The following is a 144,179-nucleotide window of genomic DNA, read 5'->3' as shown; positions in this document are numbered from 1 at the left end:
TTTCTTTTACGCCTGCTACGTTACGTAAAGGATCAATTAACCAGAAATTCAGTCAACACAACCCACTGCGTAGCAGTGGTGTAAAGCACTTAAGTAAAAAATACTTTCAAGTACTACTTAAGTCGTTTTGGGGTATCTGTACTTAACTATTTATCTTTTTGACCATTATTACTTTTACTTCACTACGTTCTTAAAGAAAATATTACACGTTTTACTCCATACATTTTCTCTGAAACCCAAAAGTACTCTACATTTTGAATGCTTAGCAGGACAGGAAAATAGTCCAATTCACACACTTATGAAGAGAACATCCCTGGTCATCCCTACTGCCTCTGATCTGGCAGACTCACTAAACACAAATGTTTCGTTTGTAAATTATGTCTGAATGTTGGAGTGTGCTCCTGGATATCTGTACATAAAATAAAAAACAATAATGGTTGCATCTAGTTTGCTTAATATACGGAATTTTAAATGATTTCTACATTTTATTTTTGTAAAAAAAAAAATGGGGATAGATCAGCTTTAATATTGCAGAACGATTGTGGCTTCCATCAATGTAATTGTCTGCATCATTTCCAATCCTCTATATATACTCTACCATTTAAAAGCTTGGGATCATTTAGAAATGTCCATGCTTTTTAAAGAAAAGCAAAAAAAATAGTCCATTAAAATAACATAAAATTGATCAGAAATGCATTGTAGACATTATTAATGTTGTTAATGACTATTGTAGCTGGAAACGGCTGTTTTTTATGGAATATCTACAGAGGCCCATTATAAGCAACCATCACTCCTGTGTTCCAATGGCACGTTGTGTTAGCTAATCCAAGTTTATCATTTTAAAAGACTAATTGATAATTAGAAAACTCTTTTGCAATTATGTTAGCACAGCTGAAAACTGTTGTTCTGATTAAAGAAGCAATAAAAATGGCCTTTAGACTAGTTGAGTATCTGGAGCATTTGTGGGTTTGATTACAGGCTAAATATGGCCAGAAACTAAGGACTGTCTTCTGGAACTCGTCAGTCTATTCTTGTTCTGAGAAATGAAGGCTATTCCATGCGAGGAACTGCCAAGAAACTGAAGATCTCATACAACGCTGTGTACTACTCCCTTCACAGAACAGCGCAAACTGGCTCTAACCAGAATAGAAAGAGGAGTTGGAGGTTCCTGTACACAACTGAGCAAGAGGACAAGTACATTAGAGTGTCTAGTTTGAGAAACAGACGCCTCACAAATCCTCAACTGGCAGATTCATTGAATAGTACCCGCAAAACACCAGTCTCAACGTCAACAGTGACGAGCGACTCCGGGATGCTGCCCTTCTAGGCAGAGTTCCTCTGTCCAGCGTGTGTTCTTTTGCCCATCTTAATCTTTTCTTCTTATTGGCCAGTCTGAGATATAGCTTTTGCTTTGCAACTCTGCCTAGAAGGCCAGCGTCCCGGAGTCGCCTCTTCACTGTTGACGTTTCTACATAGTTTCTACAGATTGTAAATTAAAGACATTTTTTGCTAAAAGCATTATTATATTGTTCGATTGACTATAACTTTTCAAGTCCCCCAGCAGAGTTAGTTCCATGTAAATGTTGCAATTCTTCAGCCATTCCTGAACCTGGACCATAAACCAGCTACATATGGATAGTACCAAAACAAATGATCTAATGATTCTGTCTCTTCGCAGAAAAATCTGCAGAACTACGATGGTTTTATCCCCCAACAAATGATCTAATGATTCCGTCTCTTCGCAGCAAAATCTGCAGAGCTGGGATGGTTGTAGACCATTTGACTTTTCCCACATTTTGTTAGGTTGCAGCCTTATTCTAATATGTATTAAATAGTTTCCCCACCCTTGTCAATCTACAGTCAATACCCCACAATGACAAAGCAAAAACAGGTTTTTAGACATTTTAGAAAATGTTTAAAAAATACAAACTGAAATATTTACATAAGTATTCAGACCCTTTATTCAGTACTTTGTTGAAGCACCTTTGGCAGTGATTACAGTCTTGAGGCTTCTTGGGTATGACGCTATGAGCTTTGAACATCTGTATATAGGGAGTTGCTACCATTCTTCTCTGCAGATCCTTTCAAGCTCTTTCAAGTTTGATGGGGAGCATCACTTCACAGCTATTTTCAAGTCAGGGCTCTGGCTTGAGTCACTCAAGGACATTCATAGACAAGTCCCGAAGCCACTCCTGCGTTGTCTTGGCTGTGTGCTTAGGGTTGTTGTCCTGTTGGAACGTGAAACTTCGCCTCAGTCTGAGGTTCTGAGCGCTCTGGAGCAGGTTTTCATTAAGCAGGTTTTCTCCAGTCCTGAGCGTTCTGGAGCAAGTTTTCATCAAGGATCTCTCTCTACTTTGCTCCGTGCATATTTTCCTCGATTCTGACGAGTCTCCCAGTCCCTGACGCTGAAAAACATCCCCACAGCATGATGCTGCCACCACCATGCTTCACTGTAGGGATGGTGCCAGGTTTCCTCCAGATGTGACACTTGGCATTCAGGCCAAAGAGTTCAATCTTGGTTTCAACAGACCAGAAAATCTTGTTTCTTATGGTCTGAGAGTCTTTATGTGCCTTTTGGCAAACTCCAAGCGGGCTGTCATGTGCCTTTTACTGAGGAGTTGCTTTCGTCTGGTCACTCTACCATAAAGGCCTCATTGGTGGAGTGTTGCAGAGATGGTTGTCCTTCTGGAAGGTGCTCCCATCTCCACAGATGTGCTCTGTCAGAGAGACCATCCGGTTCTTGGTCACCTCCCTGACCAAGGCCCTTCTCCCCCAATTGCTCAGTTTGGCCCGGCAGCCAGCTCTAGGAAGAGTCTTGGTGGTTCCAAACTTCTTCCATTTAAGAATGATGGAGGTCACTGTGGTCTTGGAGACATTGAATGCTGCAGAAATTATTTGCTACCCTTCCCCAGATCTGTGCCTTGACACAGTCCTGTCTCGGACCTCTACAAACAATTCCTTCGACCTCATGGCTTGGTTTTTGCTCTGATATGCACTGTCAACTGCGGGACCTTATATAGACAGGTGTGTGCCTTTCCAAATCATGTCCAATCAATTGAATTTACCCCAGGTGTACTCCAATCAAGTTGTAGAAACATCTCAAGGATGATCAATGGAAACAGGATGCCCCTGACCTCAATTTTCTGTCTGATTGCAAAGAGTCTGAATTCTTATGTAAATAAGGTATTTCTGTTTTTATTTTGAATAAATTTGCAAACATTTCTAAAAACCTGTTTTCGATTTGTCATTATGGAGTATTGTGTGTAGATTGCTGATGATTTAAAAACAAAGTTTATCCATTTTATAATAAGGCTGCATTGTAACAAAATGTGGAAAAATTCAAGGGGTCTGAATACTTTCCGAAAGCACTCTGTAACATTCTAATGGTTGCATGAATTTGTACAATAATTGAAATAAAAAATGTGAAGTTTTAATTCGGCGTCGTTTTGTGTATCAGTTCATAAACCATGTGCCATGGAATCGGTACATCGAAAATCTCTTGTCACGCCCTGGCCTTAGTTATCTTTGTTTTCTTTATTATTTTGGTTAGGTTAGGGTGTGACATGGGTGATTTATGTGTTTTGTCTTGTCTAGTGGTTTTTGTAGATTTATGGGGTTGTGTTCTTTTAGGTGTCTAGGTAAGTCTATGGTTGCCTGGATTGGTTCTCAATCAGAGGCAGGTGTTTATATTGTCTCTGATTGGGAGCCATTTTTAGGCAGCCATATTCTTTGGGTATTTTGTGGGTGATTGTTTCCTGTCTTTGTGTTTTATGCACCAGTTAGGACTGTTTCGGTTTTCACGGTCATTGTTTTGTAGTTTGTTCATGTTAAGTGTCTCTTATTCAACCACGCTGCGTTTTGGTCCACCTCTCCTTCCCAGGAAGAAAACCGTGACATCTCTTCCCAACTATTTTGCAATCTACATGACACAGCTGTTAATTGTTTGGTCCTTAAATGAAACTGTTCAACTTTTTTATTTATCACAATTTTCTTTAACAAATGTTGCTCTTTAATGCAGAGCAGGCAGACAGGTTCTTTACTTTTCGCCCATTCCACTTGTCTCTTCCATTTTAATACTGCAATTAGCTGGTTGTAGTTTTGGGTAGAGCAGAAATGTCCATATATTTGTGTTTGCTGCATATGTTACATAACTTTGCCAGTCCAATTTATGATATCATTTACAAATATTATACCTTTTTATACATTTTTTCCAAAAATAGTGGTTTATTGTCAATTAGTATATTTGAGTTTAACCATAATATTTGTATTGTTTGTGCTGTCTTTTCTGATGGAAAAAACTGAAGTTGCAACCAACTTTCTGTCTTGTTTAAAAAAATAGTGATATATTGGAGATTATTTCATTTTCATCTAACCGAAAGTGAGAGGTTGTAGTCTTAATAAAGGGAAATAGGCCATACTTGAACATGGGGTGAGACATTCTTCACTAATCTGCAGATTTAAGTATAACTTTTGTGAGTGGTCTAATGCTTTAACATTAAATCATTTATGCCATCTGATTTCATATGCAGGATATAAAGAGGCCCGTAAAAAATATTTGTCTGGCTTGCCGTTCCAAGTAATATTGAATATTATTTTCTCATATAATAAAAAGAAAATGTCGCTAGGTGTAGGCAAAATAGACGAAAGAGTTATAAATAAAAAAAATCACAAATAGACAGGTATTTTCCTTCCATGGTTGCAGATCTTATTTATTTTTGCTAACTTTCTATTAATGGTTTGTAGTGAGATCATTTCTTTCTTTTGAGACATGAATACAGAGTATATCCACATCAATGTCAGACCATTTTATTGCTAAACGACACAGTAATGTAAAAGTAGTACTTTTTTGTGATCCAATATGTAATATAGTACACTTCATAATTTGGTTGTAATCCAGATTAGTTATCTAGAACAATTATCTAGATCCTCTACTAGGCTGTGTGTGGAGGGATCCAAATTGTGGATTTAAAAGAAAACATAAATCATCAGCGTACAATGACACCTTTGTTTTTAAGCCCTGGATTTCTAGCCCCTTGATATTATTGTTGGAGCTGAATTGTATAGCTAACATTTCGAAGGCCATAATAAATAAATATGCTGATAGTGGACAACCTTGTTTCACTCCTCCTGACAGTTTAATACTTTCTGAGAAGTAGCCGTTGTTTACTTTTACACCAAGGGTTACTAGACATAACTTTAACCCATTATATTAGAGATTCTCCAAAGTTGAAGTATTCCAGGCATTTACATATAAATTCCAATCGTACTTTATCAAAAGCCTTTTCAAAGTCAACTATGAATACCAGGCCTGGTTTCTCAGATTTTTCATAGTGTTCTATTGATTCCGGAATTTGTCTTATATTATCTCCAATTTTTTATATATTTTTTTATTTCACCTTTATTTAACCAGGTAGGCTAGTTGAGAACAAGTTCTCCTTTGCAACTGCGACCTGGCCAAGATAAAGCATAGCAATTCAACACATGCAACAACACAGAGTTACACATGGAATAAAGAAAATATACAGTCAATAATACAGTAGAACAAAAGAAACCAAAAAGGTGAGTGCAAATGAGGTAAGATAAGGGAGTTAAGGCAATAAATAGGCCATGGTGGCGAAGTAATTACAATATAGCAATTAAACACTGGAATGGTAGATGTGCAGAAGATGAATGTGCAAGTAGAGATACTGGAGTGCAAAGGAGCAAGATAAATAAATAAATACAGTATATGTATCGTCAATGTAAAAAACCTGTTTGATTAGGATTAATAATATCCGACAATACCTTTTTAATTCTATGCGCTATGCATTTCGCTAGGATTCTTGCATCACAACACTGAAGTGTAAAGGGCCTACAATATTTTAAATGGACTGGATCTTTATATTTACCACTTGTGACCTGTTTCAGTCAATGAAATCAGACCTTCTTGTTGAGTATCTGATAATCTACTATTTTGATACTTAAGTATATTTAAAACCAAATACTTTTAGACTCTTACTCAAGTAGTATTTTACTGGGTGACTTGTACTTTTATTGAGTCATTTTATATCATAAGGTATCTTTACTTTTACTCAAGTATGACAATTGGGTACTTTTTCCAAGACTGCTCTGTAGTTTCTGAAATAGCTCTCTAGTTCTGATATTCTGCATTAAAATGTATCTTCTTGACCCACAATCATGCATTGTCACAAGCAAGGAGAAGTTTCTGCCTATCAACATACTTAAAAGGGTTTGCCTGTTTTGGTGGAATTCCTTGATATAGAAAGAGACCACTAGTGGTTAAGGGCGCTGTACTGCAGCGCCAGCTGTACCATCAGAGTCCCTGGGTTCGCGCCCAGGCTCTGTCGTAACCGGCCGCGACCGGGAGGTCCGTGGGGCGACGCACAATTGGCCTAGCGTCATCCGGGTTAGGGAGGGATTGGTCGGTAGGGATCTCCTTGTCTCATCGCGCACCAGCGACTCCTGTGGCGGGCCGGGCGCAGTGCGCGCCAGCCAAGGTTGCCAGGTGCACGGTGTAGCCTCCGACACATTGGTGCGGCTGGCTTCCGGGTTGGATACGCGCTGTGTTAAGAAGCAGTACGGCTGGTTGGGTTGTGTATCGGAGGACGCATGACATTCAGCCTTCGTCTCTCCCGAGCCCGTACGGGAGTTGTAGCAATGAGACAAGATAGTAGCTACTACAACAATTGGATACCACAAAATTGGGGAGAAAAAGGGGTAAAATTCAAAAAATATTTTAAAAAAAATAAAAAAGAAAGAGACCACTAGAAAAACCACAAAATTCTTCCAAGCTTTCTGTCAGCGGAGATCTGTGTGTCAGTGCTTGCATTCATAGGGTGGTAGTTTAAAAAGGTATTCTGCACCGTTACAATAGCACGGCCTCATTTTTCTATACACTTAGCATAATTACTTAATAGATGTGAGAACTCATGTGTACAACAATGATGAACTGTGTAAGCCACAAACCAAATGTCCTTGGATCGCAGATTAGTGCAATTACAATACGATCAACTGGTCACGAAATCAGTGTCGTTTCTGTATGGATAGGGAAACATCCAAGCCAGGGGGAGTGGACAGAGGAGTCTATTGGTCCGTTGGGCTGAGGAATGGGGCAACTGGCTGGTATGCTGTGCAGGATCCCCAGTCTACTTATCAGAAAGTTCTCACCATAGGAAAATAAAAGATTTTGCAAAAAAGACAAAGTAATTCGCCCATCTTTTGTATCAAATCCTACAAGAACTACTCAGCCCTTAATTTCATTATAAATCGGATTTACACTAATCCCTCTCCAAGTGGAGTTGCCCTTTGTCAGGTCTCTATCCCTGGGTGTCAGAAAAAACTGAATGGAGAAAGTGGGAGTCCACTAATAAATTGGGGGTGGGGGCAGATTGGGGATGTTGCGTGTTTATGATCATCCCAAGCCCTCAAGACTGTTTTTTGTTTCCCACTTTATGAGAAAACCTCAGAGTAATCCCCTCAGGATTCCCCCTCGAGAGTTCTTTAGCTGCCATAAGCTACACATTCAACCGTCAAAACCCGACATAGTCTCTATAGAGACTGATATGATAGTATTAGAGGATGGTTGGTGGGGGTTTAATCTTCTCTTGTGTCTAACCTTCCCCCCCCAAAAAAAATAATGAACCTACAGGTAAGCGAGCCACGGGATTGGTGGACTGGTGGCATCTCTATTTATGTACATCCGGCCCTGGGTCTCTCCAACAGATGTTGTGCATTATAATTTATAATACTGTAGTTAATCAATGTCAATGTCTCCCGTTTTAAGTGGCTAATTCTGAGTGTCTGCATTGTATGAAGAAAGGATGTGGGTAACATAACATTGGCAATGAGTTACGCAACATAATGCACGGGCATGTCTTCTTTTCTTTGCAATATTCATGTCATTTGCACACATTGGGGGATTATGGGGTAGCTTGAAGAGCTTAAAATGAGTTCCTTTTGTATGTGATCAAGTCTGTTCAGTGTGCCATATAATGAACTGCTGAAAAGCAAAGGGTCTTCTCACAGCACCCCTCTCCTTATACTTTCAAGGTCTCTGGTACTGTCTGAATAGCTGACTATGACAGCCTTACCCTGATTGCAGATATGCCAATAGGTGTTACCATGGAAATGGCACTCAGTCTTTGTATGTATTCGATTCTGGGGCAAACTGCTGAAGTCATAAAGACATTTGCTGTTTAACGCTATGTCAGTTTGTAGTTGTTCAGATTCAGATAATGCCAATTTACTTCGAAATATGAAATATGTATCTTATACACTGAGTATACCAAACATTAGGGAAACCTTCCTAATAATGAGTTGCGATAATGAGTCCCCCCCCCCATCAGAACAGCCTCAATTCATTGGGGAATGGACTCTACAATATGTCGAAAGCGTTCCACAGGGATGCTGGCCCATGTTGACTCCAATGCTTCCCACAGTTGTGTCAAGTTGGCTGGATATCCTTTGGGTTGTGGACCGTTCTCGATACACATGGGGAACTGTTGAGCGTGAAAAACCCAGCAGTGTTGCAGTTCTTGACACAAACCGATGCGCCTGGCATCTACTACCTACCCTACCCTGTTAAAAGGCACTTAAATATTTTCTCTTGCCCGTTTGCCCTCTGAATGGCACACATACACAATCCATGTTTCAATTGTCTCAAGGCTTAAAAATCATTCTTTAACCTGTGTCCTCCCCTTCATCTACACTAATTGAAGTGGATTTAACAAGGGAAATCAATAAGGCACCATCACCTGCATTCACCTGGTCAGTCTATGTTATGGAAAGAGCATGTGTCCTTAATGTTTGGTATACGTAGTGTATTATCTACACTAATTGAAGTGGATTTAACAAGGGACATCAATAAGGCACCATCACCTGGATTCACCTGGTCAGTCTATGTTATGGAAAGAGCATGTGTCCTTAATGTTTGGTATACGTAGTGTATTATCTACACTAATTGAAGTGGATTTAACAAGGGACATCAATAAGGCACCATCACCTGGATTCACCTGGTCAGTCTATGTTATGGAAAGAGCATGTGTCCTTAATGTTTGGTATACGTAGTGTATATTCCCTCACTATCTGCACTAATTGTCTCCGAATCCAGCCAACCAGCTTCATAAATCAAACACATTTTCATAAAATTCTTGATACAGATATCAGATGAGAAATCGGATGTTCCATCATCGGTTTAGTCAACGCGTTTGGTCTTTGGTCTGTGCTCTTGAAGACATTTCAGTTCTTGGGTTTGTAGATGTCATCCCTGTACTAATCACTTGCAGTCCAGACACCATTAGCATTTTCCTCAGGTCTAAACAATGCATCCCAAAGACGGTCACTAAAGAACACGAAAACATGTCATCGGGGAGCGAGCCCCGTAAGTCATCAGCAACCCACGCTTGACCCAATCTGAAATTTGGAATGTCTCCGTTTGAAGTTGTCTGTGGGAGAGAGACGTTGAGAGACAATTGTCTCGTATGTCCTCAAGAGGTCTGGTGTTTTGTCGGACAGCTCCAAGAGGTCCGAGAAGTAGAGTACACAAATAAATACATCTGAGGGCTCTTTAGATCCAAGGTATTACCAACAGACACTTGGCAAAACAGTCCGCGTGTCATGTCTTTACAACATTTCACTGAGCCGATCAACCAACCGATATTCCCCAACGAGGACCCCTTATGATTTTGCAAGCATAAACGAGGACTTAAGCTTCCACAGAAGATGAATTGCAGAGTGCTAAATTGATTTGAAGTATTTTCTTTTGTGTGTCAACAAAAGCGACCAAGTTTGTACTGGTTCCTATAGCTGATGACAGATCATTGGGCTCCAGTGTTTGCCCAGGTGTCAGGCCTCCTAACTGAGACAGCAAAAAAGGGTTTGTCCAGGTCTTCAACCTGCACGTCTACACTTCTCAGTGCCTTCATTGTATGCAGAACCTTTTTCAATTGCTCCGAATTTTTTTTCTTCTATAACGATGGCCAAGAACCTATTAAACACAAACCCCTGTGACAAAATCCGTTTGTGACCAGAAAGATTTGAGTTGAATCAATAACTACCTTTGAAACTGTGTGGACATTCACAATACGTGAAACTCTTCACAGACAAGGTCTGATGCTTGACTTGTATCCTGTTTAGATATTGTGTGAATCCTTATACTAGCTCGGTAGCTCTACTTTTCCCAACCAACATTAATCATGAAGCCCATCATTCACCTTGCACAATATGATTACATTGTGTGCCTCTGGAATAAAGTGTATAATTGCTAAGGTGTGTAAAAAAAAAGGTATCTCCTGAGGCGGTTGGCAACATCCCGGGCAGTGTGCGTTAAAGAATTTCTCAAAGGATAAATATAGACCCAGCAAAGCAGCTGAAACCGTGGTGGAGGACTTCATATGAAATGTGTGTGTGTTCATTAAAAGTCCTCTAACAGTCGGGCTAAGGTTAGGTCTTTGTGTCTCCAGGATGAAGGGGCCATCCTAGGTTTGGATCCTGTCAGTCAGGTACTTTGCTATGTCTGCATTCGTGAGAACTGGGCGGAGTGATTGCTGCACAGCTGGCTGGGTTTATAAATTACATCTCACTGTGATAGAGGAGAGACACCAACAACCAAACCGAACTTTAACCCTAACCTTTACCTTAACATTAAAGGGACATTTCTAAATTGTCCAACTACATATTTATCACCTCCAGCACCACTCCAACATCAAAATATATGAAAATGGCGCGTTTCTATGTTTTGTATTAAAAAAGATAGATAAGTGTTTCCAATGACATCATCAACCAATTAGTGGACAATTACTATGCAATTAGTAGGCAATGCACATGATCACATGACGTACACCAATGATGTCATTGGAAACACGTATCTTCCTTTATCATTTTCTTTTTACTACAAAACATAGAAACGCGCCATTTTCACATGTTGCTGCTGTTGGGGTGGTGCTGGAGATGATGAAATGATGAATTTTGAAATGTCTAATCCTGTCCTTAGCTTTTCTTTAAGCCAGGCCTAACTTCTTCCTTCCCCCCTTAACCTTAACCTAGCTTTAGTTCACATCCCCAGCTGTCTCCTATAGCGCTACTTAAGCAAAGCGTGACATGTTCTACCCATTGTAGCTAAATGCTAAAGCAAAGGTACTGCTTGTCCAAATAAAATGAGCATGATATGCATGGTTTGCGGTGATATTAGTGTAATAACACTCCTAGACAACAGTTTGCAGTGATGTTTGACAGGCTTCGAATGCATATAATCCTATGTGTACTGTTAAATCAAAGGTGCCTTAAACCATCCTTGCTGCTTAGTCTTAGGGAGCGTCATTTACACTATTCCCTCCGTCGGTTTTACTATGATGTATTCGGCCTTTTGAAAAACGTTCACCTTGGACCACAGATCATGTGCTTACATGCTGTTCCTGCAAGTTTAAATGTGTCCCCCTTTTCGACTCTTGGAAGTTGATATAAAAAAGAAGAAATGTACAAAGTTGAAAAATGCCTTTTCTTTATGGCCTTACTTCACGAAACAAAAGAGTGAGCAAATGATTTTGCCACCAGAAGAAAGCGGTACAATGAAACATCTCTGCCACTTAATTTGACGGCCGAGTCCAGCCCTGTTACGTTTTGTTTTTCTAAGCCTCCAACATAACAGAGTGTGCCCTGCCGTCAGCACCTTGAGCAAGTAAAAGCACTTCCTTTATGAACTGCCCCGCCAAATATTTGCTTTGCGAATCTCTGCGAGAAGAAAAGAGAGAGGTTGCTGCAGTGAATACCTTTTAAAACACTGTGTTCCAATGAAAAGCAGCAGACATGAAAGAGCAGGAGAAATGAATTGAATGTCGTTTTTTCCCCCCCTTCTCTAACTCTATGAAAAAGGCTGCCGATGGGATCTGAAGCTCTTGGCCAGGTGATTCATCACTGATCTCTGTCAAAAGGCGCTTTCCACAACATGAGACGAACAATGACAGTGTGATTGCATACAGAGAAGCTCTGATTGAAAGATATCAGCTGTATTCTATTCTACATTCTACCCCAGAGAAGGCAGTTTGCATTCTCAGAGAAGACGATCCACTAACAGATGAAAACGTATTATCTTAACCCTACGGCATGTGTGTCAAGAGAGCTGTTTCAGGAGGTGTTGCGTAACAAAAGCTTCCCGATTTTAAATTAACCAAAACAATTTAACAGCTCCTTAAACATGAACAGAGGAGCTGGCAGTCAGATTGATTGGAGATGTAGCAAAGTAAGTAACACTCGAGGTAGTGCAAGCGTTTCAGTGGCACTGAGACTTCAGCTGGGGAGTGGAGCTGAACAGATTGTGGACGACTGCCAGATCTCTTGATCACACATTCATACCTGGTTCACAACGACATACAGAGTTCACAGGAGAAAAATACTTACCTGGCTAAGTAGTTGTAGCCTTTTGTCTCTCTATTGGAAATGTTGCGCAACAGGCAGAGCTCTGCAGAGCTCGCAAATTCAATTGTAACTGACAATGTTGGTTTTAGTGTCAGCCTTTACATCTTAACGCCCAGTAATTATACTGATATTAGAAACTTTATTAGCCAATCCTGTGCCACTGCTGAGGTAGGTGTAATATGTAGGCTAGGGCCTTCCCAACACGGCTCCACAACAGGCCTCACCCTCGCCTTTACCCCAGCTCTCTACTCCCCAGTACTCCACGTGAGAGCAGAATAAATATCACCTTAGATACTATTTACATTTAGGGCCGAGGACTACCATTACCTTCCCATCAATATCAGCACTTACAGGCCATAATATGGTGAGACAGGCCTCCAACCTGTAATTTTCATAGGCCCTAATTCATGGTAAAAGGAAATAATAGATGAGGTTATTCAACTAAACAATGATGATACTTACACATAATTGCCAGAGATGACTAGTATTGCCACTGCTAGATCAGCCTCAATCTATCATTTTCATGGGAAATTACACACTAACCTATGAGCAGTTTTACAAGCCATTTTACAGTCCAGCGCCCTCAGAATGAGGAAAGCACTTTCAGAGCAAACTTTCTATGTACCAGAACTTAATATATATATTTTTTTAATAGTACATAATATAACTTTCTGCTTAATAGAACTTAAAATAACTTTCTGTTTATATTTAATATAACATTTTGGCATATATATATATATATATATACAAGCAAATAGATAAATGTCCCGTGACGTACAATTGTTTACTCATGAGTTAAGCATGTAGATGTTGAGTGAGATGTCATGATCTGTGCTTCGTAATTATTTGCCCAATTTCAGTTTGGAGTTGCATTTCCTTCTCTTGCCCCCAGAGGGACAGAGAGAGATGCAGACACAGTAGTCATTCTCGCCCCTATTTTACAGTTCCATTGAATACAGTAGCTATTGAATGTTATATTACCCAAGTCATTAATCCCCATGATTAACTGATTGGATCAGAGAGTTGCAGCAGAAGTGCCAGCAGGATGACAGTATGTATAGTATTTGAGACAGTATTTACAATAGTTAAAACCACCCCCCCCCCCCCCCCCCATTCAGAACACTGTGGAATTCAGGAATCACCTGAACTGGATCCAGAGTCGGATAGTTGCCAGCAGAAAGACAATCCTCCTTCTCCTAGGTAAGCTGGCTGTGACCCTGGATGGAAATACACTGCAGGCTCTGGCAAAGCTCGCAGGAATGTCTGATTGATCCCACATATTGGACGTGCCAATTACAACTCAGATAAGAGAGGCTGATTTATATAGAAATGTATATACACATTTTTCCTTTCCAATAAAATGTGAGTGAGTTCCATCTTGATCGAGAGAGGGTGTGGCCTCTGGCTGGTCTTGCAGGGCTGTTTTAGAAGAGAATGCTATCGGCCTATCAACAGGGCCTAATTTTTATCTGATAAAAGCATAAAGACAATTTAATGCCAGAGGTTTAGGCATAAAAGTACTAACATAATGTTAAATGCCCAGGAGCATTCCGGCTAAAATCATAACTTTACTTGATTTACAATTTGAATTTATTGCCAGGAAGTTGGATCAAAGGTAAATACACAGAGATGCAGTTTCCTTGAGCCAAATTCATTAAATGTTGGCCCTCCTTTACTGTCATCAATTATTATAATGTAATTAGTCAGGAGATAAATAATGTGAGTTTGTGTGGCAGGGTATTCTGTCTGCAGCAGGGTAAGGGCACTGTGAAACACGATGAAATCAAATGAATATGAACATATTCTCCTCAAATAGTTTGTCCACCAACCACACATAAATGTATTTCTTCATTGAAGGATGTTTTTTTTTATGATCAATGCATGCAATTCAATGTGGTTCTGGGTTGCTAAGATTTTGAAAAAAAAGTTGGCTACATCATTTTCATTGACAATATTCAGTGATTTGCCCAGGCATAACATACATTATTGATACAAGCTTTAAAGACATCTAATGGCCCTTTTCCCCAGACGGATGTGCAAACGGCAGATAGTGAAAATAGATGATGCAATGTTAAAAGTGTCAAACAACTATTCAGGGATGTAATTGCCTCTTCCTGCACCCCAGTCGTTCCTACTGGGAGTACAGTCGTTGTATGTGTGCCAAATGGCAGTCTATTCCCTACATAGTGCACCACTAACCTATGGGCCCTGGTCAAAAGTAGTGCGCTATGTAAGGAATAGGATGACATTTGGGACGTGGCCATTAAAAGCTTCCTCCCCCTCTCCCAACTCTTCAGGAGCATCCCGAGTCGCTCTTTTTCCCCACACTACTTCACATAATTGAAAAGCATCTGCTGCACGATAAAAGACGCCATCGTCGCCAAATTAGCGCCATATTCAAAAAGATCTGAAAAGCCGCTGAGCGTTTAGAATGGCGCCTTCAAGAGCATCAACGGCTCAATCATCCTGTGTGTGTTTTTGTTTTCCCTGTTGTCAACTCTAAAAAGATGCCAAAGTGAAGGTTGTGTCTTTTTCCCCCTTCCATGTTCATTATAGTAGATGAAGTAGCAGATTCTTATCTTATCTTATCTTATCTTATCTTACTATAACACTATCTTTGAGTGAAGTGAGGATTACATCATTGGAACTTCCAGCTCAGCTCAAGGTGACACAGAGGCAGATAGTTATGACTCAACAACTCCCACTGCGATCAAGTTGATCCTGTATTGTCTTGCACCAGCCAGTCAGTCAACCAGCCAGCCAGCCAGCCAGCCAGCCAGCCAGCCAGCCAGCCAGCCAGCCAGCCAGCCAGCCAGCCAGCCAGCCAGCCAGCCGACCTGGGAGTGGGTAGGTATGCAGGCAGTGCGACTGGAGCCATGACCCGGGTCGGGTGCTTCTAGGCTGGGCTGAAGTGCTGCCGTAGCCCCAGTGAGGACATCTGTCAGCAGCACCAACACCAGGCCAGATCCATACTGCTGCAGCTGCCTGCTTCTGAAGATTGACCCCCCCCCCTCCCCCCTGAGTTGAATCCTCTCCACCATCATCAAAGACAGAGAGAGAAGAGAGAAACAGAGAGAGAGAGAGAGAGAGAGAGAGAGAGAGAGAGAGAGAGAGAGAGAGAAGAGAGAGAGAGAGAGAGAGAGAGAGAGAAACAGAGAGAGAGAAACAGAGAGAGAGAAACAGAGAGACAGAGAGAGAGAGAGAGAGAGACAAAGAGAGAGAGAGAGAGAGAGAGAGAGAGAGAGAGAGAGAGAGAGATAGAGAGAGAGAGAGAGAGAAAGAGAGTTATAGGGACAGGGACATAACTCTTGTAACACATTTGACAGAGGATGCTGTTAAGTCAAGGAGCTTGAAACGGTATCTTCAGCTCTTGTATCGAGTGACATCCTGGCAGGGCTACAAGAAGCGCTCACTCTCCTGGTTGGGAGGGGAGGAGGAATCAGTGCTCCAGAGTAAGACTCCTGCTTCACACCTGCCTTCACACTGACTCCAGATCAGATCACCGAAGGAATGGAACACAGACATAGAACGTTTTTAAACTAACAAAATATATGACGTAGAATCAGATTTGCAACTTCCTGTTTACAATATCCTTACATTAGCATTGGGTTTGGTGTGGCCAGAGCCAAATTGAGACGCCAGATCTGCCTCTTTACACTGTAAAAGCATGAGTTATGTGGACAATTTCTCTTCAAAACTGGTTTTAGTACGCTATCCATTAAGGTGGTGTAGCAATGGCGTAGAGAAGTCAGAAATAATTTAGATTTGCATCTTTACATTACTGTTAGGTATAGGCGGGTATTCTTGCAATAACTCTCGTAAATTCATCGTAGTGCAAAGAGCCCCTACCTGTGTGTAAAAAGGCTCATAAGTATACATCCTCGCACATTACTGAATGGTAGACATAACATTTCATAACGTAAACAATACTAGAGAATCGGAATTGTGTTTCACCATTCTTTGAATTGTTCTAGTGAAGTGCACTTTCCAGCACATAATGAGAGTCATTTATGTGAGTTATAAAAACATAACCTCTCCAGGCACCAGACGCCTAGATGTTTTTTAAATTTGTATTTAAGGACACACAAATAAATTCTTTGTGATTTTATACCAATGTATTTTTATATTCCTTCATATACAGTACTCTCCCCCTCTGAGAATGCATGGCAATGGGTTCAGATGAGGCATTGGAATTGTAACTCAATCGGGGAGGGTTTTTTAGAGTGCCTGGATCAAAAAAAGTTTGCAACCAGTGACCTCATGTCACCATTTGAGTAATCACTTACTGAGTCACACAACAAGCCATTTTCAATTAAGAATAGTGCAATAAAGTACTGAAAATGTAAATATTTTGTTTACATCATTTTGGAATACCATACAAACAAAACAAAAAAAACATTTTGACACGTTTCTCAGGTTCTAGGATGAATACGGCTCTCAGCTAATTGAGTTTAAAAAATCAACCCGGCAAAACACATCCTGTGTTCAAAGGTTCGAGCTAGAGAAAACGAGGCACGGTCTTCTGTGTACAACTTCACAGCGGTCCCTTCATCTTCTGTGTCAGCCAACTGTATTTAGGAAATCACAAGACAGTGTGTCTGACAGTGTGCAGGCAGGAGCAGTCCTGTAATTCCTCTTGATACCTGTACATTAGGGCTGCTTCTACTCAGAGGGAGAAATCAAATGGAGATTCCCCCGCCCCAAAAAAATCCAACTCATGAAAAGTCATATGAGTATGTAGGTAGATTTCTTGTCAAAATGAATGAGATCATTCAAAACTTTGACAGAAATCTACGGTATCTCCATATGTCAAGCCCGTGTTTAAGACTAGGCTGGGGATTTCAGCCCAGAAACTCAGGACACATTAGAAAATAGGATATTCTCTACTAGTTGTTGCAATCTCACCCATTGAATTACAATAAATGGATTAGCATAATACCAAACTACAAAGGAGGCAATGACACACTGGATTATCATTGAGTCATACAGTAAACTGATATCAGGTTATTACCACAGTGTAAATGACACATCCAGTAAGGCTTTGCTTAGGATGTTGACAATCTCGACACAAAAGGTTTGTTCGGCTAGCGTTCGTCACTCACTTAGACAAAAATGGACCGTCTCTTCGTTATGGGATAGCGGCTGTTTTGTGGACTCACAGAAAGAATCATTGTTTTGATTCTGAATACATGAATAAAAAAGACGTAACAGCCTGGATCCCAAATGGCACCCTATTCCCTATGTAGTGCATTACTTTTGACCAGGGCAGTTGTGCCCAATACAGGTATTAGGGTGTCATTTGGGACTCAATCTTCCTGGGTCTACTAAAGACTGTAGACAGACAAGTAAACAAGCCTGGTCCCGTGTTAGACCTCAAACAGCAAAAAAATCCCTAGAAATGATGAAGGACAAACAACGTAACGTGCTGCCACGCAGATAACCCAGACAACGTTTTACCCGCACGGTGTATACTTAATACACTATTTCCAAGCAGTTGCCTTTTTTTTTAAAGAGCAGACGCAGGCTAGATGACCTGAGATTGAGAAACCACATGTGAAGGGAAAAGCATCGAAACAGAGTATCGTGTTTACCTTATAACATATCTGGTAATCCCCCGTCCTCCTCCCCTCCTTCTCCCCCCCCCATCAACTAGCAATTATATCCAGTTAGAGATTACGTGTGCTGCTCTGTTGCACCTCTGTCTTCTTCACAGGAACCCACCGAGTCAACTTGGACTGACGATAATAATAACGGTCGGCTGTGTTTTTAGCCATTCATTTGATAAAGTGCCTTTCACCTTTTAGCTTTAATTATGCCCAGACATGCCAGAGGGAGGGGTGAGTGGAGGAGGGGAGGAGGGGGTGAGGGGTGGAAGAGAGAGAATCAGATGGTAGGAAGCAAGAGCTGTGTGTCAGTCTTAGAGGATCGAAAGGGCTAAGGGGAGGGGGGGGGGGGGGGGGGAGAAGAAGAGAACGTCTTGAAGCGTCTATTTTTTTTGTTTTTCGAGACAGATATATCCTGTTGACGGAAAGGGCCGTGGTTCATAACAGAGCATGTCTGCTAGCAACAGCTTAGCTGGTCCACTGAGGTCTCTGTCCACGCGTCTTATGGGGGTTTCTTTAAAGGAGATGACTAAAGCAGTCTCTCCCGAAAAGCAGAAAAAATATGTTTATTTTGATGACCCCGCTTGACACTGTGGCGCTGCCTTCGACTTACAAAAACACGCTACTCCAAGGGTTGACTTTCAGACAGCCAGGCAGAGAGAGATATGTGAGAGCCTCCATTATCCACATGGATGACATTTCAAAATGTAACAATCTATCTTTTTTTTGTGTGTTTAAATTTCTTCTTTTAAATTTCTTGCACAGTCTGACCGTGTGTTATAGGAGTGACACTTGGTTGACAGGGTTTTCTTGAGGAAATGTCTAACTGCATCCCAAATGGCACCTTATGTGCACTACACTGTATAGTAGGGCTGTCACAATAACCGCACAACTGTGTAACTGATGTTTATGGATGAAGAACTTCATGAAAATGAAATAACCGGGGGGTTTTGTGTATGTGTGTGTGTGTGTGTGTGTGTGTGTGTGTGTGTGTGTGTGTGTGTGTGTGTGTGTGTGTGGGGGGGGGGGGTTAATGAACAGCTGGCTGAAAACGGGACCGCCGGGCATTAGTGTGGTTGGGTTCGCTTCGTGGTAACATGGACTCTTAATAACCGGATAAAAGTTAGTTACTCATTACTGAAACAAAGCAAGGTGTTGTAGCAAACGAGCACACGTTGAAAGGCGTGGCAAGGTGCAGCCGCAGCACACAGAAATATAATATATGGCAGCACTTGCAGTCAGGAACGGAGGAGAGGAAAGAATGTGTGTCTAATTATTATTATAATCATTTTTTTTTGCTAATCTAACGATTATTACGGAGACAGCAGTCATTTGGCGGGCCAATTATCATCATCCAAAATTCCATGACTGTGGTTGGTGCCGTTTAAGATGAGGGAGGACAAAAAAATGTTTTATGAGCATGGCCTTACTTCTATTACAGCACATTGAATGACTCTCATTCAAATTCCATACAACCAGCTCAATGTAACATCAATAGGTTTATGCTACTACATGATACTCAAATTTTCCCTATACCCATCATGAGGTTGCTACAATCTAGCCTATGAATGAAAGTTTACAATGTAGGTGCACAGGTCCGAGAGAAATTTCAGTGATCAAGGTGACAGACACAATCAATGCCGCCTTGCACCCTCTTGCCTGCCTGTAGCTGATCTAGGGTGTAATCATTAGTCCAACACTTGCAAAGAGAGTTTCTATTGGACAAATTCAGGTGTGTTTATCCCTGTTTTGTTCCGTTTCCTTCTGTTTAAGACATGTTTTTCAGCAGAATCGGCGGAATGAATACACCCCTGATCACACGCAAACACAGTTCACTTTCATATCAGCCACATACAACCAGCATGATCACTTTGCTCGTGAATTTTGTCTCTCATCTATGCGATCTCATCCTCTCACCTTCTCCCTTCACTTGTGGACTTCAGTGCACAACACATTAGCTGTCTGTGACCAGCCGAAAAACTTTTCCAAGCCAAACCTTCATATCATAACGTCATTGTCAACATAGCCACTAGAGCTAACGCGTTAGTAAAATTGCTACAATCATGCAGTATAGTGTACAGTCAGCAGCAAGCAGTTTAGCAGTTATGCCGGCAGCCCCAGGTGGCAATACATTTGTAAAAACCAAAACCTTACCTTGACTTGAAAGAGTTCCAGTGTTGGAAAGCCATAGTCAGCTAGCTAACATAGCATCTCCCTCTGTTTGAGCTGGGTGTTTGAGTAGGCTAAACTAGCTAGCTGCATTCCATAGCTAAGGAATTGAAGTGAAATAAAATACAACAAAATATAGCTATCTCTCTCTCTCTCTCTCTCTCTCGCTTCTCCTTCATTTGTGAAGAAATTACTTTGTTCAAAACTGTTCAATCGTTGTCTTTCGTTCACTTTGAGTCAACTACTCACAACATTTTATGCACTTCAGTGCTAGCTAGCTGTAGCTTATGCTTTCAGTACTAGATTCATTCTCTGATTCTTTGATTGAGTGGACAACATGTCAGTTCATGCTGCAAGAGCTCGGATAGGTTAGAGGACGTCCTCTGGAAGTTGTCATAACTACTGTGCAAGTCTATGGAAGGGGATGAGAAGCACGAACCTCCAAGGTTTTGTATTGAAGTCAATGTACCAAGAGGAGGACAGGAACTAGCTGTCCTCCGGCTAAATCATGATGCTACCCTACAGAGTGCTGTTGAGGCTAGTGTAGACCTTAATTTAAAACAGTGTGTTTTAATGAATTATTTCGTGACGTGAATATATTTAGTATAGTTATATCTAAAAAGGATAACTTTTTTAATGTTTCACTATTTAAAAAAAAAAAAAATTCACTGAGGAGGATGCTCCTCCCCTTCCTCCTATGAGGAGCCTCCACTGGTCACAGCCCTATTACCTACTAGCCCTGATACAATCATGCTATTTTGTCTGTTTTTTGCATTATTTGTAATTTGTTTTGTACATAATGTTGCTGCTACCGTCTCCTATGACCGAAAAGAGCTCCTAAACATCAGAACTGGGATTGCTCAAACTGGACGCGAGGGATATACTGTTGACACCCGACCAGGCCCCGATCCCCATGATTCACTGGAGAAGGAAACGGCAATTCCGAGGCAAAAGATCAGGTTGCCTTGTGAGGACCAGGCGACGAGTGGCTAATCTGCCCTTGTCCTCCGTTCTGCTAGCTAACATTTAATCACTATTAAATAAATGGGACAAAATGAAAGCATGTATATCCTACCAACGGGACATAAAAAAACTGTAATATTTTATGCTTCACCGAGTCGTGGATGAATGACGACATTAAGATCATAGAGGGTTATACACCATATTGGCAAGACAGAACAGAAGCCTCTGGTAAGACACGTGGAGGGGGCCTATGCATTTATGTAAACAACAGTTGGTGCACGATATCTAAGGAATTCTCAAAGTTTTGCTCGCCTGAGGTGGAGTATCTTATGATAAGCTGCGGACCTCACTATTTACCCAGAGAGTTTTCATCTGCTTTTTCGTAGCTGTCTATATACCACCACAGAGCGAGGTTGGAACTAAAACCGCACTAAATGAGTTGTATTCCGCCCTAAGCAAACAGGAAACGCTCATCCAGAGGTGGATTTCCAAGGTGACTTTAATGCAGCGAAACTGAAATCAGTTTTACCAAATTTTTTACCAAACAGAAGCCATAGATTACAGGCAACATTCTCACTGAGCTAAAGGGTAGAGCTGCCACTTTCAAGGAGCGGGACTCTAACCCGGAAGCTTATAAGATATCCCGCTATGCCCTCTGACGAACCATCAAACAGGCAACGTGTCAATACAGGACTAAGATCAAATCGTACTACACCGGCTCCAACGCTCGTCGGATGTGGCAGGGCTTGCAAACTATTACAGACTACAAAGGAAGCACAGCCGAGAGCTGCCCAGTGACAGGAGCCTACCAGACGAGCTAAATAACTTCAATGCTCGCTTCGAGGCAAGTAACACTGAAACATGCATGAGAGCATCAACTGTTCCGGATGACTGTGTGATCACACTCTCCGAAGCCGATGAGAGTAAGACCTTTAAACAGGTCAACATTCACAAGGCTGCTGGGCCAGACGGATTACCAGGACATGTACTCAACTGGCAAGTGTCTTCACTGACATTTTCAACCTCTCCCTGTCTGAGTCTGTAATACCAACATGTTTCAAGCAGACCACCATAGTCCCTGTGCCCAAGAACGCTAAGGTAACCTGCCTAAATGACGACTGACCCATAGCACTCACATCTTTAGCCATGAATTGCTTTGAAAGGCTGGTCATGGCTCACATCAACACCATTATCCCAGAAACCCTAGACCCACTCAAATTTGCATACCGCACCAATAGATCCACAAATGATGCAATATCTATTGATGTCCACCCTGCCCTTTCCCACCTTGACAAAAGGAACACCTATGTGAGAATGCTATTCGTTGACTACAGCTCAGTGTTCAACACCATAGTGCCCTCAAAACTCATCACAAAGCTAAGGACCCTGGGACTAAAAATCTCCCTCTGCAAGTGGATCCTAGACTTCCTGACGGGCCGCCCCCAGGTGGTAAGGGTAGGTAACAATACATCCGCCACGCTGATCCTCAACACGTGGGCCCCTCAAGGGTGAGTGCTCAGTCCGCTCCTGTACTCCCTGTTCACTCATGACTGCACGGCCAGGCACAACTCCAACACCATCATTAAGTTAGCTGATGACACAACAGTGGTAGGCAACGATGAGATAGCCTATAGGGAGGAGGTCAGAGACCTGACCATGTGGTGCAAGAAAAACAACCTCTCCCTCAACGTGATCAAGACAAAGGAGATGATTGTGGACCTCAGGAAATTGAGGGCCGAGCATGCCCCCATTCTCATCGGGCTGTAGTGGAGCAGGTTGAGAGCATCAAGTTCCTTGGCGTCCACATCACCAACAAACGAACATGGTCCAAGCACACAAAGACAGTCGTGAAGAGGGCACGACAAAACCTATTCCCCCTCAGGAGACTGAAAAGATTTGGCATTGGTCCTCAGATCCTCAAAAGGTTTTACAGCTGCATTATCGAGAGCATCCAGACGGTTTTCATCACTACCTGGTACGGCAACTGTTCAGCCTCGGACTGCAAGGCACTACAGAGGGTAGTGCGTACGGCCCAGTACATCACCGGGGCCAAGCTTCCTGCCATCCAGGACCTCTATATCAGGTGGTGTCAGAGGAAGGCCCTAAAAATTGTCAAAGACTCCAGCCACCCTAGTCATAGACTGTTCTCTCTGCTACCGCACGGCAAGAGGTACTGGAGCACCAAGTCTAGGACCAAAAGGCTCCTTAACAGCTTCTTCTTCTATGATCTATGCACAGCCACTTTAACAACCCTACCTGCATGTACATAATTATCTCAATAAAATCTATCCCAGTGCCCCCTGCACATTGACACATTGACTCTGTACCAGTACCCCCTGTATATAGCTATTGTTGTTCACTTGCAGCTCTTTAATTATTTGTTTTTCTTATCTCTTACTTTTTTCTTACTTTTTTTTGTTGTTGTTATTTTCTTAAAACTGTATTATTGGTTAAAGGGCTGGTAGGTAAGCATTTCACTATAATACAACACCTGTTGTATTCGGCGCATGTGACAAATAAAATGTGATTTGATTTTTTGCTTTGATACTCTATAGGGAATAGGGTGCCATTTGGAATGCACTCATTGTGTAGAAGTGTGGTATTTCAGAGAATGTGTTCACCTGCGTAAGTCCTCGGGCTCTGTAAGCAAGCTGAGCACCTCTGCTTCATACTGTTGGCATACATGTGAGTGTCATGTTCAATGTGAAATATCACATTTTGTAGATGACAACACACGCCCACAGGTACGAGGAGGTGGGAAGAGGTGAAAGAGAGAATGTGCGTGTGTTTACTTGGTGAAAAAGTAACACCTCTGTCTGGCAGAGAGCATGATTATGAGAACTGAAAATAGGAAAGAAAGAAACACCAAAATGGCTTCACATTTTTCCTGACTACTTATGGGGCTTATAGACAATCTGGAATTCCTCCTGACCCTGCCTTTGTTTAGTAATAGGAAATACGGGGCTTTGGAGAATGGGATCAGTTTGCGGTGGTCAGATCAGTGTGTGTGTGTATGTGTGTGTGTGTGTGTGTGTGTGTGTGTGTGTGTGTGTGTGTGTGTGTGTGTGTGTGTGTGTGTGTGTGTTGATTCTACCATGATTTTTTTTTCATACAGCCTGTTATTGGTAATGGGGAGAGTTTAGCATGTCTTGGGGGTATGTCTGACCTTTGTGCATCTGTAACTTTCTCACTCATCGTTATTCATGACTCCTTCATGAATGTCCGTAATCATGGTAGAATCCACATTAATGTAGAAGGGTTCAGAGACATATTCTATTCTTATTTAGAATGAAAGTGACTCCACAAAATAATCCAAAATACAACAAAAACTGCAACTGCATCCAACAAGTTTGTAGAGTCACAAGTGAGATGTAGTCATTCCGTGCTAGGAATATAGGACCAAACACTAAACTTTTCACCAAATGTAATACAATAGTGAATTTGTCCAAATACTTATGACACCTTCAAATGGAGGGACTAGATATATAAAAAAAACTGCTTTAATTTCTATATGGTAAAACAGATATGCATGAAAATACCCTCAAATAAAAGGTTACATTCTGTACTGTAGCCTCAAATCCAAAATGATGGAGTACAGAGGCAGATCAAAAGTTTAAACTTTCTTGTCCAAATAAATACGTAGGGTAGTGTATGTGTGCTATGTGCGTGTGTGTGTGTGTGTGTTTGTGTGTGTGCTTGTGCGTGCGTATGTGCGTGTGTGTGTGTGTGTGTGTGTGTGTGTGTGTGCGTCTGTATGGCTGGCTGGCTGCTTGTGTTCATGTGTGTTGTGAACATTTGTATGAATGAAAATGTATCATTCTGCGACAACCCTCCAATACAAATGTCACATATACATACACATCTCACACATATCTGATATTTATCCTGCACTCCTACACTACAGTGGCATAAGTTAGCAAATAAGGCACATTTTCAGGAGGAGGTAGCTTTTAATATGCTTAGGGAATTGTAATCTTTACTTTTAATACGCTTCTGACCTTCTTGCGTCTGCAGTCTATAATGGGAAAGTCTGGCGGTGAGTTAGATTGACAGAATGCAGTGTCTTAGGGAGGTAAAGCCTTGTCCCACCGCCGGTCGCTTGACCCTGCTAAATCACCATGCGCCTGCATGAGAAATGTTTCATCTAACAAATTGGTTCCTGCTTTTTTTTACTCTTTCATTTCACCAATCCGTATTCGGGACTGGAAGGTGATGTCATCGTCTTGTCCTTTTAAGAGTGACTGTGGACCATATATTTTGAGAGGAGAGCGAGAGCAGGGAGAAGGTAACGTAATGATCTCTTCCTCCTCTGCTCCAGCCAAATCACATTGTGCCCCTTTCCTCTCAAATTCAAGTGTCCCCACAGAAGACATGATGGAGATGGTTTAGCTACGTATCTCTGTGTGTTTGGACTTCGATATAATTTATACAACGGAATTGTTGTTGAATACTTGTTTCTGATTGGCTTGAAGGGCATTTTAGACTGTGCATTATTTCCCCTATAACACACAGTATATTTGCACGGTAGAATTCAATGGCTATAGTTCATTCTTACATGGTCTATGTTTGAGTGTCAAGGCTCAGGAGAAGACCCAAATGCAGACAGTTTCGAAGTAACAAAAGTGCATTACTCAAACAGGGGGCAGGCAAACGACAGGTCAAGGGCAGGCAGAGGTCAGTAATCCAGGGTGGTATGGCAAGGTACAGAATGACAGGCAGATTCGGGGTCAGGGCAGGCAGAATGGTCAAAACAGGGAAAGGTAGAAAACAGGATCTAGAGACAGATAGGGGCACGGGAAAAACGCTGGTAGGCTTGACGAAACAAAACGAACTGGCAACAGACAAACAGAGGACACAAGTATAAATACACTGGGGATAATGGGGAAGATGGGCGACACCTGGGGGGGGGGGGGGGGGGGGGGGTGGAGACAAGCACAAAGAAAGGTGAAACAGATCAGGGTGTGACATTGAGCTAGTTTAGAAACCAGAAGTTGAATTGAAAACATTATTGGCATTGTCGAATTCAATTTTCATAACAGATAGCTAGGACTGATGGTCTGTGTGTTTGGTTACCACGCAACTACTGTAGCTATCTAGTAAACTTGCAAGCTACTGTAGTGGATGAACATTTTCTTTTTCTCCTCAATTTTGTGATTACGATCTTGTCTCATCGCTGTGACTCACCAACGGGCTTGGGAGAGGCGAAGGTCATGCGTCCTTCGAAACATGACCCGCCAAACCATGCTTCTTAACACCTGCTCACTTAACCAGGAAGCTGCACCAATGTGTCAGAGGAAACACCATTCAACTGATGACCGAAGTCAGCCTGCAGCCACCCGGCACGCCACAAGGAGTCGCTAGAGCGCAATGAGCCAAGTAAAGCCCCCCCGGCCAAACCCTCCCCTAACATGGACGACGCTGGGCCACTTGTGCACAGCCTTATGGGTCTCCTGGTAACGGGCGGTAATGACATAGGCTGGGATCGAACCCCAGGCTGCAGGGACACCGCAACACTGCGATGCAGTGCTTTAGACCGCTGCACCACTCGAGAGACCTGATGAACACATTTCTACCGGCCAATCTATGCGGCCAATCTATGCGTTCTCTGGAAAATAATGCAACTCCATGGAAGGTCAGCTCCACGTCGTTCATTATTTTCCACAGAACGTATAGCCCCCCGTTGTTTGTCTCTGTGGACGGTTTGTCCTCTGACAAGTCAGTGGTATGTTTCGGTGTTCATCAAGGTTTTGTTTTAGGACCATAATTGTTTTCACTATAAATTCTAACTCTTGGTGATGTCAATGTCAACTTTCACTGCGATGACACACAGCTGTACATTTCGATGAAACATGGTGAAGCCCCAAAATTGCTTACCCTGGAAGCCTGTGTTTCAGACATAAGGAAGTGGATGGCGGCAAATGTTTTACTTTTAAACTCGGACAAAACAGAGATGCTAATTCTAGGTCCCAAGAAACAAAGAGATCTGCTGTTTGATCTGTCAATAAATATTGATGATTGACTATCCATGTGAGAGACACAGATTATGTCTCAACCTTTAAGTCTTTACTGAAGACTCATTTCATCAGTAGGTCCTATGATTGAGTGTAGTCTGGCCAAGGGGTGCGAAGGTGAACAGCAAGGCACTGGAGTGACAAAACGCCCTTGCGGTCTCAGCCTGGCCGGCTCCCCTCTCTCCACTGGAATTCTTTGCCTTTGACCCTACTACGGGCGCTGAATCACTGGCTTACTAGTGCTCTTCCTTGCCGTTCCTAGGAGGGGTGCGTCACATCGTGCCAGGCTTTTTTCCGCTATACTTGACTTGAGTGGGTTGAGTCACTGATATGATCTTCCTGATCTTCCTGATCGAGAACATCCTGACTGGTTGCATCACTGCCTGGTATGGCAACTGCTCGGCCTCCGACTGCAAGGCACTACAGAGGATAGTGCGTACGTCCCGGTACATCACTGGGGCCAAGCTTCCTGCCATCCAGGACCTCTATATCAGGGGGTGTCAGAGGAAGGCCCTAAAAGGTGTCAAAGACTCCAGACACCCTAGTCACAGACTGTTCTCTCTGCTATCGCATGGTAAGAGGTACCGGAGCGGCAAGTCTATGTCCAAGAGGCTTCTAAACAGCTTCTACCACCAAGCCATAAGACTTCTGAACTGCTAATCAAATGGCTACCCAGGTGTGTGTGTGTGTGTCCATCCCCCACCTCCTCTTTTACTCTGCTGCTAAACTCTGGTTATTATCTATGCATTGTCACTTTAACTCTACCTACATGTTATCTCAACTACCTCTACCTACATGTACATATTACCTCAACTACCTAACCTGTGCCGCCACACAATGACTCTGTACTGGTACCCCCTGTACATAGCCTCGCTACTATTATTTTACTGCTGCTCTTAACTATTAGTTATTTTAAAAAATTTACTGACCAATTTTTTACTTATTATTATTTACTTAATTTTTTTAACTGCATTGTTGGTTTTGCGCCCCCTCGGGTTTGTGCGGTGGAGGAGATCTTTGTGGGCTATACTCAGCCTTGTCTCAGGGTAATAAGTAGGTGGTCTGTTGATATCCCTCTAGTGGTGTGGGGCCTGTGCTTTGGCAAAGTGGGTGGGGTTATATCCTGCCTGGTTGGCCCTGCCCGGTGGTAGTTTCCCCCAACCCCACATGTCTCAGCCTCCAGTATCTATGCTGCAATAGTCTATGTGCCGGGGGACTAGGGTCAGTCTGTCCTATCTCGTGTCCTGTGTGATCTTAAGCATGCTCCCTCTACCTCTCCCATCTTTCTCTCTCCCCTCCCGGAGGACCTGAGCCCTAGGACCATGCCTCAGGACTACCTGACCTGTTCACTGGACGTGCTACCTTGTCCCGCAGACCAGCTGTTTGAGACCCTCCCTCTCCCTCTCCCTCACCCTATCCCTCTCCCTCTCCCTCTCTCTCGCTCTCACTCTCTCCCTCCCTCTCTCCATCTCTGCTGTCTCAACCTCTGAATGCTTGGCTATGAAAAGCCAAGGTGCTGACTGGTTGCACCCTCTACAACCACTGCAATTATTATTTAACCCTGCTGGTCATCTATGAATGTTTGAGCATCTTGAAGAACAATCTGGCCTTAATGGCCTTGTACTCTTATAAATCTCAACCCGGCACAGCCAGAAGAGGCCACCCCACAGAGCCTGGTTCCTCTCTAGGTTTCTTCCTAGGTTCCTGCCTTTTTAGGGAGATTTTCCTAGCCACTGTGCTTTTACATCTGCATTGCTTGCTGTTTGGGGTTTTAGGCTGGGCTTCTGTATAAGCACTTTGTGACATCTGCTGATGTAAAAAGAGCTTTATAAATATTATTGATTTGATTAGATACAGGAAGCAGTCAATTTAGCGCTGGTCGTTTATTTACTTGATGCCCTTGCCTGGAATGTCCTAAATGAAGGTGAACTATCCATAGCAGCACGTTGCACACTCACATACACACACATGCATGCGTGCATGCACAATCATGCACACAAATGCATGCACGCACGCACGCACACAAACACACACCGTCCTTCGCAACCTCTATGGTCACAATCCTATCCAGGTATATACGCTATCAACGTACTGAGGAGCCAGTGTGTTTCAAATTGTTTTAGTGCAATTTGTGGGTTTGTTGGTGGTAGAGTGGTGTTTTTTGTGTTGTGGTAGTGTTGAGCGCACAGCTTCCCTATGGATCAACGCATCTCTATGGTGCTCCTGAGCATTCCAGGTCCGTCCTTCCTGTCGCTCCCCTTGTATGGCGCTGATTGACAAGCGTCCGCTCCTCTCAGCCACGTAATCAATCTGCTAATTGGTGTCGGAGGGTCGGTTGCTGTTGAAGCGTCCCCAGTCTTTCATTGCCTAATTAATCTTTGTCACCACTGAGGAGAAGGAGAAGGAGTTAGGAACAGGTTTTTTTCTCTCTTCTCTTGCCCTCTCTCTTTCTCTCCCCTCTCTCCCTCTCTCTCCCTCTCTCTCTGGCTCTCTCTTTTCGTGCTTTGTCATGACTCTCCTCAGAGACGAGTATGTTATTCCCTTCATGGTTTATGCATGTTACTGTGCAGGGTTCATTGTGTCTGGCAGGCAGAGTCTTTGCGGGGAAGGTAAATGTTAGGCTTGCTGTTTCCATTAGTAACAGACGGGCCTGGAGGAAACAGAGAGGTCAACCTGCCAGGCCTTAGTTCACTCCGTTCACCTATTTGCGTCCCAAATGGCACCCTATTCCCTATATAGTAATAGGGAACAGGGTGCCATTTGAGATGCACAGTTTCTAATTTCACAGATAGTATCCATATGCTGTCGTTACAGTTCCCCTCATAGTGTCATGACTATCCATAGCAGTGCATTGAAATGTCCCATTTACAGCTACACCTTCAAAATTAATCTTTGTCTTGTGGAGCCGTGGTGATGGGAAGAAATCACATGCCCGTCTCCCAAATGGCATCCTATTCCCTATTTAGTGCACTATCTTTGACCAGGACCCATAGGCCTCTTGTCAAAGGTAGTACACTATATAGGCAACTGGGAGCCATTTGGCACGCAAGCTATGCATACTCTTTGATGGCAGGGGCCCTGGAAACAGCCCACTCCACTTCTTCACCTCGTGATTATTTCACTGGCTTCACCGCCTAAGGTGCCAATCAGTTGCTGATTGGATGTCAAAGACCTGCAGGAATTTCAATAGACCCTGGGCACAGTCAGCACTGTGCTGCGTAGAACACGAGGAGTGACATCAACAGCCTCTTTTACACCATCTATACATTTCTATACGTATAAAAATATGCAACATATTTCACTCTATTCTCTATTGCACAGTTTAAGATCATAATGAAGTCAAAGGAGTGTGTCCATCTAATTCAGCACATTTCTCCAATCTCATGGCTTGGCCCCCCAGTGCCCCCTGTTGGCCCCCCACTCATCTGTTGCCTCCATGGACCTAGTTTAACTTACTCTAAATGATGAAATCCACTTTGATTAGAGAATAAAAGAAAACATTGCAATTGCACATTTTTACAGATTGTGGTTTTCACAAGAACAAACATAAAAGCAGGAGGAGACTCCCCTCCCCTCTCTTTCTCTCTCTCTCTCTCTGAGAGGGATGCAGGTTGATTCAGGAGTGAGCTGAGGTGTTCTGAGGAGAGTGATCATCATGAGAAACAGCGAGGGCGAAGGTCCAATCCTACCTGCTCGCTCCCTCACTATCCCCCTCCCTCGACAACAACACCGGTTGCAATTCTCACCCATTGACCACAGACCCATTCAAGTTATTCAGTCCTTTTTATCTACTAAATTTTTCCCCCCCTGTGAGCAATCTTTGCTCCATAAGGGCTTGAACTGCTGCGTCAGCCTGCCGACTGTGAGCTCAGAATGCATTTCTCAGTGCTTTTGACAGCAGCCATTACTACCACAACCTGCCCAGGAGGACACATCGGGCTAGGACTGCGTCCTAAACGGCACCATATTTACTATTCCCTATGTAGTGCACTCGTTTTGACCAGAGCCCTATATGAGCCTTCGTCAAAAGAAGTGCACCATATTAGTGAATAGGGTGGCATTTCGGACGCAGTCTAGGACATTATGCAACGGAACCTTTTCAGGTTAATGTCATGTTAATAGAACAAAAAAATGTACTGTATATGTATATGTGGCCTGATTTGACGTTATTGCTTGTGCAAGTCCGTTTTTTTTTTTCAGTGCAAGTAAGTGCAAGTAAGGCTCTTAACATAGTTTGGGGATCAGAAACTAGCTTAGGAATCTTATAGTCATTATAATCCTAACGTTATAAATGTAATGCCCAATTCTCAACATGTCCGTTCAAAGCATGTCCACTGAACGTGTTGAGATCTCCATTATCCCCGAGACAGTGTTCACGAATGAAAAATCGCAGAGATTCAGTGGGAGAAGTTAATATGTCTCAGATTCACTGTGGAGTATATATAATGGCCATTCCTACAGCAGTGATGACAGTAATACAATGACAAACAAATAATGATGTGTGAAAATGGATGGAAATTAGACATAAGTAAGTAATACTATTTTAGGGAGCTGTTGGTGCCCGGTGACGTGAACTAAGGTCATAAAGGTCATCAAACCTATTTGTCAAAGGAAGTCAAGGTGGTTGGAGGCTCACATCAAAGTTCCCTGGGAGGAGATACAAATTGCCTGTGACTCCCAAGGATCATGTTGAATGCTAGTCAGTTGGATGGTCTCTACAGTCACATATAATTGGCCTGTCTGTATAGCGCCACTTCCTGTCCGCCTGCACATCGTCGTGGCGCATGTTATTTTAGAGATGTGTTCTGTCCAGCTCCACTCTGACCACTCAAATGTATCAAATACCCATACCTCTCTTAAAGTACTCTACAACAGGGCCTGGTGGCGCAGTGGTTAAGGGCGCTGTACTGCAGCGCCAGCTGTGCCATCAGAGTCCCTGGGTTCGCGCTCTGTCGTAACCGGCCGCGACCGGGAGGTCCGTGGGGCGACGCACAATTGGCCTAGCGTCGTCCGGGTTAGGGAGGGATTGGTCGGTAGGGATCTCCTTGTCTCATCGCGCACCAGCGACTCCTGTGGCGGGCCGGGCGCAGTGCGCGCCAGCCAAGGTTGCCAGGTGCACGGTGTAGCCTCCGACACATTGGTGCGGCTGGCTTCCGGGTTGGATACGCGCTGTGTTAAGAAGCAGTACGGCTGGTTGGGTTGTGTATCGGAGGACGCATGACATTCAGCCTTTGTCTCTCCCGAGCCCGTACGGGAGTTGTAGCAATGAGACAAGATAGTAGCTACTACAACAATTGGATACCACGAAATTGGGGAGAAAAAAGGGAGAAAATAAATAAAAATAAAAATACAAATAAAATAAAAAGTACTCTACAACAATTAGAAATGGTATTCATTTCCATTATCTTTTTAACTTAAACTGTAAAAGTCCAAGTCACTAAATGAACTAAGGAGTGGTGTCTTAAACACGAGCAGTAGTCACACTAACTTGACTACATTGAGTCAAACAAACTCAATTCCTCAATGTGTCTCTCTTGACTAACAAGGAGTTGTTGATGTATAAAGTACTGAGAAAACTCTGTCAAATCAGTTGTGCTTAGCCATAGACATTAAAACCAGTATTTAGTGATAGCGCTGACGTCTTCCACGTCTTCCTATGGAAAACTCCCGACGGCATTTGAAGCCGAAAGTATTTCAATTTGAAGTGCAATTTGAAGTGCACCATTTTTCTGAATGGGTCTGAATGGCACCAAAATAATCGCTAAGGATCATGGTGAAAGTGGCCGTAACTAGCAAAAGATCACGGTCGATATAGTTGTTTTCATCCTGCCTGAGAGAGTCAACCTTAATGTCTGTGGAGCCTCCTCGTAGCCTGTCGGCCCTTTGATTGGTCTGTGTCAGCACGTGGTCCTGTGTGGCAACAAATGCATTAGTCAGAATGGATCACTATTTCATTAAATATCTTGATTTGTAGCGAACAATAAAATAATTCACTGTGGGGATCTAACTTAATAGTAATAAACCAATTTTAGAGCTCAAAGCGGCCGCCCCCCCATCCGAAAAAAATTGGCCGTTCTGGCGGTCGTAATTTACATAGGCTTTCCAGGGGAGACCAGGGCTTTTGGCACCGCTAGGTTGCTACGCAGGAGCCGACCAGCAGAGCTTGTGACTTCACGCTCCTGCCCGGACACTGTGGCATGCGCTTATCAGTGAGTGTCATGTCTGTTCCCAGCCCAGTTCACAAAGGCAGAGATGTAGGTCAAACCGAGTCCAGCTAGATCTAAATGTGATGAGAGGTACAGTATAGTGCCCAGGATCACAATCATTCAAGTGAAATGCTAAGAGTTCACACATTTTTTGTGTGTTTGAAATTGCAAGAATCCCTCTCCTCGACTCCGAGGCATTCGAGGCAGTGAATTCAACACATTTTTGATCGCCGATGTCCAGTCTGGTCAGGAGCATACTCTATAATGTAGCGAGTAGGTGAGTTTTTACACACTTTCCTGTCAGTTTTTAGGGAGCTTCGCAAGCAGAGGAAGTCTGACGGGTCAGTCCCAACTGTAGCACCGCCGGAAACTGGACTCTCTCAATCCACATCGCAGAAGTTTCACGGAAGATCCGTGTTATAGCGTTACTGAAATGTAAAGACAATGTTCCCGCGTTCACGGAGACTGCATTCATCCCCCAGAAATTGCATTTGCCTTTTACGCAGCACTTACTTTGTATGAGTAACAAAAAACATAGCCAATGTATGAGAAATATGTGATTCTCCTTAACCAACATAGCAATGTTCCCGAAACCTTTAGGGCCCACTAGGGGGAACGTTCTGTGCTCTCTGGGGCTAGAGCACCGTTGGTGTGTGAATTGCTTAGCTTCTCAACAAACCTTCACATTATACAGTCCTTTTCAATGACTCGACATTGTCGACACTAGCAATTACAGTTCATACGGAAACCCTATGATTATCGTAATGATGACGTGTCTTCACAAAGATGGCGTAACTCATGTGATGTGTTTTAATGGGTTTTAATGGTCCACTGCATCGGAAAGGCCTCAATCCCTTTCCTCAAACAGGTAGCATCTGTCTAGTCCCCCTGTGATCTGGGTCTTTTTATAGACTTTACTACCCACAGTAGCCTACAGAAGCAGGTGCACAAAGCTTTAAACCTAACCCCCCCCCCCCTCCTCCTCCTCCTCCTTACCTGATGAAGCACCTACCTGCTGCAAGGCTGTAAAGATAAAGGGCGGGGTGTTTTCCCACCTGCACAAAGAGACCTGAGATAAGCACAACTTCCGCTGTTCCTGTCAGTCGCGGAGCACACTACTGTTTCTCCCGGAGTAGTTACACACCATGCTTCACCATCTCACTATTCCAATTGACTGTACGTCTGATTTGTAGAATCATTTAAGATTTATAGCGCTGGCGGTCGTGTCCTTTATTGGCTTGATCGCGAAGTACGTCTTTATGACAACTGCCTGAAATATATTGATGTTTGGAACTCCTAGATCTACGTGATGTGTTAAAACATGTCTCCCAGCTAACAATTCTAGGAAGAGAGAACGTTTTTGTTATGTGACCCGCAATGTTCCACGGATGTTTGAGGGTCCCGTCTTCCGTTGGTTATGGGAAAATTCTATATCTGTTTGCAAAAGCCTCTTGAGAAGCTTTTTTTTTTTTACCATGTTTTAGCGTTAAGAGTTAGGGACACGCTCCCTTAATGTCAAACATAACTTACCCAGAACATGGTTATTATGTTCTCATGACATCCAATATTAATGTTCTAAACGTGTTTCATGGGACCTTGCAAGAACATGAATGTGTCCAGTTTTATGAGGGTGAGGAGAACATTCCATCAACGTTACACCAAATGTATTAAAAAACTGTTTTAAGGGATGTCCCTGGAACAAGCTGGGAACTAGACAAAAACCTCCAGCGGACCATGACAGAACGTCCAATGTTTTAAATGTTATTTGGACACAGGAATGTTCTTGCAACGTTCCCATGAAACATGTCTAGAACATTGATATTGAATAGTCTGAGAACACGGTAACCATGTTCTGGGTCAGTTCTGTTTGACATTAAGAGCCCTATTCAATCTGTAGTGCTGAAGATCCGCTTTGTAGCGCGATGGACAATTAAAGGCAATGTTCCCATGGTCGCGGAAACTCCATTCACGGTTAACACTGCATTCACGGTACGTCACGGGAAAAAGCTGCATTCAAAAGCTGGAAACAATCCTTGCACTCCACAGGAACATCCATATGAAAACGTTATGTAATGACCTAATGAGACTCTTAAGGGAACGTTCTCTAAAGTTTGTTGTTAGCTGGGATTAACAGACATATTCTAAACTTCTGAAACAATGTTCGCATTTGTTTTTTGAACCTTTGAAATGCATTTTATTTTTTCAGTGTGGGCTTGTTTTCCAGCCGCCACAGGATTAGTAGCGGCTTACTGAGTTTTACTGCCAGACTTTAGTCGTCAGGAAGGAAGGAGGGACTCCTTCTTGCTCGTTGGACTATGATCCCAGCAGGCTTGAGTGTCAAAGAATTGGTATGGTTTCACTTGGAGGTAGAGGAAGAGGACTCAGAGTCAACATCACAAATGGCACCCTATTCCCTTTATAGTGCATTACTTTCGACTAGGGCCTATAGGGCAAGTCTGTCTCGCCGGTCAAAAGTAGCGCACTACATAGGAAATAGGGTGCCATTTAGGAGAGTACCAGAGAATTGGAGTCAGACACTGTCTGGTGAGACAGATAACGAGGACAACGTGATTACATCACAGAAGGGAATGGACGATCAATGGCGGCAGCCTGCGATCGATAGCCATGCTCTTTAGGTTGGAGCCGCTGTAGCTGGGCTTTGTCTACTCCACAGCAGTTTATCCCGGGCACTAATCTAACACGCCAATTTTATATCTCTACTAACAGCACTATAATTCACAGACAGAGCGAGTGAGAGAGAGGCCCCCAGAGGAGAGAAACAGATAGAGATGGAGCGGCAGAGATAGAGACAGAGGCAGATTTTCTCGGCTCCTTTCGTAAAGGTGGTATTATCGGTGTGGTATGTGAGGTGTGGACTTGCAATGTGAAGGACACACCTAGAAGAGCTGGTGCAAGTCCATCTGTCTGTCTATCTATCTGTCTGTCTGTCATTCCAGCGATAGCGTCGATTTGAGTATGTCCTCTTCCCTGAAATCAGTTTGTGGACCTGAAAAAAAACACATATTTTTAACAGGGGCCTGATTGGTTATTGTCAAAGTAGTCATGTGTTGTTTGAAGTGTCGACGAGGCTTCAGAGCTGAAAGTCTGGGAAAGGGAAGGTGAGCCTGAAGGTCTGAGCTTGATCTCCATGCTAACACACCGTGCGCATCCCAAATTGCACCCTATTCCCTTTTGGGTTCACTACTTCTGACCAGAGCCTGTCCCTGGCAATTCCCAGCCTTACCTCACACTATTCCCATTATAGTGCACTACTTTTGACCAGAGCCTGTCCCTGGCAATTCCCAGCCTTACCTCACACTATTCCCATTATAGTGCACTACTTTTGACAAGCGCGCGTCAAAAGTAGTGCACAACATAGGGAATAGGGTGCCATTTGGAGAGACACGACAACACGGCAACAACACACAGACACGACAACAACAGAAGTGATAAGACTGAGCCTTTGTTAAGGTGTCTTGTTTGCAAGGGAGATTATATTTTTCTGGGAGATGGTGATGGGGGGTGAGGAAGAGAGGTGAGGGGGGTGAGGTGGAGAGGTGGGGGGGGGGGGGGTGAGGAATGACTGGCAGGGGGTCACTAAGAAGGTGTGACTCAGAGGTGCAGCACCGGCCGATGTCTAATCAGCTCGCTACTATCCAGGCTCATCCTCCAGAGCGCCGTTTGACATATCCCTTCGACGCCGCTCACAACTCTGCTCTCCTCACCTTGGTTCTCCAGTCTCCTCCACGCTGGGCTGGTCTCTCAGCATGCTTCCCAAATGGCACCCTATCCCCTACATAGCACGCTACTTTTGACCAAAAGGGCTCTGGTCAAAAGTAGTGCGCTATATAGTGAACAAGGGTGCCATTTGGAATGCAATCTCAGTCTAAGCCCCACTACCTGTCTGCCTGCCTGCCACACTCTATTGACATAACCCACTCCGCTATCAGTCACTCGCCTCATTAGCTTCTGTTTTGCTGTTTTTCTGAAAGCTAGTCTAAGCGCACACGCTCACAAACACACGCACACTCAGAGAACTCACAGTTCTTCCCAGGAGTCAGTTTGACGGTTTTGCCGTTTTGGAGGTTGATTGTGAACTCTGTAGACGACTCTCACTCCTGGTGTGATGTCCATGAAGAGAAATGATCATCAAAGTCGCTAGCTGGTTAGGTAGACTGAACTGTGCCTGTGTCCGTTGTAATGGTATGAGGTAGTTGTCTACTTTTGACTCGTTTGTTTTATGATGTCTAAGCAGACGTTACAAATATGCAACCTGTGACTCATGAAGTTAATGGTTACTTTACCTTTGGTTAATATCATAATCAATTAGGAAATAGGCACCGACTGTATCTTCAGAGAGCATGAGCAGTACTTTGGAATCAATCCAGGACAACATTTCCTCCAAGCTTACTTCTGACAAAGAACCAACGAAGTGAGAATCTGATGCATTGCTGCTCCAAGGACAGAAATCATTCACTTAGATGGGAAAGAGCAGATACCATAATAACTAGCAGATACTGGCGTGGTTAGTGTGGTTGGCATGAGGAAGCGCAGTAGCCTGTTCCTGTGGCATAATTAAGCAACATTGGCGTTTGCAAGGCTCTTGGGTTAATTTATAGTCTCTATTTGATAGGCCTGAGGTGAAATGGCACACACTTGAAGGACTCGGGATCATTACACAGATAGTATCTGTGTCCTCAGGTTTCTAAAAAAAAAAACGCAGATTGATCAGATCATGCCGAAGCAGAGTTTTCTCACCATAAACATTGACCTTGCATATCCAGATTTGTCACGCCAACGCAATTATCATTTGTTTGTTGTCTGTTGCTGAAATGGCCATTATAGTTTCACAACAGAAGAGGGCCTTGATTTCATGCACATGAGTCACTGTGTTTTTGCCCTTTGTTTCTAGGTACGATTTCAGTACATTTAAACCCATATGGGTGACAAACCACTCGTATCACAGAAACACAGGATCTATTTAGCCGTCCTCTCAAACAATCTATAATTTGGCATTTGTGTGACTACCAGGGAAGGAAATAGGACCGATGTTACACACGGAATGTGATATGTCAACAGAAGTGGCATGAGATTCTCTCCTAATCAAGCATTATCCCTAACCATGCTCCTCCACCCCTCCCCTGCGCGTTGGGTTCACCCTACTCCGTAGTTCAAAGTGGTTTTGCCTGTCTAGCCTTGGCGCTTAATGTTTAAGTATTGGGAGCGGCTGCAGGGAGCAAATAAAACATCTTTACAGACTCTGTGACACACCGAGAGCTACAATCCCAGGTACTGTTGTTGCGCAATCTCCGTTGTAACTCAAAATGAAATGCCTTCAGGACATATCAATCCTTTCAATACAAATCACGACCAATGTCCTCTAAAAAGCGGGGATTGTACTGTCTTAAGTGATTCAAAGATAGGAAGATCGTTCCACCTGGGGAAAGGTTGTGGGATAACTGGCGTAAGTGTGCCAGTTTCACCTATTGCAGATTGTCAAAGGTTCGGGCCAGGATGAAAGCCCTCAAGCCCTGAATCGGGACACCTGCCATTTGAAACGATCAACCTTGTCCTTGGTGATGGTTTTCTATTGGGTCGAATAAAGGAACCTCCTTTAACCGAACGAAAAAGAGAACTAGCTGGCACAGGGTGTGTGTGTGTGTGTGCGTGATCACTCTGCAGCGTTAATCCATCAAAACCTCAGACAGAAGGAGGACTTAGAACAGTCATGGAAGGACTTAGACCAGCAAAAGCTCTGTTCAGCCCCTTTCATTCTACCTCGCCACATGCTTGGTTAACACTGTGTTGTGCAAAATTAGCCACCTGTTTAGCTTTTTCAGATCAGAGGCAAATCGAGATCCTCCATGCCGGCTCAAACTGGTGAGGGGAACATGCTCAAACAAAATCAAATCAAATCAAATCAAATGTATTTATATAGCCCTTCGTACATCAGCTGATATCTCAAAGTGCTGTACAGAAACCCAGCCTAAAACCCCAAACAGCAAGCAATGCAGGTGTAGAAGCACGGTGGCTAGGAAAAACTCCCTAGAAAGGCCAAAACCTAGGAAGAAACCTAGAGAGGAACCAGGCTATGTGGGGTGGCCAGTCCTCTTCTGGCTGTGCCGGGTGGAGATTATAACAAAACATGGTCAAGATGTTCAAATGTTCATAAATGACCAGCATGGTCGAATAATAATAAGGCAGAATAGTTGAAACTGGAGCAGCAGCACAGTCAGGTGGACTGGGGACAGCAAGGAGTCATCATGTCAGGTATTCCTGGGGCATGGTCCTAGGGCTCAGGTCCTCCGAGAGAGAGAAAGAAAGAGAGAATTAGAGAGAGCATATGTGGGATGGCCAGTCCTCTTCTGGCTGTGCCGGGTGGAGATTATAACAGAACATGGCCAAGATGTTCAAATGTTCATAAATGACCAGCATAGTCGAATAATAATAAGGCAGAACAGTTGAAACTGGAGCAGCAGCACAGCCAGGTGGACTGGGGACAGCAAGGAGTCATCATGTCAGGTAGTCCTGGGGCATGGTCCTAGGGCTCAGGTCCTCCGAGAGAGAGAAAGAGAGAAGGAGAGAATTAGAGAACGCACACTTAGATTCACACAGGACACCGAATAGGACAGGAGAAGTACTCCAGATATAACAAACTGACCCTAGCCCCCCGACACATAAACTACTGCAGCATAAATACTGGAGGCTGAGACAGGAAGGGTCAGAAGACACTGTGGCCCACTCCGAGGACACCCCCGGACAGGGCCAAACAGGAAGGATATAACCCCACCCACTTTGCCAAAGCACAGCCCCCACACCACTAGAGGGATATCTTCAACCACCAACTTACCATCCTGAGACAAGGCTGAGTATAGCCCACAAAGACCTCCGCCACGGCACAACCCAAGGGGGGGGGGGGGGCGCCAACCCAGACAGGATGACCACATCAGTGACTCAACCCACTCAGGTGACGCACCCCCTCCAGGGACGGCATGAGAGAGCCCCAGTAAAGCCAGTTCCTCAGCCCCTGTAATAGGGTTAGAGGCAACCAATGAGTGCTCAGGGATCTGGTCAAAAGTAATGCACTATGTAGAGAATAGGTTGCTATATAGGACATACACATAGTCACCTGGAAGGGAGATGTATGGAGATGGCCATGGAGAGAAATGATGAGTCATCCATCTCACCGTGGATTATCCATCACACCGTGGATTATCCATCACATGCAACAGGCTCAGCGGCACTACGCAATTCATAATGCCCTCAATCCCCCTTTAATGATTTCATCAAACAACTCTTATTGTTGCTGTGCCACTCCTGGTAGCAGTTAGCATGGCTCTCTCCTACTGCTCTGCTGTCCCTGGTGACTATGTTCTACTATTTATGAGTGCTTTCTCTAAATGGACTAGTCTCTACCACTGTATAAACATTATGCTGTTGAGATTCTGCTCCCAGTGTTCAGATCATCCAGATATCGCACATCCCCTCCCCCACCATTTTATTTAACTAGGGAAGTCAGTTAAGAACAAATTCTTATTTTCAATGACAGCCAGTTATCAGTGGGTTAACTGCCTCGTTCTGGGGAAGAACAACAGATATTTACCTTGTCAGCTCGGGGATTTGATCAAGCAACCTTTCGGTTACTAGTCCAACACTCTAACCACTGGGCTACCTGTCGCCCCACCCTCTGTTCAGGGCCTCAAAGTAGGGTGAAGTTGCCCATAAATGCTGATCTTGGGTCAGTTTTGCATTTCCCCCACTAATAGGTAAGGATTCGGGAGGGGAAGCTGATCCTAGATCTGTACCTAGGGGAAACTTCACCCCGGAGGCTATGGCTGTGTCAATGCTGGAGAAGAGATGCTTGGCTGGGCTGTGTTCTTATTGTCAGCTGTGCTTCCAGTGGACTGGTTGGTTCCCTCTGAGCCCAGGCAGCAGCACAGCCTCCTAGTCGTCTGTACAGGTTGCATTATTCATGGCCTCCAGTCTGCATTATTTACATTGCTTACCATTTTTACATTTCACACATTTAGTTACCAATTTACAGGGAGGCCTTTTTCTCTTCTCCTCGTGTGATTGAGGTAATGTACCCAGTTGGTTCGTTGGTACAAGACATTATGGCATCAGCCACCAGGGCGAATGTGGTGGTGGGTTGGTGGAGTCTGAGGGTGAGGGCTCCACCTGCCTCACCAGTCCCCACCACACCGCGCGTCAGTCCCTGTGATTTTGAGGCGCCTGGGTGGCATCACTGGCATGTCTGTCTGGGTCTACATCTCAGAGTAGTGATACCTGAACTCCTGTTCACTGCCTGTGACCTCAGCTTTAACACTGCCCTTGGTTCTGGAACGTCTCCTGCAGCTGTAGGCTAGTCCTCCCTGTGTTTACTCAGGACTTCCATGTTGACGGCTGCTGAAATGTGCCTACTGCCGAGACAACTGAGATTCTCCTGTCACTCTGGAAACAAAGAACATAGAGGCATTTCAAGGGTGTGTGCACAGCTATACGTGGATAATCAAGTTATTTTTCTTGTACTCTGAACAGAGGGGAACTCTCGGTTTGGCCTGACGCTCTGCTAGCTTAACTGGTCATCTTTTGGCAAGGGCTTCATTGTATTCCTGTGCACATTAAGTGAGATGTAGCATCACCTGCCCTAAGCTGGCATGAGCCTGGCATGGGCCACAGACACAGGGTTGGCAGTGCTGGAGGTCAGCCAGGGCAGGTTTAAGTTAGACCTAACCCGTCTCTCCTATGGAGGCAGGATCTCCCCCGCTCTCGTGCCACATACAAAGAGAGGTTAATCATAACTATTAATATTTCTGCATGATCACTATGATATGGAATACCAATGTTAACCAATAATTCACCCAGGATATGTTATTTTTTACTTGTAGCCATTTTTAAGAATCATCTCCAAATGCTAAGTAATCCATTGTTTGCTTGACCCAAATCAGCACCTCCTTACTGAACAAAGGGTTTTGTGATTACGTACAAAGCTCCTCCCATTAGACTTTTAGTCAACCGAGCCGCAGATTTTTTCTGTGATACTTTATGTAGTAATATGCATATACAGTATCAGAGCAGAGAAATACTACAATTTACGCTTTTCCAGAGCGACTTACAGTAGCGAATGCATACATTTTCGAACTGGTCACCTATGGGAATCAAACCCACAACCCTGGCATTACAAGCGCCATGCTCTACCAACTGAGCCACACAGGACCACTATCGCTTCTACAATGGTCATTCACTGTGGCAATATCTTCAAGGCCTCTGCTAATGTTTCATATTGTGTCAGACCAGAGTGGTTCACTCATTGCCAAGTCCTAGACAAGGAGTTTACTTCGATAAACCCAGGAAATATTGATGAAAGCAATCTTAACAGGTCACAATCTCTTTGTGAAACTCAGCTATGATCTGCCATGCAGCATCAATTCGATACTGATGAACATTCTATGCATACATTGAGTTTTGGTCATCACAAGAAGCAAAAACAAATAATTATCTGCAATGGGGCCAGCTAACAAAGGCCTGACCATCGAGGAGCAGAGGCAGAGCGTTAATATGTCTCCCAAGACAAACAGACACCATCTTTGAGAGCGGTCCTGCAAACGTGTGAAGACAAGAGAAAGTAAGACAATTAACACACATACCTCGTCTGCTGCTATGGACCAGTGAAAACAGTGGTTACCATGGCTTAATCTGTCAATGAAGTGGACTTTGGGGGACAAGCTTTGTGGTCTGATCCCTGGCCCAAACAGACAGCAGCGTGTTTGTGTACACTTGACAAGCCATTTCCAATAACCAATGGCCCAGGATGTGGAGGAAGGAGAGGCCTGGGATAACAACCTCAGCACACCCCAAGTCTCTTCCCCCAAAAACACCATTCAAACCAGGACACCTTTTTGTGCTGATCTGGTTTTATCCATATTTTGGGGATGATGTGCATTTGGGGTGAATTTATTAAGATAGGTCTAAACATAATTATATTCCATAATAGGCCTGGATATTATTCGTTTGGAAAGAGACTGAATATTAAAAGTTGTTTAAAAGTTAAAAATGTGTTTTTAAATGTTTAGTGCTAAGGTATTCCCTTAGTTCTAAGGCTGAACATCTGAACATATAGGCTTTATAGGCCTATGCTTGCACACAACATACCTTTAGGCCTATTGTAACAATAAAGAAAATGTAATTCAACATTTGTATTAAAAGGTGTTACACAAAGTAACAGAAAAGTGTTGGCTACTATTATAATTTGTGTTTGCACATGGTATCGCAGTGTCGTTTCAATAATTATAATTTGGCTAATTTTGGAAAGGCTCATGTACAGCGCGCATGACGCATGTATCATTAACATAACATTTGAATTTGAGTTTGACCTAATTTGCCAGTTTTGTCCATTTAAAAAAAGCCTGCTTCCATGCAACGCTTTATCTGAAGAAAATTTGGATGGTGGCTCTAAAACGTGACAAGCATCCACATAGCATATGTGTGCTCCACGGCCTATGCCAGTGTCATGCGCATTGATATGCTTTATTTATTTTTATGCAAGAAAATAAACGCAAGGTTTTTCACTTAGCATAGGATGTTCTCTTTCTATGCAATAGCAGACTGAAACGCAATGTGTCCTGCTACTTTCTGTTCTGACTGAAAACGGGTCTAAAATGCTTAAACTGAAATGAGGGGTTTCATGCCCGCGTCAAACGGCATAGTTGGACATGTGTGCATACATTAGTTTAGCCTAAATTATATTTCGTAATAGCTGTTTTAAAAAGGTTTATTGGTTGGTTAACCAATTGTACAACTTCTTGACAACTTCTGGCTTATTCGTGGCAGTCTTTCCACCCAGACACTCTAACATAGACTCACTCTTACACAGGGAGGAACACCCAGTCAGTCAGAGACATGCGCACCCGTGCGCGCGCACGGATTTTCAAGCTATTTCCCGCAAGTGGGGAGTCAACGTGTACCAAAGTTGATCTAATAATTCTAGACACAACATTCGAATCACCCACACTAAGTCAAATAGCATAACAACACAGGCCTATAGGCTACTAGGTGGGTTTTCATCAATTGGTTAGTTTTAGGAACAGAGGAAGAGAGAAAAAAAAGTGTAATTGATGTTTTCCCATGGAGTACAGCCCCTCCCCTATAACCCACCATTCAGGTGGAAAAAAAATCTTTAAAGATTGTTTTACTCTTTGTGGGATAACATCAGAAGGGTTTGTCTGGGCGAACCAATCAGGTCCCTCCCTGCCATAGATCGGTGCTATAATACATAGCAGTAAAAGCGGTCTGCTCGCACAAGCGGCTGTAGCTCGACTACGCAGAGATTCCGTGGCTAATTTTCTCACTTTTTACCCACGCAGCAACGTCTTTCCTTCGATGTGTTCCGTTATTATTTTAAAGAGGCGTTCATTTCCGCACCTGCCACGGTAGTGATCGGGGGGCACCGGTAGCCTACAGACGAACTAGAAGAGGAGACAAGGACATTGTGGAAGCAGCGGAGCGAGAGGCAGGAGAGACATAGAAACCGCCGCCGGTTGACAACATACTGAGAGGCTCCGAGTAATTTAGATTTTATGGACGAAATGCTGCTGTTGACAAGAATCGTTCTGTTCGGGTTGATCTCCTTGTCCTTGGTGTCCTCTGGGATGGGTTGTGGACCGGGCAGGGGCTACGGGAGGAGAAAACATCCGAAGAAGCTGACACCTCTTGCGTACAAGCAGTTCATCCCAAACGTCGCGGAGAAGACCCTGGGGGCCAGTGGCAGATATGAAGGGAAGATCACACGGAACTCCGAGCGATTTAAAGAACTGACTCCCAATTACAATACTGACATTATCTTCAAGGATGAAGAGAACACCGGTGCGGACAGGCTCATGACTCAGGTAAAACGAATACATGTTTAATGCCGTGCATCTTCTAGCACACTGTCTAACACAACCTTTCACATAAGGATGAAGATTGCGCAGCACAAATAAGGACATATTTAGGTCTCAGGTCTTTTTAACGCAGATGTGTGAAAAGGTTCCGTTTCAATCTCAGAGCGTTGCACTTTTGATTAGGTCCTGCATGGGTAAGGCTTTCATAATCAAACCAGAGACATGACATAGGCCTAGTGGCATTTCGGTAAAACACCCGGCCTTCATGATTGTGGCAGTTTATTTTAAATATTTCTGTAGTTCTCTCTCCTCATATCTATATTTGTATCAAGGCCTTGTCTTGTACAGACGCGCACAGGCTGTGTTATGCATTAGCTTACTATATATCAATAGGATATTCACCTATTGCACCGTTAAGATTTAGATTACGTCTCGTCTTAAATCTTAATTTCAGTCATCTGATCTGGCATCTATGACTATAGCAGCGGTGTTGTTTATGCATGGTTGGCGCATTCAGATGTATTCTTGCATAATGGTATTCACCCTTTCGCAGTATAGTGTTTATCGGCGCATGAAGACTGACATTTCTTTGAGAATGTTCTGAACACTGTTACCACTTCATAAATGGGTGGGACGCGGCCAATTAGTGCAATGATATAGCAAGGCGCACCGACTGCGCCTTGCGTAATGCATTTGCTTTGGAAAGGCTAAGTGGCAAATAAGCATTGTAGTTTCTGTAAATCAGATTTCCATTAGCCGAATGCTAGTCTGTGATGTCTTCATAAGATTCTGGGTGGCTAGCTTGCATGCATTGTCCATAAAAATACGGGTCAGAAATGCACAGTCTGGATAGCATGTCTCGCGCCCATAAGGTTACTTGATTTCCAGCTACTGTTTGGCCTAAATTTGGTGTTTATTACGCTTATGCCGCACTTGCTGTGCTGCTATTTTAATAATAACCGAATTACTTCAGTCCGGCCACCTTAAAATGTGACTGAGCCTGAAGTAGTGTGATAGAGGTGCGCGAGCCGGACTCCCTGGACCGTCTACAGCGACATGGGCACGAGCTCTGATTAAATATTCACCCTGCGTGCAGTCTCAACATCTCTCTTAAACGCTCCCTTCCCTTCCTCCAATATATACGTTATCACACTTTAAATGGAGGCCAGAGTGAGATTCATCCTTATATTCTGTCTGTAGCCCTCGGCCACTATCCGTTTAAGCTGTGGTTGAACAGGGAATTGTGCCGAGGACTCTGCTTTTTGGACACACCATGCGCTTTTACCTCCATTTACCTGCCTTCTTTATCGATCTGAATAGAGTGGAGGATGTATTTGGGGTTTTATTCTGTTATGACTGCGTAAACAAATGCGCAAAACCATTAAAAAAACATTATTTAATTGTGAGTGACAAAATAAGCTCATTGCTTTCTGTTTTGTGCTAGACTATAATTCAAAGAAAGGACGTGTTTGCATTACATCAACCAGGCAAGGCAAAGGAGGCTCATTAACATAGGCGGGAGCATTTGAACGAATGACCTTTGGTCAATGGGATAAGGAAGCATAAACAAAGTTCAGACAAAACATGTATTAAGTATATCGTGCCCAGTATTTATTTGCTGTTTAGTGGCGCACTTCGTAGCCTTAATGTATAGACGCACCTGCAACAACAGCACGAGTTAGAGATAAACCAACGTAATATCTGAATAATATGAAGAGCTAATGGTTAGCATCTAGAATATGTTTGCCATCTTCTATATTGGATGGTTGTTGTGCGTAAAGGTCAATCCAGTGGGCTGTCGTGGGGACCGCGCGGACGCTCTGTGGGTGCACAGGCGCACTGAAAGTTATAGGCTACTATAGACGATCGATTCCTGGAATAGTCTCACTGTTGTTTAATCAAACTGTCATTTCAATTCAGATTAAACGTGTGTCTGTTGTGGTTTCCTAAATGTAAATAAAACTCCAGTTAAAGTGATGACTATAAAAGCGTGATGCGCCCAGTCTGCGCCAACTCATTTTGAGTGAGCGGGTTAACCAAGCAGTCCCATCAACTACAAAGACAAGTTCGTTTCGAGGAAAGTTAATGACGTCCTCGCTTTACATACGTTTTTTTTTTTTGCGCGCACCCCCGAAGAGTCTGTCGCAAATAAAAACATCACATGGTCGTCTGTAGCAAGCACAGCTTAATGTGAACGGAATATTGCCACGCAAACGAGGCGATGTTGAGATGGAGCAGTGGGTTGTTTGCACTGACAGGTAACTGATAAGTGTTTCCTCTAACCATTTCATTTGTGGGAAGATTAAGAGGCAGGCTGCGGGCTAGGCTTGTTGAACAACTTTAGTCTGAGCACAAAGCGCCGCTGAGGGATCCTGCTGGGCTTCACGGTGGCTGAACATAATTTGGCTTGATTTGCGGCACACGACCCAATGAATTAATAAATAGTTTAGTCTTCACGGCTCTTGACTCCGGCTATCGTACTCAGAATGTTTTTTTCACCTACTGCATGCTACAAGTGCGAGTATAATGTTGTTGTTTTTTACCTCTCGCAAGAAAGACCGGTTAGGCTAATTGAGATACCACTGGTAGACTAACCTTATGACCAGCATGTCTTGGGGATCGTTGCCTACAAACGGAAAAGGATTGTGTGTGTGTGTGTGTGTGTGTGTGTGTGTGTCTCTGTCTGTGTGTGTGTCTCTGTCTGTGTGTGTGTCTCTGTCTGTGTGTGTGTCTCTGTCTGTGTGTGTGTGTGTGTATCTCTCTCTCTCTGTGTGTGTGTGTGTGTGTGTGTGTGTGTGTGTGTGTGTGTGTGTGTGTGTGTGTGTGTGTGTGTGTGTGTGTGTGTGTCTCTGTGTGTGTGTGTCTGTGTGTGTGTGTGTGTGTGTGTGTCTCTGTGTGTGTGTGTCCGTCAACCTCCGGTTGAGTAGTCCTGTCACGTCCCAAGAACTGTGGCGACAAGAATAATTCAACTTTCCCTCTGGTTGCGGTGAAAATACGCTTTTTGTGATGTTATATTTTCCATAGGCCCTATTTGTTAAGTGTTGAGAAGGGTTGTCTTGGAGATGGCCAAGCATCTCACAAGGTTAGGTTAGGAAGTGCAACGTTCCGATTACAGGAAACTATTTTATAACTCAGTTATTTCTGAAGATGATCCTCAATATCAATTATTTATTCCAAGAAAACACACATTTTAGCCTACTAAAGATTCTTGGTTTCATTAAGTGATACATTTTCCCATTCTAATGCGTTTTAGATATGTAAATCATTCCAGCATTTCGTTTTATTTGAGTCTATCACATCTTATATCATCGTGGGAGAGAGTACACCGTGGGGCGGCAGGGTAGCCTAGTGGTTAGAGCGTTGGACTAGTAACCGGAAGGTTGCGAGTTCAAACCCCTGAGCTGACAAGGTACAAATCTGTCGTTCTGCCCCTGAACAGGCAGTTAACCCACTGTTCCCAGGCCGTCATTGAAAATAAGAATTTGTTCTTAACTGACTTGCCTGGTTAAATAAAGGTAAAATAAAAATAAAATAAAACACATAGGCCATTGAGCGGTCGCACCTGTCCAAGGACCAAATCTATGTATTTTAGGCCAGTGAAGCGAATGCAATGCCTTATCAATTTTTCATCACAAGCTTCTCTATCTGAGATGTGCCCCTCTGACGCTGCTCTTCACACAGAACATTCGAGCTTAGGTAATTCAAACAAACCATTCACATTGTGAGTAGACGTATATCCCCTCACATAGGCTATATCACTCCATCGAACATCACGATGGACGGTATTGATTGAATCTCATTTGACGTTTAGTGTGGTGGAATCTTGGAGATATTCAGGTTTACCAGATATAATGAAATGTTAACTATTTAATGATTTGTACTTTGGAAAGACCATTGAAGACCTTGAAATATAGGAACATGGCAACTCTATAGGACGGTGGTTTTGGCCTCGAACCATGCATCTACAAAATCGCCCATACCTTCAGGCATCGAATTAAGGTTATGAGGCTTAATACCCAGACCTGATACACGTGAAAGGGTATTAGCATCTAGTGAGCATGATTCGTGAATTTGATATATCTTAATAGACAACTGGTCCATTTTCCTTTCCCCAGAGATGTAAAGACAAGCTGAATTCCCTGGCTATCTCCGTCATGAATCAGTGGCCAGGGGTCAAGCTCCGCGTCACCGAGGGCTGGGACGAGGATGGGCACCATTTCGAAGAGTCCCTACACTACGAGGGAAGGGCAGTGGATATCACGACCTCCGATAGAGACAAGAGCAAATACGGCACGCTGTCCAGACTTGCAGTGGAGGCTGGATTCGACTGGGTCTACTACGAGTCCAAGGCCCACATCCACTGTTCTGTCAAAGCAGGTAGGGTGTCAAGTTAAGAAGCCGTTCGTCACCATCACCGCCATTAAAAACGAATGTGAATGGAAAAGGTGGTAATGACAGGGAATATAGCCCCCCCCCCCCCCCCCCCCCGCCCTCCCCATCAAAACATTATTATGTCCGATTTAAACTCGCACATTTAACTTGTCTAAATTCCAGTTAATGACATTAGCCTACATCAAAACCCACAAAGGAAGTTGCATGGACGTTGTATAAAGGCCTATTCCTCACCGATGAACGAATAAAGTTATTGATTATAAAACTGTTGGTTTTTTAACCAATATGCCACTCCAGCTAGACAATTAATCAACATAGATTATTGGATAGAAATAAACAACGTTTCTATTAAAAAAATATATTATTTGATGTTTTCTCCAACCTTCAGAGTTCTGTGTCCTCTTGCTATTCACGTGTTATACCGTGATCTCTTGTCCTTTCATTTGAGGCCTCTCGGTTATATTTCTTCTAGATTCATAGGCCTATTTAGATTTCAAATAAGTAGGCCTACTCCATCTTCATAGTAGTTGTGTTATGTATGGGTCATTTCCTGTTCATGTTTAATGCACAGACCCTACCAGACCTTTTTTTAATTATCTTTTATTGCCCCACACCGTCTCTTAGATGGAACCACGACCTTATACTTCACAAAATCTATTCCCACACTCATAAAATGCCATGACCTATACTTTCATTTTGTGCCCTGTAAGCTAACTGATAGGCTATTGACTCCAAAATCATTGCACGTCAAGAGAAGACTATTCGAGTTAACTAAATACATTACAGCTTTAGATGTGTAGATTTGTATGATTTTTTTTCGAACGAATCAATCAATTCTAGGCCTATGTTTGGATCGGTGTTGGCCATCCAAAATGTATATATATACATTTTACCAAAGTACTTCAGGCAAATATTTTGGGTTAATGTCATCTCTTGAGTTTCCTAAAAAAAAACATATGGAAATCGACTTAGCCCTATTCTTCCCGAAGAGCACCTTTGCGTTTTGAATTTAATGGAACACCTATTTAAAATTCAACACACTCGTTTTGACATCATATATTCCGTGTCATTGGGGGTCATGTGACTTTACCAAAGGGATTTAGACTTACGAATGTTGAATTCGTTTGGGGCAAATCTAGTTTTCAATTGTCACCTTATTTCATGCCACGGAATCTTAAAATAAGATTAGATCCAGAAATTCAGAGCGGGGTCGGTTCTATTCTGTGGATGTGTGTGCTTACTGACAGTGTGATCCTGGAGATCGGAATGTAAAGAGTTCTCCAAAGGCCCGAATTATTGCCATCAAGATTGACAACAAAGCGGGGGAGAGGTGGTAAAAAGAAGGGGCATTGATGTTGGTCGACGGCAAGCATTTAGAGTCTTGGCCCTCATTTAAATTCAAATCTGCATCTTGAGAGGCTTGGAAAAGTGGCTCCACTGGGTAAATAGTCTTTGCGGCGCTCATGTTTTTTTTCTGAGAGTACTAGGCTATGTGTGTGAATTGTCACATGGAGGTTTCTGCACCTAAGCAAATATGGGAAGAGAAGCTGGGAAAGGCGCAAGTGTTCTTTTCCAAGAATGGCTCGGTCCACAAGCTGATTTAGAATGACAATGTCCGCTCTTTATTGGTTTTTAATTAACGTCAGCAGACCCAGGGCTTTCGGTTTTCTCATCTAATGCAACAAGAAGCAGCCAATAGGCGGGGGGGGGGGGGGGGGGGGGGGGGGGGGTAGTAATGTAACATATAGGATATTGATAAATACGCCTAAAATCACCATTTTCACCATTATCCTTTATAAAGTATGGATAGAGACAATGGGCTTATGTGACAGTGGTTCATTCATAGCCAGGCCCATGCTATATACATATTCCACAGTGCTGAGCTCAGCTCGCCCTGCTCTCATGGGTAAATCAAATAATTGATGGATATATATTCACAATCACTAATATAATCTCTTCTATTTCAACAGAAAACTCAGTTGCTGCCAAATCAGGAGGCTGTTTCCCAGGCACCGCTTCGGTAACTCTCAAAGATGGAAGCAGGAAGGCAGTGAAAGACCTCAGAGTTGGCGACAAAGTGCTGGCAGCCAACAGTGATGGGAACCTCGCATATAGCGACTTCATCATGTTCGTGGACCAGGACTCTGCAACCAGAAGAGTGTTTTATGTGCTAGAGACTAAAGAACCAGCCCAGAAAATCATCCTTACTGCTGCACATATGCTCTTTGTGGTCAACAACTCAACGGATGATCTCCACAGCATGTCAGCAGTATTTGCGAGCAAAGTCAAACCTGGACAAAAGGTGTTCGTCTTTGATGATTTGCATAACCAACTGAAGTCGGTCACCGTGGAACGGATTTACACTGAGGAGCACGAGGGGTCATTTGCGCCTGTGACGGTTCAAGGAACCATCGTGGTAGATCAGGTGCTTGCGTCATGTTACGCGGTAATTGAAGACCACAATCTAGCGCACCTGGCGTTTGCACCTGTCAGAATGAGCTACTGGCTGTCCTCGTTGCTATCCCCGAAAGACTACTCCATGCCCAACGCCACCTTACACGAGGACGGAGTGCACTGGTACTCCAAGATTCTATATCAATTAGGGACGTGGCTCTTGGATAGCCACGCGCTTCACCCACTGGGGATGTCAATAAACTCAAGTTGAAACCTCACATGGAAAATCAAAATGAGACTAATGTAGAACAATAAACAATAGTAGAATAAAAAAGACAGGCCCCAGAGGAGTTGGGATATTTATTTCAGCGACTTTTACATGTGTCCCTTTCAAAGAATGAATGGAGCCTTAAAAGTTTTATTTGAATAATTTATTCTCATGTGAACTAACTGGTATCACGCGGATGGATTCTAAAACTGTGTGACCAGCAAATTGTGCAGAATCTATTTTTGTTATATCTCAAGTAAACCGCAAAGAAAAAGAAGACCATGTAAAAAGCAGCAAACTTGTTGACAGGTTGCAATGTTCTGTGCATATCATGTGCAACTGACTGTTATATTTTGGGGATAAACAAACTTCGCGGGGGTCCATAAATTATATTTTTATACACAGAATTGTAAATTAGATTTTGACAGATCGTTACCGAATCACATTTCGTTATTTGAAATAGTGTAAGATACGAGAATATATTTTAATTTAAATAGTTGGGAAACGACTTGGAAATCTTGTACTGTTTTGTTTATTAAGAATTCTATTATGTTGGAAACGTTTCGTTTAAGTTGTCAGAGTGGGACAGATATTCTGCCTCATGTATATTTCCTCTGCTTTTGTTGTATTTCTTTTTTCTATTTCTTTGAGAAAATGTGAAATGCACATTCTGACAATTCAGTAACAGTATAAGTAGTAGCCTATAGAAAAAAACGTTTCGTTGAATAAATGAATAAGTAACTCCTGTAAATTTACTAAAATGTATTTTTCCTTTCATATTTTGTAATAGGGAAATAGTTTTATAGAAATTACATGCGGCATATGCACAGTTTGGATAGTTTATAGCGTTCCAGTTAACTTTCATAACAGGGCGATGTGTCAAAAATGTCTAGAGTTTATTATTTATATGTTTATTACAAAATGATATAAAGAAAATATTCAAACCTGCAGTTGTTACATGTCTTTTTCTAATAGCTCTTGGAAATTGACATTCTGGGTCCATAGGGAAACATAGACTACCAAAATTAAAATTCGAACTGTTGCTTCAATTGCATAACTTTGGCGCAAGTCTCCCTTTGACACCAATGCATGCGTCTAAAATGCGAGTTAAGCGCGTTTTTTACTCAAAAGTTTGGTGTTTAGCTATGAATAAATTAAATGTGAAGTTTAACGTAATCGAGATAAAATTGCAGGAATTCCGCTCTGCTTTGAACTGCCTAATGTCTGCTTGTGAAATGTAGAGACCCTACGTCAAATTTAACGAGGTTAACCTTTCGCAAATAACTTCTGAAAAACTTAGAGACAGAACCGTGTTTGTTAGCCCTAAACCTGCTTGAAGACTCTGTGAGCAATTCCATTTACAGGAAACGTAGTTAAATCAAATATTTGCTCAATGAAGAGTTCACTGCCACATAATACACCAATGCCTAATACACAAATGCCTATCCATTCAAGGAACAGCGACAGTTGCTCTAAGACAATGGCGCAGTATTCCAAGTCCTTGTGGATGCATGCCCACCAACGCATGGAATACGGTCTGTATTTACTTCACACATTATGGTCATACAACTGAAAGATAAGATGGCAAATGATTAAGCTTATATTTACATTTGAGTAATTCAGCAGATGCTATTTACCAGAGTGATGTGCCTTGCGTGCCTCAAGGGCACATCGACAGTTTTCACCTGATCGACACGGGGATTCGTACCATAAACCTTTCGGTTATTGGCCCAGCGCTCTTACCCGCTAGGTTACTTGTAGGCCTAAATCTATTGAACGTCTGTGTTCTGGTCATCATGACCCATTCGATTATCGACACACATCAAGTCTATATGATATTAAATCAACAAAGTGAAAACGGCGGCATCAGGTCAATCTGTTAACATGTAGAAGTGCGACACCATGTGGTTGAGGCACTTAACATGTTTCCTTACTCAGGCGACAGAGCAAGAGGACGCACAAGCATCAACACCCATGACTTAGGTTCTATCTAGGGTGCAATTGTCTGAACATTCTTTAATCTTCCAATTAAGAAGTGACTAGCCAAAATGGACCAGCAGCAATAATAGGAACACAACTTTTGGTAAATTGGTAGGATGTCCCAGAAGACTATACTTTTGATGAGATTGCTGATACTAAATGTTTGGTCTTGTTCTGTAAAATGCTCTAGCTGGGAAAGTGGTGCAATGGTATTGGACACATACAATATTACATTTATATGGCATACAGTGCATTCGAAAAGTATTCAGACCTCTTGACTTTTCCCACATTTTGTTACATTACAGCCTTGTTCTAAAATTGATTAAATGTGTTTTTTTCACTCATCAATCTACACACAATACCCCATAATGACAAAGCAAAAACGGTTATTTTTATTTCAGAAAATGTATTAAAAATTAAAAACAGAAATACCTTATTTACATACGTGTTCAGACCCTTTGCTATGAGAATCGAAAAAATTGAGCTCAGGTGCATCCTGTTTCTATTTATTATCCTTGAGATGTTTCCACAACTTGATTGGAGTCCACCTATGGTAAATTCAAATGATTGGACGTGATTTGGAAAGGCACACACCTGTCTATATAAGGTCCCACAATTGACAATGCATGTCAGAGCAAAAACCAAGCCATGAGGACGAAGGAATTGTCTGTAGAGCTCCGAGACAGGATTGTGTCGAGGCACAGCTCTTGGGAAGAGTACCAAAACATTTCTGCAGCATAGAAGGTCCCTAAGAACGCAATGGCCTCCATCATTCTTAAATGGAAGAAGTTTGGAACCACCAAGACTCTTCCTAGAGCTGGCTGCCTGGCCAAACTGAGCAATCGGGGGAGACTGGCCTTGGTCAGGGATGGTCGCTCTGACAGAGCTCCAGAGTTACTCTGTGGAGATGGGAGAACCTTCCAGAAGGACAACCATCTCTGCAGCACTCCACCAATCAGGCCTTTATGGTAGAGTGGCCAGATGTAAGCCACTCCTCAGTAAAAGGAACATGACAGCCCACTTGGAGTTTGCCAAAAGGCACCTAAAGGACTCTCAGACCATTAAAAACAAGACTCTCTGATCTGATGAAACCAAGATTGAACTCCTTGGCCTGAATACCAAGCGTCACGCCTAAAGAAAAACTGGCACCATCCCTACGGTGAAGCATGGTGGTTGCAGCATCATGCTGTGGTGATATTTTTAAGCGGCAGGGACTGGGAGACTGGTCAGTATGGAGGGAAAGATGGAACGGTGCAAAGTAGAGCAAGATCCTTGATGAAAACCTGCTCCAGAGCTCTCAGTACCTCAGACTGGGGCAAAGGTTCCCCTTCCAACAAGACAACGACCCTAAGCACACAGACAAGACAACGCAGGAGTGGCTTCAGTCTTTGAATGGCCCAGCACTAAATGTAATCAATTTTAGAATAAGGCTGTAACATAACAAAATGTGGAAAAAGTCAAGGGGTCTGAATACTTTCCGAATGGACTGTATTCATCAAATACACACCCCAGGTAAAAGGTAGTTAACACTTTACATGAAGGGGGTATGCTTAAGGCATCTATAACACCTTTATGTATGTTGCAGTAGCATTCATACAACATTCATAACACATTTATTCATTCATAAGTGGTCTTCAAAATAAAACTCAGTTTTTATTCTAATACAAAAAGTTATGTTAGTAGAAAAATCTGATGGGAGTAAGCCAAATGGTTATTGGTGTTACTGGCTGGGTGGGTTAAAGCCTGGGTCTTCTGCTCACCACAATCGCAACTAAAGTCTAGGGCTAAGCATTAGTTTGTGGATCTAGTACAAGTCTTCAGGTCTCAGTTAGGATTGCTTACCACCACATTTCAATGGCGAACAATGGCTCAGGTGGCATCCAGTTCAATAGTCTTTCAAATCTTTCAAATACTGTGAGCTTTCCCATGAGCCTGCCTGAAGTGCCAGACGGTCAGGTGGGGTTTTCACTTTTGGGACTGTTCCATTGGGCCAGGCAAGCTCAATCAAGCACAGCTAGCTTATATATTTAAATATTTACACTGAACAAAAATATAAACACAACATGTAAAGTGTTGATCCAATGTTTCATGAGCTGAAATTAAAGAATCTCAAAACATTTCATGCACACAAAAAGCTATTTAGCTCAGATTTTGTGCACAAATGTGTTCACATCCCTGTTAGTGAGCATTTCTCCTTTGCCAAGATAATCCATCCACCTGACAGGTATGGCATATCAAGATGCTGATTAAACAGCATGATCATTACACAAGTGTACCTTGTGCTGGAGACAATAAAAGACCACTCTAAAATGTGCAGTTTTGTCACACAACACAATACCACAGATGTCAAGTTTTGAGGGAGCGTGCAATTGGCATACTGACTGCAGGAATGTCCACAAGAAGTTGCCAGAGAATTGATTGTACATTTCTCTACCATAAGCCACCTCCAACGTATGGAGTATGTCCAACCGGCCTCACAACAGCAGACCACGTGTAACCACGCCAGCCCAGGACCGCCACATCCGGCTTCTTCACCTACGGGATCGTCTGAGACCAGCCACCCGGACAGCTGATGAAACTGTGGGTTTGCACAACTGAAGAACTTCAGCAAAAACTGTCAGAAACCATCTCAGGGAAGCTCATCTGCATGCATAAGCTACGGACAACGAACACACTTATATTTTATTGATGGCAATTGATATGCACACAGATATTGTGACGAGATCCTGACGCCTATTATCGTGCCATTCATCCGCCGCCATCACCTCATGTTTCAGCCCTGATAATGAACGGCCCCATGTCACAAGGATCTGTTCACAATTCCTGGAAGCTGAAAATGTCCAAGTTCTTTCATGGCCTGCATACTCACCATACTTGTCACCATTGAGCATGTTTGGGATGCTCTGGATCTACGTGTACGACAGCGTGTTCTAGTTCCCGTTAATATCCAGCAACTTCGCTGAAGAGGAGTGGGACAAACTCCACAGGCCACAATCAACAGCCTGATCAACTCAATGCGAAGGAGATGTGTTGCACTGCATGAGGCAAATGGTGGTCACACCAGATACTGACTGGTTTTCTGATCCACGCCCCTTCCTTTTTTTTTTTTTACGGTATCTGTGACTATATTCCCAGTCATGTGACATCCATAGATTAGGGCCTAATTCATTTATTTCAATTGACTTTCAATTGAATTGTTTAGACAGTTCCTTATATAAACTGTAAGTCACCAAAATCTTTGACATGTTTGTATGTTCATTTTTTTGTTTTGTGAATTTAAAAGATACACCCAGTGCTGGTGCCCTCCCCTACAGCCATTGTGGCCTTCAGCAATTCATTTAACCCTCAAAACTGTTACAAGGGTAATGCCCTTAAGGCTGACCTTGTGCTTCTCCCAACATGCTGCGTGAATAGTTTCTCAGAAGGTTGGGTACTGTGACACTAAGAACACACATTTCAGCTGTAAAATGGATGAATCGAGTTGGACTTTAATTTTGGATACTCTTTTTGATGTTGAATTCACGTGTTATGAATGATACTGCAACATTCAACGGTTTTGTGTATACCCCTTCATATAAAGTGTTGTTCGAAAGGTAAACAAGGAATGATGACTTTCAGAGGCCGACCGATCACAAATACTAAGACTTAGGCTTCACTCTCTTGAATAAATTGTGGTAGGATTATAAACCCATTACATGAATGAACTGTGATAAAAAGGTCTATAGAGCCACGGTATGGTTGGTCAATGTTTAATGCTGTACTACTGAGTAGCTCTCTACATCTTACACTGAGCAGAGTGTAAGAGCAAAGGAAGACTAGAAGTACAGAGTAAATCCCCCCCCCTCCTCAAGTCTCAAAAAGAGGTAGGGCCACTGCAAGGTTTCTGAAGTCTGAACACTGTTGCAACACGACTAGGAATTCCACTTCCTTCTCCAGAGTCACCTACATTGTGTATTGTTGTTGATATTGTGAGGTGGAAACTTGGGAGAGACAAAGCGGCACGTCTCCTCCAGAGCGTTGACCTTGGGTCTCTGGCAGATACAAAAGCGTCTGAGAGAAAGCATTCCGCAGAGCAGGTAAATAAAGCTCTCGCTAATCCCTGTGGGGGCCTCATGTTTGACTGCTGCAGTTTGAACAGCCATTTCAACAATCGGGGACATTTGCAAACATGAGCAGTCATCTGGCATTTTTGGAAAACACATCTTGGTTTCTTAGGGGGGTCATGTTGAAAATGGAAGTTTGCATCATTTATTTTGTGTAAACGTTTGATGTATTGCATCTGCTGTCACCAACAACCCTGAGGTGTGTCTGCAACACTGTAAATGGTTGGTAGTAAGATGGAAAAAGCGAGTACATGAGTACATAACTACAAATGTTCAAAGGAATTTACAGTTGAAGTCAAGAGTTTACATACACTTAGGTTGGAGTCATTAAAACCCGTTTTTCAACCACTCCACAAATTTCTTGTTAACAAACTAGTTTTTGCAAGTCGGTTAGGACAACTACTTTGTACATGACAAGTAATCTTTCCAACAATTGTTTAGACAGATTATTTCACTTATAATTCACTGTATCACAATTCCAGTGGGTCAGAAATTTACATACACTAAGTTAACTGTGCCTTGAAACAGCTTGGAAAATTCCAGAAAATGATGTAATGGCTTTAGAAGCTTCTGATGGGCTAAATGACATCATTTGAGTCATTTGGAGGAGTACCTGTGGATGTACAGTGCATTGCGAAAGTATTCGGCCCCCTTGAACTTTGCGACCTTTTGCCACATTTCAGGCTTCAAACATAAAGATATAAAACTGTATTTTTTTGTGAAGAATCAACAACAAGTGGGACACAATCATGAAGTGGAACGACATTTATTGGATATTTTAAACTTTTTTAACAAATCAAAAACTGAAAAATTGGGCGTGCAAAATTATTCAGCCCCCTTAAGTTAATACTTTGTAGCGCCACCTTTTGCTGCGATTACAGCTGTAAGTCGCTTGGGGTATGTCTCTATCAGTTTTGCACATCGAGAGACTGAAATTTTTTCCATTCCTCCTTGCAAAACAGCTCGAGCTCAGTGAGGTTGGATGGAGAGCATTTGTGAACAGCAGTTTTCAGTTCTTTCCACAGATTCTCGATTGGATTCAGGTCTGGACTTTGACTAGGCCATTCTAACACCATGTTTATTTTTGAACCATTCCATTGTAGATTTTGCTTTATGTTTTGGATCATTGTCTTGTTGGAAGACAAATCTCCGTCCCAGTCTCAGGTCTTTTGCAGACTCCATCAGGTTTTCTTCCAGAATGGTCCTGTATTTGGCTAAATCCATCTTCCCATCAATTTTAACCATCTTCCCTGTCCCTGCTGAAGAAAAGCAGGCCCAAACCATGATGCTGCCACCACCATGTTTGACAGTGGGGATGGTGTGTTCAGGGTGATGACCCTTGTTGCTTTTACGCCAAACATAACGTTTTGCATTGTTGCCAAAAAGTTCAATTTTGGTTTCATCTGACCAGAGCACCTTCTTCCACATGTTTGGTGTGTCTCCCAGGTGGCTTGTGGCAAACTTTAAACAACACTTTTATGGATATCTTTAAGAAATGGCTTTCTTCTTGCCACTCTTCCATAAAGGCCAGATTTGTGCAATATACGACTGATTGTTGTCCTATGGACAGAGTCTCCCACCTCAGCTGTAGATCTCTGCAGTTCATCCAGAGTGATCATGGGCCTCTTGGCTGCATCTCTGATCAGTCTTCTCCTTGTATGAGCTGAAAGTTTAGAGGGACGGCCAGGTCTTGGTAGATTTGCAGTGGTCTGATACTCCTTCCATTTCATTATTATCGCTTGCACAGTTCTCCTTGGGATGTTTAAAGCTTGGGAAATCTTTTTGTATCCAAATCCGGCTTTAAACTTCTTCACAACAGTATCTCGGACCTGCCTGGTGTGTTCCTTGTTCTTCATGATGCTCTCTGCGCTTTTAACGGACCTCTGAGACTATCACAGTGCAGGTGCATTTATACGGAGACTTGATTACACACAGGTGGATTGTATTTATCATCATTAGTCATTTAGTTCAACATTGGATCATTCAGAGATCCTCACTGAACTTCTGGAGAGAGTTTGCGGCACTGAAAGTAAAGGGGCTGAATAATTTTGCACGCCCAATCTTTCAGTTTTTGATTTGTTAAAAAAGTTTGAAATATCCAATAAATGTCGTTCCACTTCATGATTGTGTCCCACTTGTTGTTGATTCTTCCCAAAAAAATAGTTTTATATCTTTATGTTTGAAGCCTGAAATGTGGCAAAAGGTCGCAAAGTTCAAGGGTGCCGAATACTTTCGCAATGCACTGTATGTCAAGGCCGACCTTCAAACCCAGTGCCTCTTTGCTTGACATCATGTGAAAATCAAAAGAAATCAGCCAAGACCTCAGGATTCTTTTTTTGTAGACCTCCACAAGTCTGGTTCATCACTGGGAGCAATTTCCAAACACCTGAAGGTACCACGTTCATCTGTACAAACAATAGTACGCAAGTATAAACACCACGCAGCCGTCATACCGCTCAGGAAGGAGACGTGTTCTGTCTCTTAGAGATAAACGTACTTTGGTGCAAAAAGTGCAAATCAATCCCAAAACAGTAAAAGACCTTGTGAAGATGCTGGAGGAAACTGGTACAAAGGTGTCTATATCCACAGTAAAAACGAGTCCTATATCGACATAACCTGAAAGGCCGCTCAGCAAGGAAGAAGCCACTGCTCCAAAAACGCCATAAAAAAGCCAGACTACGGTTTGCATGGGGACAAAGATCATACAGTTTGGAGAAATGTCCTCTGGTCTGATGAAACAAAAATACAACTGTTTGGCCATAACGGCCATAGTTATGTTTGGAGGAAAAAGGGGGACGCTTGCAAGCCAGAAAACAACATCTCAACCATGACGCACGGGGGTGGCAGCATCATGTTGTGGGGTGCTTTGCTACAGGAGGGACTGGTCCACTTCACAAAATAGATAGCATCATGAGGAGGAAAATGATGTGGATATATTGAAGCAACATCTCAAGACATCAGTCAGGAAGTTAAAGCTTGGTCGCAAATGGGTCTTCCATATGGACAATGACCCCAAGCATACTTCCAAAGTTGTGGCAAATGGATTTAGGACAACAAAGTCAAGGTATTGGAGTGGCCATCACAAAGCCCTGACCTCAATCCTATAGGAAATGTGTGGGCAGAACTGAAAAAGTGTGTGCGAGCAATCCTGACTCAGTTACACCAGCTCTGTCAGGAGGAACAGGCCAAAATTCACCCAACTTATTGTGGGAAGCTTGTGGAAGGCTACCCGAAACACTTGACCCAAGTTAAACAATTTAAAAGGCAATTCTACCAAATACTAATTGAGTGTATGTAAACTTCTGACCCACTCGGAATGTGATGAAAGAAATAAAATCCAAAATAATTCTCTACTATTATTCTGACATTTCCATTCTTAAAATAAAGTGGTGATCCTAACTGACCAAAGACAGGGAATTTTTACTAGGAAAAACTGAGTTTAAACGTATTTGGCTAAGGTGTATGTAAACTTCTGACTTCAACTGTACATAGGCATACTTTTATTATCGTAAGAATGACTTGAGCATAATTTGTTTCTACCTATAGTTAGCGCATCATAGTAGGCGTCAATCGCACTGCGATATTTCACCTGGTTAAATAAAGGTGAAACATTTTTTATTAAATCAATCGCACTTCTTTATTTTCAAAGTGAATTCAAGAAAACCAAAAGACAAAATACATTGGTGTTTATTTAGGTATGGAATCACTTAATTATTCAACAATGCACATTGTATATTTTGTAAAAATAAAAGCATATTTCAACATGTTGCATCTCAGTTTACAAAGGCACCTCAAGCAAACATTTCACAAACACTGAAATTCTTGAACAATGTTGGTTTGTACAATCTTGATTGATCAACATTTCTTTCAACACAAATGTGAAACATACATTTTGGTATATTTTCAACAATTCAAGTCAGTTTTTTCAGTGACAATATCACACCGTCCACGGTATAACAAATCAGTGGTGTCTTTTTTATGATCCAACCAAACATTTGAATGCCGAGCATAGCTGGCACGACTTGGGTGGAGTGGAAGCGTGTGGCTTTAAGCGTGTCTGATCTGTGAACCCGGGTGTCGTCACAGAGATGTTAACCTCCATCCATTGGGCTAACAAACAAAGGTAATCCAGACAGGGCCCCTGCTTGATACAGAGGGTTAAGAGCAGCAACAACCACAATAACAACACACCTCAACTGAGTCAATGCCAACCTTGGAGGTTGGGAGGATAGGGTTACAGGAAAAGGGGTTGATGGAAGAAGCGTAAGTCCAGCCAAGGGGGTTTGAGGCCCAAAGCCATGCTGCAAAATCAACTGAATTATCAAGAGGAAAAAGTAGTCAATCGTGTTCTCACAGGACCTGCAAACAACCAAACCGTGTTAGCATTGAGGCAAGGTGCCAGTCCACGGGATCACACCTAAAAAAGAAAAGAAAAGAGGAAAGGAGTCAACTATGGATATTCAGCCGTGGTCCTGCAAAAAAAAAACAACAACAATGCGCTTCTGGAGCCCATCCAATACACCTAAGTGAAGAATAAGAAACGTTAGTAGTTTCAAAGTTCGGAGATCTTTTAAACGTCAGGCACTTCTTCATCCCAACGGCCACGATAACATTTTAAGCAGCATGTCCAGTAGTTGCATCTTAGAAAACCATTGACATTTAAAATGAAATAAGCAATAGCAAACAATTCGATGTGAGCAGATCAGTCAAATCAGTAGATGTAGCATCCTGTTTAAAACCTAAATTAATGCAGCTTCCCAAAAAAATCATCAACATTAAAACAGCTAAAGTGGAGTGCTCCAAACCTGATGACACAAAAAGCACAACGTTCATCATACAGTACACGTAAGTACAACGGCAATAAACACCTTAGAAACAAGGTACAAAAATAGGTCCAATATGAACCTGGTTCTCTGTTACAAGACATAACATTCATGTCTTTTACTAATGCGACTTAAAATGGCATTGCCAATACTTTTCAAATCCATAGGATTCGAATTTAAATTCAGCACAAAAAAACATTGAACAACGTGCAAAGAAGCGGCCAGTTCAAACATCTACAAAACAAAATGAAAGCCCAAAACGGGAAGTGACAAAAAAATAAAAAAATAACTTTAAAATTGTACTCAATTGTAACATGTTGCCCTTTACGACTTACAAGGAGTACAGGAAACCGCTAGGTAACACATCCTCTGCTCCTTATGCTGACAGCTAATACTATGGCATCTCAAATAATGAATTATCAGTGCTGTGTGTTGGGGAGGATGGGGGTAATTAAATGTAAACTATGAATATATACACTCATATACTTTGAATAAAGATACTCAAATACTTCACAACAAATAAAATGAAGATTCATTGCAAGAAATAATGGCAGATTGTACCCAATTAGCATGTAATGGAACGATGTAGCCTACATTCGAACGATGTAGCCTACATTCAAACTATGTAGCCTACATTCAAACTATGTAGCCTACATTCAAACTATGTAGCCTACATTCAAAACCACAAGTTACCTAATCTTACTGATACACCTAGTTCCCAAGTTGAATTGTGCAACAGGAAATTGTTCAAGGATTTGGTAAAACAGCACAGGGAGGGGAGTCAGTATACTGGAAGAGACAATAACCAGGGAGGATAAAAACTAACCAATACCGTAAGAAAAAGATTCAATTACAATGAAGGACAGCTGGCATCCGAATTGAGCTACCTCACCGTAACGACAAATAGACATCAGACACACAAAGTTGTGGGCTAGAATAGTTCAATCGGCTTCACATAACCATATTTTCATGGTATATATAGGCCATATTTTATTTTCCCTTTAAAACTTCTTCAAATATCGACAAACAGAAACAGGGTCCAGGCTCTCAAGTTTTTGTTCTACATACAAATTAAACACTTGTAGAATAATGAAAGTCTGGACACACACACATCTATATCTAGATATATATTTATAAAAATAAAAAAGGTTAACTTGATACAACAAAGCACATAATGAGAACTCAAAAAGTTTGGAAAAGTGATAAACATTCAGTGACAGTTATAATTGTTTGATGTTATGTTCATGACTACTAATACACTGACAATGGTTGCCCCCACACATTCCCAAATGGAACAGGTACTGCCCTAAATTATACTAAATAATGAAATTATACCGCAACTGTTTTATTCTGATCTCTTATTATAGGAGGTTGGTCACTTTTGGAAGCAAAATAAAATAAAACCTAACCGAGCCTTGATCCAGCAATACTGAAAGGTACTTTGACACAAATATGCATTTGTTGCACCAGGTTTCAGTAAACCTGCAATCCATCATTAACAAATAACTATTTTAAAAAAATGATGTATGTATGAATGCACTCAGTATAGAATGAGTTTGTAAATGAGTATGACATTTCCTTTTGCGGTTTGGTGTTCTAATCAAAATTCTAAAACAAAAACATAGATTGGCAAGACTGCTACAACATTCTGAATTGTGGCCTAGTGCAAAAAGCACAAACCAGTATCCTTGGTTTTACTATTGAGTCAAACTAAAGTTTACTATTAAACGAAAGTAAGAGTTCTAGCTCAGGTTAGAGTTCTATATGATTTTTTTTTTCTTTTTTTTTGTGTAAACTTAAATGACAAAAACCAGACAAAGTACTTAGAAATGATAATTGAAATATATTATTTAATAATATAATCTTTGAGAACTAGAAATCGAAAAAAAATAAAAGCTAGACAGTTAATATTGTACATTTTTGAGTCGTCCTATGAATTTATGAGTATTTTTAGCCTGGCTGGTTTACTGACCGGGCACATACCCAGGGGCCCAGATTGGGGTACCCATTGCTTTTGTTATAATGTGTGAGCATAACACAGCCAAGGCAAAAAGCGATACATAGAATTGCAGGACATTTTGCTGAGAAACAGCAAATTTGTCTCTCCGCCGACAATTCTGGATCGAATTAAGCTGCGCCAACGGGCTGACCACGCCAATTACCACACCCCTCCAACACGAACACCAGATAAACCCCTTTATGATCCTTGCCTGACCCCCAACCCCCACCTTCAGTGACAGTTGCCACCACTGCTAAAACAAATTCTAAGGGAAACACTGATGAACCTTTAAAATGGAACTGTAATGACAATTTACTATGGAGCGAACACACCCACTAAACCTGACATGTACCAATGAAATCAGAATATGCCAACGATACACAAAACTAAAGTTGAGTGCATCCCAAAAATGTCAATAAAGACTAAAACGGATTCCGAGAACACACAAGCGTAGACACCCTATTCATGTTTACCCAGTTAAAAGACAAAACTAACGGCTCCCTATTAAAGTACACATTTTTCCAATGATCAAGTAACGCTAAACGGTCAAAATGGACACACTAGCATCATAAGGACAATTAAACCAGTCTTTCCGCGTAACGTCAATGACCTTAAAATGTAGAGAAAACCTAACAAATACACACTATTTATCCATGTCATCCAGCCTAGTATTCCTCCAGAAGTGAAGGTGAAGACATGGTGGCCAGTCAAAAGGGCTTTCTTTAACAGAACTGTGAAATTCTGTTAGGAATAGGTTAAGAACGTCCTATATTTGCATGGCTAATCAATCTAAATTCTATTTGAATAAAAATCCTTGGAATCGTTAGCTGATGCAAGGTCAAGTTTGAATCCCCATAATCATACCCTCAAACAAGATTATATTTTTAAATGGCTTAAATTCTCCACTAGGCTGTGCCATTTACTCAGGAATGAAACACTACTTGAGGAAGGGCTCTACCCCAAAAAGTCAACCCATCGCATCCAATCCACAATAATTATGAAATGCTGCCATTTGTAGAAGGAAAATGGCACTGCCAGAAAGGAAAATATGTAGTGGCAAGCTTCGCACCTATTCTACACCCGTTTCTTTCAGTCAAGACCTACATCAGCAGCTTGCCTCAAATCAAAAACACCTGTTCAGAAAATGTGTAAAATCTCCAGGTACAAGTTAAATCTCCTAAACTCTTTTCCCTAATCGTTGATATAGATGGTGTTCACAACTGAGCTGAGGGTGGGGAGCAACCATTATCCAGTGTCAACCACTACTTCTTGTTGTCGTTAGTGCCCGATGCACAAACCTTTTACTCATCTCAAATTCCTTCTGTCAAAGTTTGAAAAATCACAGACTATCCAGCATCTTCCCTCTAGTCACGTCTGTCCAAGTGTCCAGACCAGTGACAATAAACATATTTGTCATATGAAACCGGCATTTGAAGCTCCCCCTTTACGGAAATTCAAACATGAGCAAAACATGCTGCTTTGTGTTGACGTTTTCCTCAGTAGATCCGTCAGCAGGCAAGGAGGTCGGGGGTGCTTGTTGTGAGGAGGATGAGGGTGCTGTGTAGGTTCTGTGTGTTCCATAGAGCTGTTGTTACATATAGCTGAAGGATCTGTACACCGGAACCTCCAAGCCACATGAGCGTCAGGCGTGACGTCCTGCACTGGGCACTCGCCGCCACCCTCTACCGCGCGGCTTCAGACATCAATCAGTGACACATCAATATGGGACAAATCTATCATATGCCTGTATGGTTCCAAAAGAAAGATGCATTGATGAGTAAGCGTTCTAATTTGGTGTTAGGTGTAAGCCCTTTTCATAATGATACATTTTGGGAGGGGGGGGGGCGATGATTACATTTTCAGAGTAGTGACAGTAGTGACAGAGGATTGTGGGTTTTAAAAAGAGAGAGTGAAACAAAGTGGTTTATTTACCTGTTGAAGCTGACTTGGAAACTCAAGGCATGCTGGGGATTGTGAAATTTGGCAATGGCTTTCCTCTGCTGGGGCAGCATTTTGAACATCTGCGGCAGCATAAGCAGAACAAGGGGAAAGCAGGCGTGTTTAGAACAGAGCAGTTGCTGCTACCCCCGTCGTAAGCTTCTCTCATCCACAAGAGGGAGCAGGGGTGGATGGGGGAGGCAGGTGTGGTTATATTACATTCTGTAGCTAGAGGGTGCTAGCAGACCACAATCGGATCCACATTAGTTAAGAGTCCACCAATATGAGAGGGAGCATAGAAGACGTTCTACCGGTGGAGCCGAGAAGCACTCGAGGGAGAGTAGGGTAAGCTTCCCAAATGGCACCCTAGAGTGCCCTACTTCAAATATATATATATCATTTTTAATTTAAAGTAGAGCACTCTAGGGTGCCATTTCAGACGCAAAAACAGATGGAGACAAGAAAAGAAGGCCTACCTGGATGGGGCCGATTGAGTTGAGCAAGTTCCGGAGCTGCGCGTCGGTGGTGGATGTGGAGAGGCCGTCTATGGACACAGTGCAGGCCTGGCTGTCCTCTGCCCCTCTCTGGCTCTGTCTGGTAGGAATCAGGCGCCCCCGGCCCAGCTGACCCGTCCCTCCCGCGGCCCCGCTGGCTCTGCCACACCCCGGGACAACCACCTGCACCAGGCAGGGAGGAAAGAAAGGGGGAGGGGGGAAAGAGAGAGGAAACTGCTTGAACCTCTTATGCAGGTATGTTGTTTTAATTCCACATTCAGCCGAGTGGCAACGAGATGCGTGATATCTACAGTGGATTCAGTAAGTATTCAGACCCCTGGAATTTGTCCACAATTACATTAGACTTATTCTAAAATGGATTACATTGAGGAATAAAAACAATCTACACACACAATACCACATAATGACAAAGCAAAAACAGTTTAGAGATCTTAGCAAATTTATAAAAAATAAAAATGAAATATCACATTTACATTTACTCAGTACTTTGTTGAAGCACCTTTGGCAGCGATTACAGCCTCAAGCCTTCTTGGGTATGATTCTACAAGCTTGGCACACCTGTATTCTTCTCTGCATATCCTCTCAAGCGCTGTCAGGTAGGACAGGAGTGTCTTTGCACAGCTATTTCCAGGTTTTTCCAGAGATGTTTGATTGGGTTCAAGTCAGGGCCCTGTCAGAGTGACGATCGGGTTCTTGGTCACCTCCCTGACCAAGGTCCTTCTCCCCGATTGCTCAGTTAGTCCAGGCGGGCAAGCTCTAGGAAGAGTCTTGGTGGTTCCAAACTTCGTCCATTTTAGAATGATGAGGCCACTGTGTTCTTGGGGACCTTCAATGCTGCAGAATTGTTTTGGTACCCTTCCCCAGATCTGTGCCTTGACACAATCCTGTCTCGGAGGTCTATGGACAATTCCTTCGACCTCATGGCTTGTTTTTTCTCTAACATGCACTGTCAACTATGGGACCTTATATAGACAATCATATCCAATCAATTGAATTTACCACAGGTGGACTCCAACCAAGTTGTAGAAACATCAAGAATGATCAATGGAAACAAGATGCACCTGAGCTCAACTTCAAGTCTCATAGCAAAGGGTCTGAATATTCCTGTTTTTCTTTTTTATAAAGGAGCAAAAATTTCTAAAAACATGATTTCGTTATGTCATTATGGGGTATTGTGTGTAGATTAATGAGGAAAAAACTATTGAATCAATTTTAGGATAAGGCTGTAACGTAACAAAATGTGGAAAAAGTGAACAACAGTACATTTACGCCCTTTAGCAGTCTTATCCAGAGAGACTTACATCTACCAGGGTCTACTGTTTTTCAGCATGAGTGAAAATTCAAAAACCTGCCGTTTTTTCTCCTCAATTTTCTCATAAACATCTCCAGGCTGGTGCATTTGCTTGATTGACTTATTATATTTCTACATACAGTGTCAACGTCAAAACATGAATGCTGCCTGCTCGCATCTGTTGTATCATCATACGAGAGCGAGCGAGGGAGGGAGTGGTGTGTTCGTTCGCCAGCCACCGCGGCGGAAAGGGGGAGCGACCCCAGAGTACAAAGAAGGAGAGAGCCAGCCAACCAGGCGTCATGGTGGCTGCCTTTCCCTGTCATGGTGGCTGCCTTTCCCGAGCCAAGAGCGTCCGTCCCGTCCGCCGAGACGGCGGGCTGGTGACAAGCGTGCAGAGAGGCCAGGGGACCCCGTGTAGCAGTCGTGTCACGCCGACTCTCAGCTTGTCAACATCACTACACCTGGCATACTGTCCTGTCTTAAGTTATTACCAGACCTGCTCCAAATGGTACAGCTACTAACAAACGGCAGGGGAACGCCAGAGGCATGAAAACATAGCGAATAGCAATGTATTAAGAGATGATTTTCTTACATCTATATTTAAAAGATGAAAATTCTAGGTAGCGCTCCTGTCAAAAATACCCCTGCCCTTAATATGACAGTACTGGCTGGTGGACCAAAAACACAGTTTCAGGCCCTGGTAAGTAACCCATGTTAGCTCTGCCTTGATTAGAGTCCACCGGTCCTGTCCCAAATGGCACCTCAACTGGCTATGTAGGGAATAAGGTGCCATTTGGGACACAAACACAGTTTTTTTGTGTGTAGTGCTCGTAATGGTGATAGGTGTGAGTAGATATAACAACCTACCCTGTTGCCCATGCCCCCTCTGCCCCCCTGTGTGACCAGGCCCTGTATGGGCAGTCCTCCGGGGGGGCTGGCCAGGGTTACCTTCCTCACTGGGCCCTGGCGGAGCTGGGGGGCTGGCCTGGCGGCCTGCTGCTGGATTGGGGCGCTGGCACCACTCACATCTCCTCCCTAGAGTTCACACAGTACAGGGAAAGTAAATAGACTGCAGGGCTGTGTCCTAAATGGAGTCCTATGGGGGGGGGGGGGCACTTTGTATGGAATAGGGTGCCAACGTAGTGCACATATCGCAGGCCATAGAGTGCCATTTGGGGGGCAAACCCTGACCAACAGACTTTCTCATTTCTCGGTTTTAACTGTTACACAGTGTGGTCTGGATGGAGTCAAGGGCCTGGCGACGCAGAGAACACAAGACCGATCACGGATTCCAGACATCAAATCGAACATCAAAATGGTTGAAAAAGGTCCTGTTGAAATGCGCCCTTCAGCAATATCTGAAGCCAGTCTGGCTTTCCTGTTCTCACACCACAATACCCATGAAGACATTAGCTTTGAGGCGGAGCACTGTGGGCCTCATGCTGAGAATGGATCCAACATGGTTACGCTCTCGTTATTAAATAGTTACAGATAGCTAGGGCCGTACAGGCTACACACATGCACACCCACACGCGGAAAGAGATGAAGGCTGTCTCTTCTCTCCTCCTCCTCCTCCTCTTAATGTGACAGATCAATACGAGGGAGAGAGAGAAAGACCGCAGTGCTATCTGACTTTGACCGGTCTCCTGCCGTCATCCCACAGTAAATGGATTAATCCTCCTATAGAAATCTACAGCTGCTGATTGCACCCATCAGATGCTAAGCTGCATTACACTCGAGTGACACCGGCTTCGCATGTTCCCCGTCCCTTTAACCCACCCCGTCTCCTCCCCACCCCCCTGGCTTTTGTAGCGCATGTTGCATTGTAGGGCCCTATTCTGCCTGATTAACCCCCCCCCCCTTATCTGCACTGCCTAAGCTATACAAATCCAATTCCCTCAAAAGTGGCGACTCTTTCTTACACAGGTATTATGGCGCAGAGCCGCCCTGCTAAGGGGAAGATTAATTGACGCGAGTCGTGGGTTGACGTTTCTATGGCTCACACACCTGAGAGGCGGCTGCTTGAGAGAGGGAGGGGAGGGAGGGAGCGAGATAACATTGTCAGGCTGCCGATGACAGCGGAACAATGTGTGGCGGAGGAGAGAGCATCTGGAGAATCTGCTTTTTCAGCACAGCTATGGGCTTCCTCTCTCTCCCTCGGAGATGCGGCACTTCAGATAGCTAGGAACAGGTTTCTATTAACGTGGCTGACACTCCCGTTATCTTCATTTAGGGCAGCAGAGAGAAAGAGCGAGAGAGAGAGAGCCTGCGATGCAGCCTTTACATCCTTATCCTCTGGGATGTGAGCAAAGCAGCTTACTCCAAAATACATCACATCTCACAACTGCCTCATCAACGACAGATACGAATGTTTATACACAAAGCCTTTTCCAATTTACAACCGTGATTAATTCATAATTAAGGCGGCAGTAGTGATTTGAACCAACGAGAATAAGATGATCCAACGCTGACAAAGGAGGGATTTCTGAATCTGGACCGAGTTGGCTCATAACCGTCTTGCCTGTTTTGCACTTAAAGTTCCCCCGTCTAGATCTTTTAAAAACAATATGGGTATGCCTTCAAAAAGGACAGACACCAACCTTTAAGAGCAGTGGTGTCTCAAACACCAATTACATTTAATAGAAACAGAGAAATGCCAGACAGTTCACATGAATGACTGGTTCCTATTAGCATTTTAAAGCTAAGATGGGTGTGGAAGCGCCTCATCTTCAATACCACCACAAAAACAAAGGAAATGGGACACTTTATGCATACATCTTGCCAAAATGAGATCCATATGGCATTCTGAATAGGTTACAAAACATGTGGTCCTAGTGAGTGGGTGACCTTTAAAAGTATCTGGATATTCTTACGTTGAATTCACTTTCAAGGAAACAATAGAGGGTACCGAACGAACCGCAGGACAAGGGCAAAACTAAACAAAGATGCTGTTTATTTAGGATTGCAAAATTCCGGTACATTATCCCCAAATTCCCAGGATTTCCTATTTATTCCCTCCGGATTCCGGAATTCTCCCGGAATTTTTGCAACCCTATGTCTGTCAGTCCAAAAGTAAATCGCCAAACCAGGAACTCACCCCTCCTAGAAGCTTGACCACTCTTACTTTCTGTGGAACTTGTGGCCCCGCTCCGTCTCCACTGTTGGCTCGCTGCATCACAGTTCTCTTCACCCCTGATTTAGGCCCCAGAGACTGGGCCTGGCCGGAACCCAGACCCGCCATCGGGACTCCCTGAATGGGCATGTTCCCCATGGGAGGGGCCCCACCTGGTCTGATAGGGTTCAGCTGGGTAACGTTCCTCCTCTGCTGCCCGTGTTGCTGTTGCCACTGGGCCTGCTGGTGAGGGTTGGGACCAGGGCACCCGGGGCCAGTGTTGCCGCCCTGCCAGCCTGGAGCCGGTGCTTGCTCACCCTTGGTCAGGTGGGTCTTGACGTTCTGGCGGAGTGCGGGGGGCGTCTGTGGGGTGCCGCTGGGAGGGAAAGCAGAAGTGCCTTGCTGGTGCTGTTGCGGTTTCGGAGGAAACGGACGCTGCAGTTGTTCTTGGTGGTGTTGCAGCTGTTGTTGTTGTGGGTCACCCTGGCCGTTGATGCGTTCCAGTAGCTCCTTCTTGCGGACGCTGGCCTGCATCTGCCTCCTCATCTCCTTCCTCTTCAGGATCTCTTCCCGGAGACGCTTCTGCTCCTCGATCTTCAGACGGTACTGCCGCGTCTCCTCGTCCTCGTCCGGATCCTACAACAAATCCAACAATATGAGAAACATCAAAGACACAAACTCACAATGTGCTAGTAACACAGGCTTGCTTCCCCAATGGAACCCTATTCTCTATATAGTGCACTACTTTTGACCAGAGTCCAATGGTCCCTCAAACTAGTGATGGGGAAAGAAATCGATAGTTTCATATCAGGATATTATTTTAGCAGATATAGCGTATCTTTCTGACAATTTTGCATTATTATTTCTGCGCTGGCTTGCTGTACCTGCACCAAAACGCCAGTGTTTTTCCTTCATAGCTTTCTCTTTTTAAAGAGCCCATTTTGCTTTCAGCACTTTTATTTCCACGATTGATCAAAACTGGTTCTCTCATGGCTCTCTCGTCCCTCTGCAGCACCCTTTTGCACTCAGAACAGCCTCAATTCATTGGGGCATGGACTCTACACGGTGTCAAAAGCATTCTATAAGGATGCTGGCCCATGTTGACTCCAGTGCTTCCCACAGTTGTGTCAAGTTGGCTGGATGTCCTTTGGGTGGTGGTCTATTCTTGACACACACAGGAAACTGTTGAGCGAGGAAAAACCCAGCAGCGTTTCAGTTCTTGACACACTGAAACCGGTACGCCTGGCACCTACTACCATACCCCCTTCAAAAGGCACTTAGATCTTTGTCTTGCCCATTCACCCTCTGAATGGCACACAATCCATGTCTCAAGGATTTAAAAAAAATCCATCTTTAACCCCTTCATCAACACTGACTGAAGTGAATTTAACAGGTGACATCAATAAGGGATCATAACTTTCATCTGATCATTCTGTCATGGAAAGAGCAGGTGTTCCTAATGTTTTGTACACTCAGTGAATACATAGAATCGTGATAATAGCAATACATAATCGTATTGTGAGGTCCCTGGCAATTCCCAGCTCTACCTCACACTATTCCCATTATAGTGCACTACTTCTGACCAGCGCTCGTTAAAAGCAGTGCACTATAGGGAATAGGGTGCCATTTGAGACGCACCACAGAGTTACAGTGTTTACCATTGGAGCCGTCTAAATTGGTGTGACATTCACAGTAGCAATGAAAAGCGATACCCCAGAGAAATACACTACGATGGTATTGATTCCTTTTCTAATGGACTCCTCTGTGAACGAGTCTCATCTCATTTCTAACCTTATGATTGGGCCATTAAATAAAAAGAACGACCCCACTTAGGATCACGGCGGGCTTCGCTCGGCTTATCTCAGGTTACTGAATTTTACAGGCAAACCGTCTGTCAAAATAATAAAGCATTCTCAAATTAGCTCCATGCCTTGAATATGTGATAACAGAGAATGATTCAAATAAAACCTAAAAGCCCATTTTCTAAATTCTTTCTATATTGCAAATGAGTCGCACATGGAAATCCCAGCCGTTTCAAGTTGTTTTCCCGTTTTAGCCACAACACTGTTTAATTTAGACACTCCTTTTAGGTGCATCTGAAATGGCATCTTATTTCCTACATAGTACACTACTTTTGACCAGAGCTTTATTACATTATATAGGGAATAGGGTGCCATTTACATGTGGTGCAGAACTGACCTGTACTTCTGTGTTTGGTCGGGTGCTTGTGGAATCCCTGCGAACCACCGTTCTTCCAAGTGGCCCAGGTAGCTGTCCTTCAGCCTTGTTGGCAGCAGCAGGCTGGGCTCTTCCTCTGCCACCGTCGGGTACCGGCCGAGGGTTCAGGCCCGGTCGCGCCCCTCCTTGCATTGCCCTGGCAACGGGCCTGACGTTGGAGGCGTTTGGCGCAGAGGCGGGGCGGACGTTGTTCGCGTTTTGGTTGCCAGGTGCCACGGGGAGCTCGCGGAGGTTGCTGTTGCGCTGGGGAATGAGTTTGGGGGCAGGGGGGCTCTGTGGAAAGGGGAGGGATGATTTGTATGGACATTGGTTATATAGGCTACGCATATCAAGCAAATGTGATTTTCTTTTTGTGCCCGTTTGGGTTTTTGATTGAAAGTAAAGCATGTCAATTCATTTAAAAATCGTTTGGAACTTGCCATAAACCCAAACAGTCCTATGACCGATTGTGAGCACAATCATTTCACAATTCTGAAACGAAAAGAGAAAAACTAAAACGCGGCTCCTCACCATCCTCGTCCTGATGGGGGCGTTACGCTGCTGGAAGTTCTGGGGGCGGGGCCCGCTAGGGTGCATCTGTCTGGGGCTGCCGTGCTGCTGCAGCTGCTGCTGGTGGAAGGGGGGCTGGCCCTGCCCGCCGCGGTGCATCATGGGGCCTTGCCGCTGCTCGTTGGGATGGGGGTGAGAGTGGTGCTGGAGAGGCGGCTGAGACAGGTCCTGTCTGTGGTGCTGCTGATGTTGTTGTTGCTGATGGGATAGAGGCAAGTCATGATGCTGGAGCTGCGAGTGGAGAAGGCCGTGCTGCATCAAGCCCTAGTTTTAATTTGAAAACAAAAAAAAGACAAAGCGGGCAGAATGAGTGAGTTGAACTTTGACATGGTCTGAAGACGTACGGTTTTGACAAATCATTTGAACATGGGAAAAAGCCACAGTTCTGAATTGTCGTACGCACACGATTCAAGCTTCTTCAAGGAGAAACTGTTACATGCATTTGATTAACCTCCAATCGGTGTCCTCATATAGCCGCGGTAACCCGAGGTAGAACTACGAGTCGTACACTAGAGGGCACTCTTGTCTGTGGCTCACCATACATACCACATGGGAGGGAGGTCTCAGAAATACGAACAGTTTTTATGACTGCTTCACTAACAGGGAATATTCAACGAGCTTGACTTATTTATGAGATCATTACTCGGGTTTCCAACATTTTAATAATCCAGAGAAAACTGGGTGAAATACACGATTGGTTTATAAAATAAGAAAAGGCCCATATTTCACATTTGACATGCATCTCAACAGGTACGGAATAATTACGGATAGTGAAGAAGCTTGGAAAAAGCCAGAGTTTACAATACAAACTGAACAGATTCCCTTCCATGCAGAGTAAATACTAAACAAACAAATTAACAAATAGATAACATTCCCATTTGTGGACCAACGCTTAAATCATTCCGCACGCCTCTTGCACAGGCAGAGTGCAGGCCACCACCACACGTTAATTGGTAGTAGATTCACTTACTCTCATCCGTACCTGCATCCCAAACTGGAGCTGCTGTGAAGGGAACGGCCCGGGAGTCCCCTGCTGCTGGGGGAAGCCGGGCTGACGGTGGCCCATGAAGAGCCGGTTGTTAGTGGGTCCGCTGTGTCCAGTCAGGCTGGCCATGCCTTGGTGGCTCTGGGGGTGGCCCTGGGGAGGCAGGTTAGGTCTGGGGGGCTCTCTCTGGAACATCCCTAGCTGGCCCCCTGGACCCTGGCCTGGCTGGTTGAACCCCCCTGGGCTTGGCTGGTTGAAGGCCATGTGGCCCTGGCTGGAGAGCTGGTGGTTATTACTGTTCATGAGCAAGCCGGGGTTCTGGTGATCGAACATGAGCAGCTGCTGCCCTGGGAACCGCCCTGGCTCTATAGAACAAGAGGGGAAATAGGAGGGGGGAAAGAACCACAACTGAGACTTCAAGTTGTTTGTCTCATCTCCACTCACTTTCAATACATCAGACAGCGACTGCCAATACATAGGCTTACATTTATTTTAACAGAACACGACACAAATATTTGATGGTATTCTCATTCCACATAAGCAGTAAATGGAGAAGTGATACGCATGTACATTAGGAGCCACGACTCATTTCGAATGCATGCATTAATTGAGTTAATGGAACTCTGCAATTACCCTTGCAGTGTACCCTGAAGGTGTACTGCTAGGGGTTAATGCCCAGAAGGGTTAGATATGCTAAGAGAGAAGACGTAACCCCTTAAAGGCAGGGAAGGAGGCATGGGTGGGTGAGTTGGGTGTGTGGGACTAGGTAAGGAGGGCTACGTCCCAAATGGCACCCTGTTCCTTATGTGGTGCACTACTTCTGACCAGAGCTCCCTGGTCCAAATTAGTGCACCATGTAGGGAATACGGTGCCATTTGGGACAACAAACAATTTGTGCGCTAAATTTGTGCGCTAAAAAGGGAATACGGTGCCGTTTGGGACGCAGGGCTGTGGTCTCACCCCCGATGAAGAAGGGCTCTCTGTCCTGGGGGGTGGGGAGAGGCTGGTTCCTCCAGGGCTCCATGTGATGGGGGGGCCTCTGGGGCGGCTGGCCGAAATTACCCGGCACGTGCTGTTGCTGGAAGTCCCCTGGTCGCTGTGATGGGGGGAGAGGAGCACACAAAAACGCTCATGCATTTAATTTCACATTGGGAACCACTGTAATCACAAACTAATTAAACCCCCCCCCCCCCCCAAAAAATGGACATTTCGGGTAATAATATTATACTAGAAAGGGAGTGAGAGCTCAAAATGTAATGGCTAGGATTATTCTCATTAGGCACGATGTTGACTTGCGTGCAATGTATATTTGTGCACACAGATATTCAGAGAAAATACCATTGAGAATAAACCTCTATAACTCACTAGAGTAGTCATTGGATCATAGCAACATGACAGAATCTGCCATTTTGGTCAGGAAAATGGCCATTTGAGAAACGGTCCCAATATCGTAAAATATCGTATGAAACAATGTGAATTACAGGATCGCTATTGTAAACCTGCACTAACGCCAACATATACATTTTGTTGACGTGACCTGCTCGCGTTCCGGGAAAAAGGATGGCAAAGCATTTTGGGCTTGGGTTAAATCAGTGCTAATTTCTTTGTTCCAGCCACCCATTTTGTATGTACAACAGCTTTCCACACAGCACACAATCCCCCCCACCATGCTGCGTCTAATCTACCTTCAAGGAAAAGCAGCAGATAACGATCCCCTAATCCCTCCTTGGAATAAGAAGCCCCCCTTACAGCCCGTCTCTCCTTTATCCTCTTAAACATCAGTCTCTGTTGAAAAATTAACCTTCAACTCAACATGTGGCACTTCCACAAATGCGGTGCTTAGACCTCCCTCCCTCCTTGCCGCTTTATAAATGACTTAAGATGCTATCTAAGCTTAATCCATCCTGATTCGCCGGTAGACTGACAGCATTTAGAGAGGGATCGAGGGGTGTTTTTGAATGCTGGACTGGAGAAAGTCGCCAAAGTTGCTTAACAGAAAGTTAATCAACGGGGCTTAACGAAGCAGAGGAGGAGAGGGAGCGGATCACATTGTTAGTTTGGACATTAAAGCTCTGTTGCAAAGGTCAGTCCGGTATACACAATGGAGGCTCGGGTGTATACATAATACCTCTGGAAATTTGTATGAATTTGATAACGCGGCTCATCCTCTGAGTGTTAATCCTCGATAAACAGGCTGAGAGGTGCTCAATGTGTAACTGATGCTGCAGATATCCCCCTCGGAAAGAGAAGAGGGCTAGCTAAGACAAATGTCATACAATGGACCGGGCCAAATGTCAAACCATTCAATGAGAAATGGAAACGAAGAGGATTAGAAGTGACATTTCTTTCGGTTGTTCCCTCTTTGGACATAGTGTTTTGTACAAATTGCATATTGTTGCCACTGATGAGGGAGGGATTTCACCTTTCTAAGGACAATGGTACTGTTGACCAATGAGTCTGAAAGACATGTTAGATAAGTGCCTCTACCGTCGGACAGAAAATGTTCCCGATGGGACTCCTATGTCATCGTTTAAAGTTCTTTGTAGCTTGGACAATGTGGAACCAAGGCTACTTTCATGTTTTCCATATCTAACCTGAAGATATTACAATGTATTCATATTTGAAATAAAATGGCTAAATATAATGATACTTTCACCACAGTGTTTCCCCTAGGATTTTTTTCAGCAGCGGTGGCAAAGTTAACATGAAGGGGTGTGATAGTGGGCATGGCCAATTGCGTGGTCTCCGACCAAAGATTTTAAAGGCTATCCTCTTTGGCTGCTTTAAAGTAAATTTCCTGCAATTCTACACATTTGGCCATGGCTTATGGCGTTTTATGTTATCCGAGTGACTAAAACATAACAAAATCAATGGGGGCCCCCATGTCATGACATTTTTATTTTATATTATCTGAATAGTTTTTATTGTCGATCATGAGTTCTCAAAGATATATAGCTCCTTTATCTTTTCTATATACTTTATATCTGGTTTTAGTTTTACCATAGCAATTTTTTATTAAAATGTTTTTATTGGAGTGGCTACAACGATTTAGAAGCAGCGGGGAGCCACTGCTAAATTAATATATGGTATGACACCACCAAGCACTTGATATAATGGATACCATTTCAACTACATGCAAATTACAAACAGAAAAATATATTATTGACTAGCAGTTTTTTCATCATTATAGCACCCTAATGAGCTCTTAACTGGAAGCCCTGGTTAACAATATTGTTCATATAACAATATTACAGATTATTACAGGGGCATAATCTCATGATCTCCGCCACCTCATTGAACAATTACATTTGATAATATATGATAATCATCTGTAATCTGGTGCCCAGTCTTACATGGATATTACAGGTCACATTTTTTGTCACATGTATTTCAAATCACGTCTGTGGCAACAGCAGCCTAAAAGTGATTGACAGCTGGGGAAGCCAACACTATGCTTGGCGTCAGCTTAGCCTCTCCCTCAAACTCTGACAAAAGTGTAAAACAGCTGCTACACACAATGAAGCACTCTCTCTGCTATCAATGTCCACCGCCATCACAGACTGATGGAAACTGGCACTGGAAAATTGAAATGGAGAGGAGACGAGGAAGACTGAATAAAATGTAGGCAATTTCCAAATAACAGACTAACGCGAGACCCTGGCTCATTTGTAAACCTTTTGCCAAATGCAATTGGACATAAACCATTTTCAAATGTTTAAGCTGATTTGCATAAATCCATATAAAACACTCTTCCCGGGAAGGTGTCAGTCAGCACCAGCTCCAACTGATGCCTGGGCATCATTAGCTGGGAGAACTGAGTCGGCATCCCAAATGGCACCCTTTACCCTACATAGTGCACTACTTTTGACAAGAGCACTATGGGCCCTGACCAAAAGTAGTGCACCATGTAGGGAATAGGGTGCCATTTGGGATGCAGTTGAGAGTAATTTGAGTCATATTTGGCTGCCTAGCCAATCCACTTCCCCCACAATGTTTGTAATCACTTTAAAAAAGCATTCCTTTCCTGTTATCTCTGTAATGGGTTCTAGTTTACTCTGAGGCTCTTCAATGACTCCATATTGCTTTCTTTGACTACCTGACTATCTTTTTAGCCTGAGTATGAAACAAAAACTGTGTTTTGGGCATGTTTTACCCATTCAAACTGCCTTCTAAAATGACTGTTCTGCTTTGGGACAAACTTGTCCTAAAAAGTGGTATTTTCACTGGCGAATAAAAAGTGGCATTTTCACTGGCGGTGGTAGGGTTTATCCCGGGCTGCGTGCCAAATGGTACCCTATGGCCATTGGGCTCTGGTCAGATGGAGTGCACTATGTAGGGAATAAGGTTCAATTTGGGAGGCAGCCCTGATTTCAGGATTTCATTATGATGCCAACCTCAGTCTGAGCCCTAGCGCATCCATGAAGAGTGCAAACTAAACTAAGCCTGCCACCATAGCCACTGCCTAAAGCCCCTATCAACCATTACCAGTTGTGCAGACAGACTTGGTATCAGAGTTTACAGATTCGCTCTAACAGTATTTGGACCCGAGTGGGCATCTAATTGCCATAATGACATTTCTCTCACAAAAAGGTCCACACTGTTAACGGAGACGGGGGAGCAGCTGCTACTCACAGGGAACCTCTGAGGACCCACAGCAGGTCTGGGCTGGCTCTGGGCAGGAGGCAGCAAGGGCACTGCAGACAGAGAAAGATGTAGAAGATTGGGGGTCGAGAAAGAAATGGGAATAGGAAGAGAGAACGAGTGTGGGGAGAAGGAGAGGCAGTCCATTAGACACCCCTTTGTGAGCTGTTACACAGGCACGTTTTAAGCCTCACACATTGCACCGAATGTGGATCTAGCATTCGTCTGAGAACTGTTTTTATATTTCACCTCCAAAATGGGCTCCCACTTTTACCCATCTGGACAGAGGCAAAAAGGAATTAAAGAATGGACATAGTAAAAGCATGCGGTTGTAGTTCTCTTAAAGGACCACAGGTTAAGGTAGATGGGTACATTTGGCTCTGAGGCCACTTCATCATACAGTATTAGCTAGGCTTTTTGACTTCAGTAAATATTACATGCATCTTCAATTCATAATCAGTTTGTTGTAACTGGCAATGGGGATTAATTTAACGGCAGAAATGGTAAAGGACAGTACATTGTATATACAGAGCATTTGGAAAGTATTCAGACACTGTCCCCTTTCGTTACATTACAGCCTTATTCTAAAATGGATAGGGGGCAGTATTTTCACGTCCGGATGAAAAGCGAGCCCAAAGTAAAACTGCCTGCTACTCAGGCCCAGAAGCTAGGATATGCATATAATTAGTAGATTTGGGTAGAAAACACTCTGAAGTTTCTAAAACTGTTAGAATAATGTCTGTGAGTATAACAGAACAGATTTGACAGGCGAAACCCTGAGCACAATCCATCCAGGGGGAAAAAAATTGAGGTCACTGTTTTCCAATGGTTTTCTATGGGAGACTTGGGGGCACAGATCGCAGTTCCTATGGCTTCCACTAGATGTCAGTCTTTAGAAATTGTTCTATGTTTTTCTTTTGAGAACTGAAGAAGTAGGGCTGTTGTTTGTAGGTGTCACTCTGAAGGGCTTTAGTCTTTTGTTGTGCGTGAACTGGAACGCGCTTCACATTGTTTTTATCCGGTATTAGAAACAGTTTATTCCGTCTTAAATTTGATCGTTTATTTACATTTTAGGATACCTGAGGTTGGGATTAGGAACGTTGTTTGAAATGTTTGGACTAAGTTTACATTTAATTTATTAGATACTTTGTAGACATGTTGGAACCGGTGTATTTATGAAAAAAACGTGCCAAATAAATGGCCATTTTGGGGATATAAAGGAGTTTATCGAACAAAATGACCGTTCACTGTCACAGACATTTGAGATACCTTTGAAGATCTTTTTGCTAAGGCATTTATTATATGGCTAATTCTGACTTTTGTGTCGCACCTGCCTGGTTGAAAAAGTATTTTCATGTGTTGGTATGCGGGGCGCTGTCCTCAGATAATCGCATGGTTTGCTTTCGCCGTAAAGCCTTTTTGAAATCTGACACAGCAGCTGAATTAACAAGAAGTTAAGCTTTATATTGATGTATTACACTTATATTTTCGTGAAGGTTGAATATTGATATTTCTGTAGTTTGAATTTGCAAAAAAATCAATCCCGCTAACGGGATTCGAGCGGGATTCGCGCTTAAGGGATCCATAAGAGGTTAAAAAAAAAATCCCCTCATCAATCTACACACCATAACGCCAAAGGGAAAACAGGTTTTCAGAAATTTTTGCAAATGCATTAAACCTAAAAATCAGAAATAACTAATTTACATAAGTATTCAGACCCTTTGCTATGAGTCTTGAAATTGAGAATCTTGTTCCCATTGATCATCCTTGAGATGTATCTACAACAAAGTCCACTTGTGGTAAATTCAATTGATTGGACATGATTTGGAAAGGCACACGCCTGTCTATATAAAGGTCCCACAGTTGACAGTCAAATCAAATCAAATGTATTTATATAGCCCTTCGTACATCAGCTGATATCTCAAAGTGCTGTACAGAAACCCAGCCTAAAACCCCAAACAGCAAGCAATGCAGGTGTAGAAGCACGTGCATGTCAGAACAAAAACCAAGCCATGAGCCCCCGAGACAGGATTGGGGAAGGGTACCAAAAAATGTCTTCAGCATTGAAGGTCCCCAAGAACACAATGACCATCACCATTCATAAATTAAAGTGGTTTGGAACCGCCAAGACACTTCCCAGAGCTGGCTGCCGAGAGAAACTGAGCAACTGGGGGAGAAGGGACTTTATCAGAGAGGTGACCAAGAACCTGATGGTCACTGAAAGAGCTCCAGAGTTCCTATGTGGAGATGGGAGAACCATCCAGAAGAACAACCATCTCTGCAGCACTCAGTCAGTGTTTCTCATTAAAAGGCACATGATAGCCTGCCATAAAGGCGACTAAAGAACGAGGCTGTAATCACAGCCAAAGGTGATCCAACAAAGTGATGAGTAAAGTGCCTGAATACTTATGCAAATGTGATTTTTATTTGTCATTATGGGGTATTGTGTGTAGATTGAGGGGGGGGGGCGATGTAATCCATTTTAGAATAAGGCTTTAAAGTAACAAAATGTATAAAAGTCAAGGGGTCTAAATGCACTGTATGGGTTCAGGGACATTTGCCAACCTCTAAAACACTCTCGTTATCCTGTCTTCCTCCACCCACCGACCCACCCACCCACACCCCCACACACACACACTTCAATGGCAGTCCAACAGATTGAGGAATGGAGATGCTGCCAAAAAAACAACAAACCTATTAATGGCTTTGAGAAGTGTCCACATGTCATTCAACCCAAACTTGACACTTTTCAAAGCAGTGCACTGATAACTGCCAACAGAATTGCATCTTATGCCTTCACCTAAGTTGCAAATACTCACAACTTTCAACAGAAGAGGCACTATCATTACAATAAGTCAGAAGCCAATGAAAGGGGACCAGGTGTGCGTATCAAATAGCACCTTAATTCCCTATATAAAGCACTACACTGACCAGGGCCAACAGTAGTGCATTATCTAGGGAATGGGGTGCTATTTGGCCCTGCAAACATACAGAGCAGCCCAAATTACAGACCTACCTTGTGCAGGGGAGGATGCAGGGCCCCTGAAATGGGGGTTGATGTGGATGTTCTTGGGCTGCTGCTGCTGTTGCTGTTGGTGGTTGTGTGAGGGAGGGGGACTCATCATGCGGTGTGGTGGGTCCGTCTGGGGCCTGACTGGTGCCCCACGTTGGGCCATGTGCAGGGGGAGGAGGGGCTGTAGGGCCAGCGGGCCGCCGCTGTGCTCCTGGAAGGACGGCCCTCGAGGGCCACCCTGACGATGATGCTGCTGAAGATGATGACGTGGGTGAGGGGGAGTCATTCTCGAGGGAGACCGCTAATTGGAGGTAACGGGAGTGATGTAGAGGGAGAGTGATGGAAGACCGACAAGTCAGAGATGTCGAGTAACATAGCCTATATATATATATAGCACAGTAAATGCTATATATAACCTACAAAGCATTACATGGGCTTGCTCCTACCTATCTCTCTGATTTGGTCCTGCCGTACATACCTACACGTACGCTACGGTCACAAGACGCAGGCCTCCTAATTGTCCCTAGAATTTCTAAGCAAACAGCTGGAGGCAGGGCTTTCTCCTATAGAGCTCAATTTTTATGGAACGGTCTGCCTACCCATGTCAGAGACGCAAACTCGGTCTCAACCTTTAAGTCTTTACTGAAGACTCATCTCTTCAGTGGGTCATATGATTGAGTGTAGTCTGGCCCAGGAGTGGGAAGGTGAACGGAAAGGCTCTGGAGCAACGAACCGCCCTTGCTGTCTCTGCCTGGCCGGTTCCCCTCTTTCCACTGGGATTCTCTGCCTCTAACCCGATTACAGGGGCTGAGTCACTGGCTTACTGGGGCCCTCTCATGCCGTCCCTGGAGGGGGTGCGTCACCTGAGTGGGTTGATTCACTGATGTGGTCATCCTGTCTGGGTTGGCGCCCCCCCCCCCCTCCCCCTTGGGTTGTGCCGTGGCGGAGGTCTTTGTGGGCTATACTCAGCCTTGTCTCAGGATGGTAAGTTGGTGGTTGAAGATATCCCTCTAGTGGTGTGGGGGCTGTGCTTTGGCAAAGTGGGTGGGGTTATATCCTTTCTGTTTGGCCCTGTCCGGGGGTGTCCTCGGATGGGGCCACAGTGTCTCCTGACCCCTCCCGTCTCAGCCTCCAGTATTTATGCTGCAGTAGTTTGTGTCGGGGGGGCTAGGGTCAGGTTGTTATATCTGGAGTACTTCTCCTGCCCTATTCGGTGTCCTGTGTGAATCTAAGTGTGCGTTCTCTAATTCTCTCCTTCTCTCTTTCTTTCTCTCTCTCGGAGGACCTGAGCCCTAGGACCATGCCCCAGGACTACCTGGCATGATGACTCCTTGCTGTCCCCAGTCCACCTGGCCGTGCTGCTGCTCCAGTTTCAACTGACCTGAGCCCTAGGACCATGCCCCAGGACTACCTGACATGACAACTCCTTGCTGTCCCCAGTCCACCTGACTGTGCTGCTGCTCCAGTTTCAACTGTTCTGCCTTATTATTATTCGACCATGCTGGTCATTTATGAACATTTGAACACCGTGGCCATGTTCTGTTATAATTTCCACCCGGCACAGACAGAAGAGGACTGGCCACCCCACATAGCCTGGTTCCTCTCTAGGTTTCTTCCTAGGTTTTGGCCTTTCTAGGGAGTTTTTCTTGCCACCGTGCTTCTACACCTTTCTGTACAGCACTTTGACATATCAGCTGATGTACGAAGGGCTATATAAATACATTTGATTTAAATGAGTATGTATCAAGAAAGGTCCACCACCCACAGGACATCCAGCCAACTTGACAACTGTGGGACGCATTGAGTCAACATGTGCCAGCATCCCTATAGAATGCTTGACACCTTGTAGAGGCCATGCCCCAACAAATTAAAAATGTTCTGATGGCAAAAGTGGGTGAAACTCAATATTAGGAAGTTGTTCCTAATGTTTTGTACAAATAATGCAACAAAAATAATAATCCAAACAGTACAAATAAAATAATGTGTGTCCCCTCAAAGTCCACCTCATTCCACAAGTTATTTTGTAATCTTTTTTTTTTAAGGTAATTTTGCTTGAGTAATTAGAGATGGGAGCTCCATGCGATCAAGGCTCTGTCTAAAACCGCACGTTGCCATGATTTTGTTTTGGACTTGGGGACTGTGAAGAAACCCCTGGTGGCATGTCTTGTGGGGTATGTATGGGTGTCTGAGCTGAAAGTTATTTGATTATGCAGAAAATCTGGAATTTGTGTCACTAATATTTCTCATAACTAAAAGAGAAGCAGTTAATATCTCAACCAGGAAACACTGTTGATGTTAGTTCTCTATGTGCAGTTAAGGGCAAGGCATGCGGCTCTGTTTTGAGCCAGCTGCAGCTTTGCTAGGTCTTTCTTTGCTGCACTTGACCATATTACCAGACAGTAATCAAGATTGAACAAGACCAGAGCCTGAACAACAAACAGTTAATGTGTCAAAAATTATAACAGATATACCCCTCATCTTTACAAAACCTTTGTCAATATGACTTGCCCATGATAACTGACCATCCATTGTTCTACAAAGAAGTTTAACTTCCTCAATGGTCACTCCCTTTATGTACAACTCCAATTGAGGTTTAGGTCTTAGAGAATGTTTTGAACCAAATACAATGCTTTTAGTTTTAGTTGTATTTATTATTAAAATCACCCATTGTGATACTGACTAACTCATTAATAATGTCAGTGAGTTCACTGGCATTGGGTGCTGACATGTAGAGTATGGAATAATCCATACTCTCATACATAGTCCTACACTGAACAAAAATAAACGCAATATGAAACAATTTCAAAGATTTTACTGAGTTACATATAAATTAAATTTACAGTTATATTGAAATAAATTCATTAGGCCCTAATCTATGGATTTAATCCTAATCCACACTTCAATACCGATGCAAAATTGCTGGATATTGGCCGGAATTAGAGAATTCTGTCGTACACGTCGATCCAGAGCATCCCAAACATGCTCGACGGGTGACATGTCTGGTGAGTATGCAGGCCATGGAAGAACTGGGACATTTTTGGCTTCCAGGAAGTGTACATATCCTTGCCACATGGGGCTATTCATTATCAAACAAACATGAGGTGATGGCGTTGGATGAATGGCATGATAATGGGCGTCAGGATCTCATCACGGTATCTTTGCATTCAAATTGTCATTGATAAAATACAAATGTGTTTGTTTTCCGTAGCTTATGCCTGCCCATACCATTGCCCCATGGTGGCAGTGAGGTTCTGTTCACAACATTGACATCAGCAAACCTCTCACCCACACGACGCCATACTGATGTTTACAGTTGAAACCGGGATTCATCAGCGGCCATCGAAGGTGAGCATTTGCCCACTGAAGTCCGTTACAACGCCGAACTGCTGTCAGGTCAAGACCCCCTGGTACGGTTTGTGAAAGTTCGTGCAGAAATTATTTGGTTGTGCAAACCCACAGTTTCATCAGCTGTCCGGGTGGCTGGTCTCAGACGATCCCGCAGGTGAAGAAGCCGGATGTGGAAGTCCTGGGATGGTGTGGTTAAACGTGGTCTGCAGTTATGAGGCTGGTTAGACTTACTTACTGCCAAATTCTCTAAAAACGCAGTTGGACGTGGTTTATAGTAGAGAAATTAACATAAAATTATCTGGAAACAGGTGTGGTGGACAATCCTGCAGTCAGCATGCCAATTGCAAGCTCCCTCAAAGGCTTGAGACGTCTGTGGCATTGTGTTGTGACAAAACTACACATTTTAGAATGGCCTTTTATTGTCCCCAACACATGGTGCACCTGTGTAATGATAATGCTGTTTAATCAGCTTTTTGATATGCCACACTTGTCAGGTGGATTATCTTGGCAAACGAGAAATGCTCACCAACAGGGATGTAAACAAATTTCTAAACAAAATTTGAGAGAAATAAGCTTGTTGTGAGTGTATGGAATATTTATTTTATTTAATCTCATGAAACCAACACATTACATGTGGCATTTATACTTTTTTCAGTATAGCTTTGTGTAAAACAATTTGTAAAAATAGAGAAGATTAACGTCTAAAGGGAAGTGCCCAGAGGGACAACGCACTGTACATATCTGATATTAGAAAAGCTTCCATTGAAGAACAAAATCCGGGTTCTATTGGATAAATAACTCTCCAACCATGTGATGGCAGGCAATGTATAGCCGTAGCAAGTGAGTTTAGTTGTCACTAACAATTTATGATCAATAACATCAAAGGCTGCACTGAAATCTAACAATACAGCTCCAACTATCATGTTATTATCCATTTATTTTAACCAAATCAGTCATCTGAGTCAGTGCAGTACTGTTGAGTGCCCTATATGCATGCTGAAAGTCAGTAGTTAACTTATTTGGGCAAACACAATTCTCTCCATCAATTTACTAAGAACAGATAGCAAACTGATTGTGCAGCTGTTAGAACCAGCAATGGGTGCTTCACTATTTTTAGGTAGTGGAATTACTTTAGCTTCATTCCACACCTGTGGACAGACACTCCTTTAGGCTTTGGTTAAATATATACAGTGGCTTGCGAAAGTATTCACCCTCCTTGGCATTTTTCTTATTTTGTTGCCTTACAACCTAGAATTAAAATAGATTTTTTGGGGGGATTGTATCATTTGATTTCCACAACATGCCTACCACTTTGAAGATGCTAAATATTTTTGTGTGAAACAAACAAGAAATAACACAAAAAAAAACAGAAAACTTGAACATGCATAACTATTCACCAGCCCCAAAGCCAATACTTTGTAGAGCCACCTTTTGCAGCACTTACAGCTGCAGGTATCTTGGGGTACGTCTCTATAAGCTTGGCACATCTAGCCACTGGGATTTCTGCCCATTCTTCAAGGCAAAACTGCTCCAGCTCCTTCAAGTTGGATGGGTTCCGCTGGTGTACAGCAATCTTTAAATCATACCACAGACTCTCAATTGGATTGAGTTCTGGGCTTTGATTAGGCCATTCCAAGACATTTAAATGTTAATCCATAAACCAGGGTTGGGCCCTTCAGTGGGGCCTTTCAGAACAGGTGTATATATACACTGAGATCATGTGACACTTAAATGAAGTCCACCTGTGTGCAATCTAACTAATTATGTGACTTCTGAAGGTAATTTGTTGCCCATATCTTATTTAGGGGCTTTATAGCAAAGGGGATAAATACATATGCACATACCACTTTTGTTTAAAAAAAAAAAAAAAAAAAAAAAAATTAACTTCACCAATTTGGACTATTTTGTGTATGTCCTTTACATGACATCCAAATAAAAATAAATGTATATTACAGGTTGTAATGCAACAAAATAGGACAAACGCCAAAGGGGATGAATACTTTTGCAAGGCACTGTAGCAAATAGGGGTGGGAATAAAGTCTGCTACCATTCTCAATAGTTTCCCATTAAGGTTTTCTATACCTGGTGGCTTATCATTATTGATGGATAATAGTTTTTCCACCTCTCCCACACTAAACTTGACCAAATTCAAAACAGCAATTTTAGTCTTTCATTACTACATATTAGAGGACGACAGATTAATCGGAATGGCCGATTAATTAGGGCCAATTTCAAGTTTTCATAAATCTGTAATCTGCATTTTTGGACACCGATTATGGCCGATTACTTTGCACTCCACGAGGAGACTGCGTGGCAGGCTTACCTGTTACGTGAGTGCAGCAAGGAGCCACGGTAAGGTGCTAGCTAGCATTAAACTTATCTTATAAAAAACAAATCTGAACATAATCAATAGTTAACTACACATGGTTGATGATATTACTAGTTTATCTAGCTTGTCCTGCGTTGCATATAATCGATGCGGTGCCTGTTAATTTATCATTGAATCACAGCCTACTTCGCCAAACGGTTGATGTTTTAACAAGCACATTGGCGAAAAAAGCACCTGGCTTAAATGGGGCCTCTAGAGACAAAACCTCTCTCATCGTCACTCAATGCCTAGGCTTACCTCCACTGTACTCACATCCTACCATACCCTTGTCTGTACAATATGCCTTGAATCTATTCTTCCACGCCCAGACACTTTTACTCCCTGTTCCGAACGCACTAGACAACCAGTTCTTTTAGCCTTTAGCTGTACTCTTATCCTACTCCTCTTTTGTTCCTCTGGTGATGTAGAGGTTAACCCAGGCCCTGCAGCCCCCAGCATCACTCCCATTCCCCAGGCGCTCTCATTTGTTGACTTCTATAACCGTAAAAGCATTGGTTTCATGCATGTTAACATTAGAAGCCTCCTCCCCAAGTTTGTTTTATTCACTGCTTTAGCACACTCCACCAACCCAGATGTCCTAGCCATGTCTGAATCCTGGCTTAGGAAGGCCACCAAAATTCCTGAAATTTCCATCCCTAACTATAACATTTCGCAACAAGATAGAATTTCCAAAGGGGACAGAGTTGCAATCTACTGCAGAGTTCCGTCATACTATCCAGGTCTGTGCCAAAACAATGCGAGCTTCTACTGTTCAAAATACACATTTCCTGAAACAAGTCCCACACCGCTACCGCTTGTTATAGACCCCCCTCGGCCCGAGGTTTGAGGGAAGTTCGCACTGTTAAGTGACCTAAACTGGGACATGCTTAACACCCCCGGCCGTCCTACAATCTAAGCAAGATGCCCTCAATCTCACACAAATCAAAGAACCTACCAGTTACAACCCTAAATCCGTAACCATGGGCACCCTCTTAGATATCAATCTGACTAAACTACCCTCTAAATACACCTCTACTGTCTTCAACCAGGATCTCAGCGATCACTGCCGCATTGCCTGCGTGCGTACTGGGTCCGCGGTCAAACGACCACCCCTCATCACTGTCAAACGCTCCCTAAAACACTTCAACGAGCAGGCCTTTCTAATCGACCTGGCCCGGGTGTCCTGGAAGGATATTGACCTCATTCCGTCAGTAGAGGATGCCTGGTTGCTCTTCAAAAGTGCTTTCCTCTCCATCTTAAATAAGCATGACCCACTCAAAAATTGGAGAACTAAGAACTTGACTGCCTTTGACAGGCACAAAAACATCATGTGGCTCTCTGCATTTGCATCGAATAGTCCCCGCGATACGCAACTTTTCAGGGAAGTCAGGAACCAATATACAGTCGTGGCCAAAAGTTTTGAGAATGACACAAATATTAATTTTCACAAAGTCTGCTCCCTCGGTTTATATGATGCCAATTTGCATATACTCCAGAATGTTATGAAGAGTGATCAGATGAATTGCAATTAATTTCAAAGTCCCTCTTTGCCATGCAAATGAACTAAATCCCCCCCCAAAAAAACATTTCCACTGCATTTCAGCCCTGCCACAAAAGGACCAGCTGACATCATGTCAGTGATTCTCTCATTAACACAGGTGTGAGTGTTGACGAGGACAAGGCTGGAGATCACTCTGTCATGCTGATTGAGTTCAAATAACAGACTGGAAGCTTCAAAGGGAGGGTGGTGCTTGGAATCATTGTTCTTTCTCTGTCAAGCATGGTTACCTGCAAGGAAACATGTGCTGTCATCATTGTTTTGCACAAAAAGGGCTTCACAGGCAAGGATATTGCTGCGAGTAATATTGCACCTAAATCAACCATTTATCAGATCATCAATAACTTCAAGAAGAGTGGTTCAATTGTTGTGAAGGCGGCTTCAGGGCGCCCAAGAAAGTCCAGCAAGCGCCAGGAGCGTCTCCTAAAGTTGATTCAGCTGCGGGATCGGGGCACCACCAGTACAGAGCTTGCTCAGGAATGGCAGCTCAGGAATGGCAGCAGGCAGGTGTGAGTGAGGCAAGGTTGGCCTGGTGTCAAGAAGTGCAGCAAAGAAGCCACTTCTCTCCAGGAAAAACATCAGGGACAAACTGATATTCTGCAGGGATTGAACTGCTGAGGACTGGGGTAAAGTAATTTTTTTTCATGATGAATTCCCTTTCCGATTCTTTGGGGAATCCGGAAAAAAGCTTGTCCGGAGAAGACAAGGTGAGCAGTATTGTGCAGCAGTCTTCATCGACCTGGCCAAGGCTTTCGACTCTGTCAATTGCCACATTATTTTCAGCAGACTCAATAGCCTTGGCTTCTAAAATGACTGCCTCGCCTGGTTCACCAACTACTTCTCAGACAGAGTTCCGTGTGTCAAATCAGAGGGCCTGTTGTCCGGACCTCTGGCAGTCTATGGGGGTGCCACGGGGCTCAATTCTCGGGCCGACTTTTCTCTGTATATATCAATGATGTCGCTCTTGTTGCTGGTGATTCTCTGATCAACCTCTACGCAGACGACACCATTCTGTATACATCTGGCCCTTCTTTGGACACTGTACTAACAAAGCTACAAACGAGTGTCAACACCACACAACTCTCCTTCCATGGCCTTTTACACGGTAGTAAAACTAAGCGCATGCTCTTCAACCGATTGCTGCCCGCACCCTCCCGCCCGACTAGCATCACTACTCTGGATGGACGGGTCTGACCTAGAATATGTGGACAACAAATACCTAGATGTCTGGTTAGACTGTAAACTCTCCTTCCAGACTCACATTAAGCATCTCCAATCCAAAATTAAATCTAGAATCGGCTTCCTATTTCACAACAAAGCCTCCTTCACTCATGCCGCCAAACCTAGCCTTGTAAAACTGACTATCCTACCGATCCTTGACTTTGGCGATGTCATTTACAAAATAGCCCCCAACACTCTACTCAGCAAACTGGATGTCGTCTATCACAGTGGCATCCGTTTGATCACCAAAGCCCCATATTCTACCCACCACTGCGACCTGTATGCTCTCATTGGCTGGCCCTCACTACATATCCGTCGCCAAACCCACTGGCTCCAGGTCATCTATAAAAGTCTTAACCAGGTAAAGCCCCGCCTTATTTCAGCTCACTGGTCACCATAGCAACACCCACCCGTAGCAGGCACTCCAAAAGGTACATTGCACTGGTCATCCCCAAAGCCAACACTTACTTTGGCTGCCTTTCCTTCCAGTTCTCTGCTGCCAATGACTGGAACAAATTGCAAAAATCTCTGAAGCTGGAGTCTTATATCTCCCTCTCTAACTTTAAGTATCAGCTGTCTAAGCAGCTTACCGATCACTGTACCTGTACACAGCCAATCTGTAAATAGCACACCCGACAATGTCATCCCCATATTATTACTTACCCTCTTGCTCTTTTGCACCCCAGTATCTCTACTTGCACATCATCATCAGCACATCTATCACTCAGTATTAATGCTAAATTGTAATTATTTTCACCTCTAGGGCCTATTTATTGCCTACCTCTCTACATTTGCACACACTGTACATAGATTTTTCTATGTTTATTTTCTGTATGTTTGTGTAACTTGTTGTTTTGTTGCACTGCTTTGCTTTATCTTGGCACGGTCACAGTTGTAAATGAGAACTTGGCCTACCTGGTTAAATAAAAGGTTCATTTCTTATATAAAAAAGGAATTAAATGCCTCTGTTCCCTCATCCTGTTTCAAAACCATGGAGGAAGGTTGTATGATCAATTCTCAATCCCTAGGCTTGCAGGCCCCTGGCTGAGAAAGCATCTCTTTATTCATGCTTTGTCCTGTTCTGTAATCTTAGGATCTATATGCTTAGAATAATGCCTTGTAATGCTTAATGCCTTGTTTGTAAATCCATTCATTGTACAATGTTAATTAAATATCTGCCTTTGACAGACCATTTTCATACCAATTCTTGCTAGTCAACGTCAACTCATTGCCTAATGCTAGCTTGTATATTTTATTGCATCTTGTAGATCTTTATTGAGTCAGATAATGTTAGGCTAATTCCATAGTCTAATTACGAGTTGCATGTGATGTAAATATAATATACTGTATAAAAACATGTCAAATATTGATGCCCACTATAGCAGTCCCAGCCACAAGGAATAACTACATCACGGTCTGTGTTCAAGCTGTAAAATAAACCTTGCTAGCTAGTTACCAGCTAGGCTAGCTACTACGCCAGGCAGCTCTTCATTCTAACTTTTGGTAGGCAGGATCCCTGGACAGATATAGTGGTCGCAGCAACTGAGGCTAACTGAGTTGCAGGATCCCCCCCAAAAAAGGAAACAAGTAACCAAACTTTTTCATTCGAATAATTTTCAAAACATAACCTTCAATACATCAAACCGAGCTATCCCTCCTTCCACGTTCAACAAGTGACCTTCAACCTTCCAAGGTGTTGCATACAGTTGAAGTCGGAAGTTTACATACACCATAGTAAAATACATTTAAACTCAGTTTTTCACAATTCCTGACATTTAATCCTAGTAAAAATTCAATTTTAGGCAAGTTAGGATGACCACTTCAAGAATGTGAAATGTCAGAATAATATTAGAGATAATGATTTATTTCAGCTTTTATTTATTTCATTACATTCCCAGTGGGTCACACGTTTACATACACTCAATTAGTATTTGGTAGCATTGCCTTTCAATTGTTTAACTTGGGTCAAAGGTTTGGGGTAGCCTTCCACAAAAAGTTGGGTGAATTTTGGCCAATTCCTCCTGACAGAGCTGGTGTAACTGAGTCAGGTTAGCAGGCTTCCTTGCTCGCACACGCTTTTTCAGTTCTGCCAACAAATTTTCTACATGATTGAGGTTAGGGCCTTATGATGGCCACTCCAATACCTTGATTTTGTTGTCCTTAAGCCATTTTGCCACAACTTTGGAAGTATGCTTGGGGTCATGGTCCATTTGTGAGACCCATTTGCGACCAAGCTTTAACTTCCTGACTGATGTCTTGAGATGATGCATCAATATATCCACATAATTGTCCTTCCTCATGATGCCATCTATTTTGTGAAGTGCACCAGTCCATCCTGCAGCAAAGCCCCCCGACAACATGATGCTGCCACCCCGTGCTTCACGGTTGCGAAGGTGTTCTTCTGCTTGCAAGCATCCCCCTTTTTCCTCCACACATAATTTTGGTCATTATGGCCAAACAGTTCTATTTTTGTTTCATCAGACCAGAGGACATTTCTCCAAAAAGTACAATCTTTGTCCCCATGTGCAGTTGCAAACCGTAGTCTGGCTTTTTTATGGCGGTTTTGGAGCACTGGCTTCTTCCTTGCTGAGCTGCCTTTCAGGTTATGTTGACATAGGACACGTTTTACTGCGGATATAGAAACGTTTGTACCGGTTTCCTCCAACATCTTCACAAGGTCATTTGCTGATGTTCTGGGACTGATTTGCACCAAGGTACGTTCATCTCTAGGAGACAGAACGCGTCTCCTTCCTGAGCCTTATGACGGCTGCGTGGTCCCATGGTGTTTATACTTGCATACTATTGTTTGTACAGATGAACGTTGTACCTTCAGGTGTCTGGAAATTGCTCCCAAGGATGAACCAGACTTGTGGAGGTCTACAATTGTTTTTCTGAGGTCTTCGCTGATTTATTTAGATTTTCCCATGATGTTAAGCAAAGAGGCACTGAGTTTGAAGGTAGGCCTTGAAATACATCCACAGGTACACTTCCTAAAGCCATGACAATTTTCTGGAATTTTCCAAGAAGTTTAAAGGCACAGTCAACTTAGTATATGTGAACTTCTAACCAACTGGAATTGTGATACAGTGAATTATAAGTGAAATAATCTGTCTATAAACAATTGTTGGAAAAATGACTTGTCATGCACAAAGTAGATGTCCTAACCGACTTGCCAAAACTATAGTTTGTTAACAAGAAATTTGTGTGGAGTGGTTGAAAAACGAGTTTTAATGACTCCCTTTAATGACAACCTAAGTGCATGTAAACTTCCGACTTCAACTGTATATGGAGGAACATCTTAAAATGGACGGATTATATGCTTCAAGAAATGTCTAATAATAAAAAGTCAGCGAGAAACTAAATCCAATGCCATCACAATGGCATGTGAGAACAAGAAAACAATTGTCTACATAGCTGTGCCTTATTAGTTTTGCAAGTAAACATTGCGACAATGTTAAGTAAGCATAGCTTTAAATCGCCTTGCACACATACACTCAAGTAAGCTAATCGTAAACAATTCTATAATTTAAAGTGACATTACAGAATATCAAGAGATAGATAATCCTTTTATATTGTGTCAGATTATTTTAATAAGATTTACCTGCATGCCCATATGTAGAGGCACCATTGGGAGCCTCAGGTCATTCATTCGTCCTCTCCCTCCACCAAAGTCTCCCATCCCAAATCCGGGGAACCTCCCTCTTAATCCTCGACCTCTGAATCCTCCTCCTCGGCCTCCAAAGCGGCCCTGCTTCCTCTGGCGCTCCTTCTCCTCAAACTCCATCAGGCCTGCTTTGGCCTCTTCAGACAGCTCTGGAGGGCAAAACAAATCCCCACAAGGTTAACATTAGAACATTCAAATACAAGCCATTCAGTAAGACTTGCTCAAGCTGCACTTGAGCATTTTATTTTGATCCAAACAGTTTAGGTACAGGAGTTAAACTTGAAATGCCCTTAAACCAAACAACATAACCAAACAAAGCACAAAAATATATTACAGTTTATATAACAGTCGAAGGTTGTACATAAATGTACCTAATGTTTCAGGAATGTTCCGTCTTTTGGTTCCAGCATCCGCCAGCCGCACAACACCAGACGTGACATCTTTACGCTCCGTTTTGAAACGCAACCGGCCAGACTCTCCATCGTCGTCTTCCTCTTCATCCTCGTCTTCCTCCTCCTTCACTTCTTCCTTTGGCTGTGCTTCATTCTCAGCCTTTAGAAATATAGGGATCATCTTAGCCATCAGATACAGGTAACTGCCAAAATAATGGAACACTTAAAAACATTTTTTTTTTAAAGCCATACAATGTTATATTGAAAGCAGGTGCTTCCACACAGGTGTAGTTAATTAAACATTTAACATCCCATCATGCTTAGGCTTATGTATACAAATGCTGGGCAGGCCATTATTTTGGCCCCATATCCCCCCCAAAAAGAGGACGATGTCCCTATCCACAAGACAGGAGTGGTTACTGAATGGGTTGATGAGCATGAAAACACTGTAAACCATATGCCATGGCCGTCTCAGCGTTCTCCATCACCATCAACAGAACATCAAATGATGGAATTTCTCGTGGAAGAATGGTGTTGCATCTAGTGTTGTCACGATACAATACCAGGCCAAGTATCACGATACAGAGTAGTATCACAGTACCATGTGGCCTAGCGTCCTGCTCGCCCCATCATGTACATGTGCTACACAAAATCCTGTACTGAAATTCACTCTTCTACTCAATACAACACATTGAATTGAACTTGTTCAGTGGATAATAGAATACTGCAGAGAGCTGATAGCTCATATTTGCAAAGGTGTACCTGGGATTTTTGGCTGGAGGAATGGGAGGAAGGAACATATTAATATACAGTGGGGCAATAAAGTATTTAGTCAGCCACCAATTGTCAAAGTTCTCCCACTTAAAAAGATGAGAGACTATGACAGACAAAATGAGAAAAATCCAGAAAATCACATTGTAGGATTTTTAATGAATTTATTTGCAAATTATGGTGGAAAATAAGTATTTGGTCAATAACAAAAGTTTATCTCAATACTTTGTTATATTCCCTTTGTTGGCAATGACAGAGGTCAAACGTTTTCCGTAAGTCTTCACAAGGTTCTCACACACTGTTGCTGGTATTTTGGCCCATTCCTCCATGCAGATCTCCTCTAGAGCAGTGATGTTTTGGGGCTGTTGCTGGGCAACACAGACTTTCAACTCCCTCCAAAGATTTTCTATGGGGTTGAGATCTGGAGACTGGCTAGGCCACTCCAGGACCTTGAAATGCTTCTTACGAAGCCACTCCTTCGTTGCCCGGGGGTGTTTGGGATCATTGTCATGCTGAAAGACCCAGCTGCGTTTCATCTTCAATGCTCTTGCTGATGGAAGGAGGTTTTCACTCAAAATCTCACGATACATGGCCCCATGCATTCTTTCCTTTACACAGATCAGTCGTCCTGGTCCCTTTGCAGAAAAACAGCCCCAAAGCATGATGTTTCCACCCCCATGCTTCACAGTAGGTATGGTGTTCTTTGGAAGCAACTCAGCATTCTTTGTCCTCCAAACACAGCAAGTTGAGTTTTTACCAAAAAGTTATATTTTGGTTTCATCTGACCATATGACATTCTCCCAATCTTCTTCTGGATCATCCAAATGCTCTCTAGCAAACTTCAGACGGGCCTGGACATGTGTCCCCCTGCTTAAGCCAGTACATCTGGCACTGCAGGATTTGAGTCCCTGGTGGCGTAGTGTGTTACTGATGGTAGGCTTTGTTACTTTGGTCCCAGCTCTCTGCAGGTCATTCACTAGGTCCCCCCGTGTGGTTCTGAGATTTTTGCTCACTATTCTTGTGATCATTTTGACCCCACGGGGAGAGATCTTGCGATCTTGCGTGGAGCCCCAGATCGAGGGAGATTATCAGTGGTCTTGTATGTCTTCCATTTCCTAATAATTGCTCCCACAGTTGATTTCTTCAAACCAAGCTACTTACCTATTGCAGATTTAGTCTTCCCAGCCTGGTGCAGGTCTACCATTTTGTTTCTGGTGTCCTTTGACAGCTCTTTGGTCTTGGCCATAGTGGAGTTTGGAGTGTGACTGAGGTTGTGGACAGGTGTCTTTTATACTGATAACAAGTTCAAACAGGTGCCATTAATACAGGTAACAAGTGAAGGACAGAGGAGCCTCTTAAAGAAGAAGTTACAGGTCTGTGAGAGCCAGAAATGTTGTTTGTTTGTTTGTTTGTTTGTAGGTGACCAAATGCTTATTTTCCACCATAATTTGCAAATAAATTTATAAAAAATCCTACAATGTGAATTTCTGGATTTTTTTTCTCATTTTGTCTGTCATAGTTGAAGTGTACCTATGATGAAAATTACAGGCCTCTCTCATCTTTCACAATTGAAATTGGTGGCTGACTAAATACTTTTTTTCCCCCACTGTACATGCATGTCATTGTGGCAGTAAGGGGGAAACTTGCCTAGTTAAATAAAGGTTCAAAACTAAAAACGTCATGAAACCTTTACTCAAGTTAACAGACACACACCCTCCCTCCCCCCCACACACACACCGTATCCCCTTGCTTTCAAACTCACACCACTCTCTCGCTCTCCCACAAACACTGCTTCCAACTTTTAAAAGGTTAGGCACCGAACAAAATTTAAGGAGCACCAGAAATAAATAGATTATTGATGTAGTTTAGGCTTACATTAGGCCAATATGAATCCTAACTTTGAAGCGCATCATGAGTTGCAGACCCTTTTCCTTTCTTCCTATGCCAATAAAATTTGCCCAAACCTACTGTCAAGTTACCAGGTTGTTAGCTAGCTAGGTAACATGACCGAAAAACGTCATTTGTTATCAAACCAATAATCAGCGACCGGGGATTAGTTCAAAAAACGGGACACGACATGGTTTGTGAAATGATTTTAAATGCACGCATATCCCGATAAAAAAAAAGGCATCTCTGGTAATATGGGTTATACTGTTTATGCTAGTTTTCTTTGCTGTAAAGCTGCAAGCATGGCTGTCCATTTTCCCCTCTGGCACTCAGAGGCCGCATGAAGGTGATCTTGCAAAGTCTACTCAGACTGACCTTTGCTCTTGCTTATAACAGGTGATGAAATGATACAATGCATCAACATCGCTGGCTGTGCGCTCTGCTCCAATGTAACAAATGTACAAATCTAACAACCTTAGACTCATCTGGGTCTGCATCCCGCTCACCATCAAGGTTAAATTACACTGAACAAAAATATAAAACGTAAAAAGGTGTCAGTTCCATGTTTCATGAGCTAAAATAAAAGCTCCCAGAAAGATTTCATAAGCACACAAAGCATCTCTCTCAAATTTTGTGCATAAAGATAATCCATCCACCTGACAGATGTGGCATATCAAGAAGCTGATTAAATGTCATGATCATTACACAGGTGTGCTTTATGCTGGGGACAATAAAAAAGCCCTCTAAAACATGCAGTTTTGTCACAACAATGCCACAGATGTCTCAAGTTGAGGGAGCGTGCAATTGGCATGCTGTGACTGCAGGAATGTCCACCATAGCTGTGCCAGAGAATTTAATGTTAATTTCTCTACCATAAGCTGCCATCACAATCTTTTTAGAGAATTTGGCAGTACATCCAACAACAGACCACAAGTAACCACGCCATCCCAGGACCTCCACATCCAGCTTCTTCACCTGCGGGATCGTCTGAGACTAGCCACCCGAACAGCTGATGAAACTGTGGGTCTTCAAACAAAGAATTTATGTAAACTGTCAGAAACGGTCTCAGGGAAGCTCAACTGTGTGCTTGACGACTGCAGTTTGGGGTCATAAATGACTTCATTGGGCAAACACTCACCTTCGATGGCCACTGGAGAAGTGTGCTCTTCAAGGATGTTGTGAACAGAGTTCCCTATGGTGATGATGGAGTTATGGTACGGGCAGGCATAAGCTATGGACAACGAACACAATTGAATTTTATCGATGGCAATTTGAATGCACAGAAATACCGTGATGAGGAGATCCTGAGGACCATTGTGCCATTCATCTGCCGCCATCACCTCTCAGCATGATAATGCACAGCCCTATGTCACAAGGATCTGTACACAATTCCTGGAAGCTGAAAATGTCCCAGTTCTTCAACGGCCTGCATACTTACCCAATGAGCTAGATTAGGATGCTCTGGATCGACGTATAAGACAGTGTTCCACTTCTGCCAATATCCAGCAACTTCGCACAGCCATTGAAGAGGAGTGGGACAACATTTCACAGGCCAATCAAAACAGCCTGATCAACTCTATGTGAAGGAGACATTGCATTGCAAGATGCAAATGGTGGTCACACCAGATACTGACTGGTTCTGATCCACGCCCCTACCTTATTTTTAAAAGGTATCTATGACCAGATGCATATCTGTATTCCCAGTCATGTGAAATCCAAAAATTAGGGACTAATACACTGATTTCCTTATATGAACTGGATCTCAGTCAAATCTGTGTTTATATTTTTGTTCAGTGTATATTTTAAAAGCTGATGGGGGAATAGATGCGCATGAAGAGCAGACAGAGAGAAGCAGGTGAGTGAGGAATGATTACAGGACTGATAACAGCTGCCACACGTGATATGCACATGAGTGAAGTGGATATTAATGGCCCTGCGCATACAAGAGACTAGTGGCAATTGCTTGAATTCAACTGAATTTATAAACATGCACCAGCAGGATCTTTAGATCAGTAGGGATGAAAAATATGGCAGTATCATATGAAACGGTACTACGGTATAAAACAATATATTGGTGTCAAAAGTATCATGACGTTTTGGTACCGTGATACCGGGGCGGCAAGTAGCCTAGTGGTTAGGGAGTTGGACTAGTAACCGAAAGGTTGCAAGATCGAATCCCCGAGCTGACACGGTAAAAATGTTGTTCTGCCCCTGAACAAGGCAGTTAACCCACTGTTCCTAGGCCATCAGTTAACCCACTGTTCCTAGGCCATCAGTTAACCCACTAGGCCATCACTGAAAATAAGAATGTGTTCTTAACTGACTGTGCAAAAAGGAAAAATGTATTTTTTATTTTATTTTTTAAATACACCATGCAACACTAATCGTATCCCTCCAATAGAATTCCAGACAATCTATGCCAAGGTGCACTGAAGTGGTTCTGGCCCAACGCGATGTTAAGACACTATGTTGGTGGTCCCTTTTTTTTTTGGCAGTTACCTGTACAGCATATGGATAGTGTTCTTGCAGGCCTATAAACTGCAACCATGTCTTACTTGAACATCTGGCGCATTATCAGATTTCACAGTACTTCACAAAAGACGTAAGTCTAAAGTATAGAATAAGCTACAAACAACATTTGCATAAATTATACATTGTCCATAGCAGAATTGCAGCCATTGACTCAATGCAAGGCACCAAAGAGGCATCGGAGAGAGAGGGGCTTTGACTTATTGGTCAGTGTCTGTGACCCAAATGGCACCCTATTCCCTATATAGTGCACTACTTTTGACCAGAGTCTTAGTTGTGCATTATATAACAGGGATCAACATTAACGCTTGTCCTCTTGTCCAGGTACAAGTTTAAATAAATAGTCGGACAAGCATATAGATTAAAATATATATATATATTTAAAAAATCTTTAAAAACATAACAATCATTAGATCAGAGATGCCAATAATTGGATCAGAGATGCAAACATTGAAATAATATTAAAATCTATTTTTCCATGTACATAAATAATCATGTTTGACAAATATAATGAAGGATAATTAACATCTAAATGGCACAAGATCAGAGAGTGAAGGACAGTGCCTGTTGCGCACCACACATCACCCACCTTGAATCTGAGCGGAGGCAGTCCGCATTTAGAAAATGATTCAACAATAAACTTAATTGTTTTAAAACTGGACAGTTTATGAAGCACGTTTTTCTTCAGAAAGTATTCACACCCCTCGACTTTTTCCACATTTAGCTGTGTTACAGCGTGAATATAAAATGTTTTTGTCACTGGCCGACACATTAACCAAAAGTGGATTATTTTTTTATTTTTTTACATTATTACAAATAAAAAGCTGAAATGTCTTGAGTCAATAAGTATTCAACCCGTTTGTTACGACAAGAGGTAATAATTTCAGGAGTAACAATTTGCTGAACAACTTACATAATACATTGCATGGACTCACTGTGTGCAATAATGGCTTAAAACCTGGGATAGGGCCTGAATTTCCGCCTGATTGATGTTCCCAAAGTAAACTACCTGTTACTCAGGCCCAGAAGCCAGGATATGCTTATAATTGGTAGCATTGGATAGAAAACACTGAAGTTTCTAAAACTGTTAAAATAATGTCTGAGACTAACAGAACTGATATGGCAGGCGAAAATCCGAAGAAAATCCAAGCAGATAGGCGTCCCGCTATGCCTAATGAACATTACCCAGTCACTACAAAATAAACAGGGGTCCTTCCTAAGATACAGGCATCCTTTACTTCCGGAGAGGAAGTAAACCACTCAACGATTTCATCATGAGACCAATGGTGACTTTAAAACAGTTTAATGCCTGTGATAGGAGAAAACTGAGGGTGGATCAACATTGTAGTTACTCCACAACACTAAGCTAGAGCGTGAAAAGGAGGAAGCCTATCCATAATACAATTTTTCCAAAATATGCATCCTCTTTGAAACAAGGTACTAAAGTAATACTGCTAAAAATGTGGCAAAGCAATTCACTTTTTGTCCTGAATACAAAGTGTTATGCGTGTTGTTGGATCTGCCCCAAACGTAACTGACTAGCACGCCATATTTTCAAGCATAGTGGTGGCTGCATCATGTTATGGGTATGCTTGTAATTGTTAAGGACTTGGGAATTTCAGGATAACAAAATAAATGTAATAGAGCTAAGCACAGGCAAAACAAATTGGTTCAGTCTGCTTTCCACCAGACACTGGAAAATGAATTCACCTTTCAGCAGAACAATAACCTAAAACACAAGACCAAATCTACACTGCAGTTGCTTACAGAAGACAGTGAATGTGGTCGATTATTAGTTTGACTTAAATCCACATGAAAATCTATGGCAAGGATTGAAAATGGTTGTCTAACAACGAACAAACAATTTGACAGATATTTAAGAATTTTGAAAATAATAAATGGGCAAATATTAGACAATCCAGGTGTGCAAAGCTCTTAAAGACTTGTGTGAATACTATATAAATTATACAAAAAATGTTCACAGTGTCATTATGGGGTAGTGTGTGTAGATGGATGTTTCATTTATTTTTTAATCCAAGCTGTAACAACAAAATGTGGGATAAGTCAAGGGGAATGAATACTTTCTGGAAGGCACTGTACATTGTTTCAAAGTAGCCTAGCCAAAATATGACCATAGAAATTGAGGGAATTATTTTATAAAACACTTAATATGGCATTGAAACTAGCATTTTTCCCATGCCATATTAGTTTTCAAATCAACATTTTATTGTCCAGCAGCCAAAGGCATAATCCTTGTCATATCAGTAAACACTAATTGATGCATCTTTAGGTCTCTCCTCTTAATTTCTAACAGATATTTTCATCTCTGTCACATGAAACCACTCATTCGTGCGGTGCACTTTTGATAAGTGCGTTCCCGCTAATTGCATGTTGGAACATTCGCCAACAATATGTGTATTGCTGAGCTTATAGTATGAATAAATAAAACTTTAGCAACATTTGAAGCTCAATGGTCTGATCTGTTGCATCAGCATCATTGATAATTTTTCACAAAAAGGAACATCCCTTTTTCAGGACCCTGTCTTTCAAAGAATTTGTAAAAATCCAAATAACTTCATAGATCTTCATTGTAAAGGGTTTAAACACCATTTCCCATGCTTGTTCAATGAACCATAAACAATTACTCAACATGCACCTGTGGAACTGTAGTTAAGACACTAATAGCTTTCAGACGGTAGGCAATTAAAGTCATAGTTATGAAAACTTAGGACACTAAAGAAGCCTTTCTACTGACTCTGAAAAACACCAAAAGAAAGATGCCCAGAGACCCTGCTCATCTGCGTGAACGTGCCTTAGGCATGCTGCAAGGAGGCATGAGGACTGCAGATGTGGCCAGGGCAATGAATTGCAATGCCTGTACTGTGAGGTCCTCACCAGACATCGCCGGCAACAACGTCGCCTATGGGCACAAACCCACTGTCGCTGCACCAGGCAGGACTGGCAAAAAGTGCTCTTCACTGACGAGTCGCGGTTGTGTCTCACCAGGGGTGATGGTCAGATTCACATTTATCGTCAAAGCAATGAGCGTTACACCGAGGCCTGTACTCTGGAGCGGAATCGTTTTGGATGTGGAGGGTCCGTCATGGTCTGGGGCGGAGTGTCACAGCATCATCGGACTGAGCTTGTTGTCATTGCAGGCAAACTCAACTCTGTGCGTTTCAGGGAAGACATCCTCCTCCCTCATGTGGTACCCTACCCGCAGGGTCATCTTGACATGACCCTCCAGCATGAGCAGTATGGCTGGTGGCATTGTCGTTCTGTGAGTGATTTCCTGCAAGACATGAATGTCAGTGGTCTGCCATGGCCAGCGAAGAGCCCGGATCTCAATCCCATTGAGCACGTCTGGAACCTGTTGGATCAGAGGGTGAGGGCTAGGGCCATTCCCCCCCAGAAATGTCCGGGAACTTGCAGGTGCCTTGGTGGAAGAGTGGGGTAACATCTCACAGCAAGAACTGGCAAATCTGGTGCAGTCCATGAGGAGGAGATGCACTGCAGTACTTAAAGCAGCTGGTGGCCACACCAGATACTGACAGTTACTTTTGATTTTGACACCCCCTTTGTCCAGGGACAGATTATTCAATTTCTGTTAGTCACATGTCTGTGGAACTTGTTCAGTTTAGGTCTCAGTTGTTGAATTTGGTTACGTTCATACAAATATTTACACATGTTAAGTTTGCTTAAAATAAACGCAGTTGACAGTGAGAGGATGTTTCTTTATTTGCTGAGTTTATGTGCAGTGGTTGTATGAATTTCAGATCTTTCGTCCCGGAGTCCGTTTTGAACCGTTGACATATTTTGGGGGGGTGCCCTCCAGGAGAGCCTTAAAGGGGCAGAGTTTTATTTTGAGACAAGTTTGAATATAAGAATCCAATAGCGTAACCTACATTTGTCTCTGTTTCTCTATGGTAAAAAAGATAGTAACACATTTTATTTTGTAAAGTGGTTTCTTGCACCATACAATGATGTAAAAATGGTGTTACAGACCACAAATTATTTTGGGGGACAAGCGACTTGAGCTTTTGGACAAGTTAGAAATAAAAAATATGAAACAAATCCTACTTGTCCAAAGGACAACTGGCTAAAATGTAAAGTCCTGTATAAGGAATATAGAGGGAAGAAGGTGCCATTTAGGACGCAAGCCAGTGAGTGAAGGAGACCCGTTCTGTTCCTACCTCTGTGTCTGCGAGCTGAGAGACCTCCTCCTCCTCTGGGGCTTCCTGTTGCGCTGCCTGCTCCTCCTGCTTTTCTCCACCTCCATAGCTTGGTGAGTAATCATCCGCCTACAACAACAAGTAGAGAGATCCAGAGTCAATATTCAAAATAGGCTAAGTGTCATAGATGTATTGTACATTCTACCATCCTATTATGGCTCATATTTACTATCAATGCTAGCAGGATATTAACACTGGCCTGAGATTACAGCCTGTGTGGGTTTAGCCTAACTTTATCCCCATGGAAATGTGAAAGGAATAACGCTTGAACCAAAAATACTGCCGCGTTTCCTTTTAATGAAAATATTAACAGCGAGCATAAAAGGAGAAAACATTGAACTGTTATGGGGGGTTAGAAAGGGGGAGCCTCTTGAATTAACATAACAGTGGGAGAAGGCTTTGTTACCAATTCCTGACGGCATTTGAAATTCTATGAGATGTAAATGTTTGACATGATATACAGAAATGTGGGGGGGAGATAGAAACGACCTCTGGATCAGTGATGGTGAAAATATCATCACGCTAGCTACTGCTTTAATGGCCCACTCTATAAGTTCACGACTCAATGCCAGGAGGAACATCCCACACAGGAAGCTGACTACAGTTTCACGGTGCCCGAAACCCGGGATTCCAGTTATATGATAATTCCGTTAATAATAAAAAAAAGTGTTGGCTCGCCAACATGTACTTGATATACCATGTGGTCACAACTCACGTAATTACACTCATTTCAAAACATACTTCCAGTGAGAAGCCACTAGGTGATTCATGACTGTCAAATGAGGTCAGTGTGTAGGTCGCAGGACAGTGTTTGGTGTTCTGCACCATTAACCTGCCAACCCAAAACATAATATTGCAGACAAATACCTGTTGCAGCAGAAGGATAGACGGACAGACTGTCCCGAGGGAACAGAAAGGAATTAATCCTTTAAAACTGTTCCACATGTTACCTCTGAATACCACCGCAAACAGAAGTATTTAAGCCCGGGCAGTTGAGTGACCTTGTAAACATAGTTATTACACACAAACGTGCTCTGCGTACTCACTGGGGTTTTTCAAAGTAAGTATGAAGTAGAACCGTGCAACCCTACTTAGAATATCAAAGGTTTTATCTTCAGTGTGTAAAAAAAAAAAGAAAAAAAAGTGAATGCTTCTTTTGTCAGGCATCACACCTTAGGAAATAGGACTATAACAGACGTCACATGGATCTAGTCTTATCTTTTCCCCTCTTCACTCTTGTCTTAGGGGTTTGGGAAATAACTAGAGGAAATCGCATCAATCATTTCATCACACTTCAGGACTGTATGTTGTCCTTAGGAAGGTCAGTAATCTTTCCATCAATGTACGACTTTATCAGAGTCGAGCGCCCGATATAAAAGCCCCCCCGCGTTAACCTCGGCCGATTGGCAGCGCGTCTTCCTCGCACAAAGTGGCCTTAGCCAGACAAATATACATGGCTCAATGGCACCAGGCGTCACAGCCGACAGACCCCAGAGCATTACCTACCTACTGCCAAACAAGATGTCAACACCATCTTTGTCAACAAAAGGAAAAATCAACTGGCAGAGAGTGATAATGAACCCCCCCCCCCACACCTTCAACCCATATCCAACACACATCCCCTTTAGCTTCCCCTGAATATATTTGATACGTGCCCCCTAAAACCTGAGACAGGGAAATAAATTTAAGTTATCGTTTCAAGATGCAATGGAGTAAAATAGAAAGAGGGGAGACGAGGACTCACTTGAAATTCATCGTCTAGAGGCTCATTGATTTGAATGTCTAACACTCCGTCGCCCCCAGCCTGTTCTCCTGAGTATTCCATTTGGCCGTCTGGTATCTCCATGTCATTGGGCAGGCTGTACTCGTCCATGTACTCTCCCCCCTCCTGCTGGCAGCCCCCCTCTATATCGCCTATATCTCCTTTTTCTGGGTAGTCTATGGGGTTCACCTGCTGGTCAAATTCGCAAAGAGTAGCATTGAGGCTAACGCCCTGGCCGCTGAAAGGCAAAAAAACACAATTATAAACAAAGGACACTGTAGCTCAAAAATTGGCACATCAAGTGTCTAAAGACTAAGTATGGAAACGCAAATAGCATGATCAGACAACGTGGATACAATTTACTTACATGTTTTGATCTTCTTCATCGCTTTGTAGAAGGTCATCGTTCAATTCCTCATCTGACACTTCTGAGGGATCCTAAAAAAACAAGAAAAACAAGCCAGAAACGGATCAGTATGTTTTAGCTCATGTTGTTTATTCCTTGCAAGCCCAGGCTTTAAAATGGCAAGGTCGACTATAACACAACTCCCCGAATATCAACCAAAAGTTACATTATGATTGAATGTGCAGGCCTAATCAATAAAATTGTGAGTTTAAATAAACATGGGGGGGGGGGGGGGGTCTCCCCCAGTCCAAAAGTATGCTTTATTCCCATGTGGTGAAGGCAATCTGGGCAGGTTAAGATACTTTATTTTGCCCACTGTACTTCCTCCTGGTTCACATCAATAAACGCCCCTGTGTTGGAGCCCCCTGTCAAAAGACTACTGCAAAATCCCACGTCACTGTGAAGTCTATGGGATCTAGGCTATTTCACCAATCCTACAGCTGGTAGGCTACATTAATAACGGCATGCATAATAGGTTAGCATGGCAGAGGCATCTATGAATCACAAACAGAAGCCAGGGAGAGTTCTTTGTCTTACCTTTTTGGCTGTCAGCCAATCCTCCTCCAGCAAATCACTCTCAAGATCACTTTAAGAGAAGAGATCAACCAAGTTAGCCAGATAAAAGGAGCTACGCTGACTCGGTTTACAAAGCTAGGTATTGGTCTCCTCTCCACGGATGTCTACGGCTAGTCTAGACGAGATTATTTAATGAAGCCTAAATTGTCATTCTCATGAGCAAGGCTGGGCAATAGGCTACATTCTTACACGGCATGTTTACGATAAGCAGATGCCTATGTTCCACAATTTTTACACTAGGCCTGACTCTGCAAGGCCCGTATAGTAGCGATAGAAATGTTGTTCTCATAGGCTGCAGTCACTGTATCGTTCCTGGGTCATGTTCAGTTGGTCCCAAACAGGAGAAAGCACTTCAAAATGTACCACCTCAAATACTCTCTTACCAGGTTCTCTCATAAAAACCTACATCATATTCAGATCATAAGCTCATTATAGTCATATTGTTTCTTAGTGTTGTGAAAATTGTTTAGTCTAAATTACAACAGTATCCTTTTTGTATATAATCGCCAAGCTCCATTCATGAACACACGTTGTGACAAAGTCTCCGCAAGAGAAAGTCTCTGCCTAAAATCTATTTTAGGCCTATATTTTGTGCATTAGTTATGGGCTTCACAGTTGGAGTACTACTGTACTAGTATAGCCTAATGTCAGAGGACAAGCCCAAAACTGAGTGCAGTAAAGGGAAAAAGTATGCAAACTTGCAAAAGGGTTTAAAACGGTCATGTTACACCTAGCCCTTGATCATGACTCTCAGTTCCATTAAACATAAAAGTCATTGGACGAAGGCGACTTCTGCATGGGGAAGTGTTGTCTAGAGCCCCGACGCTAGTTCTGAATATTAACACCCATCGCTTGATGTTCGGTATTGGAAGCATAAGGACCTTATCTTTCATATCTGTTGGAAATCTTTTTTTTTTTTTAAAGTTAAATTGACACACTTTTATAGGGTTAGTGTTCCCACACGGCCATATCTCAATCTTACAAAGCTTGTTTACGGAAAACAGAAGGAAGACAGGAGGCGACCACCTGTGCTAATTAGCTATCTAGGGGCATGGGTTGAGGCCGTCGGCCTATTTTAAAAACATTTGCGGACGTCTAGTAAGGGACCGTATATTTGGAATATGGAGATCCTCATCAATCATACGGGAAATGCCATCGGCGTCCCTTATGTAGGTTAGTGTTCCCACACGGCCATATCTCCATCTTACAAAGTTTGTTTACGGAAAACAGAAGGAAGACAGGAGGCGACCACCTGTGCTAATTAGCTATCTAGCATGTTCCGAACACCTGTGGGTAAGTGTAACTCAGGAAGTGTAGAAGTGTATTTTCGTCGGATGGAGGCACCCATATCTGTATGGATCTGTGCAAAACTGCTACAGTAAGTGTATATTTAATTTTATTTAAGTATTCTTTCTCGCTGATGAAAGATAAGGGCAGTAACGCAAGCAATGATTATTAATAGTTGAGAATGTCGCAGGAGTGGATGGCTGCCGTTTTACGGGAGGTTGGGCTGCCTTCTAAGAATTCGTAGGCGAGTGAGTAAACCCCCACTACCATCCGTTATATTGGCCAACATGCAATCATTGGAAAACAAAATGGATGATAAACGATCAAGACGATCCTACCAATTTCACAGAGTCGTGGCTGAACGACAACACGTATAACAGAGCTGGCGGGATTTTCCAACCATTGGCAGGACAGAGAAGCTACGTCTTGTAAGATTGTGTATTTGTCAATAACAGCTGGTGCGCGATGTCTAATATTAAAGTCTCGAGGTAATGCTCGCCTGAGGTAGAGTATCTTATGTAAGCTGTAGACCACACTATCTACCAAGAGAGTTCAAATCTATATTATTCGTAGCCGTCTATTTACCACCACAAACCGAAGCTGGCACAAAGACCGCACTCAACGGGCTGTGTAAGGCCATAAGCAAACAAGAAAATGCTCATCCATAAGTGGTGCTTCTTTCTACTGGCCGGGGACCTTAATGCAGACAAACTTAAATCCGTTTTACCTCATTTCTACCAGCATATGTGCAACCAGAGGGAGAAAATAAAAACTCTAGATCACCTTTACTCCACACACAGAGGCAGATACAAAGCTCTCCCTTGCCCTCCATTTGGCAAATCTGACAATAATGATATCCTCCTGATTCCTGCTTACAAGCAAAAACTAAAGCAGGAAGTGCCAGTGACTCGCTCAATACGAAAGTGGTCAGATAGTCCTGTGACGCGGATTCAGTACTCTTTTGCTAGCACAGACTAGAATAGGTTCCAGGATTCATCCAATGGCATTGAGGAGTATACCACCACAATAATCAGCTTCATCAATAAGTGCATCGACAACGTCGTCCCCACAGTGACCGTGTGTACATATCCCAACCAGAAGCCATGGATTAGAGGCAACATCCGCATCGAGCTAAAAGCTAGAGCAGCCGCTTTCAAGGAGTGGGACACTAATCCGGACGCCTATGAGAAATCCAGCCATGCCCTCAGACGAACCATCAAACAGGCAAAGCGTCAATAAGATTGAATCCTACTACACCGGCTCTGACGATCGTCAGATGTGGCAGTGCTTGAAAACTATTACGGACTACAAAGGTAAACCCAGTCGCGAGCTGCCCAGTGACGCGAGCCTACCAGATGAGCTAAATGCCTTTATGCTCGCTTCGAGGCAAGCAACACTGAAACATGCATGAGAGCACCAGCTGTTCCGGGCGGCTGTATGATAACACTCTCTGCAGCCGATGTGAGCGAGACCTTTAAACAGGTCAACATTCACAAAGCAGCGGGGCCAGATGGTTCTTCCTGCTTTAGTTTACCAGGACGTGTACTCAAAGCATGCGTGGACCAACTGGCAAGTGTCTTAACTGCCATTTTCAACCACCATGGCCGAGTTTATAATACCTACATGTTTCAAGCAGACTACCATAGTCTGTGCACAAGGAAGCAAAGGTAACCTGCCTAAATGATTACCGCCCCGTAGCACCCACATCGGTAGCCATGAAGTGCTTTGAAAGGCTGGTCATGGCTCACAACGGCATCATCTCAGATACCCTAGACCCACTCCAAATTACATACCACCACAGATGACGCAATCTCAATCGCACTCCACACTGCCTTTTCCCACCTGGACAAAAGGAAAACCTACGTGAGAATGCTGTTCATTGACTACAGCTCAACACCATAGGTGCCCACAAAGCTCATCACTAAGCTAAGGAACATGGAACTAAACACCTCCCTCCGCAACTGGATCCTGGACTTCCAGACAGGTCACCACCAGGTGGTAAGGGTAGGCAACAACACGTCTGCAACACTGATCCGCAACACTGGGGCCACTCTGGGGTGCGTGCTTAGTCCCCTCCTGTACTCCTTCACCCACAACTGCATGGCCAAACACGACTCAAACACCATCATTAAGTTTGCTGACACAACAGCGTTAGGCCTGATTACCAACAGCGAAGAGACAGCCTATAGGGAGGTCAGTGTGATGCCAGGACAACAACCTGTCCCTCAATGTGAACAAGACAAAGGAGCTGATCGTGGACTACAGAAAAAGGGGGGCCGAGCAGGCTCCCATTGACATTAACGGGGCTGTAGTGGAGGGGGTCGAGAGTTTCAAGTTCCTTGGTGTCCACATCACCGATGAACTATCACGGTCCAGACACATCAAGACAGTCATGAACAACAGGGCTTTTCAGTCTCCCTCAGGAGATGGAAAGATTTGGCATGGATCCCCTGATCATCCATAAGTTCTACAGCTGCACCATCGAGAGCATCCTGACCGGTTGCAGCATTGCCTGGTATGGCAACTGCTGAGCAACTGACCGTAAGACGCTACAGAGGGTAGTGCCTACGGCCCAGTACATCACTGGGGCCAAGCTTCCTGCCATCCAGGACCTATATACTAGGCGGTGTCAGAGGAAAGCCCCAAAAATTGTGAAAGACTCCAGTCACCCAAGTCTTAGACTGTTCTCTCTGCTACCACACGTCAGGCGGTACCGGAGCGCCAAGTCTAGGACCAAAAGGCTCCTTGACAGCTTCTTCTCCCAAGCCATAAGACTGCTTTACAACTAATTAAATGGCCACCCGGGACTATTTACATTGACCCCCCCCACCCCCCATCTGTTTTTACATTGCTGCTACTCACCGTTTATTATCTATGCATAGTCACTTTACCCCTACCTACACGTACAAATTACCTCGACTAACCTGTACCCCCGCATATTGACTCGGTACCGGTACCCCCTGTATATAGCCTTGTTATTTTGTGTTACTTTAGATTATTTGGTAAATATTTTCTTAACTCTTTCTTGAACTGCATTGTTGGTTAAGGGCTTGTAAGTAAGCATTTCACCTGTTGTATTTGGAGCATGTGACAAATAAAGTTTGATTTGATGTTTCTAAACGTTAAAACACAGTGTCGGGATCGTAGTTCCCATGAGACAGTCATGGGCGAAGTGAATGGCTGAGAACCGTTAGGAGGAGGCAGTATGCTGCCTAGAGTTTGAGAGCTACAGTATGTTACAACAAGCAGCTGAGATACCTGTCTAAATCATCTTCGCCTCTCCTCCTGCGTGATCTCTCTGCACCTGGCTTGTCATAATCTTCAAAGTCATCATCTGAAAACAAAAAGACAAGGCTCTGTTAACTTGTTTGATGGCAGGGTCTACAACCCCAGTCCTTGAGGGCCACAAACATTGCACATATTTGCTTTCTAACTGGCAAATGATGATGATGATGATGATGATGATGATGGAGGGAAACCAGATGTGAAAACTCGGGCAAATCCATTAGAAAAACGAAATACCGCAATTGACAACCCCTGCTGTTTCAATGAATGAATGGTCAACTAGCTATAACAGTTTACTAAGAAAGAATTGTTTAGTGCTTTTAATGATATTTAGGCTGTTTTAGATTGTTGTTACATTTTCATTGCTTTGAACTATCTAACGTTAGCCAATGTAACGTTGGTTAGCTAACGGTAGCTAACTGTGGCCTTTCCCACTCGGTTGTTGGCTAAAATGATCAGCACACTAGACAACACGGTAACATGCACAGTCAAACTTTGGAACTAAATACAACACCGAATGAACTTGTATCATGATGCCTATAGTGTTTATGGATTAATTATCATAGCTAGCTACATTTTAGGCCTATCTCGTCTGGCTAGCAAACCAAACGTGTTAGCTAGAAAGCCAAAACTCTACCGAAATAATTGTAGTAACCATACCTCCGGGGCTGTCCGCCATCACGCAAGCCGGTTTCCTCAGTGTAGGCGAAATTCTATATAATTGAAGAATACATTGAAATGTTTACTCCTTCGTGTTTAAATCAAGCTAACGTTGTTTACCACAATCGGCAGATAATCTGAACATAACCATTACAGAGTGAATATGTTCTGATGCATTCTGGGATAGAATCATGTCCTTCCTAAACCCTGATCCGAAGAAAGTTTATTTTGCCTACTACATATCCATTTAATATTTGTGTGTAGGATAAACTGATCCTAGATCGTTTGGTTAACCTATGCAGTTCATGAGACCCAATAAGTATGCACGATATCTAATTACATTAATACATAATGAATGAAACTGTAAAAGTATACATATTTTCTTAACTAGAGTAGGAGATACTGAAACATGAAATATAGCCTACAATACACTAGCTATACAATATCAGTAATTTGGGTAACGTGTGGTAACTAGCCCCCCTAACAACAATGTCCAATTACTGACACAAAAAATAACAGTTTGGAAAAAAAATGGGTATGTGGATGATGGTAATGCTTAGGCAAACAAACTATGAATTGAAATTAGTAGCTACAGTTTACACTTTTTAAACTTAAAAAAAAAATGGCATTGCACATCTAACTATTAATATTCTCACTATGATGAGATTTTGTTGTAAAGTCCCTCTTCTAATTTCCGCACCAAATCATGTCCAAATCATCCTAAAGTAGCAAAAACAAATACTGTGTAACTCAATTAAGTTACTTGTAGAGGATTTGGACATGATTTGGAAAATGCTTATTTAGGATTCATTGATTTGCATTGGATTGCTGGGGGGACAAGTTTCCCCAAGGGGGGGGGGGGGGGGTCAGTTTCCCCCAACACACTCACCTTAAATGTTACTGCTTTATAACAATTGTTATCTCTAAACAACTGTATTATATATCTTCAGGCTCCCCTAATGGTATATACAGTTGAAATCGGAAGTTTACATACACTTAGGTTGGAGTCATTAAAACTCGTTTTTAAACCACTCCACAAATTTCTTGTTAACAAACTATAGTTTTGGTAAGTCGGTTAGGACATCTACTTTATGCATGACACAAGTATTTTTCCAACAATTGTTTACAGACAGATTATTTAATGTATAATTCACTGTATCACAATTCCAGTGGGTCAGAAGTTTACATACACTAAGTTGACTGTGCCTTTAAACAGCTTGGAAAATTCCAGAAAATGATGTCATGGTTTTAGAAGCTTCTGATAGGCTAATTGACATCCTCTGAGTCAATTGGAGGTGTGGATGTATTTCAAGGCCTACCTTCAAACTCAGTGCCTCTTTGCTTGACATCATGGGAAAATCAAAAGAAATCCAAGACCTCAGAAAAAACATTGTAGACCTCCACAAGTCTGGTTCATCCTTGGGAGCAATTTCAAAACGCCTGAAGGTACCATGTTCATCTGTACAAACAATAGTATGCAAGTATAAGCACCATGGGACCATGCAGCCGTCATACCGCTCAGGAAGGAGATGCGTTCTGCCACCTAGAGATGAACGTACTTTGCTGCAAAAAGTGCAAATCACTCCCAGAACAACAGCAAAGGACCTTGTGAAGATGCTGGTGGAAACAGGTACAAAAGTATCTATATCCACAGTAAAACAAGTCCTATATTGGCATAACCTGAAAGGCCGCTCAGCAAGGAAGAAGCCACTGCTCCAAAACTGCCATAAAAAAAGCCAGACTACGGTTTGCAACTGCACATGGGGACAAAGATCATACATTTTGGAGAAATGTCCTCTGGTCTGATGAAACAAAAATATAACTGTTTGGCCATAATGACCATTGGTATGGTAGGAGGAAACAGGGGGAGGCTTGCAAGTCGAAGAACACCATCCCAACCGTGAAGCACGGGGGTGGCAGCATCATGTTGTGGGGGTGCTTTGCTGCAGGATGGATTGGTGAGCTTCACAAAATTGATGGCATCATGAGGAGGAAAATGATGTGGACATATTGAAGCAACATCTCAAGACATCAGTCAGGAAGTTAAAGCTTGGTCGCATATGGGTCTTCCAAATGGACAATGACCCCAAGCATACTTCCAAAATTGTGGCAAAATAACTTAAGGACAACAAAGTCAAGGTATTGGAATGGCCATCACAAAACCCTGACCTCAATCATATATGAAATGTGTGGGCAGAACTGAAAAAGCATGTGCGAGCAAGGAGGCCTTACAAACCTGACTCGGTTACCCCAGCTATGTCAGGAGGAATGGGCCAAAATTCACCCAACTTATTGTGGGAAGCTTGTGGAAGGCTACCATAAATGTTTGACCCAAGTTTAACAATTGAAAGGCAATGCTACCAAATACTAATTGAGTGTATGTAAACTTCTGACCCACTGGGAATGTGATGAAATAAATAAAAGCTGAAATAAATCATTCTCTGTACTATTATTCTGAAATTTCACATTCTTAAAATAAAGGTGGTGATTCTAACTGAAGGCTACCATAAATGTTTGACCCAAGTTTAACAATTGAAAGGCAATGCTACCAAATACTAATTGAGTGTATGTAAACTTCTGACCCACTGGGAATGTGATGAAATAAATAAAAGCTGAAATAAATCATTCTCTGTACTATTATTCTGAAATTTCACATTCTTAAAATAAAGGTGGTGATTCTAACTGACCTAAGACAGGGAATTTTTGCTAGGATTAAATGTCAGGAATTTTGAAGGACTGAGTTTAAATGTATTTGGCTAAGGTGTATGTAAACTTCTGACTTCAATTGTATATACAATGTTTATAGATCTAACTGAATTATATTAAGTATATAACTTTTTCTAAATTACAAAATATTAGATAAATTTACCTCAGAAGGGGGGAGGAACAGTTACTATGGGGGGCTGTTTACCCCACCTTACTTTACTAACCCAATTACCCATTCTTCAAAAATATTGTTTTTCTAGCAACATACATATTGAATATTTTTTATTCAATGCTATAAGGTGTCACTATTGCTTGGTTGCATTATTGTGACAGATTAATATGCTTTCTCGTCATGTAGTAGCACCATCGCTCTTGTCTTATTTTCTGTATCAAGCTTAGTGCTGTGCTGCGTTGAAGCATCGCATCAATTTAATTTGTGGTCTGACTGCATAGAGACTTCCTCTGGGATTGTGATTTGGATTGGAAACAGACAATGTTTATCAGTCTCACTGGCAGCTATAGGAATTAAGAGAGGGGAAATGTCACATAAATGATTTGAGGATAATGGGTTTTGTCACAATGATGCTGGAGTGGAATTGTGAATAAAACATGAAGTATCCTTGAAACAAAGGACTCAGTCCCTTGGGAATAACTTGAGGCTATCAATCACTCTCAGATCCAAATAATTTAGTACAGTAACTGACTGGTGTTAACATGACCAATGTAAATAGATTGTATTTTACTTGATGTCTCTAGATAAACACATGCAATTTACATTGAGGTCTAGTCATTTTGCAATTCCAGAAATGGAGTTAATCTTATTGTAGTGATTCAAGTCCATCCTTAGATTTTTTTGATTTTTTTTTGGACCAAAGCCTTGTTCAGTTAACGTTACAAAGATTTCCATTCTAAATTCTGGGGTCTATTAAGCTCTGAAGAAGGAATCCAAGTAGTTGTCTGTCTGACTCTTCAGCCAGACTTTGTAGCTGGGTCGTTTCACCAATTTAGTGCCTTTTGAGAAGTGTAACTTGGTCCATTTTTGGGGGGGGATTTCACCTAGTTAGTCATAAAGAGCACATGTTCATCTTAATAAAAAAACAAGTTTTCCCATCTCAAGAGGTTAAGTAAAAACATGACTATAGTAAGTGCCTATTAAGTGCCAAATAATGCAACAGGGTTGACTTCTCAAGGTTGACCGCAACAGGGTCCATGATTTCCTCTTAAATCAGCCATAAATCCCCTTGTGACAGGGGGAATGGAAGTTTGTTGTGTGCAACAGGGAGTGGCAATTGAATGCAAGCTTCACGATTTGTTTCACTGTTAAACATTTCTAGCCTGTCTATCTATGGGTAACAAGGTTGACATGTTGTGCTTGTCCCACTCTGTATTCCATCACAAGCACCAGGAATTTGCCAAAATGAATCAAATCAGATCACTTGCCTTTATTAGACTGTGATTTGACTATTAATGTTCAATGTTTCTTTTGAAAAATATATTTAAAAAGGAATCATTTCACAATTTTCACCACCAATCAAGAGTTCAGTTCACCTAACAGGGTTGACCTTAACAAAATTACTAGGGCTTTACAATGATGGTGAAAACTTACAGAAAATCTGGGGTTAAGTTGGTTAAAATTTTCCTTGAATTGACAGAGGGTGCACAGAGGGACATGTCAAAATAATACATTTTGGCACTTTAGCAAAACTTTTTTCAAATTAAAAACATGAATAAATATTAAAATAATATTTATTGAATTATACACGTGGTCTTTATTAAAGGGCACTTCATTTAATATATCATGTTTTTAAAATGCAATGTTGGTGCACAATTTCTACTTAAAATATCAAAGAGATGCAAAAGTCACTATTTTCGTGGAATGACCCAGCTACTGCTAAAGTCTAACCCCCAAATTCCTCTAGGGCTGACAAACGTCAACAAAGACCCCTAGAGACACCAAAGAGAGGTGAGCAGTGAAGTGAAGCCTCATTGTATTGGCTTATTATGGGGTCCCGCAGTGAGGAAGAGGCCATTTTGTAGCACCACAAGGTCAATATCTGAAAGCCAGAGCGATGGAGGGGATCAGCCGTGAGATTTTTAATTTGAGAAGGCGTAAAGGGACTTTCCTGGTGAAAGACAGTCTGTGAATTATAATGGACTGTGGGGATTGGGAGGATAAGATGTTGAGCTGGTGAATGTTTTCCTGCTTTCGTGTGGAGTGGTGTATTGATAAAGCATACAGCCTTTTCCCTATTTCTCCATGACTGTCAATGGCCTCCCTTAGCATGGCATGTCATTTATTTTGGTGTTTGGCAGGTAGGCTTACCTTCTGACACACATTTTTTTTAAACTATATCTCACCAATAGTGTCTGTAAATAAAGACAAGCCTTTATGCATGCAAGTACAAAAGGAAATCCTCAAGCAGTGAATAATTAAACCCTTGGGGCTTGTCAAGGATACTCCAAATGTGTGTCCAATGTCCAGTGTACAATGAACACAGAACAACATTAGCTATCAGTACTAACATGTAACCAATTATGTTAAAGGAACAACTGTAAAAACATGAATTGAAAAGATTATAGATGAGATATGTTTCAGAAAATAAGACAATTATCTTGCACAACATACATTTTACACACAAAACAACCATGCCATCATAACTAATAAGTACTTTAATCATGATCAACGTTAATACTGTGCATATTAATATTCATAATGGGGATACCATCTTAAGAAATATTAACAACTGAACACAGCTGCTTTTAAGATGCTGCGTGATGTTTTTCTCCACTAACTAAATGCTGAGAGGTTGTATACACTCATCCCTCGATCCTGATTGTCTTTCCCAAGAATTTTGGGTTATTTCCAATAGCAAGTGCCGAAGGGAGCTGTCACATTCTATTACGGCGCCCTGAATGATTCTGTGCCCTTTTCCAAATCCAGCGGTTTTCCATAACAATGCGAGGGTGCAAAGCCAAAGGCGACAATAATTTATAATTTTCAGTTAACGGAGAAAAGTTCTTCCCACAACAAATCTGTCAATTTGCCTTGTGTAGATTCACTTGACAAAGCCTCAACCTCGTCTTCTTTGTTTTTGTGTGTAAGCCATTTGAATGTGCAAATAATGAATTATTATTACAACAATGCAAACTATCCCGAGAAAGCCCTATAGCGTTGCAACGAAACATGTACAGTACCAGTCAAAAGTTTTAACACACCTATTCGTTCAAGGGTTTTTCTTTATTTTGACTATTTTCTACTTTGTAGAATAATAGTGAAGACATCAACACTATGGAATAACACATATAGAATCATGCAGTAACCAAAAAAAAGTGTAAACAAATCAAAATATATTTGAGATTCAAAGGCAGAAGTGACTCTGGGTCTTCCTTTCCTGTGGCGGTCCTTATGAGTGCCAGTTTCATCATAGCGCCTGATGGTTTTTGCGACCGCACTTGAAGAAACTTTCAAAGTTCTTGAAATGTTCCGTATTGACTGACCTTCATGTCTTAAATTAATGATGGACTGTCATTTCTCTTTGCTTATTTGAGCTGTTCTTTCCATAATATGGACTTGGTCTTTTACCAAATATGGCTATCTTCTGTATACTACCCCTACCTTGTCACAACACAATTGATTGGCTCAAACCCATTAAGAAGGAAAGAAATTCCACAAATTAACTTTCAACAAGACACACCTGTTAATTGAAATGCATTCCAGGTGACTACCTCCTGAAGCTAGTTGAGAGGATGCCAAGAGTGTGCAAAGCTGTCATCAAGGCAAAGAGTCTCTATGAAGAATCTCAAATATAAAATATATTTTGATTTGTTTAACACTTTCTTGGTTACTACATAATTCCATATGTGTTATTTCATAGTTTTGATGGCTTCACTATTATTCTACGTAGACAATACTAAAAATAAAGAAAAACCCTTCAATGAGTAGGTGTGTCCAAACTTTTGACTGGTACTGTACATGAAATGATCTATATAACAGAGCATTTCTACTTGTGCATGTTGTGATATTATCAGAAACACTTCGGAGTGTGAAATAACACACACATAAGACCTTTAAAATCCAAAGGATATAGTATCCAGCCTATACTCTGTCTACTCTGATCCCCTGAAAATGACAATCAACTTGTAATGTAGGCCTATGTGTGACAGGATATAAACCTTAGTTTTGGTCCTTGTTTCCCAGGGAACCGTGAGTAGTGGTGAACATGTAAAAATGTATAAAAGCACCCAAAAGATGGTAGCTAAATGAAGATGTCTTACTCAGGTCATTTACCATTGGGAGGGGATTGGAGGGGAGGGGGGGGGGGGGGGGGGGGGGGGGTGTGTAAGTGCTGGTCTGCCTGACAGGGTGGCTCTCCCATAGGCACCAATGTAATAGCAGCTGGATCTGGTCTGCTTAATTCATTTTTATTGTTCAAGAAAAAATGAAGTGGGACGTCTAGCTTCCTCTCCTTCTCTGTCACCCCCTTCTGTCTCTGGCACCCCTTAAAGTTATGGCACTGCAATAATCTATTTTGTTTTCAGTTGGTTTCATGTGATTGGAGTATCAAAAACATTGTTTTTGGTCAATTGTGAACTCGGTATAAAGTCTGTGAAAACACTATAGTATTGTAGGAAGCGAGTGAGCCATCCAGTGAAAGTAACAGAGACCTACCTATAAGAAGACATTTGTCTTTTGCTATGAACCTGTTTCAAACAAGCAAACCTAAGCATTTATACTTAATAAATAAACATCGGTTGTTTACCTTACAGAAAAAACACACCAACTTCACATGTGATCACATGTGATCTTATGTGAAGAGAATGTGATGACATGCGGCAACATGTAAAAGCAACACGTGATAGCATGAAAGTACGCAGGTGAAAACATAATCAATCTCATGTGAAATAAATGTGGTGACACGGGAATGCAAGATTTCTGTGATACCGTTCAATTACACATTTGAGCACATGGGAAAACATTATCTCAATCTGAAATAAATGTGACAGCGTGGGGATGCAAAATTTCAACAGTTTTTCACACGTGAAAAAGGACTTCCAGACGGGAGTTCGATTTTCACGTGTTGGTTTTTCAGCAAAAACATGTTATTCTCTTTATCTATCTATTTATTTATCTATCCTATGTATCTATCCAGTAATAACTTTATTGTAACAGCTTTATTCATTAATTAAGAAATGGATGTATGGTTGAAGTAAGGAAAAAAACACTTGGGATAAAATAAAGTCGTTTAATTTATTTTAAACTTCAACAATGCCTCCTTGTCGTTTGTACTCTATTATTATAGTTGGCACATACTGTGGTATTCTAGTAGGAGAGTGTATAAAAGTGTACTAGGCTAGTCTGAGTATAGTTATTTGAGATGAAATATGTGATCTATCTGTCCCACAATCCAAAGTAATAAGGTTGATAAACTACACTATCAAAGTAATAAGACCAATTATTTTACTAAATTTAAGTTTGACTATATTTAACTGCTTGGCTTAAATACAACAGTTTAAACTTCTTCCACTACCCCAAGAATATGTGTTACGAGTTAAAGCAAGTTCCACCAATTTTTCTTCGTGGTCAATTACCATATAGGGTCAAGATGTCCTGGGACGCACTCTATTGGGATTGTCAAGAATAAAAATGTTACATTTCATGATAAACTGTTGCCTCTGTGAATGGATGTTACAGAATTGATAACTGTCTGTCTGCTGGCATTTTGCTCAGTTATTGCATGTAAAATGTGCATTACATACATTCAAATAATTACTTAAATTGTGCATTAATTCAGTTGAGGATTCATCCAGAATAGGTGCGCTACACTAACATATCCACAATGCACTTTATTTCACAATAGATGGGCTAGTCAAGTGTTTTGAGAGTTCTCCCAATTCTATTTTCAAGTTCAAGCTTGACACAGTTTAACGTAGCCCAGCCAAATGATTCATTTCAACCCCAGCATGCGAGCACGAGGGTTATCATTACGGCCTTTGTCATTGGATGCCAGGTTCAGATTCACAATGCCATTGGCTCTTTGGCTGTCAGTCTGAAGTGTTGCTCATTTTTTTGCGCGGGTCGTGCACGCGCAACACAGACAGGCACGTAACTGCTTTGAGACTGTCTGGAGTCTGTCTGAAACTGAACAAATTGGAGATGGAGTTTTAAGTCTCCATCTAAATGGATAAGAAATAATGAATTCAATATGGGAATTTACAATCACTCAACAACGCTAGCGATTGAATTACCGCGCAATATAAATCAATATTTAGGCTGACGCTTTTAAAGTTTTTTCAATGTTTATCATCAGACAATTCATTATTTACAGGTAAGACAAACAACCGTCTGTAGAGCGTGATAGATTATTTTTTTTATACAAGCTTACTAAATAAATGCTATCGTTCATTGCTGTTAAAATTAACATGTTATGATATAGAAGGGGAAATGTGTTTTTATACAAAAAAATAATCAACCGACATCACATGCTGTTAAATTGACTTCATTGCTGTATATAACGCATTCCTTATGTGATGTGAATTATGCACAGCCAAACAGACAACAGCATTGTTGCTTTTGAGGAAATATGCATCCCTCATTCTTCGTCCTGTTGCCTACTTTGTGAAGATGCGCAGGTGACGCACCTTTGCTCACGTGAATACCTATTAACCATTTGAGCACCTCACAAGAGAGTGCCGCTTACTTGTTCAGCATTTTCAAAGCCAGAGGATGATGGCCCTTTTTTAAACGTTACACGAGTGAGTTATGTGTGTTATGTGTGTTATGCCGAGTTCATGTGGTAGTCGGAACTAGGAAAGTCGGAAATGTCCGACATGCTAACTGGTTAAACGTGGCACGTGTATGACTACAACCATTTAGCAAGTCGAATATGTCAAAGTTCCGACAAGCACTTGAACGCTGGATACATGTTACTCCCAAATATTTGTAATTTGTTGATGGATTACGACATTTTTTTTACAGCAACATTGTAGGCTACATGAGAAAATTGAACTGATGTAGTGTAGCCGCACTGAGCGTGTGGTAAATACCACGCCATTGTTGGCATATGGAAAAAATAGTTTTCTAGTGTGCTCTTAACCCGCAGGTATCATCTTCTTCCGTCCTGACAAAAAGCCTATTTGCCCGAAGTTTAAGCCTAATGGAGCGTTTCAATGGAGCAGTTATTTGAAAGGTTGGTTCTGGTTGAAAAAGTAAATTACAAGTAAATGATAAGTAAATTACTGAGGTGTTGTAAAATTGGCGTCTACCTGTTAAGGTAAGGCAAGGTTAGCACATGAGATGGCTCATAACCCAAAAAGTACATTCTAAGCTACCAATTGCCAAAATAGCTCTTAGTCATGAAAATTGGATGCTGGGACTGTGTCAAAACACGAGTAACAGGTAGCAGTTTTCTTTATTTACACAATCAATGTAATAGCCTATAGCCCACAAATTGTTACTTCAGGTAAGGCAAAATAGCCCTGAAGATGAACCAAAACGTGATTTGTGTCAGCCAGTATGTTTATTAGCCTATGTGTATTAGCTGTAGTCCTCTGTACCTGTCTAAGGTGGTTTCCTGTCATCTCTTGCCATTCACTGAATTTGGTATAGGACACTAGAATTACTGTTAAGTTTTTATTGAAGAAGCCATTTGAATTGACTGTGTTTAAAAAATGAAATTGTGTAGCCTGAAACATTTACATAGTTCATAGATTTTTCCATTGCATGCACAATAAGCTTCTACGAATTTGACATTTTAGATAAGGTGCTCTTCAGCGGGTATATCCTCATTTGTTTTTGTTGCCTCGGTCAGAGATTTTACTTTGTTTGTGAAATAGACACCTTTGCTTCGTCATTGTAGCTGTCTAAACAAACAGTAGTCACATGACTTGGAAGCTACCCTCCCACACGCCTCTGGTTTGACAGGACAAGATGGCGGCTGCTGAAATCTCAAGGCATTGTTATTTTCTATCGCCTATTGATTCTTTGGCTATTTGATGAATGTAATGAGACAAACCTTGGACAGAATACTAGAACACAGTGCGGTTATCTGTGATAGATCAGTGAAAGCATAGATTTATTTGTTACTGCTGAATGTAAAGTGAGCATTCATTGCACCAAAACCCCCTTTTTGTTTCTTTGATAATAATAAAAAAATTCTTGGCACTGTTAGTCTCTTTTTCCCACATCAACCCTGTTGTTCATATGCACGCATGATATGGACTGTCCCACTGTCTGGTTTTGTTTATATTTCAGCAAAAATATCCATAGTATTCAGTCTTACGCCCCTCGTCGTCACAGTAGAGGGGAGTGACAGAGTTCAGAAAATGAGCAGGGCAGCCTGGAACATTGAGATCTTACAGGTACAGCCATCAGCATTTTGCTCATGGCACATAGTGGCTCATGGCCTTATGGTTTGACATAATAACTTGTGCAAGTGATGTCTTTGATGCTGATTCTGATGTAACAAATTTGGTTAATGGACACAAGATCTCTTAGCCTACATTTTAATAAAGTAAAAAGTGTACAAAACCACACATTATCAGAAGGAGTTGTAATGACAAGTTAATGATGTACAGTAGACCTCTAAAGAGAGATCGTAATAGACACAAGGCCTCTTTGGGTGCTGTTAAACACCCATCAGGGTGCAGTCTGACTGTAAAAGTTATCGCTGGCTCTGTGATGTTTAATCTGTGAGTCTTATCAGTGACCGGCCTGGACAGATCACTTAATGATCACCTGTTGACGCTTGATTTGTGCATCTGCCGTCCAACCTCACCCTCACTGAGTCTTAAAGTAACTGTCTCGAGTTTCCAGATTTCTATGAAATATGACCTATAATTACAATATGAGTGAAAAAGTTTTCCTTCCAAAAAATGGCTATTAAAAAGCAGCTTTTCTGTGTTTGAATGGCGTGGGCGTGCCCCAACGACAGAATAGTGGGGGCGTATACTGTCATAAAATATATTAATGCGAGTAGACTGCTGATTGGCCATTTTATTTCACTATCCTCTGTGAGGAAATAACAAGCATTTTTAAAATAGTCTGTTTGAGATACAAGTTTGAGGTGGGGTTTTTGAAGTGTTTCTTTCCCCCTCCAATGTATGCTTTGGCCACATACAAGTATAGGATGAGTCAATAACGTTATTTGGGTATGAGTTAACAGAATGTGAACTTTTAAAAGTGAGATTTTCACAGGACAGTTACTTTAATGGTTTTTGAGTGGTTTAAGATTATGTTTTCAAACCCTAGGTTGGGTTTGTCCCCAACCTGACCTGAAATGGTTGACATGTACAATATTCCAATTGCAATTAGAGAGGGAGAAAAACATTTCAAGCCATGCTCATGGTGATGGTCTGTCTGTAAGCATGTTCATGACGGTCCAATGGACCTGGTTTAAATTCAAAAACCACACAATTGGTGCACGATGACATTGTAATAAAAATTGTCTTACTTTGGGAAACCTGCTATGCTCATCAACATATATTTGCAATACATTTTTAATACAACAATTTAAAGTACATTTTTCACTAACACTACTGAAAGCAGACAGATACAATGGGTTGTTATGCAATTATAATGATTAGGAACATTTCAGTTACACTTAAAATGGACTCTGTCCTTCATTTCATGTCTTTAATCCTATGTCAAGCATGGGTTATTTTTTTTGTTTTTCACATTAGCAGCATATTAAAATGTTTGTTGTCTTTGTTTACAGAAGGCCCTTATGACATCTTGAACCCTGTACATAAACCCCATGTCTGTGGTGAGGACACTGTTCCATGGCTGATGGTAAGAATATTGTTGACCTGTTCGCTAAAGCACATTTGGGCATGTTACAAGGAAAAAATAGTAATGCTAGGAATGCTATAAGGTGTTGGGTAAAGAGAGCAAGTGTTATCGCCTTGGGGGAGCATGACTCTGCTGCACAGGCTAATATTAACAGAAAATGAGTAGCAGCTTTCATCGTCAGATCTGTTGGTGAGAAATGGCACTTTGCATTCAGCTCTGCAGTCCATTCATTTTCAGCAACCACTTCTAATAAACTCAGATTGTTGATATCTTCACAAGATATTTACAAAATGTGGATCTGAAATCGGAAACTTTTCACCAGAGGCTTTTAGCTGGGAAGAAATACTGACGTTTATCTCAGAATCGTTTTACTACTCTGTCATCGGTTCCCTTTTGCTTTCCTCGCTCTAGTGGCCGCCGTCACGATTTACATTCTAGCATCATGGAAATGCCCAGAGAGAATGTGGTTCATCTTAAAGCCATTTTTCTATTTAATTTTAACACTTTTTGGGGGATCTCTGTGCTCATACAATATATTACGGTAGGTTAAATACGGTTGTTTAATCTTTTATCAGTGCACTGCACAACAGCGACACCAGCCAATGCTGCTTTCTAAACGGCTGGTTGTTTTTCCTATCCTGACTACGTAATGACGCTGCACTCTGGGAACAGGGCGTTTCCTTTGATATTGGTGTGGCATATTTTTTGAATCAAAGCCTTTGCTGTATTTGAAAGGGTCTCCTCGCAGTCTGCCAGAATATGGGCCCACTTGCCTCTTCCCCCATGGCTGCACAAGATCATGACTATTTGCACAGCTGTGCTCTTTGCTGGTCTTAGCTGTCGAAAATTCAAGGCCAGCATCCTCCATTTTACGGTGCAGCCGAAGGGGAAAGAGTTTGCGCTGTAATGTAGCTACTGGATCAGGCGAATTGAAAATGCAGGGCGTATGATTAGGAACCAGGACAATTTCTAAAAAAAAAAAAAACGATATACAACTGAACAATGTTAAATCGTCAGTGAGGGAACTAATATGAGAGGTCCCTGAACATGGATTTATGTTTTTTTATCTTTATTTAATCTCCCCCCCCCCCCCCCCCTTCGTACAAGGTTGTTCGATTTTAGATGATTGCATTGATACGGGTAACCATTCACTTATTTTAATTGGCTATCCCCAAAAGTTTCTTGTCAAAATCTGCATCAAATGTTATCATATGAATTTGTCCGTTTTGGGGTTGACTGTTCTCCACAGTTAAATGATATGATTTTACATTTGATCGCGATCCAACATCATATGATTCAAAATGAAGTGAAACATATTTAAAATATAAAACTATTAAATTAAAAGATTTCACTATATATATATATATATATATATTTTCTTTCAGTTTTTTTAGGTTATTTACAACAGGTTATCCCGTTGTTTTGCAATGTCTTAAAATAAGCATTTAACCCCAATAAATACAGATAGTGAGGACACATGCAGACCTATATATTCCCTAATTTAAAAAAACGTACCAAATCGTGTTATCTTTAGTATCAAATATTATCAGATGCTGTTCTATAATACACATATTAAGAAAACATTTGTTTTAGTAGATTTTCAAACCAAATTATTATTTATTGTGAACTTGAAAAATTGCAATCAAATTAGATGTACACATATACAAATACAGACCACAATATATAATATTAACTGATTAGATTATTGTAAAATACAATAGAATGATTCTTTGATACGTTACTTGGCATATAATTTAATATCTTCTTTTTTTTGTTGCAATTTCCCATCGTATTTGACTGCTTTTCAAACAAAGGTTACCCATCAATTTTTGTACTTTAATATTGTATCTTTTAGCAGTGATTTGTTGTCACACAGTGAAATATTTACTGCGACTCATCATTACTGCAAAACTCAAAACGGATATTATGAGTGTACTTTTGCAATAAGGGTAACTTTAATGTTTCAATCAATCGTTGCATTATAACTGACAGGGTGTTGCGTGAGGAATGAATTAACAAATGAACTCAATCCCTGAAGTGGACATTTGCAACTAAACCTTTAAAGCTATAAGGCTTTGAGTTTGCAGTTTTATAGTTGCCCGTTTTATCTTTGAATTACTTGTAATTACCTTTCTATATATTATTTGCCAACATGCTTTTGAACAAGCAAATCATGATCAGGTCTTTTTAAAAGTAAAAAAACAAAAAGTGAGAGAAAATGGTATACCAAAGAGAATCCTTAAACTGTAAATCTCCTTACATTTCAATTTCTCTCTCTGTCTTTTGAATAGTCTGGTTGAAAGTATTTCATAATGTAAACTTAACATGTTCCCATATAGTAAAAACTGTAGCTACAAACTATTTTCTAATTGTGGGGTGTAGGTTTCTGGTACCTCTGACTTTCACGCTCTGAATGGTGGCCTTGGTTTTCCTGTAAAAAAAAGTTTTACGAAGGTCAACCTGTGTTTCTATACCACCTAACACAAGAATGGCTGCCAGTGACACGTTAAGCTGGCATGCTACTCCCTCGCCACGACAGTAGAAAGAGGACTGTTGGTTTGTGTGCGTGTCAGGTGGTGGTGGTGGTGGGGGGGGGGGGGGGGGGCATTGAGGGTTGGTGGTGGTGTAGGAGTATCAAGCTTCGGCTTAATGTCAGGTTGTCTGCACTATAGTCCTTGATTTTTCACTGTTCGCTCAAACTTCTTGACCTTTGGGGGGAGACAAGGCAATGCCCAATACAGTTGTGTTTTGTGCACTGAGTTTTGTGCAGTGAGATTTCTGGGGCACATTTGGGTTTGGAAAACAAGGGCTGATATAACAGGCATTAGAGATAATTTGATATTGGGGGTTGTGGCTGAAGTATTTCCTCAACAACCAAAAATGTAAAGAGGTCCTAAAGTTTGAAACAAGGCACTGCATGACTGAGCTTTAGTAACATGTTGTACTGTACAAACAGTACAACAACGCAAATTCTGCCGAAGAATATTATAACTTTATTTGGTGTTAAACTGTGTTATTAGTATGAATACTCAGAGGTTTGAAGTAAGTTACGACAAGGTTGCCTGTGTTAAAAAATATGTGTATTCATTTCTAGGCAGCTGCGATAGTTGAAAGTGTGTGTTTCGATATAAGGAAATGTATTTCGTAACATAATGTAACAATCTACCATTTAGCCTATGCTTTGCTCCCTTGTAGCTCACTTGGTAGAGCATGGCGCTCACAACGCCAGGGTTGTCGGTTCAATCCCCACAGGGGACCGGTATGAAAATGTATGCACTGGATAAGAGCATCTGCTAAATTACTATACATGTAAAATGTAATCCAGTATGTATAAGTAAACTAACTTTGTTTTTACCGTTGACTAAAGGGCTATCCATATATAGGGCTATGGGTATGAATTTAGAAAAGACACATGTCCCCTGACCTTATATTAGTATTTTCTGTGTTTTATGTCCAAATCATCACAAAGTCACTCAAATGGACTGCATAGCTTAATTAATACAGTTACTTTAAAGCTAGAATCCTTAGTTGCTACATCCATTTCTGGACTAATGTATATATACCCATTGATTCTTAAAGAATATAATTTGTAAATGCCTCATGAGCTTAGTTCAGATGTCGTACTCCATCAGAACCCCAAATATACTCCAATGTTTGTAAACAAAGTAAATGTAAACAAACTGTGTATAGCCTCAAAACATGGCTAAAACTATAATGGCCCTATCATGGATGGTCAAGCCGTGCATCCATAGCTCTGTCTATGAATTGGAGTGGTTACATTTTTCCTGGCCCAACCAAAACATTATTTAAAATAAAGATTCTAGCTTTAAGATGACATCAAATGCCAAAAATACTCACATCAGGGATATTTGTCAAAATTGCTAAAGAGTAAGCATTGGTCAAGTAAACAAAACCAAAGCATGTATAGTGGTCTTGTCCATAGACTGCTTACATGGTAAGGAAACCAATGTATGTCTTTTTGTGATTTGAGTGAACTATCCCACTTTTACGGTCTTGATATTTAGGACACTTTCTCACACAATGTTTCTTCTGATATTACAAGGCCGGAGCCTTTGCGAAATGTAAAATCATTTAAGGAGACGTTGTAATAATAACAAATAATACTGTGTCATGTTTGTACAGTATAGTACACATTTCACGTTACTCGTGCGTTCAAGTCTGGTACGCGTCTACCAGGATCCTGGGCGAACTTCCCAGACATTAAAGCCTACCTGATGAGGATCCACTTTCGCCTCACTAATAAATGAGAGAATTGATCAAGCCGTCTTGAAAGTTGTCTGCATGACCCCTCTATATGTCTGGGACAGGCAGATCTTTGATTGCTGGGAGGTCATCTGCAATAGGATGGACGTGTCGCTCAAAAGTCAAAGGACAAGGTTAAGACAATGATGACGCTGTGCGTTTATCCGAAATAGCAAGAATGCCTTGGAAGTCATCGAAGATCCTCTTTTGACTGGTCTCTATTTGAAGGGTCGGCTTTTTATTTGGGTGGGAGGGTCTCTTTTAGACAGGAAAAGATGAGCGGGACAAATAATATCTGCCAATGGAAACATGGAGTGAACATCAGCTTTAAAAGTACAGTCGCGAACGCGCTATTTAGTTTGAATGGCAAATAAGTGAATGGTTTGTTTCAGGATGTTGACTGCGCTGCTCCATGTGAATGCTAAGTGCTTTCCCATGTTCCACTGTTCTAGATGCAGCTGCTGGTTTTAGGATGTGCACACACAGCATGTCCTTCCCACTCAGCTGTGTAACACTGACAGCTCCAGCAATTTCCCCTGTTTTCATTTGACTGCAAATCCTTCAGCCACTGCCTTTTAAATGGGGTGTACTCATCTATAAAACTCTCCATAAGAGTAAAGAAAAAGCGGTATGGGGTGGGCGACCGCGACCCCCTAGCCTTGTCCAGATTGAAATAGAGAGACCTTTTGGCTGGAAACGTTTGTCCTCGGGTGGCGTCTTATGTTAAACACGTTTTGTTTTCTTACCACGAAGTGCATCACTTTCGTCGTAAGATACAGTACAACGCATTTATGCCATGTCGCTGCCATGGTAACTCCCACCCCCCACCCCCCCACACACACTTTAGTGTTCTTGGGATAAATTGGCCAATGGTACAGATGGGCATGGGTTGCTTTCATGCTATTCCGTCATTATTGTTTTGTTTATACTACAAATGGGAAGGTTTTAATAAAACAGGGAGATGAGAGAGTTGTATTCCTATCTGGAGGTGTCGGTTGAGTTTTTTGGAGATTACATAAAACAAATCTCAAAGGAAATAAAATACAGTACATGGCCTATCACCCGCATAGTTAAGTTAGCAGCCATCCTGGAGTATTCCTTCCTACGCGCTTCCTCGTATGCGTGGCACTTTTCGTCCTACAGGTGTGTTCATATATTTTCTTAATTAGGGTCTCTCATTAGCTTCAGCTGGAATACCTGCTCTCTCTCCTAAAGCACTGTGACCTTTCGTGAATTGACGGCCAGGCAGAGCAGAGTTAGAACCAGACTACCCCGCCGGTTCCTCATAACTAGAGTACGACGCACCATGACTAATTAGTCAATCTCACCTCGCTCAAAGGTGGAGGAAATTCTTTATTGTACAGGGAGGGTGGGGGTCGGAGGGTAAATGCCCACCTGCTTCAAACCGTGGAAACCCACATCAGTCAGGAGACCTTTAGGGTGGATTTCATATCTCACTGAGCGCGAGCTAGCATGCCTTTTGGCTTGTTTTAAACATTTAACTCCACAGAAGTCAAAATGAGCAAGGGAAATGCAGACTGCACCATGTCCTTTCTCCTGTCACACAATGGTGTGGAAAGGTCAGGCCTAATGAAGTCAGAGGTTTAACCCCTGGTATTCAGTGACTGTGCTGCGGGCCCCCGCACCACCTCACCCCATCAGCCATGTGGGTTAATCCCCTTTTGATGCTAATTGATAGGCAATAACACAATCCTTATCCAGGAGCTGTGTTTTGTCTTCCACAGTCCAACTCTCAGGAGTGTCGGTGACACGAAGGTGGTAAAGCGCTAAACCAAATGTGAAATTGATATTTTTCATGTTTGTGTGGCAGTTTTTTTTTTTTATAGACACTTACAAAGTGCTCAGTGTTCAGTTTGTGTCATCTGAGGCTCTTAGCAGGGCTTACTGCCATGACCTCTAGGATCCCTCATTGATCTCAATGGTAAAGTTTGTTTTGACTTGACCTCTTTCATCTTCAACACCATCTTATGGATGGTTGCACGGCTGTAAACTGTTGGCTAATTACTCACTTCAACAAAGTTTTAATGAGTTGGCTGGACTTGGAGGAATCACTTGAAAATGGAAGAAGCAGGAGTAAAATATGATCTCATTCTCTGTACTATTGGTCACCTGTGGGGCCGTTACATAAGCCCTTATTTATCAAGCAAACAGAAGCTCAAATACGAGCACCAAGTGAACATCATTTTCATTAAAAATTCAAGGTTGATCAATATTAAAGGGATCTTCCGAGCAGAATTATATTTTGTGTCAACTCTCAGTTGCTGTATGCAAATGTCTAGTGGTGAAAATGCAGTGTTTCATGGCATTTGTGACCGAGCAGTATATTTGGGTGACTAGGACATAATTAAAGATGGGTTTATGATCATGTCAAGTCTTGTGCATATTACAAAAAAAGTCTGGTGAAGTCCAGTTTATTAATAAGGAACCGCATATCAGTAAAATGCTCAAGTTTATGAGTCAAATGTGGGGTTTGTCTTTTTCCCCTCTATTTTCCCCATTTTCATAAAACATCACATTTGATCCTCTGGTTTGCCATCTAGTAGCTTTACTCTCCCCCTTTTTAAGCATTTTGCATGTTTTTCCGTGGCGCTCATTGTTAAAGACTTTGCTTACTTTCATTAACTTCAGGACTGTGGGCAAATAGTGGTGCCAAGGAAACCACAGGCTATGTCTTTTGGATAGCCGTTATGCATCGGCAGCTCGCATCGCACCAGGCTTTTTGTCTCTGTTTTCATTGGTTACTTTTAGCAGGAATTGTGCATAGCGAGAAGAAAAACAGTTTTCAGAAGCGTTTCGTCAATAAAGCCCCAGGTTTTTTTTGAATGTTGCTGGAGTAAACAAAAGTGGAGTAGGTTAGACTGCCATTTCCACCCGTCTCTTCAACTAGCACAATTAAGCAGGCTGTTCCAGCAGTGTGCTCAGCAGTGTACAACGACACACTTTGGCTGGGAAATGCCAGGTGTCGTGTCTGTTCTTGTTCATTTCATACAGTGACTCGAGTCCCTCCCTGGAACGCCATTCGCTGGTCTCTGTAGGATTGGAAGTTGTTTTCAATTCGTTTGTTACCAGAAGTAATGGGGAACCATAAGACCCGATAACGTCATTTGTTGCACGGGAAAAGACTCGTATGGAACAAACGCTAATTACAACGGGGACTGTGCTCATATACTCCACTTGACTGCAAACACCTACCCTCTTCGTGCCACGCTCACCCATGTCATCCCAAAACTGTCGAAGTGAACTGAGTCAGTCTCAGACATCCATCTGTAGACCTCACCCTTAACCCCCAGACAGACAGACAGACAGACAGACAGACAGACAGACAGAGACACACACACACACACACACACACACACACACACACACACACACACACACACAATCAAGATGAAATCACAACAGCAATATCACAATGCCCTTTATCCTTAAAGTGTCATTTGCGGAGTAACAAGTCATTAAAAGTGATTATAGTCCAGGATGAACTGACGATCATGGATTCAAAGTCTTATTGTTCAGCAAATGTTCACCCTTAAGAATGTTTCACTGGTGCCTGGAGGAATATTATTGAACAATGTAAAGAAATCTTCGGAATATTGCTACGGTATGACATTTACATTTTGGTCATTTAGCAGACGCTCTTATCCAGAGTGTAGGGGAGAACGGTTGGTCGTCACACTTTCTGCTCGAATCTGTACTTTTTTTGACAGCACCAGTATATCACCGTTTTCAATATTAGGAGAAAGGCCAATGTCTTGGGTTGAAATGGGGCCCCATTTTATTCACATATCTTATTCCAACATGGAGTTATAAGCCATCAAACACACACCTGCCCCATCGTGGGGTTGGTTGTCACACAGTATGGAGTTGGTTGTCGCTATGATTGTGAGTAGCTTATTTATTTTGTAACAGGAAGTGAAGCGATACAGCAAACAAAGTCTTAGAAATAGCCAACTTTCTTTGATCGAACGATATTCCTCACAAAATGCAGCATTTTATGTCTTTAGAATAACATCTGACATTTTGAGTAACTTTTTGTGTGCATGTGTGCTGTCGGTGTGTGACAAAATAAATGTTTTTGAGAGAGAGAAAGGCAACAAAGGGATCTCTTTTACCTTACAATCAACCAAACAAGTTCTACAGGCCCCAGTTTTATCCCACCTGGACTACTACCCAGTTATATAGTCAAGTGCCACTAAGAAGGACACACCGATAGGCAATTACAGTTGGCCCAGAGGAGACCAGCACGGCTGGCTCTTAACTGTACATGAAGGGCTGATATCATTACCATGCATTTCAATCTCTCCTGGCTCAAAGTAGAGGAGAGATTGACTGCACCACTACTTGTCTTTGTGAGAGGTATTGATGTGTTGAAAGCACCGATCTGTCTGTTCCAACAGCTAACATACGGCTCAAACACCCATACATACCCCAGAAGACAAGCCACCAGGGGTCTCTTCACAGCACCCCAGGTCCAGAACAGAGGCTAAGAAACACACAGTACTATAGAGCCGTGACTACATGGAACTCTCTTCCACATCAGATATCTCAAGCGAGCAGTGAAATCAGATTAAAGAAACGGATAAAACAGCACCTCACGGCACAACGCGGACTGTGAAGAGAGACACATATACGCAAACACAATCTAACACACGCATTCTACATACACACATTGTAATAGTGTATATTTTATATTGTAAATTTGTAATAATATATTGTATAATTGTTTTATTTATGATGTAGGCTGTTGTTGTGTTGTGATGTAATTGTTTTATTTCTGTTTAGACCCCTAGGAATCATATCAAATCAAATTTATTTATATAGCCCTTCGTACATCAGCTGATATCTCAAAGTGCTGTACAGAAACCCATCCTAAAACCCCAAACAGCAAGCAATGCAGGTGTAGAAGCACGGTGGCTAGGAAAAACTCCCTAGAAAGGCCAAAACCTAGGAAGAAACCTAGAGAGGAACCAGGCTATGTGGGGTGGCCAGTCCTCTTCTGGCTGTGCCAGGTGGAGATTATAACAGAACATGGCCAAGATGTTCAAATGTCCATAAATGACCAGCATGGTCAAATAATAATAATCACAGGCAGAACAGTTGAAACTGGAGCAGCAGCACGGCCAGGTGGACTGGGGACAGCAAGGAGTCATCATGTCAGGTAGTCCTGAGGCATGGTCCTAGGGCTCAGGTCCTCCGAGAGAGAGAAAGAAAGAGAGAGTTAGAGAGAGCATACTTAAATTCACACAGGACACCGGATAGGACAGGAGAAGTACTCCAGATATAACAAACTGACCCTAGCCCCCCGACACAACCTACTGCAGCATAAATACTGGAGGCTGAGACAGGAGGGGTCAGGAGACAACCAGGCTATGTGGGGTGGCCAGTCCTCTTTTGGCTGTGCCGGGTGGAGATTATAACAGAACATGGCCAAGATGTTCAAATGTTCATAAATGGAAGAGTAGCTTGGCAGCAGCTCAAATCCAAATCAAATCAAAGTGTATTGTTCGAGGACACACATTTTCAGATGTTAACGCAGGTGCCGCGAAATGGTTGTGTTTCTGGCTCCAACAGTGCAGTAATACCTAGAAATACTTGAAGTAATACCTAGCAATACAATCATGGGAGAACGTGGACGCAGTCCCCCACTACCACAAATTACTGTTGAGATTCCCACATTTGGGGAATTCGCAGGGGTCAGCATGGCCGGAGTACAATGGCTGAGACTCGCCCTAGGTGAACCTCATTCGTGATCAAGGTGTCTGCCAGGTACAGTAAGTATTTAATGGAGATCCTAATGAATACTAAATAAAATGGCACAAGCGCAAAAGAGCTTGGAGTGTATTGTGTACTGGCAGGGGCAATGTTGATAGTGACAATCAACCCTACATTCCATGTGCTCATTAAGATGCTAGTTACCACATGGTAACTAGCATCTTAATGAGGGTGACGATCCGAACTCCGAAATAGGTTTGAAATATATATAGCTCTCCATTTTCTCCTTTCAACAACATCATTGTTCATGGATACGGATAAGATTTGCAAAGAAAACACCAATAATTCATTTTTTTTTTGTACTTTCACCCAATGAAAAATATACATTCCCCCCACCTCTATGTTTTGTCATGACATGAATTCAATGACATGAATTGACCAGGTGGATGAGTTCTTACACAGTGCCATTTTAGATTGTCAACCAACCCGTGAGACCTCCAACCCTGGTCTCTCCTAATCTTATTATGATGCCTGATAATGAGAGTTATGTAATTGCAATGTCCTCTAAAATGTTCCACAAAGACTTGATTTTGTTTTATGTCTAGTCGTAGACAACGTTTGATGAGTTCTCTGGAGATAATTGCAATCTGCACGGATTTTCAGCTTCTGAAACGACACATAGAGACCAGTTTCTGTCCAGTGTCTTTTCGAAGATGGCCGTCCATTCCTCCAATGGGGATACAATGGATAAAGTGTTAAGGGGCCTCCTCTCTTTGAGGACAGCTGGCTGGTTGGATCCTCTTGTTCTCACACTGTACCATGTCCAGAGAGACACCATTCAAATCACTAATATTGACCAAGAAGAGACATCGGCCTGTCATTGTTGAGAAAGGACAAGCTTTGGTATCTATCACCTTCAGATCAACCAGGTATAATTTTGCCATCAAAATTATTTACCCATTCCATTCTACACTACAGCAATGTATTTGTCAATTCAAAGACATTCTCAAATGTTTGATTAATTAGGAATTCAAATGTGTGGTTATTAACAGATGGCTTGAGAGTGGTGCTCGACAGCCGAATTTAGATTTTGGTTGTTTTCTGCTGTTCTGCAGCAAAAATCCATATTTACATAAATCCTCCAAAATGGTTAGAGCCCATCTGACAGAGCTGTACACACTGGCTTTATTTGCAAATGCAGATTGGGTCCCAATCTCTGGGCTGAATGTGTGAGGCTTTACTGTATGTTTGCTTATCTGTCCAGCCATCCCATCTATTCAAATAGCATCCCTTTTAATTAAAGGGAGGCGTGGCTCGCTGGGCTTATTCTCTTCCTGGGACCCTTTCTTTTATTTTGGAGACCAGATGGCGGAGGGGCACAGAAGCTCCCCTTTTGTGCAGACGGCCCCTGTGAAAAGAACCTCTCCTCCCTAATGTAATCAGTAGCACCGGAAGGGTCCATTCTGGGCTGTGAAAGGAGACAATTTGGTCTGGACACGTCCAGATTAGAGAAACACAGAGTTCATCTCCCGGCCCTGCCCCCTTTGACCAGGGCCCTGGCACGGAGTAGCGTCAGCTTTGATCAGTGGAGGGAGGAGGGCGACGATCCGACCTGCCTTCTTTACCCTGTACTTGGCTGCTGCTGACACCTCCTTCCGGAAAGAGCCAGGGGGGGTTGGCCTGGGGTGGTGGCCACCATGGCCTGTCTAGACAGTGTCGCAGGTTGCTGTGGTGTTGCCAAGGGGAAATGATGAACTCTGACCTTAAATGCAGTTGGTTAAGAGTCACTCTGGTCATCCAAAAGGATGTTTTTTATTTGGAGGGGTTGAGGGGTTGGGAAAAAGAGCGGGGGCGTGGATGTGACCCACATAATATACAATCTTCTGGAAAGGATCACTAGCATGAATGCAAAAGTTTTTCTGAAGTTTCATTTGATTTGTATTTATTTAGTTTTCCGTGAACATGTGGAGCTAACTGTTCTGAGAAGCAAACAAACATTTAGATTTAATAGGTTTGTTAGCAGATTATACCTGCTCACTTGGGGACCAAGACATGCAGATGATCTACATGGGAGCTTTTTTTCAGGATGTTCAGTATTTTACAGTTGGACTTCCTCTGACATCTAATTTCAAAAAGTGTAAGTTATCTTTTTTTAATATATATATATATATATATATATATATATGTGTATGTGTGTATATATAAATACATTTATTACTTTGGTTATGTGTAAAGTAACCCAACGTATTTGTAGTCTATTATTACATTTCAGTAATTTGTGATTTTTTCCCCCCCTTAACTTTATGTACAAATACAGTGCAATAAGAAGGTAAATGTTTTTTTTTTATGTTTTGGAAGAGAAAAAAAAATCTTATTAGACTCAAAGGCATTGCATTGATTTCTTACAAGTTGACTAAAAAACAGTACTACTGTTTTTGTGTTGAGGGACACGAATTGCTGTATCATTTCATGAGATATCCATTTGGTCTGTTGCCAGTTTTGACTCAGCTTAGCCACCCACTTGTCTATATGAGAACAGAATTGATCAAATATTGTCAAATAATTCAGTTATTACACTATGGTTTCTCGATTTAATATATAATGTCACTGTTAATAGATGGTCACAAAACGTGTCTACGTAGTTTGCTGACTTTTGCTGCGCCTTGTGTCAAGTAAAATCTTCTGCAACACATGCATATTTACAATGCACATCTTTTAAGGAGAACCCACTCATGCAGCGTTATTACGACGTAGTACCACTATTTTCTCATAGTCTGTGATGACTGGCGCCTATTCACCGGCAATACAGCCAGCTGCAGGAAGCAGTGGTTGTTCCTGTGGAACGGTGGGTGTAGTGATTCTTCCATCATGGCCGCCATTGCCACCCCGCCCTCTCGCCTGCCACTCAGGACTAGCAGTAAAATGGAGTGAGCGAAACTAGAGAGTGATGCGCCCACCACTGCTATGTGGCTGCTGTGGCACACTCCACTGAACCATAACCCTTCCCGTTCACCATACCCGAGCTTAGGGGCGCACTATACGTCTTAAGGTGCTTTTAAACTGTGTTAAAGCACAGTAGTGTACGAAGGCGAGAGTTATTGTGTGAGTGAGTGCTTAGGGAATTAATTGTTTGCATAGGACAGCACAGGTAGAAGATACTACTGATACAGATGATGGGTAGCCTAGCCCGCCACCATTTTCTCAATGACTGTAACCAGAAGAAATGGTTGACAGTGCAGGCCGTTCAGAGGCTCAATGATAGAATTGATGTCGCCTCGCCATGGTAATGTGTGGCAGACCGCACAGAAGTACATTGATCTGGATTAGCGAGAAGTGTTATTTGTGAAAAATGACTTTTAAGGCGGCTGTTTTTTGCGTTTGTCTAGGAAGCAACTCGGGATAGTCATCCCTGTGACGACACTGGTTGAAATGACGTCTTTTTAACCCATTTTACAGCCAAAATGACGTCTTTTTAACCAGTTGTGTAGTTAAAAGGATGTCTTTTTAGACGTTTTGCTCACTGGGATACAGTAACCGGTACATCATGCGGTGAGGCTTATCTTCTTCCATTGGATATGTTTTTGTTATCAGCACTAGAGATGGAGGCGAGGAGGTTTTATGCACAATTTCAACAGCTCCTCTGTTTAGCATTGAAATGTCTTCCTGATGATTTATCTACCAAATCGATGTGTGCAAACAGAGATTTGGTTATATGATCATATCTTTTTCCGCTTACATAACACGGCCCGCACCATTTTTCTGCGGTATCATGTCTCCGATGATCCTTCGCGTCACAGTAGAACACTGTGTCATTTGAATTCCAGAATGGTGCTGTATCTCAGAAGTAGAATGGGTTTTTGTGGTGTAGGGAGGGCATTGAGTGGTCTGAAACATGGTAAACCTTCAAATGGGTTAATATATTTGACCTTCGGTTCATTGTGATGATTATACCCCATTGATGCCTAATGACTGTTTTACGGAATACGATAACAAACCCCATTTGCGATACTCTTATCTGTTTGCTTCTAAGTCACTATACGCATTACATGTATGTTATTTTGTTGCTCATGTGCACCAGCAACTTTAGATGTAGCCTAATTCCGGGATTGTTCTTTACAATATATTGACGAACCTGAATTTTGCCTGGGAAATGAATTGTGTGATGGAGTATACAGCGCATTGCCATCCAATCTACCTACACGCAATAGACAGGAAAAAATAAGTTGGATCATGCAATAGTGTTAAAATTAGGTTGGATCATATAAATCAAAGTTCTATTTTTAGGCACCCCTGGTAAATATGACATTCTCATTGGTTCACAATTGGTACACAATGTATTTGTTTCTTTGTTTTTTTCCCCCTCACAGCGTGTGAGGAGGATGGCTGTGCTCTGCACCACGAAGAAGATGTCATGCTGAGGATGGGTTTCTGCACTGATGTTGTTGGTGTGATGTACTATAGCGGTGGCTCTCTCACTGTGTCTCTGTTGGCCATGAAGCGTAACCATAGAGAGTGAGTGACAGCCTGGTCCCCACACAGCATAGGGGGCCTGAGGTGAGTAGGATGTGCCCTTGGCCCTGCCTGTCTGGCTACCTTTGTTTCTCGCAGCAACACAGACACATACAGAGCCTTCAGAAATTCAAAATGGCTTCAATAAATAAAACATTCTCACCCATCTGCACACAATACCCCCATAATGCCAATTGTTTGCAAATTTATTGACATTGAAATACAGAAATAGCTAATTTCTCTGAGTCAATACTTTGTAGAAGGACCTTTGGCAGCGATTACAGCTTTGTGTCGTCTTGGGTATGCACAACTGGGTTTGGGGATTTTCTCCCATTCTTCCATGCAGATTTTCTCAAGCTCTGTTAAGTTAGATGGGGAGCGGCGGTGAACAGCAATCTTCAAGCCTTTCCACAGAATTTCAATGAGATTCAAGTCTAAGCTTTGACTGGGCCACTCAAGGACTTTCACATTCTTGTTCCGAAGCCATTCCAACATTGCTTTGGCTGTATGCTTGGGGTCATTGTCCTGATCTAAGGTCGTTTGCACTTTGAAGCAGGTTTCATCAAGGATTTGCCTGTATTTGGCTCCATTCATTGTGCCCTCTATCGTTACCAGTCTCCCACTCCCTGCCACTGAAAAGCATCCCAATAGCATGATGCTGCCACCACCATGCTTCAAGGTAGGGATGGTGTTAGATGGGTGATGAGCTGTGTTTTTGTTTTTCTCCAGACATAGTGCTTTGCATAAATTTTTGTCTCATGAGAACACAAAATATTTTTGCCTTATGCATTCAGAGTCTCACGTGCCTTTTTGCAAACTCCAGGCGTGCTGTCATGTGCCTTTTTCTCAGGAGTGGCTTCCGTCTGGCCACTCTCCCATAAAACCCAGATTGGTGAAGTATTGTAGAGATTGTTGTCCTTCTGGCAGGTTCCCCCATCTCAGCCAAGGAACTCTGTAGTTCTGTCAGAGATTTCATTGGGTTCTTGGTCACCTCTCTGACCAAGGTCCTACTTCCTCAATTTAGTCGGACGGACAGCTCTAGGCAGAGTCTGGGTAGTTCAATATTTTTTTTCCATTTCCCAATGACAGAGGCGACTGTGCTCTTGGAAACTTTCAACACTCTAGAAGTTGTTGTATACCCTTCCCCAGATGTATGCCTCATCACAATTCTATATCGGAGATCTACTTACTTATAATTACTGACTTTATTGTTTTGTTGCAGTATCATGTACACGTTTAAAGTGCCATTTAAAAAGAACTCCACACCAAACATCGCACACACTGAGGGACGCAAAATAGAATACATCTGTTTTGGGGATATAAATAAAGAAGAAAAATTACAATGTTCGGTGTTAAAATTAAGGATTTGAATATGGTACGAAATATCGACTATGAGAAACCTACCTTCTCTCGATGTGTATCCCACGGTTTGGCACCATGAAAGATTGATCATGACAGTTCAGAATGGAACAAATTATGTGCTGACTCCATTTCCTATGTTCATGATCTGCGGCATGTTTGTCAGTGCTCCCAAAATGGTGGGTCAAACCCAACCGCATACTGTGGACAATTTCTACTCGGGAACGTTGTTTGTTGGGTCTTAAAAAAGATTGAATGTCTAAAAATCACAGCAACAAAGTTTGGGAACCACTGTTCTAGGATTGCCGAGTTCAGCATTTAGTTCATCAGGGGGTCTCAGATTGCTTCTGTGATGAAAACTACATCATGGCTGCGTTTACACAGGCAGCCCAATTCTGATCTTTTTCCCCACTATTTGGTCTTTTGGCCAATCACATCAGATCTTTTTCAGAGCTGATCTTATTTGTCAAAAGACCAATTAGTAAAAAATAAAAGCTCTGAATTGGACTGCCTGTCCAAACGAAACCCATGACACGCGGGGTGTCAAGAGTCTGTGCTAAAAAAAAGTTTATTGGTCAACTCCAAATTATAGACTAGGTGTAGAACTGACTGAGGTGTAATGAAAAATCATACAGTGCAATGAACATCCTTTCATACTCGTCTGTCCATACTCCTCCTTTCATAATCTGTAAGTGAAATGTGAATAGGAACCAGAAACCATGGCATGAAATGAATAAAAAACCACCTACACTGCTATTGTATTTCACTGCAGCATTTATAAACATTGAACAGAAATATTTTATCTGGGTTATGTCAAATGTGGACTCAGAATGTACTTTCAGCATTGGAGGAAAAAGTTGTTTGGGCATGAAAATTTAAGAATTGTGGGGAATTGGAGCGAATGCTTTATTGACGAGCCCTACTGCCAGTCCCTCAACAATATCGTAGTATGTTTTTACTTTTGCAAGTGAATCGAATCGTTCAGCAATTGAAATTAATTCTGTCTGGTATGCATCAGTCAATCAATAAGCAACCTTATTTCATTGGTTAGTTTAGTCCAGGAAGTGGTTTTAACAAGTTTCTAGATTCTTAAATTCCATGGGATATCTTTCTTCTCTTTTTTTTATTTAAAAAAAAACTTTTGGGATGAAAATGCTTCCTAAGTGAGAGAATGGGTAGGGTGGCCTACACCAGGAAGGGTAATTCGATATCCTACATGAGAAAAACAGCCAAATGGAAAGTTCCCTAAAAACTTCTAGCATTCCGATGAAAACAATCCCGTGTCTCTTTTGCCAAGGGGTCACTCAAACACAGTGTGTGAAATGAGAGTTGCCTTCTGTGCGACTTCTTAGAAGGCGTCCGCTTCTCATTGTCTGCCCAGTCAACTTCTACAGGCCCCAGTGCCCTGAGTCCCATACATAAGAGATCAAGGGTTACCAAGGTGCTATTGAGAGAGAAGGGCTCAATGTGAAAGGGGACAAACTGGACCACAAAATACTAATTTCCTTTGCATGTTAGGTGCGCCCTGTTGGGGATTCAGACAGGGTCAATGACACAACTGCTGGAGTTGCTGTTTGTAAACGGTCCTCAGCTCTGTGCAGTGTGTGTGTGTGTGTGTATGTGTAGCTTGATAATGCATTGAGGTGGTTACCCAAGGAAAGTTGGACCTGACTATGGTCAAGCAGTGCCAGACAAAAGTACCTCATTTGGAAAGGTACAAGGGGCATCTGTCCACTCGGGTTCTCTCCACAATGTCCAGTCACTGAGCTCTGGCATTAACTTGTATTCTAACCAGATTAAAATATATTTGTCCTGGGGATTAGCATAGTTAGGTGCCCTTTTGCCTTTCTTTTTTTTGCGGTGGTGCAGTGACACTGGGCTTTGATCTGTGTTGCATGGCAAGGGTCCTGGCTTGGGCCTGGCCATTCGAGTGCCAAGTGTGAAATTGGCCCGATGTCATCCCCATTCTCCACCTTTTACATCTTTCACCACTTTAATTATGTTTCCGCTACAAAGCCTGGGCACCTCGAAGCAGATTCCACTCGAGCTATAGGAAGCATTTAGAAACTATGGTAAAATGACACAGTAGGGGAGGGTGAGGGCATAGCAGGATGGGATCCTAGGTAGGCAAGGGACAGTAATACTTTTCTGTTATTTTCTGTTATCTCCCGCTTCCTCTTTCTTGGCCTCTCTCTCTCTGCCACCTAACTACCTGTTGGTGGAGAACTTTTACTCTCCTTTAAAATGGTTGTTTTTGAAGTACGCATTTTAATGCATGTTTATACAGTTGTTTCTTAAGGTAATGTGCTCCCCCAGTTAGCTAACCATTCATCTCAATGGGAACCAATGTTTTATTTGGATAGGTAGCTCTCAAACACAGTAAAGTTATG

At 42.4% G+C, this 144,179-nt stretch overlaps 2 protein-coding genes and 1 non-coding gene across 5 annotated transcripts; 1 reads left to right on the top strand and 2 right to left on the bottom strand.

Moving 5' to 3' along the window:
* The first annotated feature begins 44,688 nt into the window (after window positions 1-44,688).
* On the top strand, window positions 44,689-53,239 carry LOC139366778 (sonic hedgehog protein-like). The gene is made up of 3 exons (XM_071104483.1): window positions 44,689-45,248; window positions 49,358-49,619; window positions 51,605-53,239. Exons 1-3 carry the CDS (start codon window positions 44,940-44,942, stop codon window positions 52,297-52,299), a joined length of 1,266 nt encoding a protein of 421 aa, XP_070960584.1. The 5' UTR covers window positions 44,689-44,939; the 3' UTR covers window positions 52,300-53,239.
* Window positions 53,240-62,048: 8,809 nt separating this feature from the next.
* Window positions 62,049-113,588, bottom strand: LOC139367212 (RNA-binding protein 33-like). Of its 3 annotated transcripts, none has more exons than XM_071105404.1 (19): window positions 113,433-113,588; window positions 112,746-112,821; window positions 108,162-108,210; window positions 107,586-107,656; window positions 107,201-107,456; window positions 105,418-105,525; window positions 96,017-96,197; window positions 95,583-95,794; window positions 83,490-83,787; window positions 80,465-80,526; window positions 76,793-76,928; window positions 75,818-76,197; window positions 74,809-75,111; window positions 74,260-74,571; window positions 72,046-72,696; window positions 69,816-69,983; window positions 67,616-67,816; window positions 67,134-67,222; window positions 62,049-66,945 (listed from the first exon to the last, which is right to left on the bottom strand). In XM_071105404.1, exons 1-19 carry the CDS (start codon window positions 113,449-113,451, stop codon window positions 66,897-66,899), a joined length of 3,621 nt encoding a protein of 1,206 aa, XP_070961505.1. In that variant the 5' UTR covers window positions 113,452-113,588; the 3' UTR covers window positions 62,049-66,896. The 3 variants fall into 3 exon arrangements, with proteins under 3 accessions (XP_070961505.1, XP_070961506.1, XP_070961507.1); XM_071105405.1 differs by having other exon boundaries at window positions 75,830-76,197; XM_071105406.1 differs by lacking the exons at window positions 80,465-80,526; window positions 83,490-83,787.
* Window positions 113,589-135,826: 22,238 nt separating this feature from the next.
* Window positions 135,827-135,988, bottom strand: LOC139367264 (U1 spliceosomal RNA). The gene has a single exon (XR_011626859.1). It is a non-coding gene; the product is annotated as a U1 spliceosomal RNA (small nuclear RNA).
* Window positions 135,989-144,179: the final 8,191 nt, after the last annotated feature.

Source organism: Oncorhynchus clarkii, chromosome 15, assembly GCF_045791955.1.
Source record: "Oncorhynchus clarkii lewisi isolate Uvic-CL-2024 chromosome 15, UVic_Ocla_1.0, whole genome shotgun sequence".
Lineage (NCBI taxonomy): Eukaryota > Metazoa > Chordata > Actinopteri > Salmoniformes > Salmonidae > Oncorhynchus > Oncorhynchus clarkii.
Note: the sequence above shows the minus strand (reverse complement) of the source record. Positions and strands in the feature narration are given on the sequence as shown.

Bases quoted from the DNA above. Each gene is read 5' to 3' on its own strand.
- LOC139367212 (XM_071105404.1), bottom strand. The intron at 96,198-105,417 runs GTAGGAACAGAA...ATATTTCTAAAG, and splicing joins CTCAGCTCGCAGACACAGAG to GCTGAGAATGAAGCACAGCC. The intron at 69,984-72,045 runs GTGAGTTCCTGG...TGTGAACTCTAG, and splicing joins TGGTCAAGCTTCTAGGAGGG to GGAGGAGATGTGAGTGGTGC.
- LOC139366778 (XM_071104483.1), top strand. From the start codon at position 44,940: ATGGACGAAATGCTGCTGTTGACAAGAATCGTTCTGTTCGGGTTGATC. The intron at 45,249-49,357 runs GTAAAACGAATA...TCCTTTCCCCAG, and splicing joins CGGACAGGCTCATGACTCAG to AGATGTAAAGACAAGCTGAA. The intron at 49,620-51,604 runs GTAGGGTGTCAA...CTATTTCAACAG, and splicing joins CCACTGTTCTGTCAAAGCAG to AAAACTCAGTTGCTGCCAAA.